Raw genomic sequence first — 139,644 nt, 5'->3', positions numbered from 1 at the left:
CATAATTTAATTTTAAGAATCTTTGCAAACCATTATATATTTTAAAACTAATATATGACTCAAATAATTATTATATGCTATTTATATTTATAATTTATTAAATTATATTTAATTTTTTAAAAATGTAATTGTCATTTTTTTAACTATTAAGAGACAATATAATATAATTTCAATATGCAATTTTTTTTGTCTTTGACCTCTAATCATTTGTGGCTTTATCTTAATATTCAAACTTATAATTAATTAATTAATTTTATATATATTTTCATTGAAACGTGCAGGATTTTGAATAGAAAATGTCTCCCTACAAGGTTAAAATTGTCTGATCGTTTTTATTAGACCAAATGACCGTTCCCCACCCAAAGTATTCTCTTATCTCAATTCTCTATCGTTAACTTTGAAAATCTTATTTATCTATTCATAGACAGTTAAAATTAATGGAATTCTAATCTCTTAAAATTTTATCTTTTGCCCCTCCTTCCCCTCCAAACCCAAAAAACTAACCATTTCCCTATAGACCAAGTTTTAAAAAATGAAAATTTTCCCCTAAGGGTTTAGTTTCGAACTTCGACACCATTGCCAACTACCTCTCCCTCCGATGATTTTTGTCCTCTCAGTTGGAAGCTCAATTGGTATTGAATGAAGTTGGGGAGATAAAGAGCTTCATTGAAAATACGAAGTTCTTTGCCTTTTTAGACGAAGAAGAAGATCTCATCTTCGTTTTTTTAGACAAAATCTTCGTCGGTCAACATTCCAAAGGAGGAGAGAGAGACTGTCGAAGTATGGTGATGCGTTGGAGAATCTTTGTCTTGGTGATAGCGTCAGATTTGATGTCGGGGACTGAAAACTAAATCTTAGGGGGAAAATGTTATTTTTAAAACTTGATCTAGAGGGTAAACTTTTAGTTTTTAGGGTCTGCAGAAGGGAGGGAATGAGAGTAAATTTTAATTTATTTTTAATATTATAAATAAAATAATGATTTTACTCTTAAAACTAACAAATTTAACCTTTAATAAATAGGTGTTTGAGATTTTTATAGTTAAAAATTAAAAACTTGAGAAAGGATGATACTTTGGGTTGGAATAAGTCCTTTGGCCATTTTTTTTTAATTATTCTTAGCGGTGATTGGATTAATGTAATCTACAGTGAAGATACTAGATTAATTAAGACAAGTAATTTTAATTTTAATTGCCATTCTTTTCTAATTAATATTAATAATTTATTATTAACTTAATGAGATCGATAGTGCCAGTTAAATCAATTAAACTATAAATTAGTTAAATAATTGATTTAACCATTGACCCACGTTGAAAAAACATTGATTTACAATAACAAGTTATCGTGCATGTGAAGCTTCTTTCTAATTAAAAATAATTTTGTCAAATCAACCATGAGCTCCCATTTTTTGGTGAAGAATTAACAAATTAATTAAGCTCACCCCACCAACTAATCTTAATTATTTCTTAATAAAATCTCCCATTGAGAGTCAAAGATATAATCTATTACACGTGCCATAGTTAGCAGGCTTAATTATAATTATATGAATTGTAAACTTAAATCTATATATATATAGATTGGAATTACTACTTACACACTTCACTATTGACCAGCTCCTTTAAAAAAAATGACTTGGTAATGCCAGAGAATTTATTCCTCCATCAACCATGCCTATGTGCAAAAATGTCCACAACAAAATAATAATAATAATAAGGCCTAATGACTATTTCCCACCCAAGGTTTGATGCAAACCTAACTTCTTATTTATTAATTATCGAAAATTTAAATACACACAAATCTGTTAAATTTTACTGTTATTGTGGCATTCTCCCTCCCTCTCGGATTCTCTCTCAGTGACGGTCCATTTCCAACCATAATTGGTCGTCCTTTTTCCTCATCAGCCAATGCACAAATCTCAGTCTCTTCATCGTGTACAAAGAGATTTAAATCTTGGTCTTTTTTTGCACTAGCTGGTGAGGAGAGAGGATGGCCAATTATGGTAAAAAATGGATTGTCGTTGAGAGAGAAATCGGGAGGGAGGGAGAACGCCACCATTGTCATCGTTTTCGATTGTCAACAACTACTTCAAAAACCCTATGGGGGAAATGTAAGTTTTTCAAACTTTGGTTGAGGGGACTTTGTTAGTTTTTAAACTTCAGGGTGAAAATGTGATAAACTTTTAGTTTTTAAAATATTTTTATTAAATAATAATTCTACTCCTGACAGTAACAGTAAAATATTTTTAACCACCACATTGTCGTATGTTCAGCTCTCTCTGAGTGAAGAAATATTTCAAGCTTTTGTGATCAATGTATACATTCGTCTTTATCCCATACAAATAATGACACCAAATCTTAAAAGCAAATACCACTGCAACCAACTCTAAATCATGAGTCGGATACCTATTCTCACAATCCTTCATCTAGCAAGAGGCATATCCAATTACCTTGCCCTACTTGGGAGATAGAGGAGGACATGAGGCGGAGATTTCCTCAATTATTTGAGTAATTTTCATGGCTGAAATTTTTTTTAAGGGGGGAGAAATGTAATACTCTTAAATCAATAAAAAAGGTAATTTGGTCATTTTGTTATCATTTAATGTTGCATGTATCGCCCAATTATTTTATTGGTATTAATTGTGTATATGTGCCTGTATACATAAATTGAATACACTGAGGGAGAACTTGGAAGAGCATTTCGTGGCTATATTTTTATAAATATAAATATATGATATGTATATATATGATATATATATATATATATATATATATATATATATATATATACACACACACACACACATATATGAATTAAATATTTGAATAAATATATATGTATATATATGCCTTTTGTTTAAAAAGGCACACAGTTATGGGAACCATTCATTTCAAAACTTAAACAAATATACCACAACAGTAATCTACTTTCCCAAAATATCCCTCTTAAAATGACCCATACAAAGATTCTCTCTTTTTTTCTCTTCTTTCTCAGCTTTCAAGTGAGGAAGAAATCTTTACAACATGAAAAAAATAAATTATTAATGGAAAAAGACACGTGATTGAAAAATAAAACCCGTGAGAAAACCATTATAAAAGATTTAACTTGGACACAAAGGAGGGAAAGATGGAAATTGCTAAATTTATTAAGAGAATTAACATCTGCTGCAAAAACTTCATAACAAAATCATCCACATTCAGGTTAGTCTTGACTTAAGCTCGTATGTTATGTGTATTTTTTATAAACAATTGAAAATGAAATAAGTATGATAGATTCATGTTCATAACTTCAAGTAAAATTTAATTTTATTGTGATTTCATGTTGTTAGATTGTTTAAAGCTATTATTTCATGTTGTTTCTATTGTTTAAAGTTGTTATAATATTGTTTAATGTTATAGTGATGGTTATACCAAAATACCAAATGCAGGCCAGAAAAAATTCTAGGGCGTTAGTGTTAATGCCAACCCCCCGGACCCCAATGAATTTATTTATTTATTTTTGTTTTCTTCTATTACACTCAATTCATTTATTTTTTATGCTTGTTTATTCCAATTTGGTGCTCGTATGTGTATTGTTTTCTTTGTCTTGACTGAGAGTTATATAAAAAATTACAAAATTGCCACTGTCATTTTCTTCTGTTTTTTATTGCCTTGCCTTGATCAATTTTTGTATATCACTTGATGATATGATAGTTTAATGTGTTGTAAATACATATGTATGAAGCTTGGTTGCATTGATATTGCATTTGGGGCTTAATTTGAAAAAATTGTAAAGTAGTGTAATTTAGAGTTTTTATATTTTTTACATTTATTTTTAGTCAGGATGAGAACTACATTTAAGATTCTCTATGGAGATCAATGGGTTGAAGGTGATGATAATGTGGCAAAACTTTCACATGAAAGGTAAGAAGGCGCAAACAAGAGCATGAGGAATATATTCTCCTCTGGTTGTCAGTGAATTATTAAAGTAAATGCACTATTCATGTCAGTGAATTATTCATATATATTTATTATAATATTCCATATTGATGCATTCCTTATTCATATATATTCATTGTACTTGCTGAAAACATGACAGTGCATTATTTCATCTTGAAGCACTTGAGATTTTTAAAAAAATTATTCATAACAAAAGAAATTTTTAAAAAGTGTTGGCGTTGAGACGCCAACCCTTTTCATGCAGGAGGGTTAGCGTTATGCCTACCCTTTTTTATGTAGAAGGAATGGTGTTGATGCCAATCCTTCGACACCAACCCTTCGAAGCCAATCCTTTTAAAAACCTTGCTTTTTTTTTTCCAATAACTTTTTTTTTCAGTAACAACTAGTAACTTTTTTTTTTAGTTAAACGCTAACCCTTTATTTTTTCCAGTTAAACCCTACCGAATGATCTTCTTTGATCATCCTAGTAGTTAGGGTCTAATATAAAGTATGAAGTGGGTGCGATCGAGTTTTGGTGGGTTACCCTTTTTGTTTTATATCTTTACTTCGAAGAATTCTTAATCTGAAATCCGTTTCACTTTTCATTTTTTTTCCTTCTCTCTTTTGTTTTTGAAGTACTGGCTCCATTCTAGAGCACTTATTCTATTTTTCATAGTACAGTGCTAAAGTTACAGAGAAAAAGAGAGAGGATTTCTCTGCATGGGTCCTCATTTGAAAGCTAAGGAAAAATAGAGAAAAAGTTGCAGAGAGAAAAACTTATAGAGAAAAAGAGAGAATCTCTGCATGGGTCATTTCAAGAGGGATATTTTGGGAAAGTAGATTATTATTGTAGTATATTTGTTTAAGTTTTGAAATAAGTGACTTATATATATACACAGATTAAAATAAGAGTAAAAATTTTAATTTTCCTTTATAATTTGTAAGCCTTGCATGGGTGTGTGTGTGTGTGTGTGTGTGTGTGTGTGTGTGTATCATGAAGAAATAGAATACTATATTGATGATGATGATTGGCTATGGAAAGTTTTGATGAGTGTGAGTATGAGAAAGGGTGAGCATGGATCTCTGATGAATAATCGGAGATGTTCAAAATTCCAAAAATATTATTTTAGACACCAGAGATCAATTGGTATACGCATGGCAACAGACACTAGTCACACTTACACGAAAACTGTGCGATGGTGCTGTGGCTGGATCACCGTCCGACACGGTTGGAAATCTGGGTCTGAAAGAACGTGTACATCTGATGTTTCCATGGGCGTTGCTGTGCTTACACATTCACCAGAAGTGACGGACTACTCAGTCGAGTAAGGCGCACAACAGACGTGCAGCACGCACACCAGTCGTACAATGTGCACGTTGTCCATGCGGTGAACACCTGGTTGAAGCGAAGTTGTTGTCGTCTTCCTTTCCAGGAAGACAATTTCCGTCACCCTGTCTGAAAGAACGCAGAATATATCAAGAAAAGAAGAAAGAATTAAGCATGTGTATAATTGATTTTGGTAGATAGGATACTGTGCATGCATCCACACTTACTACAATGCAATTGCACCATTTAATTAAATCACAGAGAAAGGATTATTTGGCTTTCCAAGTGAATAAAATGAGTTTTGTGTGATGAAGAGTAACTATATGCACAAATTGATTTATTGTCTGGATTAATAATTTTGTGCATTGTCTTTCCAAATTAATATATAAATAAATATCTATGTACATATATATAATTGCATAGAATAATGTGATCATATTAAAAAAATAAATAGTATGACTCGTAATTAGAGATCAGTGGATGAGATGTCCTGGTCTTGTGAATATTCGAACCGATTGATGAGACATCTCGGTTTCAATTAATGAGAAATTACAATTAACTAGATACGTGATAATAATGCAAGCAATATCTGAGATGTATGTTTGAAATTGAGGAATATGAGATAAGAGGTATCTGAGATGGATGCTCTCCAATACGATGGCATAAGAGGCACTTGTGACATGCATCCAGTCGGGTGCGTCAGTGATGCGTGTGACGGTGAGACTCCGTCAAGGATATCCATAAGGAATATCAAGTTTATTCTAAAGGCCTACTAAATTTTACAGCTCATATATTTATTTTGGGGTGTTGTAGGTAAGAAAAACAATGAGACAGGTGGGGAGGCAAGCAAATCAACATGTTGAAATGCGCTTTTGGCTACAATTATTTTTATTTTGTTTATTATTATAATAATTTACTTTATGAAATTTATGTATTCCAAAATTATCAGTTTATTTATAATTACTAAATTTTTTTTAAGAGATTTGGAGACACTCTTTGATTTTCAATAAATATTTTGTAATAGTTTTTTATACGTATCAAATTATATTTTATGGTTATTATATCATTTCTTTGTTTAAAAAAAAAAAAGGTAATTACTACTAAGGGTTTGTTCCCTACGAGAAGTGTTAGAAAACAGAAAAGCAAAACAAACCAAACTTGACCCAACCTGGCCAGGACAAAACAACGACTAACACAGACTAACTATACAAGAGAAGCGCAGGCCAAATTGCCAAATGAAAGAACAAAATAAAAACAACAAACTTGAACAGCCAAGAAGAAAGCGAAGCCTAGGCAAAGCGGAAGCCAGAAACCCCCAAGCAAGCGGGGAGCAAAGGCAATAAAAAAGAACTCAAGCCTGAAAACAAAAACAAGACATAGCACCGGACCAGGAGAAGAAGAGCAAAATGCACCAGGAAAGCGTTGCAGCAAGCTGGAGAACATGGGCATAAAGCAAATTCTGGAGCATAAAGCATAAAGGTAATTTTTCGGGGAAGAAACTTTCATGTGCTTCATTTTTACTCAAAAAACACTTGTTCAAAAGCAATTCCACTTCCGCACATAGTAAAAGAACTAGTTCAAATGAGAAACATATATTTTCCGGTCAAGCAGGAGGGTAGCATCGAATTTTACTTTACCAAATGCAAAATCAGATGAAAAACCCTTCCCGAATAATTACTTCAGACAAGATGAATCAATTATTAAACTAAGCAAATGGAGAAAAACGGTACAATGGGATTTCAGAAAAATTGAAATATCCAAACCAAAGCAAAAATTTTAGGAAAACAAAATGAGAGCAAAAGTTAACAGAAATGAAGGCAATTCAGAAACTTTGGCTGCAACATAGATTAAGCAAATCGATTGAAAACTTGAAGCATTTGGGTTTTTCTTCCATTAACATAATATAGTAGAAAAGTTTCACCATCACCTCTCTCTCTTCCTTAGCAATGTATATGCAGAAAGGTGTAACTTCTAATTTACATGAAGAGAACTAAATCCCATAGCACACCATTTGATCTATAAAATTTGCAGTAACATTAGCAACCATATAGCTGTCATCAAAATCATCAAGAAAATAAATACAAAGGCAAGACACAAGCTCACAAAGACCACCCCATTCATCATATATAAGCCTAGATTTCGTAGAATCCTCACTAAACAATGCCACAAGAGCTAGAGGAATTATTAATGCCTAATCAGAATGAGAACTTTCTAGCCATAATTATGTAAAACATTTGATAACCCAGCATCCATCTGGTGCATAGTCAAGATGTCAAACTCAAACTTCAAGGCTCAAACAAGAGCAGTGCACACAACTTTTGTACACAACCTTATGCACAAACAATGACGTGTCATTATGTGATTGAATAGTTAAAAATTAAAGATAAAACAATATTCAATTATATAATAACATATTATTATTTGTATACAAAATTGTGTATATAGTTTTTATTGCTCAAACAAAGAAAGAACGAAACAAAGATGATATAGTAGATGTCATTAATATCATAAAACAAACTAAGTATGTAAAAGAACAAAAAATATATATATAGTAGATGAAGGGAAGATATCATACACCTGAGAAAATAACCGAGAAAGATGAGTGCAAGTTGTTGAACCCTATGATGAGTGCAACAAAGAACACTAAAAGAAGTTTAAAAAGGAAAATTTTGGATAAATATAAATTAATGGTTGACTTGTGAGTTTAATTTAGGAATGAAAAGATACCCTATAAATAATGACAATTATTACTTCCAATAAGGGTAAGTCGCTTTTAATATAAATATCATAAGAAAAATACCATTAAATATTAAAAATGTTGCAACACATTATTAATTTTTTGACTTCTCATAATTTTTAATGATTTTTAATTAAATACCACTAAATATTCTTTTTGTTATTGTGGTTCTCCATTAAGACTTTGAGCATGACTTCCAGATTATTCCCACACTCCCTCTGAAACTTGGAGCACCATTATTCAAACTTTAGGAGCTCGCTTTTCTTGATCAACCTATAGTGAGGCCAACAAAAGTTGTGGCTACTTTTATGCATGCTCCTTTTGACTCCCCTCCATGGTAGCAAGTTAAGCCTGTAGAGCAGTAACTTTATGTAATATCCCTCTCCAAGAATGTACACTCTAGAGATAAATGTTACTGCATTCCCTTGTCCATTAATGCAAGAATAGTCAATTTAATTGAAAAAACACTCATTCAAGAACAAAATTACTAGAATACCCTTCATATATATCATCAACGCTAAAATACCCCTATAATCCAAAACCATAAATAGTATACAAAAATCCAAATCCAAACATAAAATAGACATCACCATCTCAAAACAAAAACTAAATTGTAAAAACATCATCATCAACCTGAGTTAAATTGCCATCACGTAGTTGTCAAATGATCGTTTACTTGTAAAATCATGTAGAAAGTGTCAGTAAGTAGAAACATCTATTCTATATCAATCAAATACATTACCTTTTTTTCAATTTTAATTTCAATTTTGCATTCTCAATTGGATACTTTATCGTTATCTATACCCCAAATGACATGAAATACAATACATGTAAAATTATTAATTATCAAAATATGTGGTGAAAACATTTTTTAAAATCATTTATCTCCTAAATTAGTTTGATGTCAATCCAACTAGTCTAAGGTAGGGGTTCGATACCTTAACCATGTGACTCAATCCCTCAAGCTATTTTAGTTCATGATATATATAAACTTGTCTTGATATATCCTAATCTCTATCCTAGCCTATCCTATGAATATTAACCGGCAAACTCTCTTATGACACCTCTTTGTGGATGCATAACTTATGTCATGGATGCTTTTTTATAATAACCTTCTTAAAAACATATCTAAAAAATCTAGCGAGAAAGTCACGTTTCTATAAGTGACTCAAAACTATTTATCTTAGTATTTTGTGTCTCACACATGAAATTTAAGGATATTTGGGTCATTTGATCTCTCTATGTCCCAACTTATCACAATATTTATAGAAAAACTCAAATCTATTTCTCAAATTGTTTTGACAAAAATCATAAATTAAAGATATGTTTTCAAATTCGTGCTCTCGAGATTTTCTTAATCTCATCTCAAGCTTTCTTTAGCCTTCACCAATCATGTATATGCATACTCATGATAATCATGCCCTATCACGTTTTCTCTCAATCATATCTCGGTACTTCAATGTACCTTTCACAACCCTAAATATCTCTCGAGATAGCTCTATGAACGATTTTTCATAAACCATGAACTGGCATTCATTTTAACTCTATGTAGATCTTGTATTACTCATGAATAAGTGTGAACTCTAACTTAGCATGAACGCTTATGACTTTCTTTTTCACAATCGGACATGCCCATTCATCATACACAATTGTTTGTTCTCCTAAAAAGACCATACTTCCGTTATCCATAAATGATTCATCTCTTTCATATTACGAATGGTTGTGTACCCTTTAGCATGGGTGTTCATCACTTCTTATGGAACGTGTTATGAACAACCACATGGATCCTACATACAACCATCTGCTAGCTATGATGTTTTTATCCTAATAAGTGAACAGACCTGCATATCCTACCCGCAGTCATTCACTTGAGTAATACCCTAATTTTTACATATATGCATGACCGATTCAAACTTTGGGATGACCATGCATCAGATTTAAAGTTGTAAATTCAAACTATTTTGGTCACGTTTTGTCAATCCTTTCAATACCATTACAAATATAAAGTACTTTTAACTTATGACACAATATTTTCATCACAACAAATAGGATCTAGTACTATCGAACAATCATTCAATGAATGTCTCAACAATACAATATTATTTCTAATTGCCTATTCTTACATCATTTTAAGGTTATACAACAATATTGCCAGTCTATAAATCACCACCTAATATGATACTACTCTACACAGTAACAATCATATTACGGTTTTCTCAACTATCAAAAAAATAACTCCACTTATAGTCATGATATTACAGAGAATCCATATATATACAAATCTATCTTCAATGTTAAACTAATATCACAATACATTTGTATGCTTTATATTCAATCAAATTACTAAAACTGAAAAATGAACATAAGATTACTCATAGCATGAAAGTAAAAAATCCTTTACTTACTTTCATCCAAGTCGATGATTTTTGTTGTTCATTCCCTTAACTCTCTTTAATTTCGAGATGTAAAGAAAATGTGAGTTTCAAAGTGGGATAAGCATTATAGGAAGGAAGATTAATATGTAGGATTTAGTCTCTTAAATAGAATTTTGAATTTGATAATCATTGGAACAAACATGCATCTTTGATGAACGGTCGTTCAACGTCTTAAATTATCTGAGGTGGCATGATATCCACATTGTCCATCTGGCACAATACGAAGGGGTGCATACCCATCATGCACAATTATTCAACAAGCTAAATTTCAAATTCTTTTAACACTTAGAAATTTCATCATTTATTAATATCAAATTTATCTCATAATAAAGTCAAAATGGCTAAAAATAACCTTGTTACTCACCTATGGGTGTTACACTTTAGCTTTATAGGTCAACTCTATGGAGCCCAACTTTTTCTGTACAACAAATGCCACATTTCCTCCTAGCATAGTGCTCCCTTGCTCTTCTTTTATAAGAACAAGATAGGTATCCTCATAAAGTATAGGATGCATATTTAGAAGTTGCAATTGCAAATAGTAGTTAGTCATGTTTAGTCAAAATAAAATAAATCAAGCAATATCAAGGATACGATGATATACATTAACACTATATTCAGCAAAGGCCTAAGACTTCATTAAAGAAAACCATAAAAAAGTTGTTTGAGTCACTTCTAAGTAGTCTCACCTATATTATCCATGAGATAGGGTTGTGATTAAACTTGACCCATAGTTCTTCATCACGAGCTCAAAAGAAACAGTGAAGAAGAACAAGAACAATTGACCTCTCCGAAAATTAAGTAACCTAGAATAAGTTATTTTTTGCTATCACATTAAGAAGATTATCACGACACAACATCCTTTTGCACACTCTTATAGGATGCCTATCTATACCCACCATGGCATTGACAAGACACTTTTCCCTGATTAGCTATTCTAGAGAACCCAGTATGATACTTATCTATAGAAATATCTTTATCTAAAGAGGAATCAAACTTTGAACTTCCTTTTTAGGCCATGGACAAATCAACATCATGCAACCTTAATTTCCTACCACTTATACAAATAAAACAACAAAGATTAACAAAAAGGCAAAGTGTTTTTGGAATCATCATTAGTAAACCAAAAGATCAAACGACAAAGATATCTTTTAGTTAGATAATTCACCACCTCATGATTCGCTATGGATAACTCTCTGCTTGATCATTAGAACTTGAAGATCATAAAAGACTCAAGAAGATTAGACCTAAAAACATTCAAGGTGTGAAGAAATCAAGAGTTAACCTCATTTATAGCTAAATTGAGATAGAATGAAAAGATCATCCAAGTCATCCCAGAGACATATGTCAACCATTTGTGAGGCAAATGAAATGTGTCCAATAAAAGTTTAGAGTCATGCAAAATGATTTAATCAATACATAAAGTGAAGTATGTGGAATTGCACCAATTGAAGCATCATTATCACAAGACATCCTCAAAGATTTTGAATCTCCATATGTCATCCAATCATATAAAAAATGAAGAGTTTTTGAAGTTTTGTTTACACTATAGAAACTGTGAGCAATTATTATATGGTATAACTTCTTTTGGACCAAATTCACATAACAACATTCGGGCAAGCAACTAGCTACAAGAACAACAACTGGCATCTCGTTATGTAGATAAATGTCCCTTATGCAAAGGAAGCAACCAATCAGTTTGCATTCCTTTCTTACCTTATGTTAATGTGTGAAAGTCATGACTTCCTCCCACATCCGGGCACAATTGTTATCCTATATCCATGTAATAGACTACGAAGACTTTTTTTAAAATTTAATTTTGATTAATAACTAATAAAGACTGCAAACCCTTCCTTTTCATTCTATTAATATAAAAGATCACTCAAATGAAAGGAGGATGAGGAAAAAGGATAAGTAAATAGTATGATCAGACACACTAGATCACATAACAATAAAACTATGCGTACATACTTTTAATACATAATTTAGTACACAGATGGTGTGTTATCAAATAATTAGATAATTTTGAATTAAAAATAAAGTAATACCCAATCACATTATAACACATTAGTTGTGTACTAAAAGTATGTTCATATAACATTACTCATCACATAAAATAAGCAAGGAGGCTTTTAAAAAATCTAACTATCCTCCATAGGTATTTTTCCAAAATGAAGTTCTTATTAGGACAATCTCCTTTGTAAACATTATTCATGGTCTACTAGAACACTTGCCTAGGGTTATCAATAACATAACCCATGATATAGACTCTAAAGTAGTTGGTCAAACCATGTTAAAACTTCTTAGTGTCCACTCCACACTCACTTTCAATTGTTTTTATTATACTATTATATTATAATTCTAATCGTCATCACGGTAACATATCTTATGCAAGACTCAGAATTATGTATATTGATTAGTAACAAAAAATTCTATCAATATCAAATAATATTGCTCTTTCAATACATTAAATTGGTTTATGTTATCAAGTTTGAAAAATAACGATACTCTCTATAAAAATTATTTTGATAATTAGTAGTCCAATCAAAGTAAATTTCTAGTTGTACCACTAAAAGGCCAAATGAATATTTCCCACCCAAGGTTTGATGAAACATCATATTTCGACCAAGTTAAAAAAAAAAAGGGTTTTCTCACACATCTATTTTAGTGGAAAATTACACCAATTGGTGTGATTTTAGATAAAATCACATCAAACTGATGCAATTCTAGATTAAGTTGCACTGATTTGATGTGATTTTGACTTGCAATTTTAGTCAAGAATTGCACCTATTAATGTGATTTTTAACTTTGTCAACAATAGATGTTGCCCATGTTAGTTAATTTTTAAATTTATTTGGGGTAAAATTAAAATGAGAAAGAAAAAGAAAAATAAAGCGATAGAGTTAAAGTGTGATTTGCTCATTTTATTAGAAGTGTAAGTAACATTAACTTTATCGATAATATTTAGACAACATAAAATACATGTATTATTAAAATTAAAGGCCGTGGCTTTTTCAAATTTGAAGAAAAAAAATTTATCGTTTCACCAAACCTTGAATGGAAAATAGTCGTTTGACCCAACTTAAATTATTGTTAATTGTTAGGCACTCAATTCGATCTACACTAGACTATGCAAACAACGTTGAGAAGCAAATGCAGACATTTTAAATTATATAACATAGTTTATTGAAGCTTCAACCACAAGATAATTATTTCATCAACGCAAAGAAAAGCCACGCACGTCTATTTCTAATCCGGTCTTCCACAGAGACGTGGGTAGAAAATGTCCTGCATTTTAGAACTACAATTTGTAAGGCAGCTTTTCTATTTTTCAATGTCAATAACGGTAATGAGTAACCATTACCTCAACATAAATTATAACCCTCCATTTTCTGAAAAAAAATTTAAAAAAAATTTTGAGTTCCTCGTATGAGTCAGGAAGAACATGGGTATATTATTATTTTTACTAGGAAATTCAAGATCGATTACAAGCATTTATAAATTATTCCGGAGAAAAAACAAAAAAAATAAACGCAGGAACATGAAATCAAAGATCAGCCATTTGAGGCAGAACTCTTATAGAGCTTGATGATAATCAGTAATTAAACATAAGCATGTGGCGCTAGCCGCGGGGAAACCATAGCCGTAAGAGGCACAGCTTTTTGCAGTGTGAGGCCAAAAATTTCTTCCATGTCTAACTCTTTAACTCCCTCTGGTAATTTCCAGTCAAACGCATGAATCAGACTTCCCAAAACATACTCAACTTGAACCATTCCCATTCTCACTCCGGCACAAATTCTTCTTCCTGCTCCAAATGGGATCAATTCGAAGTCGTTTCCTCTTGGATCAATCTTCTTGTTCTTCTCTGTCAAAAACCGCTCTGGAGTAAACTCTAATGGGTTCTCCCACACGTCGGGGTCGCGGCCGATGGCATAAATGTTAATCTGGAGCCGAGTGTTTTTGGGGATGAAGTAACCGTTTACAACGCAATCTTCGGATGCGAGCCGAGGGAGGTTGAGCGGGGTTGATGGGTGTTTTCTCAATGTCTCTTTGCATATGGCCTGTAGGTAGGGGAGTTTTGGGATGTCTGATTCTTCAAGTCTTCGGCCTCTTCCGATTACTTGATCCATCTCCTCCTGTGCCTTCTTGAAAATTGTTGGCTTTTTCAACAACTCCGTCAGTGCCCATTCAATTATGCTCGATGATGTATCCGTGCCGGCCACAAATAAGTTCTACAATAAGTTATAAACCATTAATGTCAGTTAAGTCAAAACTGAAACTGAAATCAATAAAATTCAAAGAGAAGTTATTTGTGAAGAGACGTACCAGGAGGAGTCCTTTGATGTTTTCGGTGCTTAGTCTCTCGCCGTCTGGCTTGTCTCGGTAAGTTAAAATAACGTCAAGCAAATCAGGGTGTTCTTTACGCTCATGACTGGTGGCAATATGTTCGTCAATCATCTTCGTTACCATTGCATCGATCTGTTTGTGCAATTCCTTCATTTTCTTTTCAGTTCCTCTGTCCAAGAAACCTAAGGCCGGGATAATGTCCTTAACCAATAAAACCGCTGCGTATTTCATCATCTCCACCACCAGAACCTTAAACTCATTCGATTCCGAGCTGTTTGATGCAAAAACCCGACGGCTGAGCACCACCTGGCCGATCACATTCGCCGTGAGATAAGATAACATTGTCGGCATCAACACCGGCTCGCCTTTCCCGCTAGCCTCCAGCATATCCTGAAGCATCAGGCCGACCTCAGCGACACGAATATGAGCCCAATTTTCGATAGCCTTACTTCCAAACATATGAGTGTTACACACTTTCCGCAACAATGTCCACCTTGGTCCATATTCAGCATTAACCATGTCTTGCCCATCATAGGCCAAATGGTGGACGCCTGCATCGATCGGACGGCTGGAGAAATTCAGATCGTGGGTTTTGAGGAAGGCTTTGGCGGCTTCCGGAGTCGATGCCACGACCATGTCTTGGCTTCCGAATTTCAGATACATGATTGGCCCGTACTTTTTGGCCATTTTGGCAAAGCTGACATGCGGCATGCTGCCTATGAGGGGCAGGGCGCCGACGATGGGGAACCCCCGTGGCCCTGGAGGGAGCGGCGGCCTTGATTTCCTGAAGAGAGAACGGACGACATAGCGTGTTATGATGAAGAGAAGAACAGCCACAAGGCCCTCTTTGAGGAAAGAACTGTCTTGGAATACGGCGGATAGTGCCATTTCTGCTCTAACAAATGGCTTATGCTGGGTTGAGTTGGCTAAAAATATGCAGATGGAGGCAATATATAAAAGCTTTGAAAGGTTGAATATGGAAGAAGGTGATGAATGGAATGCAAGTATTTCAATTCACACCAAACCAAAGAACGTCGTGGGTCAATGGGATTAGCCAGCACACAATAATTTATTCAACGCTGATGTTATCATCTGCGATATTTTCTAATAATTATAAGGTTGAATTAAATAATACAGCGAGGATGGCATGGCGCCTCAGTTCAACATTGAATTAACCGAATTACAAGATATTCATTATGACTTGTTTATAAGAAGTCCATCATTTAACGCTACCATAAAAAAAAATAAATGGCAAACCAATTGTATTACAAGAGAAAGAATCAGCTTTCACAAGTAAATAAAATAATCCGCAAAGTAAACGGTGGCGGGGGCCGTGGCGGAGGGGTTAATACGATAGCTGTTACTTATAATTTAAAATAATATTAGATTTGAACCAAACTAAATTCGAATAAGATGAAGCTTGTTTTTTCAATGGGCTCGGCTCGTTTTTGACTTAGACTCATTGAGTATGGAGAAATACTAGTTTATATTCAGTTCGCTTAATGATTTAAAAATTCATGATCGGTTTATACCTAATTGGGTTCGCATAGACGGGTCAAACTTGTCTCGGGTTTGCATAAGATGTTTAGCTTAACTCCCCTAAACAACGTTCTTCCTTTTTTTTTTTTGTAATTATGCAAGCTATACTTAGCTTACGAGCCGAGTATGCACGATCTCTGTTCATGTTTGAGTTTGGATTTATTTTTCCTACTACTTCCCAACTCATATTCAGGTTCATTTTCATTTACCTCTTGTTTCTATTCAGGTTTATTCAAATTCGAATAAACTTACTTCGGTCCAACCCTAATCTAAAATTTCATTTAGATTGGTTTTGGAATTGATTTTTGGTTTATTTGAGAGGCAATTGAAATTTAAGTATTGAGGGTTCTTGAGGTTTGTTTATTTGAGGGTGTAATTGAAATTATTTAAAGCATTAGAGTCAACATGTGAGGGATGACATGGGCAGCTGGGCAGTCCTTGTTGCAATTTTTGATCAAGCAAACGTACATAATTCTTATCTGTTCGTTACCTACTACAGCCTAAAGTTAATGAAAACTATTGGTCTCTGTTACCATTAAGCCCATATAAGAATCAGTCAAGCCTTCAATCGAAGACCTTTTCAAAGAATAAGCAGACATCTTCAACACGCAATGAAGGGTTGTTTCCACAGACTCCATTTATTCAATTCGCTTATGCAATTTGTTCTACAGCCTCCCCAGTCTCTCTACCAACTTCAAATCTGACCATTACATTACGGATGGCTGCATTATTGATTAGGTGGTCAAACTGAAGCTTATGTAACCTATGTACCAGCCATGGCCATCACATCAAATCAATTCTTGGTTCACACAGTTGAAACTCTCATTAATTAATCAGATAAGTTGAGATGTTGGGAGGAAAAGGAAGTCAAATGTGTCTAAATCACATAATTTGGTGGGTGACAATAATTTTTATATTTTTCATTGTTTAGGGCAGGAGGTAGGTATATTGATTAAAATAATCATTTATTTTACCCTTTCTATATATATATAGATGCCTCCCTTGCTTTCATTAACGAGAAGATGTTCCCATCCCATATGAATCTTACAATATCTTTGAACATTTCAAAACACTGCAGATTAATTTTATAAAAAGTTTACCTCATTTAATATGCCAGCCATTGACCTACCAACTACAATAAATATATATATATATATAGGCATAAATATCTAGACATATTTAATTTGGGTATTAAGAAGAACTTATAACAATATCTGGTTATATCTTAAGGGTGAAATATAAGATTTAGATCTGACATAAAAAAATATAAATTTTTAATGTAAGTTTTATAACATAGACGTTTAATATAAAGTTTATATGGTTTTAAGTTTTTTAATTTTAATTATTAATTTTTGAGATATAATTTTTTTAAGAGTGATATCAGCCCCACTACTCACTGGGTTGATAAAAAGAGATCGTCCAATAAAATTTGACAAAACATGTCAATATGCATTATTGTTGATGAATGATAACGATCAGGGTTATAAATGGGAAAAAATTAAAAATTGATAACTAGCTCATAAATTATGGTATTTTATATTATATAGTCTGACTACGGGGGATGGTGAAACTGTGGGTTCGCTGTTGAATTTTCCCGCTTTCATGTAAGCTTATTTTTTATCATGCTTACGTCAAGGCGTTTCCTTTTTTCTTGCCCGCTTTACTTGACAATCAAGAATCTTGAGCGCTGTGTCATTGCGGGTAGGCTTTGATTTTTCGTATTTAATTTTTGGGAAGAAGGACAATTTTCCACCCGTGTTTGTGTTAAAATTTAAACTCATATACGATAGATAAAATATTTAAATATTTATCTATAAGTAAATTTTTAGTTAAAAATAATGATAAAATCATTATTTTATTTATAAATCCTAAAACCTAAAATTTTTTATTATTTCTCTTTTAATTTAAAAAACTCATATTTATTCCTATGATTAAACTTCAAAAAATTCATTCTCTCCCTTTTCAGGTTTCATCTCCGATAGCTTAGGAAACCGATCGACGATCAAGAAGAAGCAAAGTTTTTCTCTAACAAAGGACAATCCTTTGTCATCTAGATCGGGAAGAGTTGACGAAGGATGATTTATCGTCACTTTTGGATGATGCGACGAAAGACGATGAAGTGTCATCCTTCGTCGAGTCTTCCAAAAGATAAAGTGTCATCCTTCGTCTAGTTTTCTAAACGATGAAACGTCGTCCTTCATCATCATGTCTAGATGACTATCCTTCATCATCTTTCATAGATAGATCTAAAAGATCTATGAAAAACGTCGACTATCGATCGAAATGATAGTGGTATGAGAAAAAAACAAACTTTAGAAGTAAAATCTGAACTTTTTAAACTTTAAATATGGGTTGAAGTGTTTTTTTTTTAAACTTGAAGGGTGAAAATGATATAAATTTTAAAGTTTTAGGCTTTATAGATAAAATAATAATTTTACTCCTATTTCTAATTGAAAATTTGGATGGTAATTAGTTTATAGGTAGATATTTGAATTTTTTATTTGTTATTGATATTCTCCATATTAGACTAAAATTTGGGTGAGAAATTGTTCTTTTCCCTTAATTTTTTAAAGTCCAATTCCTATTTTTAATTATTATTTTTAGGCTCTTTTCTGCGCATAAAGTCAAAGATAGTTTAGGTCTAACGTTCCAGAATTGTACATTTTCTTTCTTTCTTTTTTTTTTTTTTTTTTTTTAAATCAAAGTAACTTTAAAACTTCATTCAATTTCCAGTAAATTAGGAGTACAAATGAGTATTGATTTGTTTCAAGCTTATTGAATTGGTATAATTTTAGATCTGAGTTTGAACTCAATACAGAATTGGTTCACTCAGAATCAAACTAAAAAAATTTTATTTTAACCTCTAGATTAAAAAAATTTATATTTAAAATCTTATAACTCACATATTTATCTTACTTTTCTCGACTTTCGATCAGATATGATTTACTTGGAAAAGTTATCTTGCCAAAGAAAGTCTATATACTTAGATGACGTTGAAAATATTCATAAATAAATAATAGAAAAAATATGAAGATTAATGAAATACTAGATAAATTTTATAATAAAATTAAGTTCTAAAAACTTATTCCCATCCAAAGTATAGTAAAGTATAAATTATATATCTTTAACTTTAAAAAACTTAAATATCAACCTATGAAATAATTTCTGTTAAAAATTTTAGTTAGGATTAAAGATAAAACCGTTATTTAACAAAAAAAAATTTAAAAACTAAACTTTTATCAAAATTTCCCTCTTTAATTTGAAAATCTCACAATTTCTCTCTCAAAATTTCCTTTTAAAGTTTGAAAAGTGATAATTTCTTTTCTAGGGTTTTTTCCTTTTTTCTTCGAAAATGATTAGTCTTCTTTGACCATCAGTCATCCTCTCTCCCGTTTTATGTCTCTCTCCTAACCTCTCTCCCTCTACTCTCCAACCACCAATCGATAAAAATCGTTTAAAAATTTAAACATTTCTGTTTGAAAATTTAGACGAAAGTCGTTTAAACACATCATTGTCCAAACGAAGAGATCTTCGTCTGGACAACGATTCATCCAAAAGAAAATCGTTTGAATTTTCAGATAATTTCTTTCAATTTGTGGTCGGAGAGGAGAGGGAGAGAGGCCAAGAAAGAGGACAATCGACGACCAGAGATAGTGGGTTATCACTAGTGCAAAGAGGAAAAAACCTTAAAAGAAATTGTTATTTTGTAAACTTTGGACAGAGATAAATTACTTGTTTTTAAATCTTAGAGAGAAAAATGTGATAAAATTTTAATTTTTTAATTTTTTTAATAAATAATGATTTTATTCTTAATTTTAACTGAAATTTTTAATAAAAATTACTTTATAAATAAATATTTGAGTTTTTAAAAATTTGAAGTACGAGGCTTTGGGTTTTCATTGTACCTTGGGCGGGACTAAGTCTTTTGCCTACAATTAACACTAAAATAATGATTATTAATAGAAATTACCTGCATCACCAGGGGAGCTTCGGATATTTATAAGACAATTTTGATGGGTGCATGACGTAGAGCTGAATTCTATAATTGCTACAGAACTTATCTGTGCAAAAGTTATTCCCAAAAAGAATTGTTTCTATGAATTTTCTGACTCTAGTGCCAGGCATTGCGGAGACTTTTACCTGCAGACTTATATTCTGCAGTTGTCTGGCAGAAACTTCCTGCTACTGTGTCATCTTTAGCTCCTTCTTCCCTGCATATATATATTTTGGGTGTGCGGCTTCACCTATAGTGAGCTGAAGCAGAAGGAACTGCTGTATGAACATCTAAGGCTAATGCTTCATGTTGGTTTCAAACAATTACCTCATGATTTTTAAAACAGATACTAGACATACGAAGACGAATCGTCTTTGCTCGTCGAAAAGACATTGTTTTCATTTGGTGATGAAGACAAGAAGAAGGCATTGAAAATGGGTACAAAAGGGAGGGAGAGAGACGTCGACCCATCAAAAAAATGAGAAAAAAAAAGAAAAAAACTCTACAAAGACATTGTTTTCATTTGGTGATGAAGACAAGAAGAAGACATTGAAAATGGGTACAAAAGGGGAGGGAGAGAGACGCCGACCCATCAAAAAAATGAGAAAAAAAAGAAAAAAACTCTACAAAAACATTGTTTTCATTTGGTGATGAAGACAAGAAGAAACATTGAAAATGGGTATAAAAGGGGAGGGAGAGAGACGTCGACCCATCAAAAAAATGTGAAAAAAAAAAACTTTAGAGGGAAAATGTAATATTTTAAAACTTATTCATGAAAAAAATTATTTGTTTTTTAAACTTAGGGAAATAAAGGTTAATGTTTTATTATTTTTAATATATTATTAGTTAAATTTATTATTTTACCTTTAAACTTAATAAATTCAATTTATTTTAGTTGTTTACAAATGAATGTTTAAATTTTTAATAATTAAAAGTATCAACTTGAGTATATAATAAACTTTGGGCGGGTCGCGTTAATAATATGCTATTAATATTTACATGATAGGTATGATTAATTATAAAATGATTATAACAAAAGCCTCATCTGATTAAGTTTTCTTTTCCAAGGCACAAAAAACATCTCAAAATTGTTGATTTGCTTGGTCTGGTTTGTTTCACCACGAAGGGGCAGTTTGGTTTGGGTAGAGTTTCTCATGTCAAAAACAAAAAAAATTGGCAACCATCCATCCAACCTTTTTCGTATTCAAATTGGACTGTACAATAGTATAGTTCTTCATAAGACTAGATTTGACCCAAGTTTATTCTAGCTTGATCGAATGAGTTTGATATGAGCTAGGCTCAGGCAAACTTAAACTCAAGTTCAAGTCTGACAGTTCAATATTTTTAAACTCAAGTTTTAAAAATGTTTTATTTGTAAAATTTCCAAATCTAAAAAGTTTGATACGAATTGATCAAAACAATATTGTTTTGACTAATAATATCAAAATAATATCATTTTAATATCGAACCGAACTGAAAACTCAATTCAAACATGACTCATCTCAAACAAACCGAGTTCAAATACCTTTAAAACAAACTTGACGAGTTTAAGCTTGACTTCACTAAAGTCAAACCGAGCTTGACTTAACTAAAGTCAAACCAAGCTTAAACTTGACTCGATTAGAATCCAATCTTACCTCTCCATCTCTCTAGAGAAAAATTAATGGAGGACAACACTTGAGCAATATCTTTTATTTGCTCATAAGGGACGATCTAGACTTGGGACACAGCTGAGTAAGGTTAAAATTCTGAAAATTTTCTGGGGCCACTTGCCTTTATCAATAATGGAGGCCTGTTTCTGGTCGAATTTAGTTGTCTTCTGGAGAACTAGTAGACAGTGGAGAAAGCATCCCTCTGCTCGAAGCTTGTCTTCAAAACCACCAGAATTCTGAATAGCTATATACCTAATTTTCAAGTCTTTGGATAAGATAACGAAAATATTTTAATTTGGCCAAATCACTATGTCCCACCCAAGGTTTGGTGCAAACCCCTTTCCCACCCTCTAACTATCAAAAATCCAAATATTCCCTTACCTCTTAAATTTCACTATTATTATCAAAGATAAAATTATAATTTAACAAAATTTTTTAAAAAAATTTATCACATTTTCACCTCTAAGTTTCAAAACTAACAAATTTCCCGAAACTAAAGTTTGAAAAACTTATATTTTTTCCATAGTTTTTTATAACATGTTGTCGACAACCAGAGACGTTCTCTCTCCCTTTCAACTTTTCTCTCAATTTTGCTCTATTTCTGATCGTCACCTACCCAAGAAGTCAATCGATAAAGAACATTCTTCTTCTCCAAATAAAGAAGCGATTTATCTTTGTCGACCAATTTTATCAATCAATGATGGTTGAAAATAGAACATGACTGAGAGATAAACTCAGAGAGGAGGGGGGGGGGGGGGGGGGGGGGGGGGGGGGGGGGGAGGAGAGAAAATGCTATTATCGCTATCTCCTACCACCAATAATGGTAATTAGAAAACCCTTAAAGAAAAATATTGATTTTTTAAATTTTGAGTTAAAAAAAAATTATTCGATTCTTAAATTTTAGGGAGGGAGAAAGAGTAATAAATTTTTAGTTTTTTTAATATTTTAATAAATGATAATTTTATCTTTAACAGTAATAATATTTAAATTTTCAATAGTTAACTGATAAAAAATTAAATTTGCTCTAAACCTTGGGTGGAAAATAGTCATTCAGCCTTTTAATTTTAAATAAAAGAAAGGGAAAAATGATTAATTGAATCTTTAGAGCAAATGCTAAAGATTAACTCATTCCATCATTATGATTATGAATAACTAGCTATTATTGTATTATTAAACAACTTTACTGTACTGCTGTTAATAAAATTTATGTTAGTAACTACAAATATATCATATTTAAATCATAGAATTAAAATACAAACATATTAAAAAATTCAAAAAAAAACTATACCAGCTTCAGGATTAAAAGTAAGAAAACCTTTAATATGACGGGGTAAAAGCTAACAAAGAAAATTTCGAAAAAACTAAAGTTGAAAGTCAATTACATATAACATAGAATTTTCTAAAAATAGAATCGCCTCCTCACACAAAAATTTAGACATGGTCTATTTTCCAAGATACAACAAGCAGATACAGCAATGGAGACATTATTCTTCTATTATGATGAATTAAATCAAACCTGAATTCCAACAACAGAAAAAAAAAAAAAAAAAACCCTAAAAAATAGTTAAGGACTTAACAAAATCACTCTAACGGGGACAAGACATCAACTTTCACCATTATTCTTAACTTTTCAACTTTCAACTTCTTAACCTTTTTAATTCTATTTCATTCAATTTTTTCTAACAATTAGTAAAGTGAGCTTACTAATGAAGAATTGTATAATTGTGTGCATTCCATTAATCAATAATAGTAAAAATATATACAATCCAATAAGAAATCCTAATCCTACAAAAAAAGGAATGGATGGATTACATCCTAATAAGAATTAAATCTTCCCTAGGAATACATATAATAGATTAAGTCCTAATATAAAATATAAATATTATTAAAAGAGAAAATTTAACATTGCCCTGCAGTTGCAGCGTGATTCACAAAGCTACAATTGAAGACATAATGAATGGAAACGCTTGCACGGTAGGCATTTAGTGAAAATGTCTACAAGCTGAGAGACCATAGAAACATAGTGAAAACGAGGAGCCCATCGGCCAACCAACTTATGAGTGAAGTGTATATCAACATTGATGTGCTAAGTGCGAACATAGAAGACAAGATTTGCACCCATGTGAGGGACAGACTAATTGTCACAAAGTAGTAGCAAAGAAGAATGCAAGGGAAGGTCGAGCTCACGTAGAAGATAATAAAACTACTAAACATCAGCAACAAAATGAACAAGGGCACAATACTCAAACTCTATACTAGACTAGGACAAAACAATTTGCTTCTTAGAAATTTAAGAAACAAGGTTGACAGTCTAAGGTTTAAGGTTACAGTGAACACCACTTGACTCTTTTAAAATCTAGTTTCTAACATGGAGAGTGTTAAAATCAAATTTTTGAACTTCACAGACGAAAGACAATCAACTAGAGCAGTAAATGCATAACTTTTCCTACAATCTTACAGGGAGATTAATAAAAAAACATCAAAAATAAACAAGTTGACTTTTAACTTGTGATTAATCTAGCTGAGGTAACTCGAAATTCAACTTTCAAATTTCACAAACAAAATAACCAAAAGGACTTTTCCTGCATACATATAACACCCAATAATACTTAAAGAAACCATTATGATAAATGACCGTCGACTTGAAAGCCTAACTTTTACAAAATTGTACAAACACATCATTTAAACTACTGGATGTTCCCTCACATATAAGGTTGAATAATAGACTTAACACAGATTCAAATTCACATAAAAATAAGTATGAATCCAGACACAAGCAAACACTTTCTGGTAAGTTTCACTACTAGAATGGTAGTATTCACTTGCAAGACCTTTCAGTCAATTAAAAAATGCTCCCTCAAATATATGATATCATCAACGAACGAAATTGCCAACTAGATTCAAGCGTGAATCCTCACACGAGCCTTTCTGTTAAGTTTGCCAACTAGATAGTGATTCAAGTGGAAGAAGTCAATCTCACTCTTACACAACGCACCATTCATATCTAAAGTTAAAGCTAAGACAAAAGGAGTCTATAACATTTGAGGGGGGAACAACAAGCAAAAAAGAACTTCAATCTAACTATGATGAGGTCACATTTCAAAATACTAATTTCAACAAGCCACTGCCTTATTTGAAACTATTACCAAACTTAGTAATCATCAACAATGCCAATGCTCTAGTCAATACCATACATCATGTCATCAATGACATTTCTTAACAATGCTTCTCCACGAGAATAATATAGTGGCTTCCACAACCAATCTCAACTGATAACTGACAAATTCTTGTCCTAAATATTATTAGTTGCCAATCACCATAATCATGTATTGTTAATTACCAGCAACCACTTTATTATAAAGTTTCTGCTATTATTAAAAGTTAAAACAGGGAAAAGAATTATGTAAAAGATGAAACCCAATATTTATGCTAAAACAAAAGGGTCTAAGATCTTAAATCTTAAGAACAAAGGCACCAAGGGCAAAGTCAAGCCTACTCATCCATGCACAGGAAAAATTTTGGCAGAAATAGATCACAAAGCAGACTCTCCATAACCCCATAAAACATCACACTTAAGTAATATCACTGCATCGTAGCACCCAGAAAGGAGAAACCACCAAAACCATAACCACAAGAAATCTTCAACTTTGGGTATTCATTAACCAAGATAAAAACCTAATAAATTTCAATTTTGTGACCCATCTAGACATTAAAATCAAGGCAATTCTATTGTTTTTTATTTTTGGAAACCGGAGACTTTGTTTGTATAGGTTGGACGGGGTAAACCCAAGACATAATGACCGGACCCATAACCATTGTATCAGATAAATCAATGTTCTAAGTGTGACAGAGACTCTAACCCAAACCTTCTTTGCTCCAATAGTTTTGCTATCCCCTGGGTTCTTGAGGTAACTCTATTGTTCTCAACAATAATTCCTAAAAAAGAAATTCCTCCAATCCAAGCGTCAAACCTTCAAAAACCAAAATTTCCAGACAAAAACCTAACATCCCATAGCAAATAACCCACAAATTAAAAAAAAAAAAACGCACACACACACACACACACAAGTTCATATTCACAAAATCTAACCATATAGTTAATCATATAATCATCTATAGTTCTCATACAATAATATCCATAAATGTATTGAGGCTCATGACCTAATTTAAGAAAAAGTAAAGAAAAAAACCAATCCCCGTCACTTATCTTTGGTAGAAACTCCGTACTTCTCCTGCATCTTAGCAATCTCGTCCTCCTTCTTCTTCTGATCGAACTTCTTGCTCATCTTAGCCTGTTGATAATACAGAACAATCAAGTACCTGTTGGCGACGTTGAAGCCTGACAAGTGGTCGACGGCGGTTTTGGCGTCATAGATGTCTTCATAGACGACGAAGGCGGTGCCACGTGTGTCCTTGTTCGTGCCGATACGTATCTGGCGTATGGCGCCATATTTGCCGAAGATATCGTACATCTCTTCGGAGGAGATGTTAAAGGGGAGGTTCCGAACGTAGAGAACGCGATTCACTTCCGGTGGGAGACGTGTGTTGCCCTTGCGCAGACTGATTGTCGTCATTCTTTGCTTCCTCTGAAGATCTGGGGTTTGAGTTTCGAGAATTTGATTTGACTTTCAATTGAATTAAAATGAAAAACGGGGCGAATTTAGAAGAGACGATGGCAAACAGAGGCGGTTCTTAAAATGAAGTTCACCTATAGAAAAAGGCCAAACGACTATTTCCCACCCAAGGTTTGACGTTTTCTCAAATACCCACCCGTTAACTATGAAAACACCAAAAGCCCACCCATCAGTGGTTAACTTTGACAGTTTCCGTCAGAAAAAAGGGTAATATGGTAAATCTGGCTCTCCATTTTAAAATCAATATAAGCGTTTTTAAAAAAAAAAATTCCTGCAACATTTAATGCTGCACGGGACGCGTGCACACGCAACGCACGGATAGCTGACGCGTGGCGTTGTCATCTGAAAAGCAGAACGATTTTTCGACGATTTTTGGCGATTCAGGGTTTGCAAATCTTTGGTGGTTGACGTGGCAGTACGAAAAGAAGACACCTGGCGAAAAAGCAAATAATCGGGCGCACAAAATTTGAATCAGCCGCCGAATACTGTGCGCTCGAAGGACGTGCCGCAGTCTGTATTAAATGCAGAATGATTATATTGAAATCAACGGTGGCAATTTTTGGGGCACAAATCGACGACTAGGGATTAGTCTAGGGAAAGTGAGCGAATGAACATGCGACACGTGAGGGGTCTTTGTGTCATTTCACACCAATTTGAAAAATGATTTTTCTCTTTCACCAACGAACGAGCGACACTTGTCCAACCGACGTCAGATTTCAAATTTGAACAAAACCTTTGGCCTTCATTCTTTCGTTCAACATTCCATTCGCGTTAAGTCTTTCGTTTACCTTGTTTCATTGTGCTCCAGTGTGATCAACGGTGAACCTTTAACGGCGACGACAAAGACGACCACGACAAGACATCGTTCGACGTTACCAAGGGTGGACGAAGTAGTTTAGTACCAAAGAAGACGAGAAAGTACAACCTGTTTGCTGTTTTCGGCTACTGTGATCACCAACAGTTCCGACGACAAGTGTAGTGGCTTTTCGTGGTGAGTTAAACTGCAACGACGACGAAGTCTGCTCCAACTGAGGCCTTCAGAAAATATTTCCTGCCGTCCAGGTTTATTCTTTCGGATACCTTGTTTATCCTTGTTGTCGAGTACTGTAATAGTCTGTGTAATGTTAGGGTTAGCCTTATATGTATATTTTGGGTACTATTATAGTCTGTGTTATATTAGGGTTAGCATTATATGTATATTTTAGGGCAAGGCAAAAAAAAAAATTAACGTGGGGGTTTTGCATGTCCACTGTTGACGTAAGTTTCTGTGTATGACTTCTATTTTCGTGAGTTTTCAGTTCTATGTGAGTATTAGGAAGTTGAAGTTTGAAACAGGTTTTGGTTTTTCAGGGTATTGGGGTGCTGTAATGGTCTTTGTAATGTTAGGGTTATGCATTATACGTATATTTGAGTGGAAAAAAAAATTAACGTAGGGGTTTTGCATGTGTACTGTTAACATATTATTTAGGGTTGGGTTATATTTTGGTGAGCATTCAGTTATGTGTATGAGTATTAACTGCTTTTGTTGGGCTTGTGTATGAGCACTTTCGGTGGCGTTGAGTTCTGTGTATGGGTTATATGTTCAGTTTCTGTGTGTGAGTTAGGGGATGATCAGTTTCTATGAGGGAGTTAGGGCATGATCAGTTTCTGTTTTAAGTATTATGTATCAGTTTCTGTTTCATAATGATTAAACAATAAGGTAGGATACTTTCTGTCAAGTGCACACCCATTTGTATGCTGTTTTGAGTGATTCTGCATGAGTGATAGTCTTCTGTTTCTTTGCATACATGCTGATCAACAACAATGTTGCATACTGCCTTGTTTCTGTGCATGAGGAGTGTTGTTGTTGTGTCATTGGGTAAGTTGCATCATTGTTACATACGCTGGGAAACCCGAGAGTGCAGTGCTACTGGCGCGAAAGAGAAGGTTGCAAAAAACCTTAATTCTCTCTGGTCTAACAAGGCTGTGTAACAGTGTTGCAAGTTGCAACAATGATTAAACAATAAGGTAGGATACTTTCTGTCAAGTGCACACCCATTTGCATGCTGTTTTGAGTGATTCTGCATGAGTCATAGTCTTCTGTTTCTTTGCATACATGCTGATCAACAACAATGTTGCATACTGCCTTGTTTCTGTGCATGAGGAGTGTTGTTGTTGTGTCATTGGGTAAGTTGCATCATTGTTACATACGCTGGGAAACCCGAGAGTGCAGTGCTACTGGCGCGAAAGAGAAGGTTGCAAAAAACCTTAATTCTCTCTGGTCTAACAAGGCTGTGTAACAGTGTTGCAAGTTGCAACAATGATTAAACAATAAGGTAGGATACTTTCTGTCAAGTGCACACCCATTTGCATGCTGTTTTGAGTGATTCTGCATGAGTCATAGTCTTCTGTTTCTTTGCATACATGCTGATCAACAACAATGTTGCATACTGCCTTGTTTCTGTGCATGAGGAGTGTTGTTGTTGTGTCATTGGGTAAGTTGCATCATTGTTACATACGCTGGGATACTGTGTTTTTCTGTGCCTTCGGTCTCAAATTAATTGTTATTCTTTTAACTAATTCTGTGTTTTGTTAGGATGAGTTCTACAAAGTTGTTCACTATTAAATTTGAAGCTTGTGGCATACCATCTGAAATAAGAAATATTGATCCAGAAGAGTATAGCTTAATTGTGTTCATCAAGGATGTTAAGCAATGTATTGCAAATGAAAATGAGGAGGTGCAACTTTATCCAGATGAGCAGATAAAAGTTGAAGCAAGATCAGCTAATGGAGAGGGTAATTACATCATTGCCAGTGATGAGGACATGATGTTTGTCTTTGAAGAGTATAGAAAAGTAGGTCAGCAAATTATTCAGATGTATGTTGAATTTATTCCAGTACAGAGCAGATCTCCTCGGCCTCTACTACCTTCACACAGTCAACCCAACACCGAACCAACAGAACGTAACTCACCCAACACCCAACCAACAGAGCCTAACTCACCCAACACCCAACCAATAGAAAGTTCTGATGAGGGAGAAGAATTTACCCAGCATGATGATGACTTTCATTGGAGTGATGCATCACATGAAGATGAGACTATTAGTCATGCCGAAGTTGAAATCAGGTCTGAATCTGTTGAGGAGATGATGAGACACGAGGACTTAATTATAAATCTGACAATAGTGATGGGGAAAGTGATGAGGGAGAAGATGATGGTGCTACCAGATTAGCTAGACATATGAAGGGAAAGGCTTTTAAGAAAGGTGCAGATGGGAAGATTTATTTTGAGGTTGGACATGTTTTTGACAGTGTTGAACATTTCAGGGGTGTGCTGAAAGATTACACGGTTGATCGTGGGTTTGCTACAAAAAAGATATACAATGAGAAGAGAAGAATAAAGGTTGTGTGTAGATCAGAAGGCTGCCCATTCCATCTCTATGCAGCTCTGATGGTAGATGGTCAATCCTACCAAATACGTCAGTACGAGCATATGCACACATGCCTCAGGGTTAATGATAACCCAGCTGCGAGTGCATCATGGGTAGCTGAGAAATTTGGCAGGTTTATAAGGTCACAAGAAGGCAGTAGCATTAAGCCTCTAGCTTCTCAGTTGGAGCAGGAGCATTTTTTAAAGATAAATCATAGAAAATTGTATAGGCTAAGAAAATTGCCACTGGTTTGACAGCAAAGGAGCATGCAGAGTCGTATAACTGGCTGTTTAAATATTGTCATATTGTGTTGATGACCAATGCAGGATCAAAAGCTGCCCTAAAGGTAATTAGGGATGAAATTCCCTCGACACCGCGTTTTCATCGCTTTTTTCTAAGTTTTGCTGCACAGAAGAAAGGCTTTTTAGAGGGTTGTCGTCGTTTTATAGGGGTTGATGGATGCCATCTGAAGGGGCATTTTGGGGGAGTCCTGCTGTCTGCTGTAGCGATTGATGCGAACAGTGGGATATTCCCATTGGCAATCTGTGTTTGTGAAGTAGAAAACAATGATAGTTGGGGTTACTTTCTGGGGATGTTGAAAGAATTCATGGGTGATGTCTTGCCTATCACTTTCATGAGTGATAGGCAAAAGGGAATAATACATGCCTTGCAAACTCAGTGGCCTAATGCAAAGAGTAGATTTTGTGCAAGACATGTATATGCGAATTTCAGGAAAACTTTCCCTGGGGTACATCTTCGAAATCTGTTTTGGGCTATTTCTAGAGCATCAAATAAAGTGGATTTTCATGAGGCATTAAATAAAATGAAGGCAGTGGATGAAACTGCTTACAAGTGGGTAATTGACAATGAGCCAGATCAATGGTCTAGATTTGGCTTTGACACTGAAGCCAAATCTGACCATATCACAAATAATATGTCTGAAACATTTAATAGTTGGCTTGGAGAAGGTCGGGAGCTGCCTATTCTCAGTTTGTTGGAGTTGTATCGAAGAAGAATAATGAAGAGACTTTATAGTAGGCTGAAGGCAGGGACTGAATGGGTCACTCCATTGCCCCCACTTGTTAAAAAATTGAACAAAAGTATTGAGACAGCTCGAAATGTCTCTATTTCATATGCTGGACTGCAAGAGTTCGAGTTGATTGATATGAATGGTATTCCAAGCAGAACATACACCTTGAATTTGGACAAAAGAATCTGTGATTGTGGGATGTGGCAGCTGTCTGGGATTCCCTGCCAACATGCAATCTGCTCAATATTGCACATGAACTTCCCTACCATTGATAAGTTTGTAGATGACAGGTTGCAAATTTCAGCATATATGAGAACATATGCTGAAATTATTCATCCTATTCCAGACAAGAGAACCTGGCCAGAGGAATGTGAAGATAAGCTGCAGCCACCTGTTAGGCATGGCAAAGCTGGCAGGCCCAGAAAGGCTAGGAGGAAAGACCCCACTGAAGAGAGAAAGAGAAAACCTGTGTCTACACTTAGGTGTAGTCACTGCCATGAATTGGGGCACAACAAAAGGTCCTGCCAATACAATCCAAACAATGCAGGAAGACCCAAAAAAAAGGTATTGCTTCTGTTTATATGTTAGCATTCTGTTTGCTACTGTTTTTTCTGTTTTATTAAACCTACTCATTTTTTTTCCCCTTATATCAGAGAAGAACAATCCCAACCATGGAAAGCCAGTCAGCTAAAAGTCAGTTTGGTTCATCTTCTTCCTCACAGCATCCAGAGTCACAGATACAATGAAACTGGGGATTTCCCTTATGTAAATTTTTTGGATAATTGCTCAATTGCTCAGTTATAAATTTTTTGGATAATTTTTTGGTTCATCTTCTTCCTCACAGCATGTAAATTTTTTCTATAGCTCAGTGAAATGTTCTCTGCATGTAAATTCTTTGGATAGCTCAGTGAAATGTTCACTGTAAGTATTCTGTGTTAATTTATAAATTAGTGCATATGAGGAGTATTCTGTGTGTGTGTTGACAGTGTTGAGAGTGTTAATTTATGAATTAGTGCTTATGAGGAGTGTTCTGTGTGTTGACAGTGTTGATATGAGGAGTGTGTTTACAGTGTTGATATGAGGAGTGTGTTGACAGTGTTGATATGAGGAGTATTCTGAGTTGACAGTGTTGATTTATGAATCAAAATGGTCTGTTATTGCATGCATTCCAGTACACAGCTATTTGCATTTCCAGGTTTCCAAGCAGGCCAGTATTAAGCAATGTATTACACAACTCTTTGAAGTATATTTATGAATCAAAATGGTTTGCATTTTCAGGTTTCCAAGCAGGCCAGTATTAAGCAATGTATTACACAACTCTTTGCATTTCATCACTTTCATAATCAAAGGCAGTTCCAACCGAAAATCTGTAATTCAAACTGAAATGATGCATTGTTTTCAGGCCATGGAAGTTGCTGGTTAAATTATGGAATATGAAAAATTGGTTAATTAATTGAGAGGGCATTTTGGTCTTTTTATTTAAGGGTTTTTAGGTCATTTTAGTGAAAAGGGTAATTACGTCATTTGGCATGCAGGACATTTTTGTCATTTCAATTGAAAAGGGTAAAACAGTCATTTACCCTTTTTTCTGACGGAAACTGTCAAAGTTAACCACTGATGGGTGGGCTTTTGGTGTTTTCATAGTTAACGGGTGGGTATTTGAGAAAACGTCAAACCTTGGGTGGGAAATAGTCGTTTGGCCATAGAAAAATGATAATCTTATGATGCCCCATGTTGTTTGGGAATTATCAATGATGCCCTTAAGATCTTGATTATTTTGACTGGACCTTGTCTTCTCGATTAGGGGCATCAATTGGGCCGGGCCCTGGGAAAAAGCCTGGCACAGAAGGGCCCGACCCAGCCAGTGAGGCTGTCTGGGTCAAGCCATGAGTTGACCTGTTACTGTTGACGATTTACAAAAATTAACGAGCCGACTCTATTACTGTAAGGCCTAGCCCAACTCTGTGTATATATGATACGGTCGTGAGCCTCATACTTTCATCGGACTGGATCGGCTCATAAGGCCTACTATTATGTAAGCCATAGGCCCAATGGGTCGGGTTGACGCCGCGCTGTTCCACTATCACTTCTATCTCGAATAGATTAAAATTAAAAATGTATACAAATTTTTGAAAAAAAATATTGATTACATGCTTTAAGAATTATTATATGTATACACTTTTGAATGATCATATCATAACATATAATTCATTTATCCAATTATATATTAAAAAATATATATGCATGATTCATAATATATCATCTATTTATTCAATTATGTATTAAAAAATATATACACATGACAATTCTCTAATCAAATACCTCACTATCATAAACTAAATCTAATAAAGTTTGAATAAATAAATGAATAGTACTATATACACAAATAATGTGCATAAATTTATTCGCAAACAATTACATATCATCATGTGATTGTGTTTTATTTTATTTCTAATTTAAAATTATTAAATCACCTGAATTCATGTAATTGTTTGTATACATTATTTGTATACATGGTAAATAAATCTTCTCCAAATACATTTATAGAATGGAGAAGATAATTCAAATAAACCACTACTATTTTTATCAAAATAACTATCAGTGTCCAACAAACGATTTGAATTAAAAAGATATTATATATACTCACTTTGAATACATAAATAGATACACAATTATATATGTTATCACGTGATTACGTGATTTTGAGTTAAGGATAGATTATTACCGAATTACATAATAACATACATAAGTATGTATTAATTGGTACACTTAAAATAAAATGTCGTTTGCGACATTAGATTTAACTAGCAAAAGCCCTAATACAGGGTATTAGCATTAGGAGAAGGATAAAACATTGTTACACCAATCCTTTCCACAACAGAAAACAAGTAGAAGGATGAGTCAGTGCACCTAATTTTTCATAACAATTTAACAAAATATATTCTTATTTTTAGATCCCACCACCAATTTCCAACCAAATTCCTTTCACTAAGTAGAGATGTGTTTATGATAATCCAGTTTGTTCTTCACTAATGAACAATATGTCCAAGTTTTCAATCTAAATCAATAAAGACACAAAGGTTTTAATTTCACCATTCTTCTCACTTGGTCCCATTCTTTCTACACAACAGGCCACCATGGATAGCAAGAAAGAGGTACGCTCAAACATTTCCAGAATATATGGCAAATGTTAATGCTATTGTCATCATCTCATTTAATTCGTCAAAATTTGTCTGATTTTATATAGAACATGCTAATGTCTTATATGAAAGATGAAATTATTGATGGCGAAGGAAGTTTTGAGCTAGTCTAGATTGAAATGCATTGATCAAGGGGCTATTAGCTCATACAAGATCAGTGTGTTGGTGGCATTCTTTCCACAACCAAACAAAAACTTCATTTTTTAATCTAGCAAAATTTTCACATCTGCAGAAAACTGGATGGGGGACTATTCCCCAATTTGGTGGGTGGGATTACAAACAAACTGATTATTCCATGGTCTTTCAAAGGGCTCGAGCTAATCGGAAACAGCAAAAGGCTGATGTCAGAAGCAGTTTCGGAAATGAGGAGGAGATCATTGCAACTCATCAACAAGAATCACCTGCAATTGTATGTACTCTACTGCCAACAATATGTATTTCTTCTAGAGTCAAATATCACACTTTCTACCACCAGTCATAATGAAAGCTAATATCTTTATATCACGTCTGATATTTTTTTCCTAATATGTTTGTACATAATCTGTGATTGGTATTTACATAGCATTGCATGCATTGATTTGTGATATCGTGGATGTGGTACTGCCATGATAATATAAGCTTCATCTAGAACATATAGAACAAGAAAGAAAAAAAAGACAAATTATAGGAAGTCTGGTTCATTTAGTAGAGTCTGCAATAGGAAAAAGTAAGTGTAAATAATGTTCATATTCACCTATCTAATCCTTCGGAATTTATTGCCTTGCAGACAAAAAAGAAGTTCTTGACTTACATCAATTGCTGCATTAGACATTGATTCCTCAAACATCCAAGCAATTCTCAAATTCCAGACATAATTATGCTATTAGAGAAAATTGTGTCTTAATATCTTGTAAGTTTACAGATGAGATGCATACAATGCAGACCTGGGCAAATGCTTCTGTTACATTTGTGTACTGTATTTATACATTCTACTACTAATTAATTTTATGACTTTGTTATACATCTATTCTTTTATGTTGGAGAAACAAAAGCAACTAAAAGCAAATTTTAATTTAGAACAACATGGTTTTTATTCACAACATACTAGAATGCGCGTGTATGTATTCGACAAATTAGATGCACAATGTACCTTATTCTTCAAACAGGTCACGCAAGCTGTCAAGTTATTTGTCATTGTGCACAAACTTAGTACAAACTTGGAGATTGGTTATAATTAACCTTCTAATATAGTTACATAAAAGATATTATACAATTACCCACAATTTAAGATGCAGATGTAGAACGCTTTACTGGAGCTCGGAGGGAAGATAAGTACTGAGCATCTGCTTTGTCAATTCCATCATAAAGATAACTGAACGGTGGCAGTTCTATGTACTTTCCACTTCCAGGAGCAACCTTCAATTCATCATTTTCCCAAACAATTCTTCCTCTAGAGATGGTCACTTCCACTTTTCCCTGAGAAACCATAGCATAAATCTTAATAAGTTTTCTTTTGATTCATAAAACATTCTCAGTGCTCTACATTAAGCTTCTAATTGACTTTTGTAATATCCCCCAACCACCTTCAGCAGACGAGCTTCAAGAATTATAATAATCACATATTTAAGTGAGGTTCAGATTTGTCCCTTACCCAACTCTTTTTACTAGATCTGAAAGTGCATCCCCTTGACTTTCAAAAAAGTTAGGGGAATCACTATGGCTAGTCCTAAGTATGGCTTTGAAACCCAGACTGGCCTCAGGACCCGGTGGCTTGTCCCATACAACTACAGTTGTAAAAGTGTTTAAGCCATTGTACCGCTTTGAACAGGGATTGAACCAGTCTAGTCCTAAGCATGATGGAACGCTTAAACGATTTAAACTTCCTTTCCAACTTAGTATCGAACGGGTGAAGATCATGTGTATGTGATTGAAAAGGATTATGATTTAAAAAGAATATGAATGAAAATGAAGAATGTATTGAACCGGTCTAGTCGTAACATGATAAAGTGGGATTGAATATGATTGAAGACAGAATTAATGTATATGTGTTGAATTATCGTATCATTGAATATGTCTGAATTAAGTTTAAACTTTAATAACAGTCAGTGAGCTTACCTTTCCTCTCCTGCCCTCGTAGACATTTGTATCTAATCTAGAGTGATGGGAACTTGCAGTAATTTCAAAACTGGAATTTGGGTTGAGAATGATTATATCTGCATCAGATCCAACAAGAATTGCTCCTTTTCTGGGATATATATTGAAGATCTTAGCACTGCAAATTTTCAAAATTCAATCAACACAAGAATTATTTGTAAAACAAACCAATGATTTCTTTGTAAACACAAGAATTATCTGTAAAATAAACCAATGATTTCTTTGTAACCCAAAAGTTCATTGATAAATTGACACAAGGTAGAAACATATTGTAAAGAATCATAGTGTAAGCATACCATTCAGTGCTGGTTATGCGAACATAATCAGTCATGGAAATTTTGCCTGCTTCCTGCAAGTGTAAATTGGAATGAAGGATCAATCATATTCTCTCATTCTAATCTAACTTTTAAAATTAGATAAAAAAGCTAGGAACTGGAGAGGCTTACCACCATTGTATCCCAAACCACATGCATTCTCTCTTCAATGCCTGCATTTGGTGTTGGTCAAGGAGAGAAAAATTCAGAAGTCAGATGGTTACAAAAGAGCCCACATAATAACAAAGCGAATGTGTGGTATCATAAATATAAGGGACCATTAATTTATTACCATTGACACCATTTGGTATTTTTCGGAAATCATCAATCCCATAAGCTTTTTGTGTAGAATTAAAAGCACAATGATCAGTCCCTACAAGCTGCAAATTATAGAAAATAGAAGCAAATTTCAAGTGCTCTGTGAAACAAATATATCAGGGAACCTGAGTTAGGTTATCAAAAGATCAAGTTTCTGAATGAAAACTCATACATTCCCCCACAAACTCATAGTAATTTGCCTAAGTTTTACAGATTACTCTGTGGAGTCAACTGTTAAAAATTAATAGTGTCATGGAAAATGCAGAAAACTAACTAATTCCTACTGCTATCTTTTCCAAACTTGGATTTTAACAGAACCAAAACGCTAGAGATCATATGAATATAAGAGTCTCACTTATGCGTTTGAAACGTTCATGTAAAGATAGATAAGAGAGACACCTGCAGAACTCCAGTTGCAAGGGCAGCTTGTAGAGCTTTATCGTGTCCTGATGCTCTGATAGGCGGACTCATGACATACCTGAAATATGGAAAATATCAATACTTCAAAAGAATATATATATTAATATATATATATATATATATATATATAAAAATATATGTATGTGTATGTGTGTGTGTGTATATATATATATATAAAGAGAGGGAGAGAGAGAGATAAAATATGGGGTGTTAAAAGGAAGAGCATTCTTGCTTTGCTGCAGTTACGAAGTCCGAGGCCCAAAGCCCAGAATCATCAAGAGCTAATGCAGAAACTATAGGCTCTCCAATAACCCTCTGACCTGCAATTTTCAAAATAAAGAGTGTTATCATTCCTGCTAATAGTACAAGCATCAACAATAGAACATAAATCAAGAGAGGATAGGAACTTTTTAAAACATGATTACATATATAAATATATTGTAATAGAGTTGAGAAAGGAAGACTTAAAAAGGAAATAGACCAGTCCTCGCAAGATACCACTGGAGTTCTACAATCAGGATACTATCAAGACTAGATACCCCCAAAAGACAAAAATTTGTGGTAACTTGAGGATGAACTGAGCAATTCAAGTTGTGAATATTAAAGGAAGATTAAATCAAGCTTACAAAAATGCTAGGTTATGCATTAAAACCAACATTTGTGAATTAGTAAACTTAATATATTGAAGAGTTTCGAACCTGATTTTCGAGCTTTAGCAATTTCTTCCATTGCATCAATGCTCATCACATGAACAACATAAAGAGGTGTACCAACAAACTTTGCCAAACGAATTGCACGAGAAGTTGCCTCTCCTTCCAGCTGCATGGACATTAAACCAGAAGCTCAATTATATATGCAAACTGATGATGCACAAAGACATTATTACACAACATAAAAATTTCAAATTAGAAAATATAACAGAACATCTCAACAAAAGCAATCATCAATAATTCTTCATAGTAACATGATATAATTTGCTTAAATGAGCATATATTAGTAATCATCAAAAATTGCAAAGGGTAACTACGGCTGATTACTGAGAATAAAATAGCATGAATGAACAATATCAGCAAACAATATGAGTTCACAAAATTCAAAAACATAATCTAAAAATTACCACTGCAGGCCTCGAAAGAGCATGCCCCTCAGGACCGGTAATACCAAGTTCAATCATTCTCTTCTGTCCTTCAAATACTGCATCTCCGTTTTCTGCATGGACCATAGCCAAGGCACCAAGAGATTTGCACCTCTTAAGTCCTTCTAACAGAAGATCATCATTGATCATAAGAGCCCCCTTGTATGCCATGAAGAACTTGAAAGAGTTGATACCTACAAGTTGCATGTTTAAATTACTATATACTTGGAAACCAATATATACGAGAATAAACTGATCAGTGCAGCTCTTTGATTCCAATCAAATGAACAGTGACTAATAAATCCACATTATATAACATAGAAATTAAAACCACAAACCTTTCTCCTTGACCATAACTTCCATTTCCTCAGAAACAACTTCATTCCATTTTGTGATTGCCATATGGAAACCATAATCCATGCAGGAATTCTTAGCTTTTTTCTCATAGGATTCAAAACCAGCAGTTAAACTCCCATCGACAGGTATAACAAAATCAATGTGCATAGTTGTTCCACCAGCTAATGCTGCTGCCTGACCACTGAAGAAGTCGTCAATGGTCTCAGTACCCATAAACTCAAAAGAAAAGTGTGTGTGGGGATCTATTCCTCCTGTAAAATTTCCAGGTAAAGCATGTGAAGTGGTAAGCAAAGATTGGCTCTTTGTAATGACTTAGGCAACAACGATCATGCAGGCAAAGTACTGAACTAAGATACCTTGAGTTGAAATTTGCATCACAATACAACAAGCTAGTATTATACATAAAAATTTGTGTATATAGAGAGGAAGAAATATGCAGACTTCTAGAGTTCTGATTCTAAGCATATGAATTATGATTAAACAAGGAAAAGATCAACACAATCAGCCCCAACCCCTAAAAACAGTTCACGTTCGTAGAAACAAACAATCACTTGCCTGGATCTTCTTAGGATATGACTCAGAGAACATTCAAAACTATGAACCTAATTTGGCCAGATGAGATATACTAGAGAAGGATTACTCTGATCCACACATTTCGATTGCAAAAAAAAAACAGACCCAGAAGAGATACATAAATATAATGCAAAATTATCAATTTATCATCTCAAAGCTTTATAGCATACTTCCTTCTTCGACTTTCATGGTCAAACAATGAAAACACCAAATTTACCTATCAATAACCAAAGTATAAGACTTAACCTGGCATAACATATTTTCCAGTAGCATCCAGCACAGTTACATCATCACCAACCTGTCAACGTCAACTAAAATATTCAGCTGTCATAATATCATAACTCCTAAAATGAAATAAGAGAACACAAAATCATATGTATGCGAGCTATTATATAATAGAAAACTACCTTGATGTTAGAGTGAACAGCAACAATGATCCCATCCTCCACATAAACATCAGCAATCTCCTGATGGTGAGCATTCACAACTGTTCCTCCTTTGATCAATATCTTTGATGATGATGATTTGATTCCACAGGTGGGCTCGCCAAGTACAGTTCCACCATCACAAAACTGTAAATATCAATAAATAAACCAAAGCAACATTTGTGGTACCTATTTGGCTCTATTTATTTGTATTTGTATTTGTGTTTCATTTTCCTTCATTATTTCACAGTAACCAATAGAAAAATACATATTTCAAAAAAAATCCTCAAAAATTTCCCGATAAGATAAAAAGTAACCCAGAAACACAGAAAGTTTCTTTATTCCATCTACAAATGTTTTTTCTACTGATTTGGTATTAGCTAGAAACTTCTTCTTTTCTTGTTAATTTATAGAATTACAGTTAAATCAATCATAAAGTTGACAAAATCCAGTACTGTGAATTTTCCTAAAATTCATTTATTAGCAAATGAAAGTTTCTCTTGCATATGTTGCTACGCTTCTTCACTGTACGAATGTTTCAAAATTATAAATTAACCAAATAAATATCCAACAGAATTGAAATATTAAGAGAGGTGTGACAGTGAATTAATACCAGATTGTCTGACTCGGATTGTGAAGGAAAAGTGAGGAGAAGAAGGAGTGAAGCGAGAGCGATAAGCTGAGAGGACATTGATGCTGATGAGGTTTACTGTGTCAACTCGCTCTCAATCTGCTAGATAGCATCTATACTGGCTGTCCACCGGATTTATGAGCGGGGTTTTTTGTCATACATTTGAAAATCCATTTAAGGCTTACATCCGGAATCTCCATTAAGATCGCCGTTTGGCAATCACCCATTGGTTGAACTTCCTTGCCCATATCTTCACGATGGAAAACCTTGAAAATTATTAAAAAAACAAAAATGGGTGGATCCCAGGGTGCTTAAAAGTCCATATTAAAAACATAGGTAATCTGTCAGTATGTCTGCCCATTCCCTTTCATCTTTGTGTGTCACTGTTACTTGATGTTGCAGATAAATTAGTGATTGATAAATCAAATATGAAAAAAAAAGAAAAGGGGAGAAGGATGAGTGCCCATTCCGAATAATAAAGAAAGTTCTTTAATCCATATCATAAAATTATTTAGAACCGTTGTCAGCCATGTCTGTTCATTGTAAAAGCATTCCCTCCTATGTAAAGCCGTTTCCTATCTCATTGTTTCACTCTCAGATACAAACAAGAAGTCATTTTTACAGGTGGGTTTGGAAGGGTTTCCCCACATTTCCCTGCTGGACTTCTTAAGAGGCAGTAGTGAACAGAGACGACACCTTGGCCACACAATTTGCGAAATGTAGACGCATCAGTAGCAGCCATGGCTAAGTTGTTCTCATAGGAGACCTCTCTCGCTCTCTCTTATGTTTCTTTTTCTTATCTGATGTGATGATGGTATTTGATACTTTTGAAATAAGTGAAAATGATGGAGATCCTTCTGCATAATTCAGGGTGAAGCCCATTCGAAATATGGGCAGAGGGCGCTTCTTCTGACAGTCCAATTACCACACCCGAGAAAGGAACTGCCGTGTCTTGGTCCAGGTTTTCTGATCATTCGCCCACTTGTTTTAACTCCGCAAAAGCAGTACATGCAGTGATCTTTGTTGGGAACAGCTTGTACAGGATGGAACTGGACGAAGGGCAAGGAATTATGGTGCTTTGTCCTGTAGGGTTGCTGGGTGGAGCTAGATTGGCGATCCAGAAATGGCTGCACTGTTAATGGATGATCTACTGACTGCCAAACCAGCGAGTTTGTTATGGTAAACCTAAATCCACGATGCATGAGATGGGCAAGCAGACAGGCAGCGTTCTTAGCATCATCTAACCCACAGTGAGCACGGCCTTCCCATACCAGGCCAGCTAGCTCAACGGCCTCTTCAAGGTTGCACTTTGCCCCAACAAATACCTCATGGAATGGAACCTTCAAGTTGATCGATCTGACAACAATCAAAACATAGATTAATCAGTCAGTATGTTAGTTGTGGACAAAAATCTGACGATATCTAAGAACCAGACTGTAATTTTCACTCTATAAAACAAATTAACTGTAATCAGCTAAGTTTTTATTATGTTTTCATCATAAACAGCATGAGGTTAGATAACGGAGAAATGTTGTTTTTATTACAAAAAATTGTGATAATCATGGATTCTTTTAACAGTAACAAACAATGAAGAGCCGTTGCATTGCTTGTCCTCGGTTCTTGTGACTTCAACAACCAAAATATTGGTACAAAATAGACATTCATTTTTTCAGAGAATTTTCAAGCATTTACCTGTTGAAGTATGGTGGTTTCCTGATCCTTCTAAATCGGCATTCAGATTCCAGCATTACCCGACAATCCCAGTTCGACCATGTTACAACAGCAAAGTTGGTTTGCTTGATCCCCTTCATCTTCAAGCCATTGATCATGAAGAAGTAATGCTTCGCTTAGAAGAACGGCTTTATCCACCTGAAGGCATAGATACAGATCTCTTATAAAGAAATCGTCATTGGCACAAGGTAGAACGCAAGATAACCTTTTAAATTTCCAAGGTGTAATTTTGGCCACACATGACTTGAACGACTACAGATTTATTAAAACAATAGATCAAAGTGACAACCGCGGAAAAAGATGAAAACCAGGCACTGAATCATCTTAACTTTTAGAATACATAATTGTAGCACATATTTTTAAAAGCGGAAATACAGAGCTTGCATGCTCCAACAAAAGGAAGGCACAGCAAACAGTAGGCATAGATTCGAGCAACCAACCATTTTATGTTATTCACATCTACATAAAAATTCTTTCTTTATTTATATCACCAAAATAATCACAAAGGATTAATCCTTTCAGAAAGATTAAAGAAAGCTGCAGCTTGCAGGAGCAAAGCTTCATGCTGGGCCTGCTTAATACCAGTAAGCTCCTTGCGGAAATCACTCAGGAGTTGATTGTATGTAGGCCGCACATATATTTGAAAATAATCTTCAAGTTGGCCAGTTGAACTGTTCACTATTACAGATGGGAACTTGGTAATCTCCTGTGGATGGGGATTCCTCTCTTTATCACAGGTTGCCTCAAAGTCTATGACAACGAAATACTTAAACAGAGGGATGATGCTTGGAAGGGCAGATACTGAAATCTATTTTTCGTAAGAAAATAACAGTAGCTATTCATGGGATGGAAATGGCCTTCAAGTGCATGAAGGTGATCCTGTTGTTCCTTATGCATGTCATGCTGAAAAGCTGACCAAGCATAATACTCTTGTAGGTTCACTGGTCCATAGTAACTACTGCCGGGGACTGGAAAAGGCAGACTGCTCCTGAAATGATGTCTTTTAAATAATTTTTATACTTTAATTTATGAAAATTTTAATTAAAAATAAGAAAAATTTATAGTAAAAATATAAATAAGGCGTCAATAATATATAATTGTATATTTATAATAAATTATAATTTTTAAAAATTTAAGAAATCCTAATAAAAATTTTAAGCCATTGAAAATCTTAGGATGAAAATTAAAAAAACGTTTGAAATGTTTTTGAAATTTTAAATTTTCAATATGTCCACTAATAGTTTATATAATAATCATATCGATAGATAAAAATTTAAATAAAATATAATTAAGAGTATAAATATTATGTTATAAATTATTGAGAGTATAATTATATTTTTAAAATATATGATGATAAATATGATAATTTTTTAGATAAGATAAAAAAATATTTATTTATTTCTATCATGTTTTTAAAATAATTTTTATATTCATGTAATATTGTTTATAATTATATTTAATTTAATATTTATTATAAAATTAAGATTAAATAATATAAATAATTTGTATTAGTAGAATTAATAATTAATTTGGACTGATAAATAAAAATTGCCTTTCGTTCTTAGAAGATGAAAATGTCATTTAAGTGGGTCGGTGAAGACAAATCAGCAACTCAAATGAATCTTCTATTAATGCAATTTTAGCCTCAAGAATACAAAATTAAAAATTAAAAGACCAGAAACTCCTCGACCGTCCGATCCATCCCCACCTCTATCAGTCAGTCAACCAATTGTCATCTCAACCACAAATTTTCAGTTTTATTTTATTAAATTAGACTGAAACGCATTGCTCATTTGGACACTCTCCAATCTAGTGTTGTTGGTAGGCTAGGTTGGGCGAGATGGGTCTAAGAGTCATAAAATAACAAACTTTTGGGTTGAATCGGCCCACAAAATTCATAAGGTTATGACCTGACCCAATATATATTAGGTCGTGCTTTAACCGAGCTGAGCCATGGATCCGTTTATTAATTTTAATAAAAATAAATTTTTATATTATAATTATTAATTATATAAACAGTACAAGTCAGTTTGGGGTTAGCCCACGAGCCTTGTATTTAAGCCCAAAGCCCCACCAAGAAGGTCCATGGGTCATATCCGACACATTACAGTATCGGATAGGTTTTATTATGTCAGACTTTTTCATTGGGCTTTATGTCATGCCTCGGCCCAACCCATTTGATTTCTTCAATCCAATGGCATTCTTTGCTCTAACCTCATATAGCCTCACTCTTCTTTGCCTCTCCAACCACTCATCGTCCATTGCCGAACCTCACAGCTCGATATCTCTCTGGTTTTTGAGATTGAATATCAGCCGCTGATTGTCTTTTTCAGTTTGATCATCCTCAACTCTAGGTGAACAATTTTTTTTCCATAAAAATACCATTTTGTTTTTTATATTTTACATATAATTTTATGAACTGTGATTAATCATGGCTGATTTTTTTCCCTAATATATTTTTGCATAATCTGTGATTGGTGTTTACATAGCTTCGCATGCATTGATTTGTGGTACCGTTGATGAGGTACTAGCTTGACAATATAGGCTTCTTCTCTAACAAATAGAACAAGAAAGAAAAAAAGACAAAATATAGGAAGTCTGGTTCATTTAGCACAGTATGCAAGAGGAAAAAGTAAGTTTTAAAAATTCTCATATTCTCCTGTCTAATCCTTTGGAATTTATTGCCTTGCGAACAAAAAAGTTGTTCTTGATTTTCATCAATTGCTGCATTAGACCTTGATTCATCAAACATCTCCAAGCAATTCTCAAATTCCAGACATAATTATGCTGTTAGAGAAAATTGTGTCTTAATATCCTGTAAGTTTATAGATGAGATTAGACATGTAAATTACGTCAGGTCAAATAGAGGACCGGCCTGAAAGGATTCAACTTAGATATTGTAGCAAGCCGAGTCCCGTTTATAGGCCTTCTGAGCTGAATTTTAAACTTCAATATTAGACCCTTTAATCGATCCAACCCAGTTTGGTACTGTTGAAAAATAAAAAATAAAATAAAATAAAAGCAAGGCTTCTATGCAGAAACCCCAGTTGCTTTTGCCACAAGTAGAAGCATTCAACAATTACTGGCCGTTGTTTTTTTTTATTTTTTCTATATAAATCAATCCAAATCTTCCTCATTTCTAATTTTATTTACAAATCTTTCAATTTCTTTACCTCAATTCTTTTATTATATTCTTAATCTTATTTTTTCTTATCAACTTTTTTTCGAAAATTATTTGAATTCGCAAATAATAATTATTTGTTTTTATAAATTCATTTTTATTTCAATTTTATCATTACAAAATATTACAAATAGATCAAACATCAAATGAATGTAGAAATTTGAACGTTGAGGACGAGTAAATAAATGGTATGATATTTATATATTTTATTTATGTTTGTAATTATATAGTATATAAATTAATTAATTTATATTATATTATAAATTTATAATATTTTTCTATCATATAATCATGGTATTCTTCTGCCACAAGTAAGAGATTATAAATAAAATATTCAGGGTACTATCTTTGATTTCAATAATTGAAAAATAATTTGTGTTTAAATTTTCTTAATTAAAATTTTTTAAAAATTTTGTTTAAATGAATTGGGCCGATTAAGACCCGGTCCAATCCGACCCTATATATATGGGGCCAGGCCTTGGGCCTTAACAATTACATAGATTGGCCTGACCCGAAAACCCATCACTATACCAGTCTAAGGCCCGACACGACCCATGGGCATGTGTAAATGAGATGCTTATAATGCAGACCTGGGCAAAAGCTTCTATTATACTTGTGTACTATATTTATACATTCTACTACTAATTAATTATAGGCCAAAGGATTATTTCCCACCAAAGTTTTGATGAAATGACAAATATATGTCCGTGGTAAATTAAAAACTCGAATACCTATCTAAGTTTTAGTTTGTTAAAACACACCCACAAATTTTCTATTTGACTTAAGAGATAAAATTATCATTTTACTAATAATATTAAAATAATTAAAATTATATTTTATTTTCTCCTATTAATTTGAAAAACTAACTATTTTTCTTATAATTAAGTTTTGAAAAATTCACTTTTTCTCTCTAAGATACTAAACTTGAAATTTAACCACTTCCACTGGCAAACGAAGGAGTCGTCCTCATCCAGACTGGATGACATAGGTCATCCAGATTTAGTTTGGGGCCTCCAGCCACCACCGATGGCCGGGGAAGAGGTGAAGGAAAAACCTATAGATTTGGAAGGGAAAAAGTCATTTTTCAAAGTTAAAGTCTAAGGGTGAAATATTAATTTTTAAAATCTGAGAGAGAAAATAAGATAAAATTATGTATTTTTTAATATTATTGTTAAATGACAATTTTACCTATATATTTAACGATAATTTTAACAAAAGTTTAGAAATAAATAGGTGTTTGAATTTTTCATCTATTGCGAATGTGTTTTTAAGATTGAGTTAAAACTTAGATGGCAAATAGTCTTTTGGCCTTAATTATATAACTTTGTTATACATCTATCCTTCCATGTTGGAGAAACAAAAGTAACTAAAAGCAAATTATAACTCACAACAACATGATTTCAATTCATAACCTACTAGAATGCTTGTATATGTATTTGACAAATTAGATGGACAATGTACCTTATACTTCAGTTATTCTTCAGCCAGGTCACACGAAGCTGTTAAGTTATTTGTCACTGTGCCCAAACTCACACAAACTTGGAGATTGGTTATAATTAACCTTCTAATATAGTTACACAAGATATTAGACAATTACCCACAATTTAAGATGCGGATGTAGAACGCTTTACTGGAGCTTGGAGGGAAGATAAGTACTGAGCATCTGCTTTGTCAATTCCATCATAAAGATAACTGAACGGCGGCAGTTCTATGTACTTTCCACTTCCGGAAGCAACCTTCAATTCATCATTTTCCCAAACAATTCTTCCTCTAGAGATGGTCACTTCTACTTTTCCCTGAGAAACCATAGCATAATCTTAATGAGTTTTCTTTTGATTCATAAAACATTCTCAATGCTCTATATTAAGCTTTTAATTGACTTCTGTAATATCCCCCAACCACCTTCAGCAGTTGAGCATCGAGAATTATAATCATTACATATTTTGAGTGAGGTTCAGGTTTGTCTCTTACCCAACTCTCTTTACTGGATCTGAAAGTGCATCCCTTGACTTTCAAAAGAGCTAGGGGTATCACTATGGCTAGTCCTAAGTATGGCTTTGAAACCCAGATCGGCCAGTTCTATCAGGACCCGGTGACTTGCCCAGTTCAACTACAGTCTTAAAAGCGTTTAAGCCATTATACTGCTTTGAACCAGGATTAAACCAGTCTAGTCCTAAGAATGATGGAACGCTTAAACAATTTAGACTTCCTTTCCAACTTTGCATTAAATGAGTGAAGATAATATTTATGTGACTGAAAAGGACTATGATTTAAAAGGAATAGGAATGAAAAGAAAGAACTTATTGAACCGGTCTAGTCTTAAAGCATGATAAAGTAGGATTGAATATGATTAAAAACAGAATTATTGAATATGTGTTAAATTATCATATGATTGAGTATATTTGAATTAAATTTATACTTGGATAACAGTTAGAGAGCTTACCTTTCCTCTCCTACCCTCATAGACATTTGTATCTAAATTAGAGTGATGGGAACTTGCAGTAATTTCAAAACTTGAATTTGGGTTGAGAATGATTATATCTGCATCAGATCCAACAAGAATTGCTCCTTTTCTGGGATATATATTGAAGATCTTAGCACTGCAAATTTTCAAAATTCAATCACCAACACAAGAATTATCTGTAAAATAAACCAATGATTTCTTTGTAATCCAAAAGTTCATTGATAAATTGACACAAGGTAGAAACATATTGTATAGAATCATAGTGTAAGCATACCATTCAGTGCTGGTTATGCGAACATAATCAGTCACGGAAATTTTGCCTGCTTCCTGCAAGTGTAAATTGGAATGAAGGATCAATTATATTCTCTCATCTAATCTAACTTTTAAAATTAGATAAAAAAGCTAGGAACTGGAGAGGCTTACCACCATTGTATCCCAAACCACATGCATTCTCTCTTCAATGCCTGCATTTGGTGTTGGTCAAGGAGAGAAAAATTCAAAAGTCAGATGGTTACAAAAGAGCCCACATAATAACAAAGCGAATGTGTGGTATCATAAATATAAGGGACCATTAATTTATTACCATTGACACCATTTGGTATTTTTCGGAAATCATCAACCCCATAAGCCTTTTGTGTAGAATTAAAAGCACAATGATCGGTCCCTACAAGCTGCAAATTATAGAAAATAGAAGCAAATTTCAAGTGCTCTGTGAAACAAATATATCAGGGAACATGAGTTAGGTTATCAAAAGATCAAGTTTCTGAATGAAAACTCATACATTCCCCCACAAACTCATAGTAATACCTAAGTTTTACAGATTACTCTGTGGAGTCAACTGTTAAAAATTAATAGTGTCATGGAAAATGCAGAAAACTAACTAATTCCTACTGCTATCGTTTCCAAACTTGGATTTTAACAGAACCAAAACGCTAGAGATCATATGAATATAAGAGTCTCACTTATGCGTTTGAAATGTTCATGTAAAGATAGATAAGAGAGACACCTGCAGAACTCCAGTTGCAAGGGCAGATTGTAGAGCTTTATCATGTCCTGATGCTCTGATAGGTGGACTCATGACATACCTGAAATATGGAAAGTCTTAATACTTCAAAAAAAAAAATATTAAATATTTTATATATATATATATATAAAGATAAAATATGGGGTATTAAAAGGAAGAGCAAAGGTTCTTGCTTTGCGGCAGTGTCGAAGTCTGGGGCCCAAAGCCAAGAATCATCAAGAGCTAATCCAGAAACTACAGGCTCTCCAATAACCCTCTGACCTGCAATTTTCAAAATAAGAGTGTTGTCATTCCTGCTAATAGTACAAGCATCACCAATAGAACATAAATCAAAAGAGGATAGGAAATTTTTAAAACATGATTACATCTATAAATATTGTAACAGAGTTGAGAAAGGAAGACTTAAAAGGAAATAGGCCAGTCCTCGCAAGATACCACTGAAGTTCTACAATCAGGATACCATCAAAACTAGATACCCTCCAAAGAAAAAATTTGTGATAACTTGAGGATGAACTGAGCAATTCAAGTTGTGAATAATAAAGGAAGATTAAGTCAAGCTTACAAAAATGCTAGATTATGCATTAAAACCAATCATTTGTGAATTAGTAAACTTAACATATTGAAGAGTTTCAAACCTGATTTTCGAGCTCTAGCAATTTCTTCCATTGCATCAATGCTCATCACATGAACAACATAAAGAGGTGTGTTTACAAACTTTGCCAAACGAATTGCACGAGAAGTTGCCTCTCCTTCCAGCTGCATGGACATTAAACCAGAAGCTCAATTATATATGGAAAGTGATGGATGCACCAAGACATTATTACACAACATAAAATTTTCAAATCAGTAAATATAATTTGCATGATATAATGACAGAGCATCTCAATAAAAGAAATCATAAATAATTCTTCATAGTAACATGATAGAATTTGCTTAAATGAGCATATATTAGTAATCATCAAAAACTGCAAAGGGTAACTACAGCTGATTACTGAGAATAAAATAGCATGAATGAACAATATCAGCAAACAATATGAGTTCACAAAATTCAAAAACGTATTCTAAAAATTACCACTGCAGGCCTTGAAAGAGCATGCCCCTCAGGACCAGTAATACCAAGTTCAATCATTCTCTTCTGTCCTTCAAATACTGCATCTCCATTTTCTGCATGGACCATAGCCAAAGCGCCAAGAGATTTGCACCTCTTAAGTCCTTCTAATAGAAGATCATCATTGATCATAAGAGAGCCCTTGTATGCCATGAAGAACTTGAAAGAGTTGATACCTACAAGTTGCATGTTTAAATTACAGTATACACGGAAACCAATATATACGAGAATAAACTGATCAGTGCTGCTCTTTGATTCAAATCAAATGAACAGTGGCTAATTAAATCCACATTATACAACATAGAAACTAAAACCACAAACCTTTCTCCTTGACCATAACTTCCATTTCCTCAGAAACAACTTCATTCCATTTTGTAATTGCCATATGGAAACCATAATCCATGCAGGAATTCTTAGCTTTTTTCTCATAGGATTCAAAACCAGCAGTTAAACTCCCATCGACAGGTATAACAAAATCAATGTGCATAGTTGTTCCACCAGCTAATGCTGCTGCCTGACCACTGAAGAAGTCGTCAATGGTCTCAGTACCCATAAACTCCATAGCAAGGTGTGTGTGAGGATCTATTCCTCCTGTCAATTTTCCAGGAAAGCATGTGAAGTGGTGAGCAAAGATTGGATCTTTGTAATGACTTAGGCACCAACAATTGTGTAGGCAAAGTACTTAACTAAGATACCTTGGGTTGAAATTTGCATCACAATACAGCAAGCTAGTATTATACATAAAAAATTGTGTATATAGAGGAAGAAATATGCAGATTTCTAGAGTTCTGCTTCTACGCATATGAATTATGATGAAACAAGGAAAAGATCAACATAATCAGCCCCAACATCTAAAAACAGTACACATTAGTAGAAATAAACAGTCACCTGCCTGGAATCTTCATAGGATATGACTGAGAAAACATTCAAAACTATGAACCTAATTTGGCCAGAAGAGATATACTAGAGAAGGATTACTCTGATTCACACATTTCGATTGCAAAAAAATAAGACCCAGAAGAAATACATATATGTATAATGCACAAGTATCAATTTATCATTTCAAAGCTTTTCAGCATACTTCTTCAACTTTCATGGTTGAACAATGAAAACACCAAATTTATCTATCGCTAACCAGAGTGTGAAACTTAACCTGGCATAACATATTTTCCAGTAGCATCCAGCACAGTTACATCATCACCAACCTGTCATCATCAACCAAATCATTCAGCTGTCATAACATCATAACTCCTAAAATGAACCAAGAGAACAACAAAATCATACGTATGCAGGATATTATATAATAGGAAACTACCCTGATGTTAGGGTGAACAGTAACAATGATCCCATCCTCCACATAAACATCAGCGATCTGCTGATAGTGAGCATTCACAACTGTTCCTCCTTTGATCAATATCTTTGATGATGATGATTTGATTCCACAGGTGGGCTCACCAGGTACAGTTCCACCATCACAAAACTGTAGACATAAATAAATAAACCAAAGCAACATTTGCGCTACCTATTTGGCTCCTTTCATTTGTATTTATATTTCCTTCATTATTTCTCAGTAACCAATTAAAAATATTTATTCCAAAAAAATTTCCTCAAAAATTTTCTATAAGAAAAAAAGTAACAGACAAAACACAGAAAATTTCTTCATTCCATCTACAAATCTTTTTTCTACTGATTTGGTATAGCTAGAAACTTTTTTTTTTCTTTTTAACTTATAGAATTGAAGTTAAATCATCCATTAAGTTGAATAAATCCAGTACTGTGAATTATCCTAAAATTCATTCATTAGCAATTGAGAGTTTCTCTGGTGTATTTTGCTACTCTTCGTCATTGTTCGAATGTTTGAAAATTATAAATTAAACAAATAAATATCCAACAGAATTGAAATGTGAAGAGAGGTGTGACAGTGAATTAATACCAGATTGTCTGACTCGGATTGCGAAGGAAAAGTGAAGAGAAGAAGGAGAGAAGCGAGAGCGATGAGCTGAGAGGACATGGCTGCTGATGGGGCTTGTTGAGTCAACTCGCTCTCAATCTACAAGATTGCATCTATACTGGCTCTCTATTGGATTTATGAGCGGGGTTTTTCTTCATACATTTGAGAATCCATTTAATGCTTATTCCCGGCAATCACCCATTGGTTGTAGCTTCCTTGCCCAAATCTTCACGACGGAAAACATTGAAAATTATAATAAAGACAAAAATAAGTGGATCCCACTGAGCTTAAAAGTCCTCATTATTACGTATGAGGGTGATCGAAATGGGTCGTATTCCCTTTTGACCTTTTTGTGTCACTGTTGCTTAACGTAGAAAAAAAAAATAGTGATTAATAAATCAAATATCGTTTGAAAAAAAAAAAGAAATACGATGACTGCTCATTCCCAATAACAAAGGAAGTTGTTTAATCTGTATCATAAAATTATTTAGAACACTTGTCAGCCATGTTTTTTTAATGGTAAAAGCATGATCTCCTATGTAAAGCCTTTTCCTATCTCAATGTTTCACTCTCAGATATAAACAAGAAGTCATTTTTACATGTGGGTTTGGAAGGGTTTCCCCACACTTCCCTGCTGGACTTCTTAAGAGGCAGTAGTGAACAGAGACGACACCTTGGCCACACAATTTGCTAAAAGAAGACGCATCAGTAGCAGCCATGGTTAAGAAGTTCTTACAGGAGACCTCTCTCTCTTACGTTTCTTTTTCTTTTAGATAATGGTATTTGATACTTCTGAAATAAGTAAAAATGACGGAGATCCTTCTGCATAATTCAGGGTGTAGCCCATTCGAAATAGGGCAGAGGGCGCCTCTGGTGGCAGTCCAATTACCACACCCGAAAAAGAAACTGCCCTGTTTTGGTCCAGGTTTTCTGATCATTTGCCTACTTGTTTTAACTCCACAAAAGCAGTACATACAGTGATCTTTGTTGGGAACAGCTTGTACAGGATGGAACTGGACAAAGGGCAGTGAATGATGGTGCTTTGTCCTGTAGGGTTGCTGGGTGGAGCTAGATTGGCGATCCAGAAATGGCTGCATTGTTAATGGATGCTCTACTGACTGCCAAACTAGTGAGTTTGTTATGGTAAACCTAAATCCACGATGCATGAGATGGGCAAGCAGACAGGCAGTGTTCTTAGCATCATCTAACCCACAGTGAGCACGGCCTTCCCATACCAAGCCAGCTAGCTCAACAGCCTCTTTAAGGTTGCACTTCACCCCACCAAAAACCTCATGGAATGGAACCTTCAAGTTGATCCATCTGACAACAATCAAAACATAGATTAATTAGTCAGTATGTCTGTTGTGGACAAAAATTTGATGATATCTAAGAACCAGACTGTAATTTTCACTCTATAAAACAAGTTTACTGTAACCAACGAAGTTTTTAATATGTTTTCATCATAAACAGCCTGAGGTTAGATACAGGAGAAAATTTTGTTTTTGTTAAAAAAAATTTGTGAGAAGCATGGATTCTTTTAACAGTAACACACAATGAAGCTCTGTTGCATTGCTTGTCCTCAGTTCTTGTTTCTTCAACAACAAAAAGATTGGTACAAAATAGACATTCAGTTTTAATATGCTAAAGATCAGTAATCCTTTTTAGAGGAGACATGCAAGCCGCTAGTGCTTTTACACGATGAGTTTGTCCAAAGACAATGCATGAATTGTCTTATAACCCAGAATGATAAAAAAACACACAAGGAAAGGATAGTGCCACTCCCTTTCATTTTTTCAGAGAATTTTCAAGCATTTACCTGTTGAAGTATGGTGGTTTCCGGATCCTTTTAAATCGGCATTCAGATTCCAGTATTACTCGACAATCCCAGTTCGACCATGTTACAACAGCAAAGTTGGTTTGCTTGATCCCCTTATCTTCAAGCCATTGATCATGAAGAAGTAATGCTTCACTTAGAAGAACACCTTTATCCACCTGAAGGCACAGATACAGATCTCGTATAAAGAATTCGTTATTGGCACAAGGTAGAACACAAAATAACATTTTAAATTTCCCAGGTATAATTTGGCCACACTTGATTTGAACGACAACAGATTTATTACAACCTTTAAAACAATAAATCAAAGTGACAACCAGGGAAACAGATGAAAACCAGGCACTGAATCATCTTAACTATCAGAATACATAATTGTAGCACATATTTTCTAAAGGAAGAGGAACACTTGCATGCTCCAACAACGGAATAAAACAGATGAAAAAGGAAGGCACAGCTAACAGTAGGCATAGATTAAAGCAATCAACCATTATATGTTATTCCCATCTACATAAAAATTCTTTTTCTATTTCATATCAGCAAAATAATCACAAAAAAAAAAAAATTCCTAGCAAGAAGATTAAGAAAAGCTGCAGGAGCAAAGCTTCATACCTGGGTCTGCTGAATACCAGTGAGCTCCTTGCAGAAATCACTCAGGTGTTGATTGTATGTAGGCCGCACATATATTTGAAAATAATCTTCAAGTTGACCAGTTGAACTATTCACTATTACAGATGGGAACTCAATAATCTCCTGTGGATGGGGATTCCTCTCTTTATCACATGTTGCCTCAAAATCTATGACAATGAAATATTGAAACTCTTGGAAGGGCACATACTGAAATTGATTGTTCATATGAAAATAACATGCGCTATTCACAGGATGGAAATGGCCTTCAAGTGCATGAAAGTGATTCTGTTGTGCCTTATGTATGTCATGCTGAAAAGCTAACCAAGCATAATACTCTTGTTGGTTCCCTGGTCTATAATAACTACCATTGGGGACTATGAAAGACATACTGCTGAATGAGCTGTCATGATGCATGAAACCACCTCCTGAATTGCTGTTTATTCCATCTTTAGGCTCTGACAACCCTTCCACATGATTCCCACTATATTGCAAGTTGTACGGATATACCTTATTTTGAAGGCATCTCACAGGTGCTCCACAGTACTTTTGCATTGTTTCTGCAATGAATGGTAAATGCAAGCAAATAAAACTTCAGAGACAAAGACAGGTAAGTAACACATTCTTCGAATTTCAAAATCAGGCTAGCTTCATTAACAAAATTAACTTTCAATAAGCAAACTCAGAGCACTTGCAAGTTCAACTGACCAATTGAAAACAAATACATTGCAGCTTATTTCTCATGAATACAGTTTGTAGTAAGCATTATTAAAGAATTTGAAAAACATCAAGACTGATACTGAATAATTTTAGTTCAAAAAAATTTACATGATTTCCTTTTTTTTCCCCTCATTAATGGTGTTTGATTGCATTTTGATTAATTGTATTATCTTCTCATGTTTTTGGTTTTATTGCATGCTTCTGTTAAACAATTCATTAGCATGTAAATTTTAGCTTTCTGTCATAGGCTTTGTATCAGGTATAATTATTATACTCTATCAGTGTTGTTTTTAAATATGGGCACAAAAGCCATCCAATGACTGCAACAATGAATCAGTATGGATAATTTGACCATTTTCAGTCACTCTTAGTTGCGAAGCCTAGTATTTGTTCTTTCATATATAAGAAAAAGCTAATTAACTTCTGAAGAATCACCACTATTCATGACTTCACTATGAATTTCAAAAATGATGGATGAAGTTCAACAACAAAAACCACAAGCTCACTTAATCATAGCTTATAACCTTTTTTCTAAATTTCTCTTATGATCTCATGAAGGGAGATATCAGAACAACATCAAAGTAAAGTCTTTAACCAAAAATATGTAAGAAAATGTCCACATCAAGTCAGTCATCGTATAGGTCATAGAACTTCTACAATGGTAGATGGATCTAATTATATAAGGGAATAACTAATCAAATACAAAACATGAACAGTTTCAGAAAGAGCTAGATATGCTCCAGGTACCAGCATGGCACAAAATCCAGCTTGGATAAACTTCTATCCTAGTGAGTCAGCATTCCTGCAATCACCTCTGTAAAAATATACTTTTCCTAGAGGCCACATTACTACCTTGGGAAACCTAAGACCTAATCACCTCTGCTTTTCTTATTCTTTTGAGGCAACCAATTGCAATGACATTATGTCACTGCTGCCAGTATGGAAAAAGAAGAATGGTTCAGCATATTAAAAATCTTACCAATAACCACATCATTCACCCAAAACTCATATTCTACATAAAGAATTTGCTACTCTGTGGAATTAAGTTGCAACATAAACTCCAAAAGGAGAATTTCATCTCTGAATCCCAAAGAAATCATTAGGAGTCAAAACTTTTTAATGTTGCAAGACATGAAACAATAAAAAACCTAAATGATAAAAATTAAGGAGACAAAAAATTCAAGCAGAACCAAACACAACCTCCTCCTTGGCCTCTTTTATATGGAAAACCTAATTGTAGCCAATTACAGTAAAAACATTGAAATCTTAAGGTAGAGGATTTACAGAAATATCACATAAAACTAACACAACCTCCCCATTCCTTCCCGTTTAATACCAAAAGCTAAAGGTAACCAATCATCTCATCTTCAATATATATAACTCTCTACTACTTAATAGCTAAAGCATTGTAACACTAATAACTGAAAATAAAAAAACATGAACCCACCCCAACAAATTTCCTAAACGTGCAAATTGGCTCCACAAAACACCACATTAAAAACACATAAATCGAACCCATTATAACCCATGTTTCCCATGACAATGAAAACGCAAGATAATCTGAAAAGAAGTAAATTTCAACATCTTTTCTCATCAAATTACCAATGCATGAAAAATACACCAAAGAGAGATAAAGCAATCAAGTTGAACGCCCACATATATAATCATACCTTGAAATTCAACTGCCATGATGATGAAGATATTGTATTTGCTGAGTGATCAGATCTCCCTCCAAATTCTTCCACCTGAATTAACCGCCAAATCCACAACGAAAACAAATCGAAACAGTGAGAAAAAGAAAGAGAAAGAGAAAAAATGGAGCAAAAGTAAAATTAAATACATGAAAAAGTGAAGAAATTGTTGGCTTGGAATTACATGACGATGGTAATGCAAATTAGGTGAAAGATTTGTCCTACATGTCTCAAAAACAAAACCGAAACCGAAATTCTGGAACCAAACACCTTGCAAGCCACCGGGAATTTGTCTCTTACTGTTGTGACACTTCTCCATACTACTCGCTCGTATACATTTATACATATACTCGCTGTGTTTTGTACTATTCATGAGCCCCCAACGCTCAGAGTCATATTGACATAATAAGTATGGAAACATAAATAATATATATAATTTTACGTTTAATTAATAACATATTATTATATAATTAAATAATATAAAATTAAATAAAATAATATTTAATCATATAATAATATATCATTAATTATGTATATAGTTTTTTGAATATTTATATATACAAATTATTTTATTATATTAATTAGGTATATTAATTATTTTAACCACTTCTTTTTTCCATTTATACAAATTTAGTCATTTTTTTTTTATTATATAAATATAACCACATTTTAGTTTAACTTTGTCTTTAAAAGAAAAAGAGTCACCTAGCAATGTGCTCTTACTCCAACAACTTTTTAACAAAAAAAAAAAACAAAATTGTTAAAATCTTGCGTTAAAGATAAAAATATTCAAGTAAGTTTAGATCTATACCTTTTTAATGTTATTTACACATTTTTAATGTTAGTTATTTTGTTAGCGCATGTTTGTATGATAATTCATAATTGTTTAATAAAAGATGTTGTTTCAAAGTTAAATTAGTTAAAGTACTGATTGAATAATCGGGAAAGTTTAGTAGATTAAGTAGAAAGGAAATGTTTTTGTGATATTTATATTATTTGAAGATGTAATTGTTATGTTTTGGGTTTTGGACTTGGTTGGATGGGTTGGCCGGTTGGCCATGGTCAACCTGTCAGCTAAGTTTGTATAAGTTTATTTTTAAATATTATTATATAAATATTTATTTGTAGTATACTATATTTTTTTACTCATGTTGTATTGTAGGTATTATTTTCATTTCGAAATGGTTAAAAGATGCATTTATAACTAAGTTTACAGGGCATTGAGTTACCAAAGATAATGGTATTATGAGATATGTTGGTAGGGACGAAAGAATGATAATAGTTGATACAAGAGCTAATTTTGAAGAATTGGTCAAAAATATGCTATCGTTTGAGAATCAATCAAAGGCAATCAAATGTTTGTATATATACGATCAATGATTTGGCAATGTTTGGAAACCCATATGAGCTTTAAGATGATGAAGATGTTGAATTTTTTATGATGACAGTTGGAAAAAAAGTATCGTCATGTCTTTATGTTATAGAGAGTCAAATAGAAGAAAACAACAATCTCGATGAAGAGCAAGCTAAGAAAAAACAATTGCAGGATGATCTGACATATTATCGGACATAAAGTGTCCTAAAGGATGAAGAACTAGGTAATCACATTAAAAGAATGAGGATATTAAGGAAGAATTTGATAGGTTTATAGATATTAATGAGATGTATGATATACTAGTCAAAGAGCCTAAGTTGGATGGAAGAGAAGACATTAAGAGAAGTCCAAGTAATTTTCATAATGTCAAGGGTGAGTAAAGCGCAGCACATCATAGATGGATTGATCATAGAGCATCTCTAGTAAATATAGATATCTCTAATTTATTTCAGTCGGTTTCGTCAATAGTTGTGGATGTTAAGAATGAGGTAATTGGTAATATTGAAAGATGATCCAATGTGAGGATCAAATTAATTAGGCATTATAATAGTAAAGAAAATTGTAAGATCTATTTGCAAGACTTGCTTTAGAACAAGGTTTTCAATACAAAATTGCTCGATCAACAACGATATAGTGGGAGATTAAATGTAGAAACAATCAGCATAGTAAATGGCAGACACGTGCAAGAAAGAAAGATGACACTCAATTGTGGCAATTAGATCATTTGGATGAAATACACATGTATCCTAGAAATCAAATATTGTTAATCATAGACAGATTGGTGTTTGGGCATTGGAGAGGATCCTTACATCAATGTTTGTAGTTAACCACATCTACCAACCAAAAGAAATCATTGTTGATATGATGGATTAAAACAAGATTGACATATCGTACACACTAGTGTGGTGTGCGAAGACATGAGCATGTATTAATAGGCTTACTAAAGGATCCTTTTATGCACTTACTGAAATATTGTCATAATTTAGTGTTACGCAACCTTGACACATGGGCTAAAGTATAGGTAATCGTACCCCTCAAATATGTCATTTATCTTATTATAAAAAAAGGTGATCACTTACACTTGGATCTCGTCTAAAAAAAGCTCTCGAACTTATAGACCAATGTGCACAACGATATAGAAACAGTCATCCAGTTATGATTCATGTACACACACCACAAAATATATAAATAATTATCGTTGTACTATGTTGAAAAGTAAAACATGTCACTTGAAAAATTTTTAAAGAGTGTTTAGTTGAAGGTAATATTTGATTACCTTATTAATCTATATACTGTTATCTTCATTATCCTATTTGATTTGTAAAGTAATAAAAAAATTTGGTAATTCATATTATAAAATTAAAAGTAATATAATTATCACATCTATCTTATGTATTAAAAGATTATCAGATTATATTAATTTTATTACAATTTTATTCTTACATATTAACATTTTAGGGCCAAAATACTTTCATTTTCAATTGTAATATAAAGAATATGTTTACAAAAAAAATTGTTGGCAACAAGATGACAACTTGAAAAATAGTTTAATTAATTAATTTCATAATTTGACAACATAAAATACAATATATATTATTAACATAAAAAAATATTTTAAAAATAAACAAAACATATGCATTAACATAACATATGTTAGTTTAACCAAACATAATACTGATAACATTTAAGTAAAATAATATCTCCATATTTTCTTATCATTATCAATCAAATATAATAATTATTTATATATATTAAGTTATCAGACATAGTAATAATTTATATCTAGTAATATTTTAAATAATTTATTTTTATGATAATATTTTATTTTTTATAATAAAAGATTACCTGTATCAAATGCACCTTCAAGGTAAAAGGTATAAAACAATACTCATATTTAAGGATGGATTCGAATCAAACTGAACTTAAGTTCAACTAGATTCGGTATTATAGTCGAGCCAGAATTAGTCAAATGATATTGTTTTGATGCGTATTGATCAACACAATATCATTTTAACTTATTCAAATCAAACTTTTTTAAGCTCACAAGCTTAGCAACTCGAACACCTTTAAACTCGAACTTGACACTACAAAACCAATTGGGCTTGAGCTTGCGTATTTTGAGCTCATTTCAAGTTTGATTAAGCAGGGTTGACAATCAAACTTAAACCACTATGACTCAAATCCATCCTTACTCCTAAAAGTTCTAATTTACATTTACATGTTTAGCCTTTAAGTGTGTGAATTTACTATAAAGTAACCAACCATTAAAATAAGTATCATGCGTTGATCAACACGAGTATTTCAAAGTAAAATGTATTTTTTCATCACAAAAATTCATTCTAGCGAAGATTTGGAATAAATTAAGTGGGTAGTAGGTGATTTTTGCTTCATTGTTATTATAATTATTCGTTAATAAGAAAGTATTTATATAACTCAGAGTCTACAATTGAACCTTCTTCAAATCTACATCCCTTTAATGAATTAAAATTTATTTAACACGATGTTCATCAAATAATAAGATAATATAAATAATAAAATTTTATGTATAATTTTATGTACAAATAATAATATATTATCATATGATTATGTATTGTTCTATATTTAATTTTCAATTATCCAATTATATGATGATATGCACAACATTATTCAATATTTTTACTATAACCTTTAAAATATAAGTTACAAAATATCCCATTTGACATCACCCAAATGACTTAAAAAAAGGGATCTTGTCTTCTTCGTCTCAGAAATTACAAAAAATGATTTTTTAAGCTAATTATATCAAATAAATAAAATCTTGATTTACAGACAATTTAAAAGCCTTATTTTGATGATGTTGGTCTTCAACTCAAACCTTTGGGACTATTTGGCAGTTTCATATTTAACTTATTAAGCTACTCGTCTGCGGACAATTCTCTTCTCCTCAGCCTTCTCTTTTTTCTCAACATTTATAACTTCTAATTTACGAAAACCATTCTCATGATCATCGCCGTCACGTTGGTAGACCACTTTTAAACATTCGATTTCTGAAAAAGAAGACGTATTTTGACTACAACTTGTTATATCCTTGATTGCTTCATCTCTCTTCTTGCCCCGAAACGGCCCAAACCCTGAATAATAGTAAAATTCGGTACATTTTGAGGCAGCGCCGACGGTATTGATTAGCCGAGGATGGCCCCAGCCGTCTGCTTTAGTCACAAATTTTGTCGCTGCTAATTCAGAGTTTTTGATGATTAAACCATTTTGTCTTGCTTCGTGCGAATGTTCAAGCTCATTGCTGCCGCCATTGGTTTGATCTCTTTTGTTATAGATTTCCACTTCTTCAATATTGATTATTGATTGATTGTTCTCGTTATCTTCTTCCTCGTCTGGCACAAACTTCTCTTGTGTCTCCATCAATGAAGTGGCACTGTGTATATACATTTTCACAATCGCAAAGATGATAATGGAAATTGTTTTACACAAAGATTTAAACCGATATAAAAAAGAAAAGAATTAAGAGTTTACCTCCCTTCAATATCATCGGTTTCATCGAAGAATATTTCAGAGTCTGAGACGGTATCTTCTTCATCTTCCGACTATGGAAAAGATATACAAACACAAAAATTATATCAGAAACGAAAAGCGACGAATATCGATCTAAAAGCCGAATTAATCATATGAAAATTAATATAAAAAAGAAAAAAGTGAATAAAAAAATTAGGGTTTTCGCACAAAACCCTAATATGGCTGACAGTGCTGCTTGAAAGCCGTTAGAAAGTAATGAAGGAAGAAATGTAGATTAATTAATGAAGAGAGAAATGGGGCTAACCAGGTCAGTGAGAGAGAAAGAAGATGTTTCGGAGATGACATCCCATGGCGACTGGTTGAGTTGGCAGACGCATGTCTGCAACATTTCTGGTGGCATTATTGAAGAAAGCTTAATGTTCTTCCGAATTCTCATTTTTCTTATTGAAAGATTATATTATGTAATGAAACTAGGTCATAATAAATATTTAAATTTATAATTTCTTAGAATTTAATGGAAAAAATATCTACACAGAGTGGTTAAATTAAATTAGGGGATTTAATTATTTTAATTATATTAATTGTGTATAAAATATTCTGGAAATGGCACACAGACAACTCAAACAAGACCTGTCAAAATTCCAAAAATAAAAGCTCTACGTGGCATTTTGATTTTAATTATATAATTTGATAATTATTTTTTATTTTTATTTATTACAAATGGAATCTATCTAGATAATTATGGAAATTGCAATGTGCTGTAAGAGTTGAGAAAAATTTCAAAATCTCTTACAACAAAAAATAAATTAGAGTATTAATAAAATTAACAAAATTTGTCAATAGAATTAGGGTTTGGACTTTGGAAGTTGCAAGGTTGGATCATATAACGGAATTTTCACACTCTCTCAGTTTTCTTCCCCAAATTTTGGTATGAAAAATATTGTTTTTTTCAATTAATAATAAATTTTACAATCTAGCAATATCAAAGAAGGATTTTTAGAGTGTGTAATTTGGAAGGAAATTTAAAGACAGCAAACGAGAATACCATTCTACCCCTAGTTTGAAAAAACTATCAATTTCACCCACTGTTTAAGAATAATATTATCCGTGCTTATAATATTTTATCTTTAGTTTAAAAGAAATTATCAATTTTACCCTTAGTTTAAGAATAATGTTATATGTTTGGGTTACAATAATGATATATCGCATTGAATATTATTTTATTTGTCGTTCTAAATTATTTAATTATATGGTGCAACATCATAATTTATTTCTACCCTTATTTTGAAAAAACCTATCAATTTTATCTATAGTTTGAGAATAATGTTATATATTCAAATAATAATAATGAAATATATTATGATGTGATTAAATATTATTTTTTGTTAGATTAAAAAACTTATTCTCACCTAAGGTTTAGTGCATCTCCAAACTTTCACCTGCTAGATTTTGAAAATTCAAATACTTACATGTCTATTAAATTTTATTGTTACTATTAGAGGTAAAAATATCATTTAGAGATTTTAATTAAAGAAAAAAATTTATCTCTTTTTTCTATCTTAATTTTCAAAACTAATAATTTTTTTCTACTTCAGTTGTAAAAAGTTAACTTTTTCTTAACTTTTTCCCTATAGGGTTTTCATAATTTAAGACTAACAATTACCCCCTCAAAGTTTAAAATATTGCACTTACACTCTAAAAAATTCATTCTCTCTTTCTGAAAATTGTTCTTTCTAGTGATTGACTCTAGCGCATCCTAAACCATCTTGTTGGCACCCATACATTGTCCTTGATGGTTTTTTGATGGGAAATAACCCAAAATCATCATGAATTTGAGTGAGCGTTTCTAGCTCTCTCTTTTGATTTGTCATTTTTTACGACCTTCTACTTGGTGGTTCACGACGTCGTGACCTTCTCAATCCTCTTTCATCATGATGTCGTCGACCAGTTGGTAAAAGGTCACTGGAAATGCCAAATTGAAAAAGAGAACCAAAAACACTCGCTCGAATTCCTAAAGATTTTGGGTTGTTTCACACTGGAAAATCACAAGGGATGATGCAGGGGTGCCAAAAAAATGGTTTAAGGTTGCCAGAGTCAATCATCAGAAGAGATAATGAATTTTTTGAGGTGTAAGTGCAGCATTTTGAAATTTGAAAGGGTGATTATTATCCCTAAAACGTGAAAATCTCATATGGTGGGACTGAAAAAGTAACTTTTTAAAATTAAACTAAGAGGAGATTATTAATTTTCAAAACTAAGTAAAAAATGAAGCAAATTTTTTTCTTTAAATAAAATCTCAAAATAACATTTTTACCCATAACAGTAACAGTAAAATTTAATGAATGATTGAAAATTTGAATTTACAAAATTTAGTATAGAAGAGTTTGAGGATGCATTAAACCTTGGGTGGAAATAAGTCTTTTGGCCTTTCCTTTATTTATTTATTTATTTAATTTTTTGAAATACCAAATTGATGTATGAATGACATCATTTCTATGTTTAACGGAAATAGGGTAATTTTGTCATTTCATTCACCTAAATAAAATAAAGGCCAAATGACATATTCCCACCCAAGGTTTATTGCAAACCCAAACTAACACTGACTAAGTATTGAAAATCCAACTCTCACACATGGGGTGTTAAAATTAATAGAAACAGTTAATTTTATGGATAAAATCATTATTTAACTAGTAATATATTAAAAATAATAAAATATTATCTATTTCCTTCATAAATTTAGAAAACTAATAATTTTTCTCTTAAAATTAAACTTTGAAAAATTACATTTTCCTTTGTTAGGTTTTACGTTTTCCAATAATTTTTCTCTAGCCTTCTCTCCTTCCAACGATTGTCCTACCCTTCTCTCCCTTTTATAGCAACTCTGTCTCTAATGAAGATAGAGTGTATTCGTCTTTTTGTCTTTAACGAAAATGTCACCAAAGGGACAAAAGGGTTTTTTTTTTTTTGTTGCAACTAATATCTTTTATCGAAGGATGACTAATTTTGCTATACAACAACAGATTTGCAAGAAATACAAGTTCTCTTAGTCTAATTGTAATAAAACTAATTGCAAGATGATACAAAATGGTTCTTTTTCTGGTTCTCTTGAAATACAACTTTACAAATCTTTAAGGCCTTATAAATCTTTAAGATTTCAAAGTTGCTTTTACTTACCTTTTTATAGTTGAGGTTTTTTTTGTTTTTTAGACTAGCAATCCACACTACTTAAGTACTTGGTACCAGAGTAGTGTCACTTCTCAAGTTTGCACTCATATCTTGAATTCCTCTTTCAATTCAAGTATATTTCTTTTCCTTCAAGAAAAAAACGAAGGAAAGAGGAAAAGGTGGTAAACCCACTTAGTAACGTAGAGAGTGGAAGAGAATGTAAGGATACATAACTCATGCAAATCCAGAGTGTTGTTCAATAGTACAGAGAGTCAAGTTTACTGGGGTATATTGGTGCACATGGAGTGAAATGTAACTTTTCCAAATTGTTGTCCTTTAGTGATATTATCCTCAAGGCAATCTTGTAATATGTCAAGAGTCATAGGGTCAATTACAATTAGTAAATTATGTCTGTATATAAACCAAAAAAATATCTGATTGGGTAACTTTCTCAAAGGCCAAAGGACTATTTCCCACCAACTTTTCGCCGAATCTCATAAATACACTAGCTGTATATTAAAAACTCAAACACTCATTCATTCCTAAACTTCTGTTAAAATTATCATTAAATATAAAGATAAAACTGTTATTTAACAATAATATTAAAAAATATATAATTTTATCTCATTCTCTCTTTATGTTTTGAAAATTAACATTTCACCACAGATCTTTATTTTGAAAAGTGACTTCCCCCCTTCAAATCCCTAGGTTTCTTTCTTCATCCCTCCGATCCCCAAACTTTATTAGATGACACTCATCATCTAAGGTGCATCGTTCAGATCTGAATGATCAAGTATCGTCCTATGAAAGACGACACTTATTGTCCTTCCCTAGACGATGAAGACAATGCCTTCGTCCACCATTCAACTTCGTCAAGAGAGAACTACCGTTTGGCAGAGAAAGCGGTCGGATTTCAAGTTTGATATTTTAGGAGAAAAAGTAAATTTTTCAAAACTTAATCTTAGAAAAATTGTTAGTTTTCTAAACTAAGAGGGAAAATGAGTTATAATTTTAATTATTTTAATATTACTAGTAAAAAAACGATTTTACCATTTAACTACATCAGAAAATTTTTGGATGTGTAGCGATAGGCTAAAACTTGGGTGGATATTTATGTTTTTCACTTGTCACGGTATATATATCCTTTCACCAAAACTTGGGTGGGCACTAGTCCTTTGGCCTTTCTCAAATCAATAAAATTTCACTCTCTTTTATCAAACGCTCTCATTTCTCTCTCTCCCTCTCTCCTTCGACTCATTGAAAACCCTATTCAATACACTTTACCTTTTCACAGCTTTCTCGTGGCTCCCTTGAATCTCCACATAAATTGTAAGACATAAAAATACAAATTTGAGATATAAAATAGAAAATTTGATTACTAGAAACTGATTAAATCAAGTTCCAATGTCAATTGAACCAGAAACTGCTCGGAGCAGACTGGGTAAGAGAAGTCACCACAAAAGCATTCTTTTGTTCCTCCTGCAATATCCTTCAACACAGTTTAACTTAAAAAGCAGAATTCAAAAGGGAAAATATTCAAACTCACCATGAAGATAGCACCACACCAAACAAAGAGTAATATTAGACTTCCCAAAAGATATCTCAAATTTTCTATCCCAACTTTCACATTAACTCCTTATTTACATATACACTTAAAATGAGAAATTTGAGATATCATCTGAGAAGTATAGTATCACCCTTAAAACAAGCTTTGCACAATCTTGAAACCTGCAGACGAATGAACATGATTTGGCAGTGAAGAAAGCCCCACAGGGGCGACCTGAGAACACATCAAACACCCCAGATGACACAAGCTAGAGAAGCGTCCCTGAGGCTGATCACATGTGTTCTCAGCTGGCCCCTGTAGGTCTTCTCCACCTGTAAACAAGCATGGTCTTGCGACTCAGGCTCTTCTACTTTGGCTCTGCAACTGCTCTATTCATGTACGATACTTTATAGGTATATATAGATAATATATCAGAATTAGAAATCAATTAGTTTAAGACTAAGTCGATTGTACTACACAAAAGGCCAGCTGGGCGTGGTACTCCAACAATGTAGTAAAGTTTGAATGATTGGTGTTAGTACAACTTTGTACTATGAACATGGCTCACACTTCCCGTTGTACTATTTTATTTTGTGTATAAATTAACTCGGTTGCCTTGTATGTCCTATTATTGCTACTCTTGCCTGACATGCATTATCATTCTTTTATATATATATATATATATATATATATATAATTGATATTATTTTATTTTTAATTTAAAATTATTTAATTATTTAATAATATATTATGTACTAAAATTATATAGGAGTAATTTTATTGATTACTGATTATATTTTTTAGTATGTCTTTAATTTTGATAATATTCTATTTTCAGAAGAGACATATTATCATAAATATAAATTGTCTAAAAAATTATTATTATGTATAAATTATTATTACATTAGATAAAAATAGATAAATATAAATAATTATTGTATTTAATTAGATATAATAAAATAATATTAAAATATTAATATTTTAAAAAAATATTTTTTATATTATTTATTATTTAATTAAATAAAATAAATATTAACTTTGTAATATTATAATAACTAAAAGAGAGGTAGTAATTAGATAAACAATGTTATATGTATTTATTTTTAGTATATAATTCGAATACACAGAGATATATTATTATATGATTGGATATTGATTTATCTTTAATTTAAAATTATTTAATTATACGATAATATATCATCGGTTTATATAAATTGTATATAAAAAATAAATACACACAATTATAATGTTTGTTTCTGGTTGAATTGAATTGAATTTTACACTGGAAAAAGGTCACGCAGTGCAAAATAGAAGATTATAAAAAGTGGATGAACGAAACAAAAAATGCTAAAAGAAATCTCATAATAATTTTTCCATGAATTTCTGATCGGAGCAGAGCAAAGCAAATGATGGCCATCTTTGGAATCCCGTTTGCCGCTCATAACCCTCTCTCATTACAGACTATGAAACAGCCTAAGTTATACTCCTTTTCAACAAGGAATTGTCAAACATTAGCTTCAACACTTGCTCAATTTGACACTTATTCAACAACACCCAAAACCCATTTACCCAATGCCAGGAATTCCACCAAGCATGCCTCTCTTGTTCAGAATGTAACCCTTATGCTTCAATCTTTGGACTTCACAAACCCTGATGCTTGTACTGAAATTTATGCTTTAATCTTTAAAAAATGCAAACAATTCAATAATCTGGAACTGGGTTCTCAACTTCATGCTCATTTGATTGTTTGTGGAGTTGAACTGTGTGCATTCCTGGGTAGTCAATTGCTGGAGTTATACTGTAAACTTGGTCGTGTAAATGATGCTCGCAAAGTTTTTGAAAAAATGCCTGAAAGAAATGTGTTTAGTTGGACTTCAATGATGGGAATGTATAATGTGCTGGGTTATTATGAAGAAATTGTAAATTTGTTTTATTTGATGACTAGTGAAGGAGTTAGACCTGATCACTTTGTTTTTCCGAAGGTTTTTAAGGCATGTTCGGAGTTGAAGGATTTTCGAGTAGGGAAGGATGTTTATGATTATATGATTAGTATTGAATTTGAAGGGAACGCTTGTGTTAAGAGATCTTTGCTTGACATGTTCATAAAATGTGGAAGAATGGAAATAGCAAGGGAGTTGTTTGAGGAAATTGAGTTTAAGGATGTTGTGATGTGGAACATGATGGTTTCGGGTTATGCATCAAGAGGAGATTTTGACAAGGCCTTAAAATGTGTCAAGGATATGAAGCTTGATGGTGTTTTTCCTGATCAAGTCACATGGAATTCAATTATCACAGGATATGCCCAAAATGGACGACTCAAGGAGGCTTCTAAGTGGTTTATTCAAATGAGTGATTTGAAAGACTTTAAACCAAATTTGGTGTCTTGGACTGCATTGATAGCTGGACATGAGCAGAATGGTTATTCATCTCAGGCTTTGCATTTTTTTAAGCAAATGCTGAATCAAGGAGTGAAACCGAACTCCAGAACCATAGCTAGTGTAATTTCAGCTTGTACCAACTTGTATTTGCTTCATCATGGCAAGGAGATCCATGGATACTGTATAAAGAAGGACAGGTTGCGGTCAGATTTAATGGTAGGTAACTCATTGGTTGACTTCTATGCTAAGTGCCAGTGTCTAGATGCTGCACGTTGGGAATTTGGCAAAATTGAACACAAAGATTTGGTATCTTGGAATACAATGCTAGCTGGTTGTGCACTTGAAGGTTTTTATGAGGAATCCATTGAACTTCTCAATGAGATGGAGATACAAGGTGTTGAACCGGACATTATCACATGGAATGGGCTGATTACAGGTTTTACCCAAAGTGGACAAGGGAAGATAGCTCTTGAGTTTTTCTATAGAATGAACCAAACAGATATTGAACCAAACACCACTTCTATATCTGGGGTTCTTGCTGCTTGTGCCCAAGTAAAGGATTTGAAGTTAGGAAAGGAGATTCATGGCTATGTTATAAGGCACCATATTCAACTATCAACAGGTGTAGGAAGTGCTCTTATTTCAATGTATGCAGCTTCTTGTTGTTTAAAGAGTTCCCTCTCTGTTTTTAATCAGCTCTCCACTAGAGACATTGTCATTTGGAATTCAATTCTCTCTGCCTTTGTGCAAAGTGGGCGAGTGATTGATTCTTTGAACTTACTTCAACATATGATACTCACTAACGTGAAACCTGATACTGTAACAATAGTCTCAGTCCTTCCAGCATGTGCAAAATTAGCTGCTCTGCGCCAGGGTAAAGAAATTCATCAGTTCATCATCAGGAATGGACTCAGTATTGGAATTTTTGTATGGAATGCTCTTATTGACATGTATGGACGATGTGGAGCAATCGAAAAGAGTCGAAAAGTTTTTGAGTTAATGCCCCGTAATGATCTAGTCTCGTGGAACATCATGATTTCGGTTTTTGGAATGCATGGTTTTGGGATGGATGCTGTAAACCTTTTTCGATGTTTGAGAGCAATTGGACTGAAGCCAAACCATGCGACATTTACAAATCTCTTATCTGCTTGTAGTCATTCAGGATTATTTGATGAAGGGTGGAAGTATTTTGAAATGATGAAAATAGAGTACAACATGGAACCAGCCATGGAGCAATATTGTTGTATGGTGGATCTAATGGCACGTGCTGGCCAGTTTGATGAAGCACTAGACTTCATAAAGAAGATGCCCTTTGAACCCAATTCAGCTGTTTGGGGATCTTTATTAGGTGGTTGTAGAATACATCGTAACCCAGACCTTGCTGAATATGCAGCAGGGCATCTTCTTGAACTTGAGCCTCAAGTTTCTGGGAATTACATACTGTTGGCAAACATTTACTCCACAGCAGGGCGATGGGAGGATGCAGCTAAAGTACGATGCTTAATGAAAGAAAGAGGAGTGACTAAATCTCCAGGTTGCAGCTGGATTGACGTGAAGGGCATAATTCATAGCTTCATTGTTGGTGATACTTCACACCCATTGATGGATGAAATATTGGACAAGTTAGAAAGCTTGTATTTTGAGATAAAGAAAATCGGATACGTCCCAGATACAAATTATGTGCTGCAGAATGTTGAAGAAGATAAAAAGGAGTTTAGCCTGTGTGGACATAGTGAAAAGTTGGCATTAGCATTTGGTTTGATAAGTACAGAGGGTGGAAGCCCTTTAAGAATAATCAAGAACTTGAGAATGTGTGGAGATTGCCACTCTGCAACTAAGTATATATCCAAGGTTGAAAAGAGAGAGATCATAATGAGGGACAATTACAGGTTTCATCACTTTGTTAATGGTGCATGCTCATGTGGAGATTACTGGTAAGTAGTGTAATTAGATTAGTTGTAATCAGAAAGGTACATTATTTATCTCTGAAATTTGATAGAATTGTAACATTGAACTATGTCTTGTAAATATCCAATCAAATGTTACATAAGATCTTATGTGAGAAGTTTATCTTGGTTGAGGGAACAGTCTAAATTAAATTAAATTAAAATTCATTATGCATTAATTAACTAAGGTAAATCAAAAATTTAAATTCAATTATTCAATTATCAAAATTAATAATTTAAATTTTATTAATTAATGAGGGTATTTTGGGTGTTACATTAGGAAAAGGTAAATCAATTATTTAAGTCCTAAACTAACTGAAGACATTAACAGAATTGGATGACAGGTGACTCTTTAAATTTAGTTGATGAGAATTGTTAATGCATCAAACCCTGGGTAGGAACAATTCCTTTGGCCTCTCCTTTTGAGTTTTGATGAGAAGACAACCTCCGGTCCCACGTGTAAACTTTTTACCAAAAGGCCAAAGACTTATTTCCACGCCAACTTTCACCTGTAAAAGTTTAAAAATTTATATTTTCACCCTTTTATTAAAATTTTTTATTAAAATTAAAGGTAGAAATATTATTTAACTAAAAATATTTAAAAAACTAAAATTTTATTATAATTTTATCCTTTAGTTTTAAAAACCAATAATTTTCCCTTACACCTAAATTTTGAAAAGTTATATATATTTTTTCTTTAGGATTTCAATCTTTTTCTGTTTCTTTAGCGATTGGAATCCAATCTAGAATCCACGACGCTCACTCTTCTTTCTCTATTGGCGTTATCTCTCAGTCCTTAGAGATGATGAATCGGAGAAAACAATAAAGAAGACAAAGAGTGTTCGACAAAAACAAATCAGTCCATGTTCTTTGTCGCATTGAATTGGCTCCATTGCATTCTTCGTCGCGTCAACAAAGGAAAATGATCTTCGTTGCATTCTGGAGATGTTGATCTTCAATCTGATAAACAGAAATTGTCTTTGTTTGGCCAAATTATCTTTGTCTTTTCGTTAAACAAAGATGATTCGTCTTCATCTTACAAAAATAACCAAAGATCGCCATGCTTTAGAGAGAGAAGAAGAGATTTGAAAAGGCCAACCAATGGGTGGAATGGAGATGATTGTCAGAGAAAGAAGGAAAACTCCTAAGAGAAAAATGATCACTTTTCAATCTTTGGGTAAGGGAAAATTATTAACTTTTTAATCTTTGGATGAGGAGAAATTATTAACTTTTTAAACTAAGTAGGAAAAATATGATAAAATTTTAGTTTTTTAAATATTTTTAATTAAATAATATTTAACCTTTAATTTTAACAAAAAATTTTAATAAAAGAATAAATATTTAAGTTTTTGAAATTACATAGATAAAAGTTGGGATATATGCCAAACCTGGGGTGGGAAAAAATCTTTTGGCCCTGAAAACACAGAACCACAAAAAAGTTGTGGCTCATTTTTAAAGAGCTTGCAAGCAGGACATCTTTGTCTTTTGCCATTGAATGAAAAGTGTCAATAGTCAATTAAGTGACGCTCCATGAATGTCTGCCCACAGACCGAGCAACTATTATTCTGTCAACTCTCTCACAAATGGAGTTTCTGCACCTTGTAATTTTCTTCATTGTTCTTTCCATAAAAAGGGTTGGCTGTGGCAATCAATTTAGCAGAGATGACTTCCCTCCTGACTTTGTCTTCGGCTCAGGTAGCTCAGCTTATCAGGTTAGTTTTTTTCTTTCTATTATGGTCTTTGTCATTGATTTTATAAACAGGAAGGAAATGAATTCTAACAAACTCTAAGCGATAAATTAATGCACACATGATTTTGTATTTCTGTAAAGATTGAAGGTGCAGCTGCTGCAGATGGAAGGACTCCAAGCATATGGGACACTTTTGCTCACTCTGGTCTGTTTCTTTTTTTTTTTTTTTTTAAATCTATATGTTTCTTATAATTTTTAAAACAAACAAATTATACAAACTTATTTATACTTAGTATCTGATTGATGATTTTGTTTTGAGAGAAAAAATAAACAAACAAGTTACCCAATCACAAATTGCACCTGAGTTTGTATAAATAAGTTTGTATACTTTGTTTGTAAGTATAGTTTTATTCTAATTTTTATGTTTTGAGACAGTCTTAGTTGATTAAAAGTCAAAATTACTCTTCAATCACTATCACAATTTCATAGTTTCGTGAATGAGGCCAATTTCGAATGCTCATGAAGTAGTTGTTGGATTGCTGAGTTTAATTTCAGGAACTTCGCATGGAGCTAATGGAGATGTTGCATGTGATCACTATCATAAATATAAGGTAAATTCTGGGTTCTTTAGCAATAACATAGCACATGATGTTGTGTGATCAAGCATAACCTATTTATGATGAGGTTCTTTCAGGAAGATGTCCAACTCATGGTAGACACTGGTTTAGAAGCCTACAGATTTTCCATTTCATGGTCGAGACTTATCCCAAGTAGGATTACTTAACTACAATTTAACTACCGAACAAGAAACTAGTAATTTGTGGTTCATTTTCTCAGTCTTGAAATGTTGTTGTTTATTTCAGATGGAAGAGGACCGGTTAATCCGAAGGGTTTACAGTATTACAACAATCTCATCAATGAATTAATCAGTCATGGTTATAATCAAAAGTCTTATTGCATAGGAACTTTATCAAAATTTTCTTCAAGCTATCGTTTTGGGATTAGCATTTTATCTATTCAAAGTATTTTCAACTATTAAGCAAATGTTGTGTTAATATATATCCATCTATCAATTAAGCAGGAATCCAGCCACATGTTACATTACATCATCATGATCTTCCACAGGTGCTTGAAGATGAGTATGGAGGATGGCTTAATCGAAAGATTGTGTATAAATTCCCTTTGGTCTTAAGTGGTTTCCTGTGATTGGTTTACACATACAGTGGGATAAATGTGACTAAATATGTGGATGCAGGAAAGACTTCACAGCTTATGCAGATGTATGCTTTAAAAGGTTTGGTGACAGGGTTTCATACTGGACAACTTTGAATGAGGCCAATGTGTTTGTACTGGGAGGCTATGACCTTGGATTTCTGCCGCCCCAACGTTGCTCTTTACCGTTTGGAATTAACTGTTCTAGAGGCAACTCATCATCTGAGCCATACATAGCAGCTCATCATATCTTGTTAGCACATGCATCAGCTGCAAGATTATACAAGAAAAAGTATAAGGTTTGTCAAAGCCTGTTGATTTGTAATGCTCCTTTCTGTTGATCATAAACTAAAATAAATCTTCTGCATTTCTATTGATTAGAGATTAAATTATACTATTAGGTTCTTACCTATTTGCTTAAACTTTCTGTTTAACAAGTAAAAAGAACCCACTTGAATAAACAGTTTGGGTGTTGATATTTCTTGTATTTCTATTTCTTGTTGTGTTTGATCCACAAGCTCTTTGATTTCTCATATACAACTCAATTAAATTGCGAATCAGTTAGCTAAAAAATACTAAAGAATAAGATCTTAAATCTCTTTCTAAGAAGCTCTTAAATTTGAAAATTTTATGTTGGAGCAAAGCAGAGGGTGGAATTGGCCCTTCACAAGATTCTAAATGGCCTTAATGTTCTAATGATAGAAAATTCATATTTTCGAGGTTGCTTTTGCTTGTCTTCCACTCCAAGATTTTTATCATTTTACGCTAGAGCCTTCTAATCTTAAATTTCGTTTTGGAATGTTGACTGATAGATATCATCCAGCCTTTCTTCATTAAACAATAAAACAGGTAGACTTTGGCTACTGAGATTTGTATTAAATTGTTGACAAGTCATGGAAAACTGTTGTGGGCAATGCAGGAAAAGCAACATGGATATATAGGACTCAATTTGTTTGCGTATTGGTTTGTTCCTTTTAGAAATACAACAGAAGATGCAATTGCCACTGAAAGAGCAAACGAGTTCTACCTTGGTTGGTGAGTGCAAATTCATGTATATCTCTTTCATATAACTTGTCTTGAGTACTTCATAACCCTATCATTCTTATCAGTTACAGTGTCTGTGTGATACTACCCATCAAATGAAAGTCGTCATGTGCTTTTATGATTTTTCTCTTGTTTTTCTTCCCCCTCTGAATTAGATGCACTTGCTGTTTGCAAGCTTCTTTTCTTTTTATTTCTCTCATTCTTTTTTCTAGGTTTGTGAATCCATTGGTATCTGGAGAATATCCTATCTCAATGAAGAAGAATGCTGGCTCGAGAATGCCAGACTTCACCAATCTGGAATCCATGCGGGTTAAGGGTTCATTTGACTTCCTTGGAGTCAACTATTACAACATAATGTATGTCAAGGACAATTCTGACAGTCTAAAGGACGAACATAGAGATGTTAATGCAGACATGGCAGTACAGCTGATACGTATGTTGTTTAACTTAATTAGATTAAATTTAATGAAGGCCAGGAATGGATGTTGAAAACTAAGCTTATTAGTGATTGGAATTACTTTGGCCTGCCTGAGCTCAATTACTGTTTCCTGGTCAATTCTATTCAATTGTAACTGAAAAACCTTCATCAGATTTTTGTCACATTGTTCTTGACAAATGTTTTCTACTGAATTGAACATACGCTTTCATTGATTGATTATTAATTTGTCAGTGTGCTCGACTGAATCGTTAAGTCAGTTGAGTTCAGTCATCATTGAATTTTAGACAGTTTGATTGTAGAACAGCTAACTGAACTTTTAATTTTGACAGCCATGCTTGATAACTCATCAACATTTGAGGTGAGAATTACAACATAATATATTTGTAGGGCTGTTACTAAGCAAGTTCATTCAATGTATTACTAATCAATTGTTTTATGCAGTTTCCTGTTGCACCTTGGGGTCTGCAAGGAGTGCTGGAGTATTTTAAGCAACTTTATGGCAACCCTCCTATTTACATCCATGAAAACGGTCTGTCTTTCTCTGCCTGGTTCTCCACAATTGCTCACATGCAAAAAACACATTCTTTCTCCATGAACTCTTATAGAGAAGGTCCTTTCACTTGCTAACAAGACATCAATGAAATTTTTTGGTTGTTTTTAATTTTTGTAGTTTCACTTGGGCTAGTTTAATGAGTGATAGATAATTGATTCGCAAGTATACTAAAAGGGGTTTTATCCCACAAAATATGAATATGAAAATGAGAAAACTGCAAGAAAAGTTTTGATGTAGAGCATGAAATAGAAAGAGCTAGGAAAGACAGAAAAGGGAAAGAACACAAGGATACAGAGAAGAATTAGGGTGAATCAAGAGAGTATAAAGAAAAGATAGGAAAAAAGAATAGAGATTGGGGGGGAAACAATAATTTATTTTTATTCATTAGCATATCAAGTTTCGCCTGTTGTTACCATAAAGTCAGTTGTTAAAGGCTTTGAAGACAAGATAAATATGGGATTTAGGAGGATCTTCTATGACAAGTAAAATAGATTATGCGGCTTATTGTACTAGTCACATAGAAAAGTATTACTTGTCTACTTGTCAAAGATGGATAATTTATTGTGTATTAACCAAAACTTTTAATTAATATGAAAAGGATTTTACATAAGGACTCAACTCCGGAAAAAAATTAGGTCTGACTTTTCTTTTTGTATTAAGATAATACAATGTTTTGCTTTGTTTTCAATCAAATTTTGTTTTGATTTGGAATATTAGGATGGCTTTTATTTCTTTACTTTAATAATTAGACTAGTTTAAGGTAATTTCAGATTGCAATTTTTTAAGTTTCATATATCTATATAATATAATTCTCATACTTCTATGATATATGTTTTATCATATTGTATCCTCTATGGTGCCAAAAGTAAGAATAAAATGCCTTACCAGGTCAGCGGATGCAACGCAATTCAACGTTAGAAGATTGGCCAAGGGTTAAGTCTTTGTCCGAATACATAGAAGGTTTGCTTCCCTCATTGAGGTGTGTGAATCTGCTTCTTCTTTCTTTAAATTTTATTAGGACTTTCACGACTTCTAATGCTATTCTCTTTTTGTTTTGGTTTCTTTTATTATTAATTTTTAAAGGAATGGATCAAATGTTAGAGGCTATTTCACTTGGTCCTTCCTAGATCTATTCGAGATGTTGGACGGCTACGAGTCAGGCTACGGGCTGTATTATGTAGATTTGGATGACCCAGATTTATCCAGATACCCCAAGCTCTCTGCTAAGTGGTACACTCAATTTCTGAAGGGCCAAAGAAACATTTCAGATAGGATTATTCAACTTGAGAAGAATTTATCAGCATTTGCTACTGCTCAAATCTTTCAGTAGATTCAACTTTATGCTGTAGGTAATGGCACAGTGATTTTATTAGCATTTAGACCTTCAAAATATGAAGGAGATATATTTTCTTAAGCCATAACTTTACAAAGTACAAATTACACAAGCTGCATATGGTTAATATTTATCATACAGATGAAGGTGTTTTGTGAGGACGATTAGTTTGCATAGATCTGGGATGTGCCATTTTAGCATGTGGTGGTGTCAATGCCATGTCTCTCGATGTTTGCAGTTGTTCTAAAGTAGCTAGAACCTTAACCATGTTAGGCCTGTTCTTCGGATCGTCATGTAAGCACTGCAAAGCAACTGCAGCAACAGCTTGGACAGCTTTCTTTGAGTACTGACCGCCCAACCTTGTGTCCATGATTCTAAGCACTCGTCGACTGTCTTTCAGGAATGGTCCTGCCCACTCCACAAGACTTTCTTCCACAACTCCAACTCTTTCGTCCTCCATTGCTCGCCTTCCTGATAGCAACTCTAACAAGACAACACCAAAGCTATACACATCACTCTTGGGATTCAAGTGACCTGTGGCTACATATTCAGGAGCAGCATAACCCCTTGTTCCAACAACTCTTGTTGAAACATGACTTTTGTCCCCTGTTGGACCATCCCTTGCTAAACCAAAGTCTGAAAGCTTTGCATTGAAGTCCTAAAATTTTAAAATAATTCAGCATTATCATATATTCAACATTAATTCATTAATGTTGCATCATAATATTATAAAGAATACCGAATCAAGTAGAATGTTGGAAGCCTTTAAATCTCGGTAGATGACACTGGAGTCTAAACCATGCAAAAATGACAATCCTCTTGCAACATCAATGGCAATTTTCATCCTTGTGGCCCAACCAATCGGTTCAACTCCTCCTGCATAATGACATGTCTAACTTGAAATTAATTTTATGACTTGATATAGATGATAGATTATGGCCTGAAAATATGTAAAGAAAATTAAGAAGAATTATCAGATGCAAACAAATATATGAAATAGATTAAAGCCATCATCATATTAGCTTGCTAGAAGTGCTTGAAGAAAATTCTTACTTTTCAATTATAATAATGTTTTTATCATAACAAATTTCAAATAAATAGATTGAAAAGGCCTTTAATGCAAAATATTACAATCCCAAGTTATTAAACTAATAATTAAATAATGGGTATCCATAAATTTAGATTACAAGGACTCCCCTTAAGGTTTACTTTACATTTATAGCCCTTCTAAAGTTTGAAATTACATATTGACCTTTTCTTTTTGTATAATCACTTTTCTCTAAAAATGTCTAAAGTTTAAGTCGACCACAAAAAAAGTCTGACTCATAGGGGTATGATTCATAATACAATTAGTCATATCAAAACCATGAATTATGCTAGCCATGTTGGAGGTTTTTGAGTAAAGCCTTTTGGTCAATCTAGCATGACTTGCAAAAAAATTAAAGATCAAAATATTATTGTAAAAAAATTACATAATACGACTGACCGACATGCAAAGCACATGGGCCATCTCGTTAAAAACCAATAGTCATAACTCCAAGACTTTGGTTTGTACCCTAAGCCTTGTCATTCTATAGGCTAACGTGACCGATGAGACCCATGCTTTGACAGACTTTGGCACGACCTGGTCAGTGGTTATGATAAGGTTATATTGGATTCGACCCAAAATGGCCCACTTTCAGACTCACCTCTCTTAAAAGATTGGAAAAGTCAAAATTAACCAAATCAAAAATCTTCCTGCTTCTAAACTCCTCAGAAGAAAAGAAAAAAAGATACCCATCAGAATTTGAGGAACGAAAAAGTAGTTGTAGTTGAGACAAATGAAATGAGAATTTCTTACTTCTAAATAAGTGGCTCTCCAAACTTCCTTTGGGCATATATTCATAAACCAGAAGTCTGTTTTCTGATTCTGCACAATACCCAATTAGTTTCACAAGATTGGGATGGTGAAGCTGACTCAAATAGTTTATTTCAGCCTGCCCAAATCAAGGAAAATGAATGAAAAACAAATGAATTAAGCTTATATATTAATAAATATTAATTGGATCCACATACCAGCCATTCCCTGTGACCTTGAAAACTTCCATCTTTGAGTCTCTTTATAGCCACCACAATTCCACTTCCTGGTTTTGCTGGAGACAAAGTGTTTTCATCAATCCATCCTTTGAACACACACCCAAATCCTCCTTCTCCAATAAGAAAATCCGATCGAAAGTTCTTCGTTGCATTCTTCAGATCACTGAAGCTGAACGACTTGATCTTCAAATCAGCAGTTGTTTCATCAACTTGCAATACTTTTCTCGAACATTCTGAAGGCTTCTGCTCACTTTCAGACTTTGTATTTCCTGTAAATAACACAACCCATAAACAAAATTCTGAAAGCAAATTAGAAGAAGCAGTTGAAATGAAGACTAACCTGCAGAACAATTAGTGGAAGTAGCATGAGTGCATTTGTTAGATTTTCTGCAACAATTCCCCATCAATAACGTGAAGTAGTAAGGCCTTTACATTTGGAACATTTATTAGATGGAATGGCGGTCAAGAAAGGGAAGCTTATCTTCAATGAAATTTAATTCAAACAAAAAATTTGACTCATTCATATTGTTGACTTCCTTGTATCTCGACAAAACACAGCCGTGTGGTCTTTTCCCATCATTTTCTATCAAAATTTCTTTTCAATTTTTTTTTTTAATAACCGAGACTCCCACAATATTTGCCCGATGGGTAAGGGTAAACCCAGGATACAGATAAAAGTAAATCTAAAATATAATAATCAAATTTATAATTATTATATTAGATAAATTAAAATAAATTTAAACTCAAATCTTTATCTTAAAAATTCTAATATTCGAGTTATAATAACCAAACTTATAATTATTATATCAAATAAATCAAGATTTTATAAATGTGACAAAAGTTTAAACTCAGACCTTTACTTGGGAGGTTATAAGGGTCTATCAGTTTTGTTAATCCTCAATTTGATTTTGATTTTTACAAAAGAAATTGTTTGACATGGTGCTATATTTATATTTGAATAAAATTATGTATACAAATAAATCATATAACTTATCTGTATAAATTTAAGTGATAACTTGTAATTGAATGATGCAATCACGTTTTTTTTTTGTTTCAACATCGTATAATCAAATACTAACATATTAGATTGTATGAATATCTTTGTATAATTAGTTATTATATACAAATTTTAAGGGTATTCATGTCATTTTACTGATATGATGTTTACAAGCCAACTAAATGATTAAATATTCATATAAAACAACTTCTAGTCAATGATATTACCAATTTTCAATTCAAAGGCTACCAAGTTGGTCATAAAGTTTCTTCTAAGGTTTATCTTCTTAATTTGTACACACATTTTTAACAATTTAAATGTGTGATCAGTTCCATTCAAGACTAGCACTCCTTGGTTGCATTTGCCATGACTTTTCCAAGTAGACTTTATCCTAAGGCGCCTAAATGATATTAACCAACATAGTTTTCAGTATTTTATAATGTATGATATGATATAGGTGAAAAACAATATATATTATAAAGTATAATAAATTAATACAACAAAATAAATATATCATATGATATGATACGTATTTTACAGTATAATATATATTATTGATACAGATTAATATATTTTTTAGAGAAAATGATGATATATTATGGATATTTAGGAGAAATTTTAAATTTTCAATGATGTTTTTTATATTTTTCAAAATGATGCGTATCAATTAAAATTTATTATTATTTATTAATCTATGTTTTAAAAATTGTACGGTACGATACGATACTTGATATATAATACAAAAAATTAAACTTTTAATATATGATATGATATACGATTCGACTATAATACTAACCAATACTTTTAAGATTATACAATATAGCCAAATAAACTTTGGTAGCATATTCTCATTTTCATTCATAATTTTAGTTAAAATTCACTTAAAAATCATGAATCAAGTAACAAATTCATCTTAATCCAAGTAAATAAGTATTGATTATGTTGTGTCATATATTTTTCAAGAATTGAGTCTTAAATTTGAATATTTCTTGGGGTAAACTTGATATGCTCCTAATATGAATAATTGCAATTTTAATCCTCCTTTTTCATTAATTCTTCATTATTATTGAGAGTTTGAGTTAGAGTGTAATACTAAGTATGGTTAAAATCTTAGTTAGGTGTAAGATAGGAGTAATTGTGGCCATTGTTTAAAAGGTAGGATTAACCACTTTTATCTCATTTTTTTCATCAATTCTAAATTTTTGTAGTGAATTTTAGTAATTAATAAATATGATATTTAACATTTTATTTACTTCATTCTCCATTTGTACAAAAGATTGATGTGATTTTGTGTTAGAATTTGTGTAAAACTAGAAGAAAACCATGGGTATGAGTAATTTGGGCAGAGTAGGCATGATTTGGGGAGTAGGCGCAATTATATTTAAAAGGGTAAAGGCCAAAGGACTTATTCACGCTCAAAGTATATTGTTTTCTCAATTTTTCTCTTGTTAATTTTGAAAATCTCATTTACCCATCCATAATTGATTAAGTCTGTTAGTTTTAAGGACAAAATTATTATTTTATATTTCATATTAAAAATAAACTTAAATTTCATTTTATTTTCCTCCATAAACTTTAAAAACTAATAATTTTCCCCCAACCCAAGTTTTCAAAAACAACATTTTCCCCTTAGGGTTTCCAAACTTTCAGATTCAATTTTTTTTTTACTACAAAGAGACTTTTCTGATAATCTCCAAATAAGGCCTCTTTCTCTCCAGTGTGTTCTCCTTCCAATGTAATGCGACGTCCTCTTCATCAAAGAACGAAAACGACTCATCTTCGTCTTCATAAAATATATCATGTCATTATTAAATCAAGTGTCGCTATATATTCATGTCTTATAACAAATGTTATAACCGATTTTGTTTTGTTCATTGCATAAATTTCCCTTTTGAAAATGTCTAAAATAGTATTTATGGTTGAGTACAACAAACAATAGATATCTACTGACGACAACACAATAAGCTACATTGGTGGGAAACAAAAAATATTGATAATAGAATGAGTCAACAAGAAATGACATATTAGTTTGAGGCTTTGAACTCCTGTTTGGAATAAATCTAAAGCGGAAGCATATCCACATTATAATAAATGCTAAAAACTTAATTAATGGATAATCGTATGAGATTCAAGATGGTCATGACATTCAATGTCTCATAACATTAGCTAGAAAAATAAAATAAGTGACACAATTTTATATGAAAGTCAATCATAAGAAAAGAGGGATAAAATTTAAGAAGAGAATTCCAAAGAACAACACACAAATAGCCCGTCCACTCTAGAGAAAAATGATCGCTATTGTTTGTTATTTCTAGTTAATGCAAAAATGGCATACTCACAGTGTGACCCAGAAGAAGGTGGTCATGAAGAGAAAATGTGTAATGTGCATAATGATATTGGTTTAGAAGATATTGAGGAAGTTCTTGATGTATAGTTGTTGGCAATCGCTAAGGAATGGGTTCGTAAATTGAAGGATAAAGTCCTAACTTGGGATGTTTTCGACCAGGGGAAATGGATGGATGATATTCCAGTAAAAGATCATGAGTTCAATGATGTAGTCCAAGTTGAAACAAGTCCACGCATAGCAAGTGTGGAATAAAATGGGAAAGCTGAGTCTAGTGGAAGGCTTGAAGCTCTAGTTTGTCATAGTACAACTCTAATAAAAGTGCATGTCACTATTCTTGACTCAATGCATTGACTTATGTCTTATCTGAATCTTTCTCATACAGGTATTGGTCATGGTTCTACATCAGGTGAAAGAGATTCTAAAGTACATAATATTTTTGAAGACAAGGATGTACTACAAGATTCATTTTGAAGACATGCCTTAGTAGAGAGTGGATTTCAATACAAGTACAACTACCATTACTTGTGTTTATCATTCCATTCTTTGAGATAAGATCACTTGAATAGTTGAACCAAACACTTTGATACCAACTTTCATGACCATATTTGATTTGTATGGCCTTAATGCACAAACAAAAAATCGTCAGTAAGTAAGCTTGCAAAAACCCAAGCACTCAAGAACACAAAGAACAAGGAGAACAAAGATTCAAAAAGAAAACTCTATGTTCTTACTCTTATTGCTAAGAATGAATTAGAATACAAGTAGTAGAGCTAGCCATTCATACAAGTCTACAAGTAGATTTGATAGTCCAAATCTATATACATTCATCTAGCTGGATGACTAAGATTATTGTTTGATAGAGTTTTAGGATTATTCTACTTTCCTATTTAGGTAGGATTAGTCTAGAGGTTTTTAAAAAGATTCTTTAACGTATTCTCTTATGCTTTTGTGCCCACCTCTGGATAAGTTTGGATCAAACCTTTCTCATCAAATAAAGCCTACAATAAGTTTATTTTAAAGTTTTAGGCCTGAAAAGGAAACAAATTCATCTTTTATATAGTTACTTTGTGCACTATCAATTGATAGAGGGAGAACTTAAGCAGTCTCCTGCCTACACCGAACCATAACTTATTATTCAATTCCTTTGTTTTCATCTCTTTTATAATAATATTATTACATAATTTAGCAAAGAATTGGATGGCCTATTGTCTAGGGACTTAACAAAAGATATGTTTGTGAATAAATTCAAGTCACTCTCAATTAAAACATTCCTTACTCTTATGGGTTGTTTGGTTTCTGTTAACAAAAAATATTTTGTTAATCTATTTTTTATTACTTATATTATCTTATTTGGTTTGTCAATAATAAAATATTACAATAATTTTATATTACCAATGGTGATACGACAGGTAATGTAAGTGGTAATCTGAATACTACTTTTACCTTAGGTAATAAAAGATTATCAAAATAATCTTGATTTTATTATAATTATATTCTCATTTATTAATTTTTTATGATAAAAATAACTTCATTTTCAATTAATATAATTAGTAATATAAAAAATATTTTAAAATAACTATACCCAAAGGTATTTAAGTAAAATAATTTACTAATATTTTTTTATTACTTCTAACCAAACACAATAATTATTTATACCTACTATTTTTATCAAATTTTATTAAACATAATAATCATTTATACTTAATAATTTTTTAAGTAATCCATTTTTAAAGTGATATTTTAATTTTAGTAATAAAATATTAATCAAACCAAACGTCCCTTATAGTATCAAAGACATCCAAAAGACAAATGTTGGTGACAATTGTTGTATGGTATGCACCCTTCAAAGTTCTCAAATCATGTATTACTCTAACCATTATATATACAGTATTATAAGAGAAAATAAAGTTCTTTAATACTAAACCATAATTATTAAAAAACACATTACATTATATTCAACCAGAAATGATATGAAAAAGACAATAAAAAAGTTCGTCTAATTTTGCCTGAACAAATGCTTCATCCAACAATATTTAAGAAAGTAGGCTGAATGGAGGTATGGTTATATTAGGGGATATTATTTAAATGCCTAAAATTAAGGGGTGTTAAGCGAAATTACCTAAAACTATAAAACTTAAGCAAAAATGCCCTTATTTTATGAATGACAAAACTGCCCCTATATATAAACCAAGAATTTTACATAATTCCCACGGCCTTTTTCCACTGGAATCACTGTTTAAATTCAAAGAAAACGAGTCTTCCATGGGCGTGGCAACTTTTTGTCTTTTTTGTCTACTTTTTGCGTTTTCCAACAACCAAAAATGGCAAAAACGGTTAGTACATTATCCCTAGTCTTGTTTGGATCAATTTATTGATAGGATTATTGAGATTTCAGGGATATTTTGTAGTTTGAAATTTTAGGGTTCCGATTTTGAACAATGCATAAAATGTTTTGATTCTTGGTTGTTTTGTTTGAATTTCTTGAGGGGTTTTGTGTTATAAGATATATAGATTTGATTTGTGTTGAAATTAGAGGCAAAAACGACAATTTTACAATCGAAAAATGCATTAGAATCACTGGCGTTGGTTTCGTGGGAACAATACATCCCACGAACCGAATGAATTCTCCTACGGGCATGAGAGATCGCTCGTGGGTTAGGGGGGAGTAGCTTTTTCAAAATATCAGGGATCTGGGGAAGAGGGGGTAGTCCACTGGGGGTCATATTGAAATTTTACATGAAACCGTGGGCTAATGCTTTGAAAACCGTGGGTTGGGGGGAAATTGACTTTTTTAAAAATGCACAGGCTCTAAGAGATTAGAAAATTGTTTAGGGGCAAAGGGAAAAATATTGGACCTGTTTACAATAGAAATTTTTTAAAGGGGTAAATTAATATTTTTCATATCTATGATTTTTCGACGTGTAGTTTTCGAATTTCATATCCATTTTTCTTGATTTAGGGTTTTTCGATATGTAGTTTTCGTATTTGAAGTTTAGTTTTTAGCTTTTGTGTCTTTTTAGGCACATTTTACGATATAATAACGAAATTTCTGATTGATATTTTGTTATTTTAGAATATATCGACTCATATTTTCAAATTTTCGAACGATTTTTTGATTATTATCATTCTTAAGTATTTCAACGTATAGAATTCAAATTTCAGTTTTATTTTTTTGAATTTCGTTATTTTAGGATATATCGATTTATACTTTCAGATTTTCGAATGATTATTCGATTATTAAAATTCTTAGGTATTTCAATATATAGAATTCGAATTTTAGTTCCGTTTTTTCAAATTTTGTCATTTTAGGATATATCGACTCGTATTTTCAGAATTTTTAACGATTTTTTGATTGTTCGCATTCTTCGGTATTTCAACGTATAGAATTCAAAATTCAGTTCTATTTTTTTTGAATTTCGTCATTTTAGGATATATCAACTTGTATTTTCATATTTTCGAACGATTTTTTGATTGTACACATTCAAAGGTATTTCAATATATAGAATTCGAATTTCAGTTTTGTTTTTTTGAATTTCATCATTTTAGGATATATCGACTCGTATTTTCAAATTTTTGAACAATTTTTTTATTGTATCCATTCAAGGTTATTTCAATATATAGAATTCGAATTTCAGTTTTGTTTTTTTGAATTTCGTCATTTTAGAATACATTGACCTGTATTTTTAGATTTCTGAACGATTTTTTTATTGTACACATTCTAGGGTATTTCAATGTATAGAATTCGAATTTCAGTTTCGTTTTTTCGAATTTCATTATTTTAGTATACATTGACTTGTATTTTTAGATTTCTAAATGAGTTTTTGATTGTACACATTCTAGGGTATTTCAATGTATAAAATTCAAATTTTCATTTCGTTTTTTCGAATTTCGTCATTTTATGATAGTTCGATTCATATTTCTAGATTTTTGAATGATTTTTTAACTATTCATATTCTAGGATATTTCAACGTATACAATTTGAATTTTAGTTATGTTTTTTTTAATTTCATTATTTTAGGATATTTCAACTCATATTTTTATATTTTTGAATGTTCATATTCTAGGGTATTTCAATGTATAAAAATCAAATTTCAGTTTCATTTTTTTGAATTTCGTCATTTTAGGATATATCGACTCATATTTTTATATTTTCGAACGATTTTTTTTATTATTCACATTATAAGGTATTTTAACGTATAGAAATCAAATTTCAGTTTTGTTTTTTAAATTTCATCATTTTAGGATAATTCTAGTTGTATTTTCAGATTTTTGAATGATTTTTTTATTATTCACATTTTAGGGTATTTCAACGTATAGAATTCGAATTTTAGTTTCGTTTTTCAGATTTTTGTCATTTCTAAGAAGTATCGGTCTGTATTTTTCAAACTTACTAATCATTTTTTGATTCAAAAATTCTAGGGTATTTAACGTGTAGATTTCAAATTTCATTTTTCTTTTGATTGTTCTTCCATTTTTTATCTTTCTATGTTTTTTTTATTTTTCATTTCCACATTTGTTTAGGGATCTGTTTTTTTATGAAATTCTAACTAATTTTCTAACATTTTACAAGATACTTCTCTTAAAAGGAAACGTGTAGAAGGCGAGCTATGAATCCTCGATGAGTCAGGACACTTTCGAGCAGAGGTATATATCGTGTACAACGGACTGCCATGTCCAAGATTAGGTTAACATTGACCCTAGATCAACTTCGACTGTTTGAAATGACATGTTTTGGGCATCTCCTCTGTCTACCCGATACCAAATTTTCCAGAGTGTTGGTGCATGCACGTCTCCTAAAATATCTGTCAAATATTTATAGTTGGTTGATCATCTGGATGAGTTTAATTCATATCCCTAAGATGTTGTCCTATAGTAGATGACGTAGAAGTCGATGTCATAGGCGAGTGACAGACTTTGCTCCAGATGGATGTCTGAAATACGTAAATATGACCTCTAAGATTTCTTTTTGCATTTCAGGTAAGTTTAAATTTATTGATTATATATATTAATAGATAAAAATACGACTTCATTTACTCTAATCATTAATGGTTATATTGCAGTATTGAATATATAAGACGTTGGACACCTTGTAGGATTGGATTGATATGACTGATACCCATACATCTCCACGGATGTTTAAGTGGCGTATATGGGACATTTCTACTTAGAGTCATATCGATACTATTTTCACTGATGATCAGGTATGTAATCATTAATCATTGAGTCAACTGATTCATTATATATTGCAATTATGTTTAGTTATATATCTTCATGAATAGGATAATATCACATTCTGGCTTCATCTGTGTCACCAATTGAGAAGGCTCTACCATGGTATACAAACATCTGTGAGTACACTGGTATGTCAGATACGCATTCCTCCTCATCGTCTCCGATGCCTCCTTCGACAGGAGATAGGGCTCTCCAGTCATGTCACCTTCAGATATACTTGTCGATACACCTAGGACACTTGAAGAGCCTACTCAGCCCCCTGTTATGAAGCAGCCTTCATGTCCCCCTGTAGTTCATTGGGCTTCTCCAGTCATGCCATTCTGATTTATTTCCAAGAGGATTGATAGGTTTCTCACATATTGCATAGTAAAACTCAGGGCGGAAGAATGGATGAACCCATGCATTAACATTTGTGAGCCTCATGTGTCTTGCAACAACAACGACATACTTGCATAGAATACATGAAAATTAAAACTTTGTACACGTACAAGACATTTCATTGAAGTCCACAATGCTCATGTATCCACCAAAACCAACAACTCTATATCGAATAAGTGTAATTGGCTGAACCTCCAAGCGTGTGGACTTTGATAGACTATAGTTGATCTTCCCCTCCGTCCAAGGGGTGACAAAGATAGGGTATTCATCTATAATTTGAAAAAATGTTAACAAAAAATATGTTAATAACAAACATAAAGGAAGCAATACATGCTCAAATACATAGTTATTAACAATTGGGTATGTACTTGCATGGTTTTTTCTCTAGTAAAATCATCGTTACAAGGTATCACGAATGAACTCGACGAGCATCGTGAGATGTAGACTTCGTGCATGTCTGCCAAGTGCGTTAAATGACTCCACAATATTAGTTGTCATGATGTTGTATCGATGCCTCGAAAAGTATGCTATGCTCCATCACTCAAATCCGACCTCACATAAATAAGCCTCAACTTGAGGGTTCATTGCATCAAAAGATCACATCATAGCCTCAAAAGCTACTTTTGTATATGATTTAGCGGTTTTTCAATATGCACCCTCAACCTGCAAGGTAATAAATAATATGAAAACTTTATGATCAAAATTTATAAAAATGTTAAACAAAACAAATATTTAATACATGTTTAAACATGTTACCTTTGAGTCTCGTTTGTACTTTACCCACATGTTATCCAAAAGGGGATGACAACAACATCCATGGTGGACATCTGAAAAGACTTCAACCATTGTAGAATATATAGTATGTTGTATTATATCAAAATACATCTATCTATTCTTAACATTTCATTTAAAATATTCTTACAATGTCTAATATTAAAATACCCTTTTTTTTTTTAAATTTTATTTAACCCCTCATAATTATATAACACTTCATTTAACACCCTTATATATTGTCTTGTATCAAAATATACCTATTTATTCTTAACTTGTTATTTAAATCCTTTATATATTGTGTAATATCAAAATGCCCTCATATTTTTTTAACATTACATTTAACCCCTACATTATTATCTAATATTCAAATACTCCTTTTACATGACATACAAACTAGATTTAACAAATAAAATTAAGTTGTGAGTTAAGATTCGTATAAATACCTTTTTTCATAAATTTATTTTTCGAATCGAATTCAAAAATACGAACTTCTTCCTTCCAAACGAATCTGTAGTAAAAATGAGAATGAGAATGAGTGTTTAAGTGATATGAAAAATGTATATAATAAGAGTGAGAGTGAGAGTGAGAGAGTTTATGTAAATGTGGTGAAAGGTGATTTTAGTATTTTTTTAAAAAAAATTAGAATATTTTTGTTAGGAATAGGAAAAGTGGGCATTTTTGCTTAAGAATAGGAAAAATTGGTATTTTTACTTAATCAAATGGTAAAATGGATATTTAATATAATTTCTCTTATATCAGACTAGATTCCACCAAGCGATCATAACACATATTAGCCAAATTTTGTATGATAGATATTAACTAAATCCTAGACAAGCCCTACCTTAACGCCCCTTTTCATAAGTACATTTTGGTTATGTTGGACAAAAAATGATATGAAAAAGCAAAAAAACAAAAACAAAAACAACAAATTAACCTAATAGTGTCTAAATAAAGAATTCATCTAAGAAAATTGATCAAATGGGGGTATCAATCATATTCAGCCAAATTCCACCAAATGGAAAGAACATATATTGGTCAAATCTGGCTTAAACCCCCATTTACCAGTTTCATATAATAGATATTAATTGAACTCAAATTGAATTCTATTGTAACACTCTTTTTAAGTTGTTTATGTGACTAATATCAAATCTAACTAACTTTTTCTCTTCCTTTTAAAATAGTTGTTAAACTCTAAAAGAAGTATTCCTTTTCTAGTTAAATTCATGAGTTTCAAGTAAAAAACGTAGGATTTCATCTAGGGTTTAACGACTATATTTCATATTTATTTCAATAAAGATTCAACCAACAACACAATATTCAAATAATGTATTAAATAGTACCCAAGAACTCTAGGTTTTGAATGGTTGATTCATAAAATTATGACTAAAAGAATGTTATGCACCTTAAAACAAAATAGTATGGATGGAAAGAAAAGTTAATTAAACTCGATTTTTCAATAAATTGTCCCCTCCAATTTATTGTTTAATGGTAAAGGAGAAGATAGAGCCTACTAAATACAAATTTAATTGAGGATGGAGAGACAAAAATGATTTGGTTGACCGACTTTTGAGAGAAGACATAGACACTACCGGCCAAATAGACTTTTGGTGGGAGAGGGATGGTGAATACAGTAACGTTTAAAGTCAAGTCTCATTTAGGTCAATTTTTAATTCTACAACGCAGAGAGTAAAATATGATGTGCAACACTTTTGAGTACTTACGTTCATATTTATATGTATTATCACGTGATTAAATATCATTTTATTATTAATTAAAATCATTCAATTATATGATAACAAATAAATATACATTCATTTATATACTCAAAATAAATATACATAATTTTATTGAAATACCAATTTCTCACTCTTTGTGAGCCATATTTCTCTTTATTCTCTATTTAAGCCAAACTCTAGCTGCAATTTCAGCAAAATTAGGGCAAAGCTCCTTCAACCCTAAGACCATATAAGATAGGCCATCAATGGCAGATAATCAGCTTGTTACTGGGTAAAACAAGTAGTGTTCCTCTCAACATCAAAATTCTTAACAAGATCATAAACATATCTATTCACCTTTAAACTACTCCTTCAAAATTTATTTGTCATCAACCCAACATTTTGATAAATGAACATACTTCTGATGGCAGTGTCTAACATTTTGTTTGTAATACAAAAAATATAAGTCCCTTTCTGAAATCGACAGAGTGCTGAAAAAGACAATTTCACCTTTCTCCTGACTCATCATCAAAATACCCAAAAACTGATTGAACTTTTACTACTGCGCCACCTTCAATGTACTCAAGACACTCGATTACAAACAGTTTGATACAGAGACCTTAGCTGTGTGTTCCATTTGTCTATGGCAGTATACTTCTTCATTCCCTTTGACCTGCAAGAGTATTGTATTGATTGCAGTTTAGCCACCGCCAAGTAGGACAGGATGAAATTCATGAAAGATAGAAAGGCTAACCTGTTGCCACGCTCTAAGAGCCGGTTCACTTGATCAATATGTCCATCAATACGATTATCCAAGATTAGTGAAACCAGCAATTGTTCAACATCTTTTTCTGGCACATTGAGCTCCTACATAACAACCATGTTGGTTAAGTTTATGAAATAGAAGAAACTGCTCCCTATAAATTTTGCAAGCAAGTTAAAAAATTCTCACAATATTATGTGAAACAGTTGAACAACGTTATGAAGAAATCTGGTATGAATGGAACAGTTTTTGAGAAGCCACTGGCTTTACCTTTGAGATGAAAGGGATTCGGATCCTTGTATAGGGCTTGATAAGCTTAAGCAGCACTTGAGTGCGGACATTCTTCAATAGATCTTCAATGTAATTACGGATAAAGGGATCATCCATTATTGTCCTTCTGTTACTCTGAAAATTCCCACTAGCAACTAAATTAGGAGATCAGAAATGAATTGGAAAAAAAAAAGAAAGAAAGAAGGTATATATTGTAAGCTGTAAAAACATTGAAATAAAACTAATGTACCTTAAGGATTTTCTCGAATTCTATTATCTCATTTCGTTGATATGCTGCTATCAAGTTTGTCATTGCTAGAATTTCAGGGTCATTTTTATATCTGAGAGTAGCAATCAGCTCATCAGAGAAAAGAAAAATATATGTTGGATTCAGTGAGTAGGGCAAAATAAGAGAACTTACGGCTTTGCCTCTTGTCCGTCGAATGGATTAACTTCAGATTCCATCAGCATATTTGCCAGAACCAGATATCTGTTAATGAACCCACAATTAAAATAAAAGCAAGTCAAAGGACAATACAGTTATACCTTAGTTACAATAAATACTACCACAAAAGAAAATATAAAATAAATAGTAGGTATATCAGGAAATAAAGATAACAGTTCTGGCATTACTCCTATGTCTACTGCCCAACATCAACTAAGATTTCTTACTTATTTTGAGAACTTTTTTCCGAAAAAGACAAGAAGAAAAGGTCACAATTTCTTACCTTATAGGAATCGATTAAATTTAGATGATACCCATGTGTTTGTAAAATTTTTTATCTATTTATGTGTCTGCCTTAAAAATTAAAATTTTTTAAATTGGCAGAGAACACTTCATAGATAATTAATGAATAACCCAAACTTTAAAATTAATAGTTGGGCCATTTGTCAAATTCTAAACTCATACAAAGAACAAACAACTTAAGCTCAATGTTATTAATTAATCAGAAATATTCAATTTTCTCACCTTATATACACCAATATCGATGTACCGAATGTCTACCGAATTTGCAATCCCATTATCAATCATTAAAGGAACTCAGTTCTAACTACTAGTTTTAAAATCAAAACCGCATGACAAGAGAGAGATGAAAGACAGTAACCCTGTTATCAACTACATTAAAAGAAATGAAGAGCAAGAGAAAGCATTTATACTTTAAACATTGTATACGCCTATGATTCCCAGCTTCATCGTAATTCTTGAAAGCTTCAAAGAAATCAGTGGCTGCGTCTGCCCACTGACGTTCAGCCATATGCATCTTCCCACCACATTCACGTATTATTCCCATGATTCTTGGATGGGGAATAGCTGATTTAATAGCAAGTGCCTTCTGGTACAATTGCTGCATTTAATCCATTCCATCAAAAACAGCTCTGTCCCGAATTAAAATTGAAAATGATAAACTAACATGATCTTAAAATAGTGATCAGAAAGAATCAGCTTCGACTTTACATAGATTTTGAGCCTTCAACTAAATCATTAGAAAGGAATTATGGCACTCATCATGTTTTTCAGCTCATGTCAAAACTATTCTTCCATCAGGCCTACACATAAAAGAGGATCTTAAGGAGTCTCACATCTGTTTCCAAGGTTAACTAAGGCCACAATATCTATTTGGTACTTCCACAAATTATATAACTTTCTGGTAGATTTCTCGACCATAATATAAAGGCCAATACATACTTGATCAATATTGTAGATCCTCCTTCAGTTGCTTTAATATTTCAGATGTGAAGCTCATTATTTTGTCAAAGCCACATGTAACATGGGTGTTCTTGATACCTAACATTGGTGTTAAGAGATATGCACATTGGAACTATGTAAATATACATTAAAGGAATGGCAATCTTGGATCATACTAAGTCTTAAAGAACATATAAGGTAGTAAAATGAGATACAACTTATGTAGGTGTATATCACCTGTAACATATTAAAAAGATTAGTTTAGGATTCTTGAGTTAATATTATCTATATATTTGACCTGGGAGATCCATATGTCATCTGGCATCCTAAAAAAAACTTAATTTCAAGTAATTTGTTATCCTTGCTTCAACATTTATGAATTCGTATTGGATCATCCTAAAGCAAAATGCAAGAGAGAGAGAGGGGGAGAAAAGGGAATGTTAACAAATTAATGTCTAATTTTCAGGCCTTTGTTATAACATAAGAACTAAATCCATTCCACAACGCATTTCAATCACTTTTAGCTATTTACTTAATTTTATTGAAACAAATAGGTAAATTATTGAAATGGAATTCAACAATCACAATCCTTTTATCAGGATTTAATCATAAAAATGATAAATTACAAGGTTACACCAATATAAAGTAAAAAATGCTAACATCAGAGAAGACTCTAAACCACATAATCAAGCGTTGCACAAGCCTTACCTTTAGCTTCTTGTTATTCTTAGTCTCAGTGTACATTTGAATCTCAATTGCATAGACCTCCAAAAGTTGACTTCCTTTCTTTTGGTCATCTGTCCCATCTTCTCTTTGACAAGATTTATGAAGTTCCTTCAAAATCTAGATGTATACACAATTGTTCTCATAACTAACATTCCAAATTACAAAGTGGAAATTCTTGCAGGTATTAAAGAAAGGGTACCTTGCTCATTCTCCCATATTCACCCATATCAAACCATATCTTGCAAAGCTTAAGATTTGTCTTGAACCAAAGTCTCTACAAAACAACAGAAAGTATATTACACATCAACAAAGGCACCGTTCTGATGCTAAAACAAATGGCAATATTTTTACCTCATTCTTTGCTTCTTCAAGGGCCTTCAGAGTGGTCTGATAAAATTCTTGCAGGAGACTAAAATTCTGACTAGCAGATCCAGAAACAAAATCCATTATATTGTTTATACATTTTTCACTGTAATTTCGTGTCACTGCTGATTTAATGTATGTAAGCATTTCCCTGTAAGCATCCATCATTTCTTTATACTTCCCTAATCGATAATAGAGCTTTACAGTTTGCTTCAGAGCTTTGAATCCCCTGGATATGGTAGAGAAGCATAAGTATTGAATCTTAGAAAGAGAGCTCAAAGCCCCAAGTCAAAGATTAAATTCTTTGGAAATAAATATTAATTAAATACTAAATTAAACAAAGAAAATAATACATACAACAAAATAACACCAACCCCATCCGTTTCCCATACAAAAATAATTTAATTGATGGACAAAATGTCAACACAAGAACAAATACGTAAAATAAACTAATGACATATATCCATTACTCTTGCAAGCACAAAAACACCCAACTTGTTGGTTTTTCTATGGCTAGGTGCCTCTGTTATTTTATTCATCAACACTGTAATATTAAGAAAACACTGCTGCTGCAAGTAAGAAACTCCTAACCTCACTCAGTAGTAAAAAGAAACTCACCATTCAGCCTTCTCAGGTTCCATGCCAACAACTTCAGCAAAACCAGCCAGTGCCTCTTCTGGATCCGTTTCAACCAGACCTTTATGGAAAAATAGGATAAAAAGATATTATATAATAGTGAAATATATAAGATAGAAAGCAGGGGAAAAAAAAGAAAGAAAGAAAGATAGCAAATAGGCAAAATTAAATGCCTTCACATTTGTCTGAAACCATGTGAGACAGACTTTTAAAAAGAAGCAATAGCTAATGATATGCTACTTAAGAACTAATTAAGAAGGAACTGACAAGACCATTGCTAAAGCATACAGTGTGTATGTGTGTATGAGAGAGAAAGCATCAAGGCCAAATTATTTTAAACGTTCAAGTTTGGATAAATATAAATATCATACATTTTGATTCACACTTACATTACAAAAAGAATTATCAGGTACTCCTTTAATAAGGCATTGTCAATCTATTAAAGAAAATACATTGTATTAAATACACCAGTGGACAGGATGTCCACAAAGAGACTGGAAAAATGAAATAAGGGATAAAAATAATATTGAGGACAGTAATAACACATGATATTTGAAATTTATAAAATGTAGTTCAATAACGTAATTATACGATCACCTAGATTGGTCTAGTGGAAGATTATACCTTGAAAATCAAAATGTAGAAGAATTTGAAAAACTACAATTTCATCACCAGAGGCATCTAGAATTAGAAGTGCAAAAGCCCAGGAAAAAGCTAAAAAAATGCAACATGAAGAAAGAATAAACAAAACAAAAGGTACGGAAAGTGAGTAAAATGAGTAATAAAGCCATAGTAAGGAGAGTCTAAAATATTATCACAGGTAAAAGTGTGGCATCATATGAAAAAATCTGAATAGAATTGTATTTCTCTCTTATTTACAATTATCTCAATGGTTCATAATTTATACATGTTCTAAATCCTAAATAAAGTAACAAAAATTGAAATAATTAATATACAATATTACAAAATAGGAAAACATATTTTTAGAATGTATTCTAACATAGGAAATCATATATTTGAAATATATTCAACCATATTCTAACATATTTAGAATATATGCTAACTAAAATAAATCATGTAGAGAAAAGGAAACAAAATAAGTGAGATCACACCAAATCTGAATGTGATCACAAAATCTTAGAATTAGTCCACACTCCCCTTCAAGTTGGGTTATAAATGTTTATTAAACCCAACTTGGAACTTAATTCTTCCAAGTTGATACGCGACAGTGGCTTCGTCATGATGTCAGCGATCTGATGGTGCATCAATATGTAGGACAAAGTGATCAAATTTGACTCAATCTTCTCCTTGATGAAATAACAGTCTATCTCAATATAATTGGTACAATCATGATGTACAGGATTCTTACCAATGTTTATTGCTACTTGGTTATCGCAAAGAATGCTCCTGAAGTTTCCACATGATAGTTTCAATTTTGAGAGTAACCGATTTAGCCACATAACCTCACAGATGCTTAAGGTCATAGCTGTAAATTCAGCTCCTGCACTACTCCTTGCTACTACCGATTGCTTCTTACTCCGCCAAGTCACTAAGTTCCCCCAAACATAGGAGCAGTATCCACTTGTTGACTTTCGATCAGTGGGAGATCTCACCCAATAAGCGTCAGTGTATATACTGATTTCTCTGCTCTATGATTTCTTAACCAAAAGTCCCTTTCTTGGTGTCATCTTAAGATATTTGAGTATGTGATACATTGCTTCAAGATGATCTTCTCTTGGATTATTCATAAATTGACTCACAACATTGACAAAGAAAACTATATCAGGTCGGGTGGGAGAAAGATAGATCAATTTTCCCATAAGTTGTTGATACCTTCCTTTATTAACTAGAGGACTATCTTCACTTGCTCCTAATTTCTTCATAGAGTCCATAGGTGTCTCAGCAGGTTTGCAACCAAGCATTCTTGTCTCCTTCAACAAGTCTAAAATATATTTATATTGAGAAACACAAATACCTTTTCTTGACCTAGCAACCTCCATTCCTAGAATTCCCAGGTCCTTTATCTCGAAGTCCGTAGCCAAAACTTCCTTCAATCTGATAATTTCTTCCTGATAGTCACCTGTCATAATAATGTCATCAACATACACAATCAGAATAGCTTTTTTACTTTCATTAGATTCTTTGAGAAACAAAGTATGATCTATCTAGCATTGAGTGTATCCGAACTCCTTCATGGCTTTAAAGAATCTGTCAAACCATGCTCTAGGAGGCTGTTTTAGTCCATAGAGTGACTTCTTAAGCTTACATACTTTTTTTGACCTTTCAAGTCCAGGGGGCATGTCCATGTAGACCTCTTCCTCAAGATCACCGTTGAGGAATGCATTCTTGACATCTAATTGGTACAAGAGCCAATCGAGATTACCAACCACAGAAAGAAGAGTTCTAATTGTGTTGAGCTTTGCAACAGTGGCAAAAGTCTTTTGATAATCAATCCCATAAGCGAACACCCTTTCAAAGAGCAATATGCCACCCAAGATCATCTGGTTATTCAACAATGATTTGGTCAGAAATAACATCATTGTTACCTGGTATTTCATGAGCCTCAGGGCTCAATTCTGAATCTTGAACTTGCAAAGGATGAGTACCTGTCTCTAACTCATCATAACAAGTTGGAGAATTCAAAGGAACAACACTCGATTTTAGTTTAATGTCAGATTTTATAGGTTGAATTACTTTATAATTTAGTGGGTTTGAAACTGGAGGGGCAATTTTTGGTGGAGCAACAGGAGGAGGAAAATAAGGTGTCAAAGGGATTGAGGAACTTGTGTAAAGATCAAATTCAAATGTGGTGAAGTCATTTTTATTCAAAATATGATATTTTTCAATTGACTCACTCTCCCCCTGAATATTAGATTTTGGGTAAAAAGGTTGATTTTCTATGAAAGAAACGTCCATTGAAACAAAGAATCAACGTTTCTTGGGCTGGTTTTCATTGAAATTTGTTACATTTCCTTGGGCTGCCATGGTTGAAGACTCACTTGTTTGCCCTCTAAGCATTAGCTTCCTCCTACTCTCTTCACGACGAACATCAGAAAATGCTTCTCGAAGTGATGGCAGAGGCTTTATCTCTAATATACGATTGCGAACTTCATTGAGGCTTGGATTTAACTCCATCAAAAACTTGAATATGCGTTTTTTCTCAATGACACTCTTCTACTTTAGGTCATCATTAGGACTTTCCCAGTCATAAACCTCGAACCAATCTAGTTGTTGCCATTGACAATAAAGCAAGTTGAAGTATTGGGTGACATTAAGGTCTCCTTGATGAAGATCATTAAGGTTGCTTTCTATCTCAAATAATTCCAACGTATTTTCTTTGTCAGTAAAAGTTTCCTTAGCTACATCCCAAATCTCTTTAGTTGTGCAGTAGAAGATAAAATTTTCGCCAATTACTACTGTCATGGAATTGATTAACCATGACATCACCATGTTGTTCTCGACATTCCAAGCTTTGAATTTGGGATCCTCCTTTAGCAATGCGACTATAACTCCAGTGATATATAGTTTTCTTTCCATTTACCTCGCACATACATCAAAACTGATTAAGACCACTAAACATAGTTTGGGCCCAAGAGATTGTGAACGGTGATGGGGGGAATAGAGACATCGAAACTACCCGAATTTGAGAGAGTGGTAGTTTTGGGAACAAAAGTGATATCAAAGGAAGAAGGTTAGGTGATGGTAGCCATAGGATCGATTTTTCAAAGATTTAGCTCTAATAGCAAGAAAAAATCTGAATAGAATTGTATTTCCCTCTTATTTACAATTATCTCAATGGTTTATAATTTATACATGTTCTAAATCCTAAATAAAGTAAAAAAAATCAAAATAATTAATATACAATATTACACAATGGGAAAACCTATATTTAGAATATATTTTAACATAAGAAATAATATATTTGAAATATATTCAAATATATTCTAACATATTTAGAATATATGCTAACCAAAATAAATCACCTAAAGAAATAGAAACAAAATAAGTGGGATCACACCAAATCTGAATGCGATCACAAAATTTTAGAATTATTCCACATCATACAAAACATAAGTACTCCAAAAATCCCATAACAATATCTAAACCCATTCGTGGATGAAAAGGTCTTTCAATTTTGGCTCTAAAACCATCATAATTTGCCTCAAGACAGAAAATGACTTCGGCAAACAATAAAGATACCACAGTGTATATAATTCAATACGGATAAAAGCATTAGTCTTGCCACATAGCTAAGTGAAACGGTAGGCTATTCAAGTATAAATAGAAGAATATATTTCACCAAAATTAAGACACATGGTAAGGCATGTACCCAAAATTTCCTTGCCCAGTTTTCAATTAAATTCCAAATTTTCCTACCAATGAATTTATGCATGATAAGCATAGAAATCCAGGAGTCATAGAAATGGTAATAATAGTGCATTTCATTAATATAACTAAGACATGGAATTCAAGACACAATAAAAAGGGCTTTCCTAAAATTGAAAATTTTTTCAAAATCACAAAGTAACATCATTCGCCCATACCTCCTTTTTTCTCCCTTCTGCATCAAAAATAAGATCTAAACCAGTGGCCCCTTCCTAGCCTATTTTAGCTTTTGCTGCTATTCTATTAACCACTCCTAGTTCATCATATTAATCATATCGTGTGAATACCACATAAATTCTGCAAGTTGCAAAATTTGTATAAACAAAGAATCTAATTGAAAATGGTCACAGTGATGCATTTAGTCACCATAAAACATGTAGTCCTACACAATTTCGAGGCCTTCCCTACAGTTACAAAGTCTTTCAAAATAAAAAAGTAACTTCATTGCCGCAAACCACTATTTCCCCCTTCAGAATCATTATCATGGTCTGAACCACCGACCCCTTCTTTCCTGTTTACACTTTTATTACTAAGCTATTAAAATATTGTCTACACACCTTGTTCACCATATCATCGTCCAGCCCAATAACTTCTACAATAGAAGTATTTAATCAAAGGAATAATCAATCACCATTACCCCACCATTCCAAATCCAACAAACAGTGGGGAGAAAAAATGCACAAAGCAAGCACACTACAGCAAAAGCATCCAATAACATTCCTCAAATCCTCCATTCATCTCTTATTGGACATAAATGGAACAAATATCAACACCCATCAATTAATTTCTGCAAAAAATTTTTGGAGAGGTCGAAAAGAATTACAGCATACCAGTCTGAAACAAAATTTTTGAAAAGATAAAATTTCTTTGCTTAAAGAGCAAGCGTTTTGCAACCTTCCAAACCCACAAAAAGGCACATTTCCATTATTAAACAAAAAGAAATTTCAACATTCACACATAAAACAATCAAATCAGAATATTATAATTTTACTTCAGTTACTTCTCAATCCTATTGAACAAAGACATCAAAAAGAACGCGATAAAGCTTAGCGATTCGTAGTTTCCCAAAATAAAATAGTAAATAGAAAAACCTTTAGAGTTATAATATTGATTCTCGATATCAACGTCCTGTTCCTCAGGCTCCTCATCTGAGTACTCAAACCCATAATCCTCCATATCCGCATCTGCATATTGAAATACGAAGAGTAAGCCACAATTAAAGTTGAACAGAAAATTGATGAAAAGAAGAAAAATTGAAAATTGAAAAGGGAAACACCTGAACCCATGACTGAGTTGGAAAGAAGGAATTAGAAGAGAAATTGCGATGACAAAATTAAATGTGATATCTGAGTCTGGTAATTGTCTATAATTCCTGTTAGGGCACTTCGATGGTCATATTTATAGGACCAAGTCTACGTGGCCCACGCAATCTTTAATAAACTAAAATTGTCGTCCTATATGTTTTAAAAGATAAATTTCAGACCCATCATCAACATTTGTTAGTGAATATTTTTAACCCCTTTTTTAAAGAGTAATATTATATACATAAATAACATGTATAATTTTACACATAACTAATAATATATTATATATTATTAAATAGTTTAAAATTAAAAATAAATCAATATTCTATCACATAGTGATATATTAATGGTTACACACAAAATTATGCACATATTTTTATTATTTTTTTAAATGATTGTTTTACAGTTTTATTAAAATTACTACTATCACTTAATATAAATATCAATTTATCAATAAATTCTTACCAGTGTAAAAATCTATCACTTATATTCGAAAAAAAATATTAAAACATTAATTAATTTTAAAATATTATATTTTGATCAATTAATTGAAGGTATAACTATCATTTTTTAAACTATTAAGAAACATATTAAAATTTTTAAAACACCCCAAAACTAAACTTCTTGAAAAAAATTTTTAACACCCTTAATATTTTTAAAAATTAATTTTTTTCCTAAAGTTTTGAAAAGAGAAAATAAAAAAATAAGGGAAAAAAATAAAATGAAAGAGACAGAAAACATAACAAAATAGAAAAATTTATATAAAACAATATTCATATCTTTTTATTTAACAGAATTCATTAATAAAAATAGATAATAAATAGAAATTTAATTTTTTAAAACTTAATAAAAAAAATGAGAATTTATCATTCGGTTATTTTATAATCACCTTCCACATATTTTGTATTTTTAAGTAGGCCCAAGAAGTAGTAATTGAGAGATTGGATGTAGGGTTGGATTCGAGCCGAGCCGAGCTCAGCTCGCAGCCAGCTTGGGCTCGGCTCGGTTTATTTATGGCCGACTCGAGTCGGCTCAAGTTTGGCTCGACTCGTTTACGGCTCGGTTCGACTAGTTTTTCATATCAAAACGACATCGTTTTGTATATATATATGGATCAAAAAGACGTCATTTTGTATAAAAAATTTTTAAAAAAAATCTATCGAGCCAACCCGAGCTAGCTCGAGCTCGATCGAGCCGAGCAGAGCCCGACTCGTTTCAGGCTCGAACCGAGCCGAGCCGAGCTCGAGCTTGAGCTAGCTTGGCTCGAGTCCAACCCTAATTGGATGTCTTGACCCAAGAAGTAGTAAATAAGATAGCAACCAAAAGAGTTTACTGACTAGGTAGGTCTACACTATTGAAGAGGTCTTAGAATTTAAATCCTAGAGAATAATCAACTTCCTTTGATAGTCAAAAGATTTTGAAAAGGGCAAAAGAATATTAATCGCCCAAGGTTTACTGAACTAACAAATTCTTACATTTTAAATTTCTAAAAACCAAATTCTCACCAAGCATCCATTTCCTTTAACGAATTTTGTTAAGTTAAAAAGATACGAGGAGTCGTTTGGTTTTAGTTAATACATGTTACCTTAATAATCTATCTTTTATTATTTATATTACTTTGTTTAGTTTATCAGTAATACAATATTATAATAATTTTTTATTACCAATAGTAATATGACAGATAATATATGTAATGATCTGATTACTATCTTCACTTTAGGTATTAAAATATTAACAAGTAATCTTAATTTTACTATAATTATATTCTTATTTATTAATTTTTTAGAATAAAAATAGCTTTATTATCAATTAATATAACAAATAATATAAAAAATATATTAGAATAATTATACACAAGGATATTTAAGAAAATTAATTTATTAGTATTATTTTATTATATTTAACTAATCACAATAATTATTTATACCTATTTATTTTTATCAAATTTTAAACGTACTAATCATTTATACCTAGTAACTTTTTAAATAATTTATCTTCAAAGTAATCTTTCAATTTTAGTAATAAAATATTATCTAAACCAAACGCTCTCTAAATGTCATTTTATATAGATTTTTCTCTTTTTCTTCATATTGTTTTTATTTTTCTTTTCTCCTTTATTTTTATATTTTTTTCTTTTTAAAAGTTTAGAGGAAAAACTGTAATTTAAAAAATATTATAGGTCTTAATGAAAATTTTACACCTCTAAGAAATGGATTAAAATACAACATTTTAAAGTTGATTAAAATTATAATATTTTTTAAGAGTTTAAGTCATAAGTTTTTAAACTGATAAAAATGTATTAGCAATTTGACATTTCTATTAAGTATTAATAGTAATTTTATAATTTCAATAAAAAAACAAAATAATTATTTCAAATACAACTTAACAAATTTACTAGTAAAAATGGATGATAAATAAAATTTTGATTTTTTAAAACTTGAGGAGTAAAATTGATTATTTCATCGAACACACAGGGTGGGAAATAAACATATGGCCTTTTGAAAATGAGCAACTTCTTGGAGAGGCTACACTTGATAGTCAATTAAAGAGTAAAAGCTCAAGTTCCATTTCATTGTTTATCTCTCAAAAATACTAATTATCTAATGTCTAGGAGTAGGAAAATAAAATATTGGAAATCTATATCAATGGAGAATTAAAAAGAATCTAGTGTATTATTAAGACATTCCTAAAGGATATGTTGATGAATTTAAAGCTCATGTTAATGAAGAATTTTGTTAAAGGCAATACGAGTTAAATGCTAGTGGATCAATGAGTTTGATTAGTAAGTAATAAAAAATTATGTAATTTTTTATTATCAATAAAGACGTGACAGACAACATAAGAGATAATCTTATTACTAATTTCACCTTATGTATTTAACGATTATTAAAGTAATCTTAATTTTTTTTTTTATAATTCTATCCTTATTTATTAATTTTTTAAGTAAAAAAATATATCATAGTATTCTTTTATTATATTCAATTAAATATAATAATTATTTATATCTATTAATTTTTATTAAATATAATAATAATAATTTATACTCAGTAATCTTTAAGATAATTTATCCTTTCATAATTTTTTATTTTTGGTAATAAATGATTATCAAACCAAACGCGGAAAAGGTTTGTCATATGGGTTTTTATTTAGGGGTTTGTGTGAATGTGATATCTAGAGAAGTTGTTAAGACGTTTAGCCAAGTAAGGGTAGTGAATTTAATTTTTCAAATATTATTTGGTTTCCCCGCAATTATTTCTATGTACAAGGATCAAATGTGATATAAGTTTTTTCTTTTTTTTTTATATGGATGTATCCATCACCCGATAGACCTTGACAAAATGATACAAACTAAAGACATGCAATCATATTCTTGCGTGATAGAAGATATATTGGAATGTCAAGAAGTCAAGAAGAAAGATATCAGTCTTTGTAATATCGGGAGCCACCTGATAAGTAATATGATAAACCAGAAAACGAAACCGCCCGAGGGCACAAAAGAATAACCTAAGCTCATCCAAGCTACAAGACGACTCATGATAGTCGACGCAGGGAAACACTATTCAAGAACGAAAACCAAACACAATCCCAACAAAGAGAATTGAAACCACTCTCTCTTGAGGGCCTCTCTAAAATCCTACAAAGATAAAATTAAAGAGTAGGCAACAAAACAAAAAAATATGTGCCTAAAATCCTAAACACCAGCTTTGCCAGGCAATCCCGAAAAAACCCCTACAGCCCAAATTCGGATAACAACAAAGCTCAGCCCAAACTCCTTGTAGTTGTCAATTATCAGTGTATATAAACACTTTACATGTATGATCACACTGTAATTTTCATATTGGAATACATGGCATTTACTCATGCCTGGACATACAATTTTTTTTTTTTCAAATTTTTCATAGAGATTCAGTGCACAAAATATTTTGATCACTCGTATCAAGTAGTGAGGATCCTAAGCTCTCACCCTGTTTAGTAAAAATGTGTATTATTCACGTTTAATCTACCTATTATACATTAAAAAGAATTTTTGAATCTAAAATGTATTAGACATGTATTTTACACTCTTCCCGTATTAAACATGAATTATTCGACTGTATTTTACGTATATCGTATTTTTGAATTTTTGACTAAACCTAGAGTATAAAATTGTCTCTTTCATTTTCAATTATTTACAGTATTGTCACAATCATGTATTTTACACTCTTTCCATATTAAACATGAATTATTCGGCCGTATTTTACGTATATCATATTTTTGAATTTTTGACTAAATTTAGAGTATAAAATTGTCTCTTTCATTTTCAATTATTTACAGTATTGTCACAATCATTTAAAAAAAAGAATAATATTATGCGTATCTATTTTGGGTACACAAATATGCACATATTTATACGTGTCATCACATGATTGAGTGTTTTTTATTTTTAATTCAAAATCATCTAATCACATAATAACACATATAAGTGTGTATATGTTTGTATACCCAAAGTAGGTACATATAGTTTTATTGTCTACAGAAACATTTAAACATCTAAACCATGTTCTTAATCCCTAATTTCCCATTCTCCCACCCATGTGCGAAAGTCCTGTAATTAATAATCAGGCTGATATGCCAACCTTGTTATGCATATACATACTGCACATAATTTCCCTTTGGCTTATATACAATTTTTGAAAAAAGGAGTTGGTATTGCCTCCTGTTATTTAATATTTATTTTGTTGATACCTTCCCTTCTTTCATTCTCAAGGCTCTATATGTGGAGAATTTCAGTTGTATCATAATGTTATCTTTTGGTATAACAGATAAGAGTCACCCCTAATTTTATAATGTGGTCATATTTATTTCTCAAAACTGACCAACTATTTTATGTCTTGTGAAAGTTGTGAACTTTTTATTAATTATTATTTTTTATTCTATTTCTAATATGAGAAAATATTTCTGATGTCAAATTAGATTTTGCTTAAGTATCTTCAATTAAATGTTTTTTTGGATGCACTAACAACTTATGCATAATTTTTTACTAATCACAATGTTATTCTTGGTTGTTTATGTGTTTAGGTAAGAGCATCTATCTGCATGTTTTGATGATAAACCTTTTAAAGTGCATAACACTGTGCTTTTTGGGCTATTTTATCTATTATATAAGCATGTTTGACATAAATTTGAAATTCGTTTATGTTAGTTTTGTATTGATTTTAATATTGTGGGCATGTATCTTGTGTTTGAATCTCAATAAAGTCTTTATTGAGAGTCTCGAGATAATAATTTGAATTTTGATTATATATTATGTTATATTAGATTTAATAGTTAATGAGATTCTTTACATTTAAATTGTTATAATGTTTTTCATTAGAAAATCCATAAAAAGTGCTAAAATTATTATTAATATTGTCGCATTTTAAAAACGTATTATTAACAATATGCCGTATTAAACTCATATATATATATTTCAGAATTTTTCCTTATACAAATTTTATGAGTGTTTTTTTATAAACATATTTTTTACTATTCATTGTATCATCCCATATAATTTCTGTATCGTTTTTTTTTTCATTCTCGTATTTACTAACGAGAGCTCTCACTAGACACGTCAATTGGGCCGGATTGAATGGAGACATGACACGAAGCACGAAAAAAAAGCACGACACGAGAAAGTCCAGCCCGACACTGTAGCGTGACGGGCTAGGCCCATGGGCCTACTGGGTCGGGCCTCGGGCTTTAATATTAAGCCCGTGGGCTGACCCGACCCGATACTGTTTAGATTTTTTTTTTTTAATTTTAGCTGGCAGAATTTCTGCCTTCTGCCTTGTGTTTCTACCTTTGCCTTGTGTTTCTGCCTTTGCCTTGTAGCAGAAGCCTTGGCCTTTATTTTTTTTTTTAAATTTTTTAATTAATTTATTTTTTTTATATAAACCTATTTAATTTTTATTCATTTTCACTTTCATTTACAAATCTCTAATCTCAATTATTTTATTATATTTTCAATCTCATTTTCTCTCATTAATTATCTTTCAGAAGATATCTAAAATCATAAATAATAATTCTTTGTGTTTATAATTTTATTTTTATTTTAATTTTATCATTACAAAAATTACAAATAGATCAAGTATCAAATGAATTCAATCCATTTGAATATTATTATAATATATATTTATTTATGTTTTATAATTTGAAAAATAATTTGTTTAAAAATTTTAAATAATTTTTAAAAAAATATTCAAAGTTCGGCCCGACCCATTTATATATGGGTCGGGCCTTGGGCCTTCATATATTAATGGGTCGGCCCGGCCTAAAAGCCCATCATTGTTTGGGCTTTAGGCCCGACCAGCTAGTCGGATGGGCCAAGCCTGAGCCAGCCCGGTCCGACCCATCGACACCTCTAGCTCTCACAATAAAACATATAAACGATCCTATAGAAAGAGAACCCCATACAAGTGCTATCTCACACATCACTAATGATGTTGGCAAGATTTCTTCTTCTATCACCAATTCTGGACAACACTCGATAGTGGTAGGCAATGGACAAAATATTCACATCGCAATGTTAGTAATTGTACTGTTCCTAAAGGAAAATTTCCTTTTACCGATATAATCAGTTCTAGTTGCAGCCACAATCAAGAAAAAAATGTTATATGTCAATGAATTAACTTTAGATTGCTTTTTTGAATTTAACAAAGATAATTTTTCAACTAAGGAATCATGCAATTCTTGTATCATGAATTAGAATAGGTGGTTTACACATATTTGTGAGATATCCACACCATGCTCTTTACTATGTAAGACAACAGATTGTGGATGAAGAAACATTAAATTGTAGACTTGGGCATCCGAATGTTGGTATTTTGCATTATCCCAAGAATAACAAGAAGATTTCTGTTAAAGGGTCATATAAGTATTTTTGTTATAGTTTTCGGATTACAAAAAAATGTTAAACTACCTTTTAAATATTTTATAAATAAGATATTTACGTTGGACCGGTTGTATCTTTCCAAGGATTCAAATATTATATTGTTTTTGTAAATAATTTTACGAAGTTTGCTTGAATTTATCTATTGAAAACGAGCTTGGATTTTTATGATATTTTTGTGAAGTTTGAAACTATGGTTAGAAAAAATTCAATCATAGCTTAAAAATCCTCCCAATTGACGATGGTGGTGAATATACTAGCCACACTTTTTGAGCCCTATTGGGTGTAGTTGCTATTCATTTTATTGCAAGAAGTAGTTCTCACCAAGGTCTCTAGTTTATATGATCTTGGGATACACCAAGCACAAGCAATAAGAACTCTTCTTCATGGGGAAGTAATAAAGACTCTTGTATTGCTTTTATCCCAAACATTGGAAATTTTAGTTCACGTTTCACTCCTTCATCCACCTTTGCATTAGGTTGTTTAACATCAATTGAGCCTTCTCAAGTTGCTACTAGAAGGTCCTTTAACACACCAACAGTGCAGCCTTTGTGAAGACAATCTGCCACACTTGGGTCTGCTCCTTTTACCTTGAACCAGTCTTTAAATCCATAAAACGAGGAGCTTTTCTCGACCCATGTTCCCAGAAACAATCACAATTCCAACTTACACCCAATATACAATCAAAATCCTGGTTTGTTGCCAAGCCAAGATCTGTCTCAAGCTCGTGCAAATGTGACACCCACGCCTTCTTCTACAACTTCCACAACAGGTACAACATCTTCCTTGATTAATTCTTCTCAAATCCCTTTGCCTACAAGTTCTATTGTGCCTTAACTTAATGATTCAACACCAATTGCCACATGAACCAATCACACGACAACTCATAATAAAGCCAACATTCACAAGCCAAGCTCAAGGTATGCCCTTGTTATCGTTCATGACATTCCTATCGTTCCTTCATCCATCTTTGTCGCTATTCGTCTTCCTAGGTAGTCAGTATACATGGAAGCTAGGTAGTCAGTATACATGGAAGCTAGGATATCTGCTTTATATCAAAACAACACATGATGACTTCTTCCTTGGTACTTTGTACATGCATGTTGTTGGTTTCCTTTGGGCCTTTAAAGCAAAGTTGGGATAACCGCAACTCATTTGGTTTTGAAAGGATTTCATAATAAAGGAATTAATTTCTTGGATGCATTTAGTCTAGTGGTTTAAGTTTTAACCAATGACCATTCACATTGTCTCTCTATTGCCACTATTCGTAATTGTCCTATTTTACAGTTCAACATCAACAATGCATTCTTTTTCGTTGGCATCTTAATCAACTAGTGTTTACGGAACAATCACTCAGCTTTGTAAGTTTTATTGAGCCCAAATCTGCTTGTTAGCTTCATCGAGCTATATATGGATTGAAACAAACACCTTAAACTTGGTTTGATCATTTCAGTGAGTTATTGGATTTGGGTTCATATTTAGTTCCAATGATTCTTCCTTATTCATTTATCAACGGTATTCAACGATTATAGACTCTTCTTTTATGTCAATGACATGCTCATAACAGGTAAGTCACATTTCTGTTTACAAAATTATCGGGCGAAAATTTTCCATGGAAATATACATTATTTTCTTAGCATTGAGGCCACTAGTCATCTTGTTTGGCCATCTGCTCTCTCAAAAACAATATGTTTTCAAGTAGGGTTAGATTCAAACTGAACTTGTTTGAGCTTTTGAACGAGCACAAGCTTGAGCCTAAAAGTTTAACATTTTTGAGTTTGAGCTCGAGCTCGAGCTTTAGATTATTTAACTTGTCAAACTTGCAAGCTAAAAATTTTAATACAAACAACGTCGTTTTGACCAATATGTATTAAAACGATGTCTTTTAATAACGAGTTAGTTAAAAATTCGATTCCAGTTCGGCTCTTTTGAAACAAGTTGAACTCGAGCTTATTTAAAGCAAGCTCAACGAGTCCAAAATCAATTCTATGCAAATCAAGTGGAACTCGAGCTCGGTTCGGCTTATATTCAACCCTATTTTTAGGTCCTTCGACGAGCTAATATGGCCAACTGTCAACCCAACTCTATGAAAGGATCTCAATGCCCTTTAATTAGCACTGATCCATGGCTGTTGTTGCTACTGAATCTACTTGGATTTTCTCACTTCTGAAAGATATGAAATATTCCAACACTTTTTTGTGATACCCTCTTTGCTCTTAACATAACTACCAACCAGTTTTCCATGGGAGGACAAAACATGTTGACGTTGACTATCACTTTGTAAGGGACAAGGTCACCCTGAAGTCACTTGTGACTCACTATGTCCCTAAAAATGAGCAGGCCGCCAACATCTTCACTAAACCACTTTCACAACCAATGTTTTTGTGTCTTCGTAGAAACTTGGTCGAATGTTGACCCAGACCAGTCAAACTAAAGATATGCATCCTTGCACAATAGAAGAGATACACGAATGTCAATAAGAAGTGAGGAAGATAACAATCTTCCTATATAAGGGGAGCCACCTGATTCTCCAACCAGAGAAATGAAACTGAAATCAGTCGGTTTTTTTTTTTTAACCAGACCGTTCATGTCACTTCCCATCTGCCATGCCATATTTAATTTCATATTTTCTAAACATTAGATTACTTCGTCAAGTAACTGATCTGAATGAATTCGAGAACCATGATTAATAAACCAATTAATTTAATGATAATTCAGCGTTTGGCCGAGTCTTGTGAAGTTTGAAGAAATGAAGTCTTTTGCCCCATTAGTGTTTGTTTGTAGATTATGTAAATAAGGTGGCAGAAGATAATTTGTTGGAGTGAGTCAGCACCCAATGGCTCAACAACAATAGAACTAGTTGTGGATTTCAAGTTCAACGGCGCTGAAATAGCCTTCTCTCTTATATCAACTTGGTAAAGAATCTTCTCCATGAATTTCAGAACCAACCCAGCTTCTTTCTCAACCAAATTCTAACCAAAAAATTTAAAAAGGTACTTAATTTTCAGTTCAGAGTTACAGATGAATCCACTTTTAAGCCGGGTGGTGAAGTTGCTTTGTTTCTTTTCATGGCCTCTTCTTTTGGAGGAAATAAACTCCTGGTAACGTTTTTTGTTTTGGCCATTTTCATTTCTTTATTTCCTTGTTCCAGGTGCTGTCCAATGTTTATAGGTTTTGATAAGACATACTCCTGCGCCTGGTAATTCTAGTTTCAATTAGATTGTTTGGTTCAACAAGATTAAGACAAAGATTTAAAAGAAAAAAAAAATACAGAGAAAATAGTAAGTCAAGAATATACCTTGAAAAGTTGGGATCCAAACTTATATTTTTTTATATATGAAATTTTTGTCATTGCCACTCAAACAACACCGTAGAGATTACATACATAAATTTAAGTATAATTGTTGATATGCCCTCTTATAGGGTTGGATTCAAGCTTATGTGAGCTCAAGTTTGTCTTGATTTACATGAAACTAAGCTCAAACTTCTTTAAATAAATTCGAGTTTAGTTCGTTTCAAAAGAATTGAACTTAATTTTGGTTCAAGCTTTTAATTATAGTGTTATTAAAACGATATTATTTTAATATATATTAGTTAAAATAACATCGTTTTATATCAAAAATTTTAGCTTACGAATTTAACTAGCTAAATAATCCAAAGCTCAAACTCAAGCTCAAGCTCAAACTCGAAGATATTGAACTTTCAGACTCAAGCTCGAGCTCGTTTGAGCTTAACTCGTTTTAGACTCGTTTGAATCGAACTTAAACTTGAACTTAAATTTGAATAAACTCGATTTGAATTTACTCCTACCCTTTCATGTAATTTTATTTTATTTATAATTTAACATCACCTATTTTCGCCGAGTTTATTCACTTAGTATAAGAGAATTTGTATATTCGAATATTGTATTAAAAGGTGTTTTTATTAAGAAACTTCTGTAAATAATGAATGTCAATTCTTATCTAGTCATGTAATATCTCTTTTGAGTTGATAAGAGCAAATAGAGACGAGAGTTAACAGACTGTACCTGATGTCGCCATTCACCTTGCGGGTCCTCCAGTCTTCCCACTCCATCATGCTACTCATGGCCGCTGTTTTCAGGTAAAAAGAAATTTTGATTTGTGGGCAAAATTTATTTTGTCCTTGTCTGGGTGTCGTAGTAGAGATGTTCCTCTGGAAAGCCAGTTGTCAAGTTAATCTTTTCTTCTTATCTGTCTTGTCTATCTTCATTATAGCATCTTCAATTCAATTCAAGTATATTCTCTTACCACCTTTGATAATTTCTTTCCCATTATTTCTACGTCTAATTAATCTTTGTGTCTATTAACAACACGTGATGTCCGTGGTTGAATTCGATTTTTAACTGTTACTTTTTATAATTTTATCGACGAATTCCTGGAAACTGTTTTTTTTTTTCATGTTATTTATAAAAGAAAAAATTTTCTCTGCTGGGTCTTTGATTATGGTGTTGTGATTTTTACGCTTGCTATTAACTTAAATTGAACGTTTTTAACTGCTTGAGAAGGGTGTGATTTTGGACTTTGACAGAAAACAGAAATTATTTCTCCAATACTTTTTTTTTTTTTGTAATAATATCTTTTTATAAGTTGGTTAGAATGGGAGAATTGGGTTCAAATTCGATCTGAATTCCAGTGGTTGAAACCATTGTTTTAAGGTCAATCTCTTCTTTAAATCTATTTGAAGCAACTTTATTGTTTTTTGTAAGTGGGTTTTATATATATATTTTTTAACTTTCTTTCTTTTGCTTTAATGATAGGAGATACTCAAAAAAAGAAATGAGCTTCAATTGAGTTTCATTTAATGAAGCAGTAGTTTTTAATTTGATTATTTAGATGTGAACATTCTTTTGAGATGCTTAGTTTTATTATCAGATCTCACAAACTTTTTATGTAGTTAATGATTGTTGGTCTTGTATTTGCAGTAATTTGCGTGTCGGAGTTTGTATAAATCCACCTGCGCAGCCTCTGGTTGAAGAAGTAAAGCAATAATGAGTCAGCCTAAAATTAAACGCCAGGTTGGTAAATATGAGGTGGGAAGAACAATTGGTGAGGGTACATTTGCAAAAGTAAAGTTTGCAAGGAATTCCAAGACTGGGGAACCTGTGGCTCTTAAGATTCTAGATAAAGAGAAAGTTCTCAAGCACAAGATGGCTGAACAGGTCTATCAATTACTCTCCGGATTATGTAGCTATTTCAACTATCATCATAGCAATTTATTTCATGTTTTGTTCACGTTAGTAATATGCTCTATGCATACTTTGGCAGATCAGGCGGGAGATTGCCACAATGAAGTTGATAAAGCATCCCAACGTTGTTCAATTATATGAGGTACCCACCCGTTGTTACATCGTGTTTGGTCTGGTTGTTGCTCTTTTTAGTTTATCTCATCCTGAGTAGAACTTATTGGGAATTCAGTTGAGTTATGAATTTCATCTAAGAAGAGTTTGGTTAATAATGTTGTTTATTTTCAGGTGATGGGAAGCAAGACAAAGATATATATTGTCTTGGAGTTTATTACTGGAGGAGAGCTGTTTGACAAGATTGTGAGTTGTTGAATTCTTGATGAATGATATTTATCTACTAGTTTTTTCACTGTCAATTTTTCAAACTAATTTTTCACATTACAGTATTACATATGCATGTTCCAGAGTGGAGTTTGTCCTTTAACTTATAGCTTTTATATATTTGTTAATTGCCATGTTATGTTGCTTATTCATTTTTGCAGATACAATTTACTGATATAAGGTTGCCTAATCTTTTTTCCCCCATTCATTTATTTTACACGGTATTATTAAATGATATCATGATTGGTTTGTGAAGGCAAATCATGGACGGATGAGAGAGGATGAGGCACGAAGATACTTCCAGCAGCTTGTTAATGCTGTTGATTATTGCCATAGCAGGGGTGTCTTCCACAGGGATCTTAAGGTAGTCCCCATAAAGACCAGTGTTTCTTGTTCTTCTTCATTTCCATTTTTCAGTGCATTTGTTATGCCCATTGGCTGAGGTTTCTCCATTTCATTCTATCTTTTATTGGTTTCTCTGCAGCCTGAAAACTTGCTGTTGGATGCTTACGGAAACCTTAAAGTTTCTGATTTTGGATTGAGTGCTTTGTCCAAACAAGTCAGGGTAATCATGATAAATGACTTCTGAAATTCAGACATCGTTAGCTTTTTCTTTTTCTTCTCTCTTTCTCTCCCCTTCTCTTTCTTTTTGAGTTGTCTCAACTTGATCCTTATTCTGGGCATGTTTCTATATAGTCTTTTTAATGAGAAATTTCTGCTTAAAAATATAGCTGTTATAAAGCTGAAGGGTAAATTGATCCAAGTAATTAAGCATGTATAGCATGTGAATTTAGCATTTTGAATTGTAGTGTTATATACAATAATATAACTAGGCATGAGATATTATTTGTAAATTTTAGATTTAAAAACCACAAAAAATATATAATGGGTAGTGGATATACCTGTCTTGTTATACATGGTCTATCCTAGCAAAGTATAAAATTTATAAAAAAGGTTTTATCATATGCATAACATTGCTTTGTCATTAAATAATTGTATGGCTCTTTAAAGAATTGGGGCTATATATATTTTACTCTCAAGGCTAATGCTGCAGGAGGATGGCCTCCTTCACACGACTTGTGGAACTCCAAACTATGTTGCTCCCGAGGTGTGGAATACCATTCTATGAAGCTAAATTTCTTTACCATGTGTTTAAAACCTCTGGTGCTATGACTTGTAATAAAATTACTGTTTTTTTAGGTTCTTAATGACAGAGGCTATGATGGGGCAACTGCAGACTTGTGGTCTTGTGGAGTGATACTCTTTGTACTAATTGCAGGGTACTTGCCTTTTGATGATTCTAATCTTATCAACCTATATAAAAAAGTGAGCAGTTCATAAATTCAATACAGCACTTCTCTAGTTTTTTTCAACTGTTTGGCATTCACTTACCTCCCCTATGTATAGATTTCTGCGGCTGAATTCACTTGCCCTCCCTGGCTTTCTTTCCCTGCCATGAAATTGATAACTTGTATCTTGGATCCCAACCCTATGACTGTAAGTAATTAATTCTTTATCGGCACGCCATTAGATTCTGGTTTCATGACTGATTTATACATTTCATTTATCTGGAGAATAGAGACAAAAGCAATTTCTTTATTCCATGTTACGACTGTGGTTCAATTTCTTGTTATCTTAGACACCTAAGTTCTATTTAAATAAATTCCAGTGAACATGAATGTTACATAAGCTTTGGATGGGCAAAACCCTTAAATCTTTGGACAGCCTTTTCCTGCACCAATGGGTTGTTATATTTAAGCATTTAAATTTTTGGGCATCATTGTATATGATGTTGCCAGCTTGAGAAACTTCGCCAAGCTTCTCTGTTATGAATTGTAAAATAACTTGCACTTCATATATTTTATGACAACTGATCTTAAACTGTGTTAAAAATATCAATTGCTTAGAAGTCTTGCAAATATTTCATCTAAAAAATAATAATTTGAAGCTATTTCCTAAAGAGATGACCAAAAAAAAAAAGTTAATGCATTTAATTCATATCTGATCCCCTTTTTTTTATTTTGAAGGTGTAGTATTGATGGCGATATACTCTGTGCCTTACTGTTTTCTCTTGTTCACTGTCTCAACTTTTTTTTATATTAATTTTCATCTATAATACGATATTTCATTTCTCTTTTTCGAGGAGGCAAAGATTTGGAGATGCAATCCAAATAATCCACATATATTTATTAACATTTACATTTCTATCTGCTTCATATTTCTGTTTCTTTTTCATCCCATCCTAATAAATATATAGTCTTAAGCATGGATTTGCTGTTTTACAGAGGTCAAGCAATATTGTGATTTTGATACCAAGGCACTATCCGAACTGATGCCAAGGTCAAAGCTTGCCTCTGATTCCACTTGCTTGACTTGATGCTTTGACCACATGTGATATCTTATACCATGCCACTATATCAGTCTGTTGACCTCAATAGTGTCCAAGAAAAATAACAAAATTACCCATTACTTGCTAGCATTTATCATTTTTGTTATGCTATCTATACAAAGTTGGCATCCCTAACATGTTAACACTGTAGTAATTATAGGAAAGTAACATCACTTATCACAGCATACAACCACTAAGGTAGCACTGTCACGTCAACAACCTTATTGGTTGAGATCCCAATTTGTAAGTTTAGCATTACTCTTACCCTTCTTCTCCTGTCTGTTCTCTAAAATAATTAGTGGCCTGTTTACTGTCTCCATTAGTCAGAATAGTTTGCATATGTGATTTGATTATTTTCTTGTGTAGCGCATAACTATTCCCGAAATTCTTGAAGATGAATGGTTTAAGAAAGACTATAAGGCCCCAGTTTTTGAGGAGAAGGAAGAAACAAACTTGGATGATGTAGAAGCTGTTTTTCAGGATTCAGAAGTAAGTTGGATTTGTTTTACCAAAATTATAGCTCAATTTACTGAAGAAAGCACATGTCTCAGGAGGTTGGCTTATTTTTACAGGAGCACCATGTGACAGAGAAGAAAGAAGAACAGCCTGCAGCCATGAATGCATTTGAGTTGATATCTTTATCAAAAGGGCTAAACCTTGAGAATTTGTTTGATGTAGAACAGGTATGAATGTTAAAGCCATTTATGGTAGACTTATAATGCATAATTGAATCATCATTATCATTAAATTTATTATTGTTATTTATTATAATTTTATTTGGATATAAGCAAGGTTAATTTAGCTGGTGTGTCAAAGATTAAATCTTATTGTTTGAGAGTATAGATATTTTGTTAGTTTGCGGTTATATATATATGTATTGATTGATTATCCTTTTCCCTCTATTGTCCTTTCGCTTCATGATGAAATGACTACTAATTTTATGGAGGGCTTACGTCAATTTACCAAATTTCAAGGAAAGTTACTGATGATTTTTGAAACTACTGGTGTTAGCCTTTTTTAAGCTAACTCTCGTCGGTTGTCAATATAATTTAAGGTATTTTATTTAGATAATGTTCTTTTCCACAATTGATTATTTTAACCCGGTTAAAGAGAGGTAACAGAGGCTTTGTTGAATTTATATGCATAAATTGTTACATTGGCATATTGCCTTATCAAATATACCATATAATCCTTTACAGAGCTTCTCTTATTTGATTTTGAATTTTTTTCTTAATTTTTTAATCAAGTTCCAATTATTGAATCTGGTGGTGTTTACCTGTGTTTAGCCAAGCTTCATGGGATGTGAATAACTTTAAACTTTTGGTAAAGATAGTGTCCTTTTCAGCCATTCATTATTTAAACCCAGTCAAGAATAGGTTTTGACTTATTGATTTTTGTGCATAGGTTGTGACAATGTCATATTTCCTTCACAGTTGTGCCAAATAATTGGTTTACAATGGCATAATTATGTTTTATATAACCACATAGTTTATGGAACTGCTATTTCATAGTTAGATTTTTTCAAATTAAGACTTAATCTTTGAGTCTTTGGCTGCAGGGATTTAAGAGAGAGACAAGGTTCACATCTAAATGTCCTGCTAACGAGATAATCGATAAACTAGAAACAGCAGCTAAGCCTCTTGGTTTTGATGTTCATAAGAAAAATTACAAGGTAAAAATTTCACATTACACAACTGGTGCTTAATAAATAAAGTTCTTAAGTAATTTTATGAAGCTTTACTGGTATAATGGTTTTTATTTTTAATAGATGAGGCTTGAAAACATGAAAGCTGGGAGAAAGGGAAACCTTAAAGTGGCCACTGAGGTAAATGACAACTGACCTATATATATTCCTGACAAGACTTCACAATTTATTATGTCCAGTTGTTTTACCGTATCTTATTATCAAACAGATATTTCAAGTAGCTCCTTCACTTCATATGGTTGAGGTACGAAAAACCAAGGGGGATACTTTGGAGTTTCATAAGGTATTTTTTTTTCCCCTATTTGTTGGTTCTATTGATTTTTCCCTTTTTCATGCTTTGTTAGCCTTGATATCCATGTTATTTTCAATCACAAGTACTTTTGATTGAGAGTGGTGTTAGCTGGTTACAATTAATTGGCCAAAATTGGATGATTTTGTCATAAACAAAGTAAATAGCTTCTGTAAATTTCAAAGTTTGGATTAAAACCATCGCAAATATAAGATACCAACAAATTGGCTCGAAGATCTTATGATTAAATCACTTCAATTTCAAGTTCCTTGATTCAATGGACAAACATTCCAATCTACAATGAATTGAAGTTTAAACCTTAAGAGGTTGAATAGGAGGCAGATTAAACTTATGTGTGGGGGGTGGTGCCACTGCCAGGTTCAAAATGCTGAAATGCACTGTGTTAGGAATCCCAACAATTATCCAATCCTCAATAATATCAACAAAGAAATCGACATAATAATGAAGAAAATAGTAGAAGCTTGTATTGATTATGGTTTTGTTTAGGATCGGCAGGTTTCTTATAATGTTGTCACTTGTAAACAAAAAAAAGATAACACAAAACACTCTTAGGTCTGACTTTCATGAGGAAGAAATCTCCCCCTAAAATTGTCTAGCATTCAAGAGGCTAGACACTCTCCTTCGATCAGTCAAAGCTGTCTTAGAAACGAAAACAATAATCTCTTCCTATCGTCTCCCATGTCTCCCTTTTTATCCTTTTTCTCTCCTTACCTATAGTCATGTGTCCTCCCTTAAATGGCCCTTCTTTTTCTTTGTGCTAGCTAATTGTGCCTCAATCCTTTTGCCTTCCCACAGTAACAGACTGTGGTCCTAACACCATCTATCCATTGAAATTCACCTTTCAAGGAGAAGGGGGGGGGGGGGGGGGGGGGGGGGGGGGGGGAGAGGGGATTGGTGTGGTGTGGTGTTTGGGGTGGCATGGTGTGGTGAATTGAATTTTTTTAAAAATCAAATACAAAAAGTTAACATAAAAAGTAAAAGACTTAAAATCTAAGTAATATATTTTAAGCATCTCATCATGTGTCTGCCACTTTTAATCCCTTGGCATTTGTATGCATGAAGTTCCCTTCTTTTTCCCTGTCCTCTTTGTAGGATAACATCACTTGCAATTGCCTAAATTTGCAACAATGGTTCAGCCTGTACTTTCCTTCACATCAAAAACATGGTCCCTTGTTCCATTTCTATTAAATTTTGGCGTTCGACAACCTTTGAAAATTGTTGTCCTTCTATGCACATGAAACCAACCTGTTGGAACTTACAGGCTCATTGTGCAAGTTGAGTGTATTTACTTTGATAGAGTTTGCTTCATTGGTACTTGAAGATGGTGGGAAAAAATTGATTGTGTTTGATTTGTGTTTGTAGGTTGGTAAATGTATAAGTTAGAGTGTTGTGTGTTCGGATTTAACTGGGTTGCAGCTTTTGGGCTATGGTGGTAATAGTTTGGGTTGGATTGGGTGAAAGTGTATGGGTTGGAATGGTAGTGAGTCGTTGGGCCTCAAAGGTGGGTTGGGGTAAAAAGTATTAGAAATAGTGAAACAGTTTGGGCTGGCTACATAGGTCGGGTTTGGATTGTTGGACTTAAATTCATACTGTTGGGTCTTGGGTTGAGTTGATTCTCTATTACCCAAATTTTTTCTTTGTTTTTTTGGGCCCTACCTATCGTTTCTTCAAAGTTTCTTGGTCCAAAAAGCCTCATCTCTGCCCGTATTTTCTCTCAGATTCCAATCGCAAAGGCTCCCATCAGTAACTTGTTGGAGACATCCCAGAGTGGTGCCGAAAGTCATTCGAACATACACCTATACTCAGCCACCATATCTAGTTGTTGAAGTGAACACAGTTTTTTGTGTGGTGATCCATCCTGAGAGCATCAAAATCACTCTAACAAGCCCCTCTTCAAATCATCCTAGATGTTGAATGAAATCTTTGTCTCCCTCCAATGTAATCAGCTCAAGGCCATGCCTTCCATACATACCACTACTGATGTTAGCTTGGCATCAGCAATGCGGCTTGCCATGAAATATCTCTGTCTGAAAATCCACCTTGAGGGATCTTCTCCAATGAACATCGGTAACTCCATCATTGGTAGGGTGTCTTGTCGACCATTTTGCTGGTTTTCACTTCTAGTCTCCTAGTAACTTCTCCAGTTGCAGTCTCTCCATAACTCATTTGTTCATTTTGTCTCATTGGTAAAGGTGGTGTCATTTCTCTCACTAGAGACAATTGTACCGACGATGGGGTTTGTTCATCCACACTTTTCCTCAATCACCATTAGGTAACTCTATTCATGATCCTTTTTGTCAACTCCATAAGACGATCTTTCACCATTTTCACACTACCCTCCACATTGTCCATTCTCGAGTTCATGTTTTCCAATTCCATGTGTAGTCCATCCAATCTCCTCTTCACAAATTCAAGATCCTTCTCTATCTCATCTACTCTTGCCTCCATTTTCGTCATGCACCGATACCAATTGTCACGTTTTGCCAATTTTTGTCCACACTTGAGGGTTGTTCTCAGCTCATAGCATACCTTCCAGTCCGTGGGCAGACTCCATTTTGCAGTGCCCCAACTCAAAAAATGTGCAAGGCAACAGCCCAGAATTTCCAGCTGAGTTCCTAGAGCAGCAAATTTTTATATAGAAGTTTCCATGGCTAAAGTTGCTTGTGGTATCTTGATTTTTTTCAATGGGTGTTGAAATGCATTGCTTTAGTTGCCTTTAATTGTATGTTTTCCATCGTTCACAATATTGATATATTTTGGATGGGTGTTAAAATGGTTATGCAGTTCTACAAAAACCTATCGACGAGCCTGGATGATGTGGTGTGGAAAACCGAGGAGGATATGCAAGAGATGCGCTGATGGGGCTTTAACATTGAAGTCTTTCTTTTGACGATGCTTAGCCAGTGAAATGTTCAAACGCCTCTATATCTTCATTCTTTTTGTTTTTTTTTTTTTCCCTTTTTTTTTTAAAGATTAAAGAAATATGGATTCACCAATTGTCTGCCTTGATATTGTTTGTGGAAATGGTGGGTGATTTCCATAGAGATGGATCTCAATCATGAGAAATTATTATCTTATCCACTTGTGTGTGTATTTGTGTGTATATATAGTTTATGTATATACTTTTCATATTTTGAATAATGTTATATGAATATATTTTTTAGTATATAATTGAGTATGTAGATAATGTGTCATCATAAGAACTTATGCTCTTGAGAGTTAATAAGGAGGAAGTATGGTGTCAATGTTGAGAATAGAAGGGGAAACATCGTCTCTTTCGGCAAGAACAAATGAAGGAGCACGGTGAAACTTTAGGAGAGGAAGAGATGTACAATAAAACCTGGGAGAGGAAGAGACGTACGACAATTGAAAGGGGAAACGTCGCTTTGGGAGTGCATCGATCGGTAGAGATATCACTAAAGATGAAGGTTGGGTTGATGGGAGAGAAATCCCTTCGGAAAATGTCAGAAGGCCAAGGAAATCAATGAGAATAGATGAAAGTTGGATTGAAGTTGAAGAGGGGTTTAATTGAAAATTTTTAGACGGTTGGGGGTCGGTTGGAATTAGGAAAAATATAAGATAGGAGGCAAAAATAAACATTTTAAAACTTTAGGATAATCTTAAAATATAAGTTTAAATAAAATTTTTAAATAACGATTTTAACTTTGATAATAACAGTGAAATATGATAGACAGATAAGTATTTAAATTTTCGATAGTTAGTAGATGAGAAGTTGAGTTTGCATCAAATCTTAGATGGAAAATAGTCATTTGGCCTATTTTGAATAATATTATGTGTACACATTTTGTAATACATAATTAAGTACATAGATAATGTGTTATTATATGAGTAAATGTTATTTTATCTTTAATTTTAAATCACTCAATCATATAATAACATTATATATGTATTTGATTGTGTATACATAATTTATTGTTATATTTGAGTATTATTATATGTATATACTTTCGGTACATAATTTGTGTACATAGATAATGTGTCATCATGTGATTGAGTGTTACTTTATCTTTAATTTAAAATTATCTAATTACATGATAACATATTATTTATATATTTAAATTATGTATAAAAAATATATATACACATAATTTTATTGGTTATATTTTTGTGTTTCTGATAGAATTTATGAAGATTAACCTGTTTCTTAGGTATAAATATATAAACGCGGAAAGACTTATTCTCATTTAAGGTATAGCGAAAATTTAAACTTATACTCTTCAACTTTAAAAAATCTGAACACCCACTTATTAATAAATTTTTATTAAAAATTTCAGTTAGATTAAGGGTAAAATTGTTATTTATTAAAAAAATTTTAAAAACTAAAGTTTTATTACATCTTTCTCTTCGAGTTTAAAAACTTACAATTTCCTCCAGCCCAAAGTTTAAAAAGTGACAAATACTCTCTTAGGATTTTTTCCGTTCTCTCTAGTGTCAATTCACTATCTCCGACCATCAGTCGTCCTCTCTCCAACCTTATCTCTTCATCTTTATCTTAGTCGAAGACGATTGAAAAAGAAAGGGAGAGAGACCGAGAGGGAGAGATAAGGGGGGAGGGAGAAGGGCTGACAGTTAGAGACAGTGAATCATCACCCGAGAGAAGAGAAACAAACCCTAGAGGGTATTTATCACTTTTCAAACTTCGGGTTGTAGAGAAATTGTAAAATTTTTAAACCTAAAAAAAAAATGTAATAAAACTTTAATTTTCTAAAATTTTTAGTAAATAATAATTTTACTCCTAATCTTAAATAAGATTTTTAACAAAAATTTGTTTATAATTAAACATTTGAATTTTTAAAAGTTGAAAGATAATCCTCCCTTCAACCTTATCTCTTCATCTTTATCTTAGTCAAAGACGATTGAAAAAGAAAATGAGAGAGACCGAGAGGGAGAGATAAAGGGGGAAGGAGAAGGGCTGACAGTCAGAGACAGTGAATCATCACTCGAGAGAAGAGAAACAAACCTTAAAGGGTATTTATCACTTTTCAAACTTTGGATTGCAGAGAAATTATAAAATTTTTAAACCTGAGAAAAAATGTGATAAAACTTTAATTTTTTAAAATTTTTAGTAAATAATGATTTTACTCCTAATCTTAAATAAAATTTTTAACAAAAATTTGTTTATAATTAAACATTTGAATTTTTAAAAGTTGAAAAATAAAAGTTAAGGATTTTCGTTATTCCTTAAATGGAATCACTCTCTAATTATTTATCATAAATTTAATTTTAACTATAAGATTGACTAATTGGTTTTAAATAATAAAATATATATTAATTTTAACCTTAATTATGTTTTAGAATAGCCAAAGGACTATTTTCCACCCTAGGTATGTTGCAATGTCAAGTGTCCTCCATTTATTTATGATAATACCAAATACTCATCCATCGACAGTTATGTTTAAGTATGTTCGAGACTAACTTGAGTTGAAATAAACTAAGAATTGTGAAATTAAAGTGGGAGATGAACGTGCATTGGATAAGGATATATGTGTATTGGATGTTACATCAATCAAGATGGATAAGTGTCATGTTAGAATAAATTTAAGTAATTAACAGTTGTGTGTGTGAGACACGTACCCGTTCATAATGTTACATACAAACAATTCAGATAAGAGATGTTAGTTATGTTTTAAGGATCTTAATAACTTATCCAAGCATGCATGTGTTTGAGAGAAGGTCTTAGTGTTTTCTCGAGGAGTAGTGCTAAGGACACTTTCCCTAACATGAGTAGCGTTGGACTCGAATTGAGCCCATTCGAGCTCAAGCTTGAGTTTGACTCGAATGAATCCGAAATGAGTTAGCCCTATACGAGCTAGGTCGAGGTGGAGCTACTCGCCAAATTTTTCAATTAAAAATTTTGATACAAAACAACATCGTTTTGACCAATATGTATTAAAACGATGTTGTTTTAATAACGAAAAATGAGTCAAATTGAGTTCGAACTCAAACTTGAGCTCAACTATATGTAAACTAAATCAAACTCGAGCTCGAATCTAACCCTAAATAAGAGTTCAGTTACTCTTTATCTTTCATAGGAAGGCAATTGTCCATTTTATACAAGCAAATTTTCAACTTTTTAAATCCAATACTTAATATTGTATCACCAAATTGCCACGACAAAATAAATAATTTTATATTTCATTGAATTTTAAAGTTCAACCACTATGAATATTAATTATAAAAATGATTATGTTGTTATTTATGGTAGCATAATATCATAGAAATATTATTAATTGTAATTTATACTCAAAAGATGAATCAAATTAGTTGATAAAAATAATGTTATAAAGGCAAAATGTAATACAATGTAAAATATTGGATAAAGAAAAACAAAAACAAATATTTGTTCATACAGGTGGCAAGAGCCGGTTCGATACGTGGGCTTAATGAACTGTTTTGAGATCAATCTGATATATTTGATATGATTTGATTCAATTCATTGTTTTCTTTATTTATTTGTATAAAAGTAGACAAATATTCTCTCATAGTATGCGAGTGAACAAGCGGATCCCAATTTTGGAATATTTATTATTTTAAGCACTTTTTTAATTGTTTATATATATATATATATAATCACCTTTTTATTTAATGTATATTTATAATCACATTTATATTTTACTGTCGATGGATGAGTATTTGGTATTATCATAAATAAAGAGGGACACTGACATTGTAGCATACCTTGGGTGAGAATAGTCGTCTGGCCTTTAGAATTTTATAAAATTTTCTTATGTTATCTGTATTTTAATTATTTATTTCCTTTTGTTTTGCATATAAATAAAAAATATATAAATATTATAAAATATATCAGATTAATATGATTTATAATAAAAATAATTTTAAAATTTTTAAAAGTTGTGTATTAATTTTTAAAATAATAATATGTTAATTATATTTTTTAAAAATATTTATAAAATACGATATAAAAATTAAATTTTTAATAGACAGCACGAGATATGGTTGAATTTACCTTATAAAAAATTATTATTATTCATTCAACGAACTCACCACAGCCCTTTTACTTTCTTTCGGTTCCCATGCTCAAAAAGTATAATGCAGCTAGCTACAAAAACTTGTTAATGAGCTTACATTATTTGCACGGCGGCAATGGAGATCCGCAAAGACAATCGTTCCCAATAAAAGCACTGGCCGGAAATTTATTTGCCGGAAGCTGACCACACAGATGATTATAACTTACGTTCAACTTTTCAAGCCCTGAAACACCTTCCGGCACCTTCCCGTATACCAAATTCCTCGATAAATCCAACGTCTTCAATGTCTTCACAATCCTCAAACTCTCCAAATCAAACTTTAACTTGTTCCCCGATGCCCAAAACCCCACCAGATAATCCGTCCGATTCAGCAACCCTACCGGACTGCCCACTATTTCGTTATCAGAGAGGTCAATGTAGTCGTAGAAGTAAGTTTCGGAGGGCTGAAACTCGCTCAAGTTCAGCTGAAGCCCACATTTTGCCAGCTTGAGTGAGTAGATAATAGGCGACGAAATGGCCCATTTGGGAATTTGTTTGAGGTGAAAGTTGTTATACGAGAGGTCGAGTGATTCAATTCCTTTAACATTCATAACTGGAAATGGGTCAGTGAGAGAATTGTATGAGAGGTCGAGATTGAAAATTTTTGTCAAGTTTGCGAAGCTATTTGCTATGGTTCCTGAAAATTTGTTCCTAGAAAGATCCAGGGTGTCCAGTGCCTGGAATTTTCCGAGAAAATCTGGGATTTTCCCGGAAAGTGCATTGTGGCCTAGCTCTAAATATTGAAGCTTTGGTGCAAGGGAAGCTATTGAAGAAGGAATTTGTCCTGATAACTTGTTAAAAGAAAGTCTTAGGATTCTAAGATTTGTCAAAGATGAAAAAATATTTGGTATTTGGCCAGTGAGTTGGTTATGGTCGAGACTCAGTAGAGTCAAGTTCTTCAACTTCCCAATATTGGCTGGAATCTTACCGGAGAGAATATTTTGACCCAGTTTCAGCTGAGTTAACTGAGTCAACGCGGCGATCGAACTCGGTATGATCCCGGTGAACTGATTGCCAGACAGACTCAGTGCTTGGAGCTGGGTCAAGTTGCCAATATTTGCAGGTATTTGACCCGAAAGTTTGTTGTTTTCAATATAGATGAACTTTAAATTGGGTAACCCGAATAGAAAACCCGGAAACTTACCCGAGAGATTTCTGAGGTTCTGGAGATAAATACCGTCTAGATATGTGAGCTTGGCCAGGCTGGATGAGATTGTACCCGTTAAGAAGGAGTCGGGTTTGTCGGGTTGGCCAACAAGAGAAATGCTTGTGACTCGGTTGTTGACCAAGCAATTTACACCCGCCCAAGTGCAACAATCGGTACCCGATTTCCATGTGGTGAGTAGACCCGATGGGTCTTGGGTTATACCCGATTTGAAAGCCAAAAGAGCGGCTTGATCATCCGCGTGACAGGCGGCTGAAGTGAGTTTGAAGAGAGAAAGGGAGAGAAAAAGGAAGAGAAAGAAGCCCATGTTGAGTTTGTGAGTGCTCAAATGGATTTGATTTAGAAGGGCTTTTATAGAATTCAATAGTTTGGAAATTGGATTGTGAGTCAAAGCCACTAACCCCTCAACTTTGACTCACATTGCATTCAATTCAACGAAGGATGCGCAGGGAGAAAACTGTCCAATTTGTTTAATTTTCAGTTTGGGAAATTTTATTTACTGACAAAAAGCCTAAATATTTAAAAGATAGCAAAAATAATAAATAATATATATTATTATATAATTAAATAATTTAAATTAAAGATAATCTATATATATATATAAAAAGAAGGCAGATACAGTTGGCCCCGGATGGCCGTGAAATACAAGTGGCAAAATAGAAATCTCTGGGCGGACCTCACCGCACTACGCACGACACGCTAGGCATCCAAAGACTGCATCTGGACAAGTTGCGAAGCACTCGAAAGCGGTGGCAGATGCATAGATAAAAGACAAGGTATAAGACTTTCATCCCTCAATTTTGACAAAATTTGCGGCCTAATCAATTAAAAAACAATAAAATTATATATATAATTTTTTTATATATAATTTTATATATAAATAACAATGTATTATTATATGAATAAATATTATTTTATTTTTAATTTTTAACTATTCAATCATATAATAATATGTTGTTATTTATGTATATAATACTATTCATTAAAAAATTATAATATAATCTCTTAAACGAGAATTGTTATATCTCAATTACATATAAGATTTTTTTTTTTATATAGATTACTTACATTTATGTTTATTAGGTTCTTTAAAATTATAAAATAAATATATAAAATAGATTACTTACATCTTTGTTTCGACAAAAACAGTAGAAAAACGGATGAGAGAGACCGGAAGGGAGAAAGAAGCCAAGAGAGATTGAAAGGGATAGATAAACAAGAAAAGAGAGAGAATAACAATAACTGAAGAAGTGATTGTCATTAAAGAGTTGTCATCGAAACTCTAGGGAAAAGATAGTGATTTTTCAAGCCTTGGGTAAAAGGGATAACAGAGGGGGTGGAAGAGAAATTATAAATTTTTAAATGTAGGAGCAAAATATAATTAAATTTTTAGTTTTTTAAAAATATTTTTATAAAACAATGATTTTATCTCTGACACTAACAATAAAAATTAACAGATAGATAAATATTTGAAATTTTCAAAATCCAAAAATAAAAACTTGAGAAAACACTTATGTTTATATGGAATAAGTCCTTTGGCTAATGTAGTATTATAATTTTTTTTTCTTTCTTTAAAATAATAATCTTTTTCATTTTTCACATAAATTTATTGTATTTAATATGTACTACCATCATACTATGTTAAAGACCTTTTTGTATACTCAATATTTAAACCATCAATTCTGGTTGTCCTGTTTTATCACAAACACTTCATATTATAAAAATTAATATGACAAGAAGAACTCCCAAACTAGAAAATAACCATCCCTTACCTAATTATTAATGTTGACCTTAACAAAGTACATGATTATACCACTTTAATTGACTTGCATCAAATGCTTTCCCCTAGACTAATTGGGAGGTTTTCTCAAATTCATCTTATCATATAACTTTTCACTAAGTATCTGATATCACGTAAATTCAATTCAAGGCTTCAAATAGATTTTACTACCAAGAAGCTTATTATAAATTTTATTACCTAACCTAGTGTCCTCTATCTCTCTTTGACCATCATATATTAGATACAGTCACATTGATTTGTTAATTTTGGGCATCTCCAAAATCTAAAAATAATGCTCTTATACAATGTATCTTGACTACATAACTAGATGACTCATATAGTAGTCACATGTTCTTTGAACTTTTCCAAAGATAATCTCTTCATTATAGGATCAACCACTATCTCTCCAAAAGAATATAGTTGACTATATTTTTTCCCTTCTCCACTATACCTTGAATATAGTGATAATTTATGTTAATGTGTTTACATTTGGAACTATTAACTCCACTTTTGACAAAAAAAAAAATGTTAATCTATTATCACAAAATACATTAATAGGCTTTCAAGGTTTCATAAGTGTAGTAAAAACTCAAACCCAAATTTTTTTCTTAAAAGTTTTAATATTTTACCAGTTTTGCTGACTCTTGAATACTCATTTTTATTTCTTACTTACCTAACAAACAGCTATTCCACCGAATAAAAATATATTACCACTTGTTGGCCTTCTGTCATCTATGTCACCTGTAATTACGATAGCCAACAAGTTCTAGATCATTAAAACCAAAACACAATCTCATGCCTTTGGTGCTTTAAGATATCTCATAATCATTTTCACAGCTTGCCAATAGGGTTTTCTAGGATTTGATTGACATTTACTAACTACTCTCATTGTATAACATATATCTGATAATGTACTGATCATTGAATACATGAAGCTACCAATTACTTGTGTGTAAAGAATCCACCGGGCACACCCCTATCCACAATTATTTTGTAAAGCAGACCTTTACCTCTAACCATTTTTTCATGTCTGGCTAACTTTCTGCGTTTGACATTTTCAAGATTTATCCCTTATGAACCAGTTCAATAATCTAAATGATCCAAACCGTTAAACTTCAGAGATTTGAAGATTTCAAGGGAAATACTGGACTTTTGCTTGATAATTATATGGGAAAAAAAGAGCCGATAACTGTTAACTCCGTTAAATGCATATGCGGAGAGAACAACTGATCCCAAATCATATGTGAAAGAGAACTTTGTTTTTCTCTGAGTTGAATACTTACAGACACAGCAGCATTAGCTCTAGCTCCAGCTCCCTCTGACAGTCTGCAAATAATCTGCAGATTTAGACTCCTGCTTCATTTTACCCTCGCTGAATATATCTCTATTCGTATAGTTCAAAAATACTTGGCTAGAACCCAGTAAGTAGTTACAGAATGTGAGACTTTCAACACAAAATAAAAGGTTCCACTAAAATAAAATTATGCCTGAATTCTGTAACCGCAATATGTTTTACACCTGAATTCTGTAGATGCAATATATTTTATGCCTGAACTCTGTCAAAGCAATGTGTTTTACTAATAACATTGCTCAAAAAATAACCTCAACATTTAGTTCAAAATTGAATAGCACTAGTTTGACCATGATCTCAGTGCTTTAAGGAACACTACCTGTCTTAGGAATTGCATGCTTGACCAAGAACACATAATCACGAACTCATTACCCATACTTTGGTTGAGTAACTCTAGTTTATTACCAATAATCATTGCAAGAGCATTTTCTATCTCTAAAATGGTGAAAACGGTTTGAGTCTCTCACAACAATCTCCTTTTGAAGAAGATCTGATGCTAACTTCATGAAGTTATGGCAGTCAACACAAATTCTGATATTCTTCATAATTTTTATTGCACTGCCTTCAGAGCGCATAGTTTCTTGATTCATTATGGCAAACACCAAAGCTAACTTCTCACTATGATGGTATAGTTGCTCTTCTTTGTGCTCCTCTTCTATGTCATGCAAGGTCAAGCTTGTCTCTGGAACGTAACCCATCTCCTTTAACTGCCCAATCAGTTCACTGAGCTTTGTACATATGGCATTTCTTTGCGGATGACGCTTGCCTCCAGAGGCAAATTCATGAACTTGATTCTCAATCTCAACCCAACTTAAACCAGGTTCCTTTCGCACTTTATACCCCTTCATTGTTTTCCTAATTAGCCCTGCTTTACTGAAACTGCCACTTGAGCAATATACATTTGACATTTGTACATAACCTAATGAGTCTCCAGGCTCTAACTCCTGCAGTTTAGCTGCTGCTAACTCAGCTAAATGTGTCACCCCATGCTTTCTACATGACCCCAGCAATGCACTCCAAACAACAGAATCAGGCTCCATAGGCATTTTATTTATAAGCTTCTCAGCCTCAAGAATTCGCCCAGCTCGCCCAAGAATATCAACCATGCAGGCATAATGATCTAGTTGAGGAGTGACACCATGTTTATCAGCCATGGAGTTAAAGACTTCATTTCCTTCTTCCACCAATCCAGTATGGCTGCAAGCTGTAAGTAAAGCAACAAAAGTTGCAGAATCTGGTTGGACATTCATTGTTGAAAAGAGTTGCAAGGCTTCTTTGGCTTTACCATGCAAGGCATAAGCCTTAAGCATAGAATTCCAAGAAACCAAATCCCTAAACTCCATTTCCTTGAATACTTGCTTGGATAAGACAATGGATCCACACCTTGCATAGGCATGGATTAAAGCATTTGCAAGGACAATATCTCCCTCAAACCCAGCCTTTACTACTTGCGAATGAACTGTCATCGCATGTCGATCTGTCAAAAGACCTGCACAAGCCTTTAGTACAATTGAGAAAGTAAGGCAGTCTGGAGTCAAGCCCTCTCGACACAACTGACAAAAGAGGAACAGAGCTTCTTCTGGTTCACTTTCCGCTACTGCTGTTATTATTCCCGTCCATGAAACAATATCCCAACTGCATCTCCTCTCCAAGAAAAGCCTGTAACATTCAGCAATATCTCCTCCAAGGCCTGAGTAAGCTTTCACCAGAGCTGTTGTTACTTCAATTTCTGAAATAATCCCAGTTTTGACACTCAAGCAGTGCAATTGAAAACAAAAATTTAGACCAAAGTAAACATCCATATCATAACATCCACACAAGGACGTCAAAACACTAAGAATTGTGGCACGATTAAATTCAATACCCTCATGCCGCATATTCACGAAAAGTTTGATAGCTTGCTCTCCAGAGTTACAGTAGTGAAACCCTGCAATCATCGAATTCCAAGAAACCACATTTCTAAACTCCATATTCTCGAACACCTTCCAAGCCTCCTCTACACTACCACCAAAACCACAATTCTTACTATACATATTTACAAGCGAATTGGCCACGAATTCATAAGCATCCAAACACATCTTCACCGCCAGCGCATGCACTTGCTTGCCACCCACGTAACCACATGAACTAAGCACGCTGGCGAACGCGAACTCATTTGGACGAAAATGTAATAACATCCCAGAAAACATTCTAAAAGACTTGGTATGATGCCCATGTTGGGCATAGCCAGAAATGAGGGCGGTCCAAGAAACAAGGTTCCGTTTAGGCATTTCATCGAAGAGCCGCTGCGCATAGTCTAAGTACCCAAATTTACAGTACATGTTGATTAAGTGATTGGTCACGAAGAGGTCAAATGGGTGTAACCCGTAATGGGAAACCATGTGTTGGTGTAAATGCAGGCCTTGTTGGAGGTTTCCATGGAGAGTACAGGCGTGGAAAAGAATGGCGTAAGTTTGCTGAGAGCGAAGCAACGGCGGCGCATTGTAGAAAAGTGAGAGAGCTTCCGTGAGTAGGCCGCGGTTGGAGCGCTGGCGAACCTGCTGGAGAATGTTGTTGGCTTCTGGGGTTGTTGTGGAGATTGGGAGGAAGTGGATTTGAGTGAAGTTCCTGATGGAGATGTAGCACGCCCTTGTGGTTTGGCGTGACATCAAGTAATGTTATATGAGTGCAATTGTTCAAGGAAATGCTGTAAAATGCATAGTTATTGTTTTGTTATAATTAAGTGTTATTTTATTTTATTTTTAATTATTTAATTATATAATAATATATTATTATTGGTATATAAATGGTCTATATCATTGTTTTTAACTTCTTTTTTAAAAAAAAAAGTTGTTTACCCTAAAGTTTGATTGAGTTGCTTGATTGTGTGTTTAGTCAACCGGTCAACAAAAAAGAGTCATTTAAAAAAAATTCTTTTTTTTTGACATAATGCTTGGTCAACTAACCGATAAAAAAAAATCTTTTAAAATTGAAAATTGTTTGATCTGGTGTTTGATCAGCCAATCAACCAAAAACATTTTTAAAAAATGAAAGTTGTTTGGCCAAGTGTTTTACTTAGTGTTTGGTCTAAGTGCTTAGCCAGCTAACCGAATACCTAACCAAACAATTTTTATTTTTAAAAAAAAGTAAAATATAAATGTGATTATAAATATACATTAAATAAAAAGGTGATTTTATATATATATATATATATATATATATAAACAATTAAAAAAGTGCTTAAAATAAAAAATATCCCAAAATTGGGATCCGCTTGTTCACTCACATACTATAAAAGGATATTTGTCTACTTTTATACAAATAAATAAAGATAACAATGGATTGAATCAAATCATATCAAATATATCGGATTGATCTCAAAACGGTTCATTAAGCCCACGTATTGAATCGGCTCTTGCCACCTGTACGAACAAATATTTGTTTTTGTTTTTCTTTATCCAATATTTTACATTGTATTACATTTTGCCTTTATAACATTATTTTTATCAACTAATTTGATTCATCTTTTGAGTATAAATTACAATTAATAATATTTCTATGATATTATGCTACCATAAATAACAACATAATCATTTTTATAATTAATATTCATAGTGGTTGAACTTTAAAATTCAATGAAATATAAAATTATTTATTTTGTCGTGGCAATTTGGTGATACAATATTAAGTATTGGATTTAAAAAGTTGAAAATTTGCTTGTATAAAGTGGACAATTGCCTTCCTATGAAAGATAAAGAGTAACTGAACTCATATTTAGGGTTAGATTCGAGCTCGAGTTTGACTTAGTTTACATATAGCTGAGCTCAAGTTCGAGTTCGAACTTAATTTGACTCGTTTTTCGTTATTAAAACAACATCGTTTTAATACATATTGGTCAAAACGACGTTGTTTTGTATCAAAATTTTTAATTGAAAAATTTGGCGAGTAGCTCCACCTCGACCCAGCTCGTATAGGGCTAACTCATTTCGGATTCATTCGAGCCAAGCTCAAGCTTGAGCTCGAATGGGCTTGATTCGAGTTCAACGCTACTCATGTTAGGGAGAGTGTCCTTAGCACTACTCCTCGAGAAAACACTAAGACCTTCTCTCAAGCACATGCATGCTTGGATAGTTATTAAGATCCTTAAAACATAACTAACATCTCTTATTTGAACTGTTTGTATGTAACATTATGAATGAGTATGTGTCTCATACGCACAACTGTTAATTACTTAAATTTATTCTAACATGACACTTATCCATCTTGATTGATGTAACATCCAATGCACATATATCCTTATCCAGTGCACGTTCATCTCCCACTTTAATTTCACAATTTTTAGTTTATTTCAATCTCGAACATACTTAAACATAACAATACATGAAAATAACTATTTTGCCTTTGAAACATATCTACGGGTGTTACACAAAATTTTTAGCAACCTTGCATAGGTTGTTTGTACATTTTTGTTGTACTTCATTCTGTATATGTGTATATAACTTCTTATTCATTTCCTGTATTCATAAGATGTAATTTATTAATTAATGAGGAATATTATATATACTCATTTTAAATACATAATTATACACATGCTTATATGCGACATCACATAATTGAGTGTTACTTTATTTTTAATTCAAAATCATTCAATCATGTATTGATATATATAATATAAATACATTTGTATATCTAACAAAATTAACAAATTAAAATACTTGAATTACCATTTGACATACATAATATGAAATTCATTCCGAAATATCATTAAAGAATAATTTACTTTTAAAGTAACATTACACAACATTAATGTTCATAAAATAAATGAAGAAACATACAATGCATTGTCACTATGAAATTTCAGTTTTGCATTGTCCTTAACCACTAAGATGATGATCCACTACCACTATGCGATGAGGTTTGCCCATTCCGTCTACCATATACACGTGAAGACAATGTGTTAAATTATAGGGATTGGACTCAATAATTAAGTCTAGTATTTTCAAGTTGATGATATCGACTATAATAATATTCTTAAAGTTTCTCTCCTTTGTAAAAGTCATTTGTTCTTGGTCAGTAGGAGTAGGGGGTAATGCCTCTGCGCCTGTAAGAGTTAGGGTGTCAAGCTGGGACATTGAGATCCCACAAAACACATGTCAGATCAGATATCCCATAAGTACATGTGTGGGATACAGGGATCCAATAGTATACATGTGGGACTTAGATATCCTTCGAATACATGTGTGAGACACAAAGTTCTCAAGATAAAAAGATTTTGAGTCATCTGTAAAAACTTGATTTTCTCACCAAATTTTCTAAATATGTTTTCTAAAGGGTTGTTGGGAGGGGAAATCCATGACATAGGTTACACACTCACAAAAAAATGTTATACGTATAGAGAGGACGTGTCATTCACCGTATGCACCAATAAAGAGGTGCATACCCATAAAAAAATGTTATAAGAGAATTGTCGATTGAAATTCGTAGTAGAACAAGTTCATACATACTATAAATTACAATAGCCTAAATAATTGAATCACATGATCAAAGTGTTGAATCTATGTCCCAACCTAGTCCAATTGGCATAGAGTTGATTTTCAAGAAGATATTTTATTGAAAAATGCTTTCACCACATATTTGATTAATGATTTTTACATTTATCGCATCCTATGTCATCCAAGTTAGGGTTTAGTGATAAACTTTAGATAATAAGAGAAAATCATATTAAGAATATGAGAATAAGATTGAAGAAAGGGGAAATAGATCAATTGATTATAGGATAAATGCTCCAACTTGCCGAGTGTTTATTACTTACCCTTTTTTGTTTGATTTTACATGTAAGAGATGATTTGGCGGCCACATGGTGGCAAATCAGCTCATATGATAGCATGAAGGGACCTTTGTTGATATTTATGTTTTTCAATTTATTATATCTCAACTCTTGTATGGATGTCTTGGATCACTTATGTTAGTGATCTAGATTGTATTTACTCTCATTATTTATGGTTTTGATTTTATGACATTATAAGTATTTCCTCATAAATTTTATGTATGAAGGGCAGTGTCATCAATTTAAGATTGTTTGATTATGTTGAGTTTTCTTTATCTTGCATTAATGGACATCTAAAAGCAACATTTTTCTTTGGAAGGTAGAACTTATAGAAATAGGAGTTACAGTTTGGCATCAATACCCTCAGAATAGTTAAATCATGATGATGAGATCATTGTATATCAACTGATTATATAAACTCTATGTTCACATAAGGTAGTTGTTTTAGAAACGTCCATAACTTTTATATTACTCGATTAAGAGTGCATGTAATATGATGAGATTTATCATGGTATTAAACGATCTTATCGAAAGGTGATGACAAATATCACATTTCAAAATTGTTCGTAGATAGCTTGATACAACACATCGTATACATAGTAGACGTGTCCACCAAATTTACCCATCAAGAGGATTTCAGTTACTTTGTACAATAAATAATAATATTAATATCACTTAAGCCCTAACTATATAAGTAAATTCCATTTTTACCCTAACTATTTTATAGTTTTTTTCTTCCTTTCTCATTCTCAGATCTTAGCTTAAAAAAAAGAAAAGAATCACCCTAACACTACTCAGGTATATCAACTTCCATTTATCTTTCTAATTGTGTTTTATATTATTCATTGTCATTTTTTTTTTTCAGTTTTTTAATTTTGTTTCTATAGGTAGTCAAGAATTTCAAAATGCCTGGAATGGTTTACAGAACTGCCATATCCTCATTGGCAAACATCCCACATGCTAATTGTTGATGGAACGGAAGATGTTCACGTTGGCCTTTGTTGTGATATTGCCTATGGAGCATTTTCTCACACATTAAGCTGTCACCAGGGTGAGCTCCTGATTTTGTGAAATGACTCCATTCATCATGCCATTTTTAACAATTGTCGCCAAGGTTTTTGTCACAGGGATCGTTGTTTTCTTTCACTGATAATGCCACTGAAAATGTTTTTTTCCTTTAATTTTGGTATGGAAAGTTTTATTTTTTATTTTTTTTTATTTTTTTTTACAGGTGCTTGTTGAAAGTTCAGAATGTTGGAACAATTGCTAAGTTTTCCTAGAGATCTCATCTATTAAAGGAGACTTTGGGCCTTCATTAGTAAGACTGCTGCACTGAGGGAAAAACCTTTATAACAAATTAGTCAAAAGGATTTAATACTACCTTGACAATGAAGAAATATATAGAAATGCATTCTGGTTTATATCCTATTGGGATGTGAAATTCTAAGAGCAAGAGCCAAGAATCTAAGCCTAATATATTGTCATAATGTACAGCATATAGCCTTGATACATTGTTATTACAGCACAATTACATTATAAGACACCTTACAATATAAACACATTAAAATTTTTAAGAGATAACATTATAATTGTAAAATACATGCCCAGTCACAAAAATGGTTAAGTCTCGACTGCCCCCCATAGATCTAATCACATGAGCCAACTTTTTTGTATTACTTATTTGACTTTGATCTAAATATGCTTTCCTTATAGTATTTGAGTTCCATGATGCTTTCTCTAATATCATCCAAAGCTCTATGTCTATTCTCTTTTGATGGAGCTTTCTTGCTTTCTGTACAAAACATGAGCATTCGATCATATGCATATGAACTGCTATGCTAAAAAATTAAAGCATTTAAGTATCTCAATGTGTTGTATCACAGAATAAGCAAAAATGCATAAACTAATAAGAAATCCAACAACAGATTTGATACTGCTCACTACTGTGAAGGTGTTTCCATGATTTCTGATTACATGGGTTTCTGTACAAGTATCTAATCTTTTAAGGGCTTGACATTTATTTTCATTCATTCTTCTGTTGCACTAGCTCCTTTTTCCCTCTATACATGACTACACTAAGTTTACTTCAATTGAGAGAAGAAATCAAATTCTCCTGAGCTCAAGCTACCCTTGAAAATGAGTATATCGTCTTTGTTATGTAATTAGCTAGACCAAGGAAAAATTCCAGTCATCGGAGTAATAACACATGCACCAGGAAATAGTAGGGGATATAAAGTTTAGGCAAATGGATACATAGCACCAACGACTTCATAAATTTTTCATGATTAACAGAAAACAATAACTACTACAAACACAGTTTAGCCCTCAAAAACACAAAACCCCTTTTTGGATTACACAAAATAATTATTAAGTCAATTAAACAAAAATTAAATCTCCACACTTTCCAATTCTCTCAATTCTATTCAAATGAATCGAATGCTCATGCAAAATATCCTATGAAATAAAGAATCCTCAACTTATAAGATTACACAGTGTGTTCTCCTTTGACAGGTTAATCTGCTTCTTTTTCCTTAATCATTCTCTTCAACAGGCACTCAAAATTCCAAAAAATAAGACTATAGGTAGAGAAGTTATCTAGACTTCCATTCTGATCAAATGGAAAATCATTGAGATAGGATTTTGCATTTTATTGTTTGAGATAAGTTTATTGTCTCTAATTAGGTATCTTTGAGTTGGTATAAATCAAATGTCTCTACTATTAGTTAAACAATCTTAACTTATTGCTTATAATTTGTTGAAATTATTGAGTGAGTTTGGATTGTTAATCGAGTGGGGTTAATTTCCAACACAACCATAGTGACTTTAAAACTGGTGTAGCTATTTTAACATCTATATAATGATTAAACTCCACAACCAGGCAATGCAGGGCTACCTAAGCACAGGAATATTGACTGAGAATATAAAAAGGTAAAAGAAACAACAATTTTTTATTCATCATACTTAACAAAATCACAGAATTTCAGAATTAGCATGCTATTTTAAGACAATTACCTTTAGGATACCAGCGAATACATAGAGCTTTCACACTACTAACATCAACGAGTACATGAGAAAAGAGACTAGCCAAATCAGGCATGTATTTCTGCAAAGCTAAAGCTGGTTAAGAGGATAAACAATGCACCTCAAATGATGGAAATTTATGGAGACATAAAACTACCAAGAATTTATCAACAAGGAGTAGTGATCCAGTAGTAGCTAATCTGTTGAAACCATCTACACCGAATGTTCAAAAATTGCTAACCTATGCAACCATATAGTTAACACAAGAAGAGATATGGTTTTTTGCCGTGGGAAGCGGTCAAAGATTTGGGCAACCAAAAGTTTAACCAACTTCTGCAGCCAAATGTTGTGCTGTTTTCCAACAATAGGTTCACAATAGTTTAGATCAGGAACCAGTGATCATTTCTACAGAGGCACTATAACAAAGGTGGTTCAATAGAGGCCTATCAATTTTTAAAAAATAATTATCTGATCTTTTATAAAAGAAAAAATGAATATAAGTTAATGGAGAAATGAATTACCCAAACCCACTCGTCGACAATTCTTTAAAAATTAAAAACGAGATTTAGGAGCTTTGTTGCATTACCTTTAAAAATTGAAAGTCCACATAAACTGAATTCCCTGCTAGAAGAGGTGTGTATGTTCCAACATTTCTCTTAACAAATTCTATTACCTGCAGCATTGAAGCTTGCAACAAATGCATCTTAAATTAAAAAACAAGAAATGAAGAATCAACAAGGACATCTAATTGAAATAGCATAAATGCCTCAATGAATGTAGAAATACAACTCATAATATTCCACCGCTAATGCCTCTCACATTCCATCTATTAAACTTCTTGATGAAACATCAGTAAAAATTTTCAGCCTTAACAGCCCCTTTTTTACCGTAATTGAGATCTGATTTCAAATTATTATACTCTCATACTCCTCTAAGATTTTTAATATTCTTATAACCCCTTTTTAGCTAAAGGCTGCAAGGATAAATTCATCCTCTCTAAATGATTCTCAAATTGTCTCCAAAACTCCCCGAAAGAAACATCTTATAAACAACAAAATTTCAGGACAAAAAAATTTCAAATGACATGTTTTTTCCATTTTAAGTGTCCTTTTGATGTTAAGGTATGACCAAAACAAAGGTTTTAACAAGTTTCACACAATTTCTAAAATCTTATAAATGACAAGGTTTGTAATTGTGAAACTATGCCTTATGGCGTAGCACTAGATAGTGTTATCACACACCTGCTTTTCAGCTTCTCTTTCACTCAGCGTGCTTAGGAGCACTTTTTTTGTCAACCCTGCAGTAATTTAGAAGTGCTTGAGATACTCTCTTACATGAGATGCTACTTTATGCAGACATATATAGACAGGATAAAATATCTAGTAAAACCATTTGTGTCAAGTTGCTTACCACTAGCTTCATGCTGATTCTGACACCACTCCCCCATGCTGTCTAAACACTCTTTACTTTGATGGATAACCAAATCAGGACCCTAAAATAATAGAGTAACAATACAAGTTAAGAATATCAAATGAATTTATGCTTGTTATTCAAATATAGTCCACAGGTGCATTTCTGTGCAACTAAAATAGCACAAAAAAGAAATTTTGCTATCTGTTCTATCCAAACTATGGGACAAGAAACTAATTTTTTCATTATGATATGCATGTTGCACATGAAATCATATATGACATTGAAGTGAAAATTGTGAACAACTGGTTCATAAATTCTGTAGCAAAATCAATTGTCCAAATTAAACTCATTCACAAGTTCAATAAGAGGACGGACCAAGAAGCATCTCTAAATTCAGAAAGTCTCATTCATAAAATCAGAAATAATTCAGAAGAATATGCCATATGTGTACTTATCTCTTAAGTGTGTGAGAAAG

The 139,644-nt window shown here is 32.7% G+C and overlaps 17 protein-coding genes across 31 annotated transcripts in view; 5 read left to right on the top strand and 12 right to left on the bottom strand.

The window, feature by feature from the left end:
- Positions 1 to 13,837: 13,837 nt before the first annotated feature.
- LOC123201698 (flavonoid 3',5'-hydroxylase 1-like) lies at positions 13,838 to 15,700 on the bottom strand. Its single transcript, XM_044617273.1, has 2 exons — positions 14,734 to 15,700; positions 13,838 to 14,639 (listed from the first exon to the last, which is right to left on the bottom strand). The coding sequence occupies exons 1-2, from the start codon at positions 15,640 to 15,642 to the stop codon at positions 14,010 to 14,012; spliced, it is 1,539 nt and encodes a 512-aa protein (XP_044473208.1). The 5' UTR covers positions 15,643 to 15,700; the 3' UTR covers positions 13,838 to 14,009.
- A 10,314-nt stretch (positions 15,701 to 26,014) lies between these two features.
- Positions 26,015 to 26,643, bottom strand: LOC123199478 (splicing factor 3B subunit 6-like protein). The gene has a single exon (XM_044614505.1). It carries the CDS (start codon positions 26,511 to 26,513, stop codon positions 26,139 to 26,141), a length of 375 nt encoding a protein of 124 aa, XP_044470440.1. The 5' UTR covers positions 26,514 to 26,643; the 3' UTR covers positions 26,015 to 26,138.
- A 3,150-nt stretch (positions 26,644 to 29,793) lies between these two features.
- LOC123208560 lies at positions 29,794 to 31,018 on the top strand. Its single transcript, XM_044626095.1, has 3 exons — positions 29,794 to 30,136; positions 30,310 to 30,839; positions 30,938 to 31,018. Exons 1-3 carry the CDS (start codon positions 29,794 to 29,796, stop codon positions 31,016 to 31,018), a joined length of 954 nt encoding a protein of 317 aa, XP_044482030.1.
- Positions 31,019 to 31,153: 135 nt separating this feature from the next.
- LOC123199468 lies at positions 31,154 to 32,032 on the top strand. The gene is made up of 2 exons (XM_044614493.1): positions 31,154 to 31,577; positions 31,667 to 32,032. The coding sequence occupies exons 1-2, from the start codon at positions 31,212 to 31,214 to the stop codon at positions 31,757 to 31,759; spliced, it is 459 nt and encodes a 152-aa protein (XP_044470428.1). The 5' UTR covers positions 31,154 to 31,211; the 3' UTR covers positions 31,760 to 32,032.
- Positions 32,033 to 35,258: 3,226 nt separating this feature from the next.
- LOC123209383 (dihydropyrimidinase-like) lies at positions 35,259 to 40,726 on the bottom strand. Its single transcript, XM_044627411.1, has 13 exons — positions 40,502 to 40,726; positions 39,871 to 40,035; positions 39,710 to 39,761; positions 38,872 to 39,141; positions 38,516 to 38,727; positions 38,097 to 38,217; positions 37,631 to 37,718; positions 37,378 to 37,456; positions 36,953 to 37,040; positions 36,793 to 36,833; positions 36,643 to 36,695; positions 36,308 to 36,464; positions 35,259 to 35,668 (listed from the first exon to the last, which is right to left on the bottom strand). The coding sequence occupies exons 1-13, from the start codon at positions 40,577 to 40,579 to the stop codon at positions 35,477 to 35,479; spliced, it is 1,596 nt and encodes a 531-aa protein (XP_044483346.1). The 5' UTR covers positions 40,580 to 40,726; the 3' UTR covers positions 35,259 to 35,476.
- A 146-nt stretch (positions 40,727 to 40,872) lies between these two features.
- On the bottom strand, positions 40,873 to 44,512 carry LOC123208559 (ERI1 exoribonuclease 2-like). Its single transcript, XM_044626094.1, is given in 5 exon segments — positions 40,873 to 41,875; positions 42,212 to 42,327; positions 42,329 to 42,393; positions 42,821 to 43,058; positions 44,465 to 44,512. Coding segments are annotated over 5 exon segments (957 nt in total). The 3' UTR covers positions 40,873 to 41,385.
- Positions 44,513 to 46,811: 2,299 nt separating this feature from the next.
- On the bottom strand, positions 46,812 to 52,214 carry LOC123209384 (dihydropyrimidinase-like). Its single transcript, XM_044627413.1, has 13 exons — positions 51,961 to 52,214; positions 51,343 to 51,507; positions 51,181 to 51,232; positions 50,349 to 50,618; positions 49,992 to 50,203; positions 49,555 to 49,675; positions 49,093 to 49,180; positions 48,902 to 48,980; positions 48,479 to 48,566; positions 48,319 to 48,359; positions 48,170 to 48,222; positions 47,875 to 48,031; positions 46,812 to 47,227 (listed from the first exon to the last, which is right to left on the bottom strand). The coding sequence occupies exons 1-13, from the start codon at positions 52,036 to 52,038 to the stop codon at positions 47,036 to 47,038; spliced, it is 1,596 nt and encodes a 531-aa protein (XP_044483348.1). The 5' UTR covers positions 52,039 to 52,214; the 3' UTR covers positions 46,812 to 47,035.
- Positions 52,215 to 52,427: 213 nt separating this feature from the next.
- LOC123209385 (ERI1 exoribonuclease 2-like) lies at positions 52,428 to 57,187 on the bottom strand. Of its 7 annotated transcripts, none has more exons than XM_044627419.1 (6): positions 57,032 to 57,183; positions 56,827 to 56,901; positions 54,805 to 54,999; positions 54,422 to 54,606; positions 53,795 to 53,970; positions 52,428 to 53,298 (listed from the first exon to the last, which is right to left on the bottom strand). In XM_044627419.1, the coding sequence occupies exons 2-6, from the start codon at positions 56,843 to 56,845 to the stop codon at positions 52,731 to 52,733; spliced, it is 1,143 nt and encodes a 380-aa protein (XP_044483354.1). In that variant the 5' UTR covers positions 56,846 to 56,901; positions 57,032 to 57,183; the 3' UTR covers positions 52,428 to 52,730. The 7 variants fall into 7 exon arrangements, with proteins under 7 accessions (XP_044483354.1, XP_044483355.1, XP_044483353.1 ...); XM_044627420.1 differs by having other exon boundaries at positions 54,829 to 54,999; XM_044627418.1 differs by having other exon boundaries at positions 54,422 to 54,996; positions 57,073 to 57,187.
- A 3,763-nt stretch (positions 57,188 to 60,950) lies between these two features.
- LOC123196444 lies at positions 60,951 to 62,135 on the bottom strand. Its single transcript, XM_044610486.1, has 3 exons — positions 62,034 to 62,135; positions 61,730 to 61,800; positions 60,951 to 61,631 (listed from the first exon to the last, which is right to left on the bottom strand). The coding sequence occupies exons 1-3, from the start codon at positions 62,127 to 62,129 to the stop codon at positions 61,112 to 61,114; spliced, it is 687 nt and encodes a 228-aa protein (XP_044466421.1). The 5' UTR covers positions 62,130 to 62,135; the 3' UTR covers positions 60,951 to 61,111.
- A 5,645-nt stretch (positions 62,136 to 67,780) lies between these two features.
- On the top strand, positions 67,781 to 70,883 carry LOC123204485 (putative pentatricopeptide repeat-containing protein At3g23330). Its single transcript, XM_044621161.1, has one exon. It carries the CDS (start codon positions 67,847 to 67,849, stop codon positions 70,754 to 70,756), a length of 2,910 nt encoding a protein of 969 aa, XP_044477096.1. The 5' UTR covers positions 67,781 to 67,846; the 3' UTR covers positions 70,757 to 70,883.
- Positions 70,884 to 72,258: 1,375 nt separating this feature from the next.
- On the top strand, positions 72,259 to 77,211 carry LOC123208436 (beta-glucosidase 11-like). Of its 2 annotated transcripts, XM_044625963.1 has the most exons (14): positions 72,259 to 72,476; positions 72,596 to 72,659; positions 73,010 to 73,065; positions 73,149 to 73,224; positions 73,318 to 73,389; positions 73,536 to 73,623; positions 73,710 to 73,965; positions 74,586 to 74,701; positions 74,923 to 75,143; positions 75,479 to 75,507; positions 75,591 to 75,678; positions 76,591 to 76,681; positions 76,786 to 77,051; positions 77,177 to 77,211. In XM_044625963.1, the coding sequence occupies exons 1-13, from the start codon at positions 72,348 to 72,350 to the stop codon at positions 77,030 to 77,032; spliced, it is 1,533 nt and encodes a 510-aa protein (XP_044481898.1). In that variant the 5' UTR covers positions 72,259 to 72,347; the 3' UTR covers positions 77,033 to 77,051; positions 77,177 to 77,211. The 2 variants fall into 2 exon arrangements, with proteins under 2 accessions (XP_044481898.1, XP_044481897.1); XM_044625962.1 differs by having other exon boundaries at positions 72,260 to 72,476; positions 76,786 to 77,196.
- LOC123208437 (probable serine/threonine-protein kinase PBL2) lies at positions 77,047 to 79,607 on the bottom strand. The gene is made up of 5 exons (XM_044625965.1): positions 79,452 to 79,607; positions 79,091 to 79,380; positions 78,876 to 79,011; positions 77,775 to 77,911; positions 77,047 to 77,693 (listed from the first exon to the last, which is right to left on the bottom strand). Exons 1-5 carry the CDS (start codon positions 79,513 to 79,515, stop codon positions 77,169 to 77,171), a joined length of 1,152 nt encoding a protein of 383 aa, XP_044481900.1. The 5' UTR covers positions 79,516 to 79,607; the 3' UTR covers positions 77,047 to 77,168.
- An 11,272-nt stretch (positions 79,608 to 90,879) lies between these two features.
- On the bottom strand, positions 90,880 to 100,802 carry LOC123209319 (COP9 signalosome complex subunit 2). Its single transcript, XM_044627299.1, has 12 exons — positions 100,662 to 100,802; positions 100,477 to 100,569; positions 94,982 to 95,060; positions 94,352 to 94,592; positions 94,200 to 94,274; positions 93,983 to 94,117; positions 92,746 to 92,933; positions 92,009 to 92,077; positions 91,838 to 91,928; positions 91,588 to 91,722; positions 91,309 to 91,421; positions 90,880 to 91,227 (listed from the first exon to the last, which is right to left on the bottom strand). The coding sequence occupies exons 1-12, from the start codon at positions 100,669 to 100,671 to the stop codon at positions 91,137 to 91,139; spliced, it is 1,320 nt and encodes a 439-aa protein (XP_044483234.1). The 5' UTR covers positions 100,672 to 100,802; the 3' UTR covers positions 90,880 to 91,136.
- Positions 100,803 to 111,932: 11,130 nt separating this feature from the next.
- Positions 111,933 to 120,750, top strand: LOC123208757 (CBL-interacting serine/threonine-protein kinase 3-like). 6 transcript variants are annotated; one of them, XR_006500800.1, is made up of 17 exons: positions 111,934 to 112,271; positions 112,539 to 112,775; positions 112,882 to 112,944; positions 113,088 to 113,159; positions 113,437 to 113,544; positions 113,665 to 113,745; positions 114,235 to 114,288; positions 114,381 to 114,506; positions 114,588 to 114,677; positions 115,936 to 116,058; positions 116,142 to 116,252; positions 117,128 to 117,241; positions 117,338 to 117,394; positions 117,483 to 117,557; positions 119,303 to 119,666; positions 119,777 to 120,250; positions 120,369 to 120,750. XR_006500800.1 is itself a non-coding variant. In XM_044626271.1 (15 exons), exons 2-15 carry the CDS (start codon positions 112,605 to 112,607, stop codon positions 120,441 to 120,443), a joined length of 1,320 nt encoding a protein of 439 aa, XP_044482206.1. In that variant the 5' UTR covers positions 111,945 to 112,271; positions 112,539 to 112,604; the 3' UTR covers positions 120,444 to 120,750. The 6 variants fall into 6 exon arrangements, 1 of the variants encoding a protein (XP_044482206.1); XR_006500801.1 differs by having other exon boundaries at positions 111,933 to 112,317; positions 119,303 to 120,250; XR_006500799.1 differs by having other exon boundaries at positions 119,303 to 120,250.
- A 3,809-nt stretch (positions 120,751 to 124,559) lies between these two features.
- LOC123197364 (LRR receptor-like serine/threonine-protein kinase GSO1) lies at positions 124,560 to 126,129 on the bottom strand. Its single transcript, XM_044611629.1, has one exon. The coding sequence runs from the start codon at positions 126,103 to 126,105 to the stop codon at positions 124,693 to 124,695; it is 1,413 nt and encodes a 470-aa protein (XP_044467564.1). The 5' UTR covers positions 126,106 to 126,129; the 3' UTR covers positions 124,560 to 124,692.
- Positions 126,130 to 129,043: 2,914 nt separating this feature from the next.
- LOC123197350 (pentatricopeptide repeat-containing protein At1g71420) lies at positions 129,044 to 131,594 on the bottom strand. 2 transcript variants are annotated; one of them, XM_044611616.1, is made up of 2 exons: positions 130,794 to 131,594; positions 129,044 to 130,658 (listed from the first exon to the last, which is right to left on the bottom strand). In XM_044611616.1, the coding sequence occupies exons 1-2, from the start codon at positions 131,575 to 131,577 to the stop codon at positions 129,331 to 129,333; spliced, it is 2,112 nt and encodes a 703-aa protein (XP_044467551.1). In that variant the 5' UTR covers positions 131,578 to 131,594; the 3' UTR covers positions 129,044 to 129,330. The 2 variants fall into 2 exon arrangements, with proteins under 2 accessions (XP_044467551.1, XP_044467542.1); XM_044611607.1 differs by having other exon boundaries at positions 129,044 to 131,594.
- Positions 131,595 to 136,176: 4,582 nt separating this feature from the next.
- Positions 136,177 to 139,644, bottom strand: part of LOC123209780 (oligoribonuclease-like) — a 7,597-nt gene continuing 4,129 nt past the window's right edge. The window contains exons 4-8 of one of the 2 annotated variants that reach the window (XM_044627919.1): positions 139,167 to 139,248; positions 138,998 to 139,053; positions 138,343 to 138,429; positions 137,748 to 137,838; positions 136,177 to 136,527 (exon numbers count right to left, since the gene is read on the bottom strand). In XM_044627919.1, coding sequence (XP_044483854.1) covers positions 136,409 to 136,527; positions 137,748 to 137,838; positions 138,343 to 138,429; positions 138,998 to 139,053; positions 139,167 to 139,248 — 435 coding nt within the window. In that variant the 3' untranslated portion in view covers positions 136,177 to 136,408. The remainder of the gene's footprint in view (positions 136,528 to 137,747; positions 137,839 to 138,342; positions 138,430 to 138,997; positions 139,054 to 139,166; positions 139,249 to 139,644) is intronic. The other variant, XM_044627918.1, reaches the window with a different exon arrangement.

This window comes from Mangifera indica, chromosome 2 (genome assembly GCF_011075055.1).
Source record: "Mangifera indica cultivar Alphonso chromosome 2, CATAS_Mindica_2.1, whole genome shotgun sequence".
Taxonomy (NCBI): domain Eukaryota; kingdom Viridiplantae; phylum Streptophyta; class Magnoliopsida; order Sapindales; family Anacardiaceae; genus Mangifera; species Mangifera indica.
The sequence above is the reverse complement of the archived record's forward strand: the minus strand, read 5'-3'. Positions and strand labels throughout refer to the sequence as shown.

Coding starts and splice junctions, on each gene's coding strand:
- LOC123197350 (XM_044611607.1), bottom strand. CDS start 131,577: ATGTCACGCCAAACCACAAGGGCGTGCTACATCTCCATCAGGAACTTC.
- LOC123204485 (XM_044621161.1), top strand. CDS start 67,847: ATGATGGCCATCTTTGGAATCCCGTTTGCCGCTCATAACCCTCTCTCA.
- LOC123196444 (XM_044610486.1), bottom strand. CDS start 62,129: ATGCCACCAGAAATGTTGCAGACATGCGTCTGCCAACTCAACCAGTCG. Junction 61,801..62,033: donor CTTTCTCTCTCACTGACCTG/GTTAGCCCCATT, acceptor TCTTTTCCATAG/TCGGAAGATGAAGAAGATAC. Junction 61,632..61,729: donor ACCGATGATATTGAAGGGAG/GTAAACTCTTAA, acceptor GTATATACACAG/TGCCACTTCATTGATGGAGA.
- LOC123197364 (XM_044611629.1), bottom strand. CDS start 126,105: ATGGGCTTCTTTCTCTTCCTTTTTCTCTCCCTTTCTCTCTTCAAACTC.
- LOC123209385 (XM_044627414.1), bottom strand. Junction 53,971..54,421: donor CTGGTATTCAGCAGACCCAG/GTATGAAGCTTT, acceptor CTGTGCCTTCAG/GTGGATAAAGGTGTTCTTCT. Junction 53,299..53,794: donor AAACCACCATACTTCAACAG/GTAAATGCTTGA, acceptor GATTGTTGTCAG/ATGGATCAACTTGAAGGTTC.
- LOC123209319 (XM_044627299.1), bottom strand. Junction 94,593..94,981: donor GAACCTGAGAAGGCTGAATG/GTGAGTTTCTTT, acceptor TACCATATCCAG/GGGATTCAAAGCTCTGAAGC. Junction 94,275..94,351: donor TTGAAGAAGCAAAGAATGAG/GTAAAAATATTG, acceptor GTTGTTTTGTAG/AGACTTTGGTTCAAGACAAA.
- LOC123201698 (XM_044617273.1), bottom strand. CDS start 15,642: ATGGCACTATCCGCCGTATTCCAAGACAGTTCTTTCCTCAAAGAGGGC. Junction 14,640..14,733: donor ACATCAAAGGACTCCTCCTG/GTACGTCTCTTC, acceptor AACTTATTGTAG/AACTTATTTGTGGCCGGCAC.
- LOC123208436 (XM_044625963.1), top strand. CDS start 72,348: ATGGAGTTTCTGCACCTTGTAATTTTCTTCATTGTTCTTTCCATAAAA. Junction 72,660..73,009: donor GGACACTTTTGCTCACTCTG/GTCTGTTTCTTT, acceptor GTTTAATTTCAG/GAACTTCGCATGGAGCTAAT. Junction 75,679..76,590: donor TATTTACATCCATGAAAACG/GTCTGTCTTTCT, acceptor ATGCCTTACCAG/GTCAGCGGATGCAACGCAAT.
- LOC123209383 (XM_044627411.1), bottom strand. CDS start 40,579: ATGTCCTCTCAGCTTATCGCTCTCGCTTCACTCCTTCTTCTCCTCACT. Junction 37,457..37,630: donor GACTTCGTAACTGCAGCAAA/GCAAGAATGCTC, acceptor TCCATATTTCAG/GTATGTCATGAGTCCGCCTA. Junction 36,465..36,642: donor CGCATAACCAGCACTGAATG/GTATGCTTACAC, acceptor GAAAATTTGCAG/TGCTAAGATCTTCAATATAT.
- LOC123209384 (XM_044627413.1), bottom strand. CDS start 52,038: ATGTCCTCTCAGCTCATCGCTCTCGCTTCTCTCCTTCTTCTCTTCACT. Junction 49,676..49,991: donor CTCTTTCAAGGCCTGCAGTG/GTAATTTTTAGA, acceptor ATGTCCATGCAG/CTGGAAGGAGAGGCAACTTC. Junction 49,181..49,554: donor TGCTAGAGCTCGAAAATCAG/GTTTGAAACTCT, acceptor TGAAAATTGCAG/GTCAGAGGGTTATTGGAGAG.
- LOC123199478 (XM_044614505.1), bottom strand. CDS start 26,513: ATGACGACAATCAGTCTGCGCAAGGGCAACACACGTCTCCCACCGGAA.
- LOC123208437 (XM_044625965.1), bottom strand. CDS start 79,515: ATGGGGAATTGTTGCAGAAAATCTAACAAATGCACTCATGCTACTTCC. Junction 79,012..79,090: donor AAGGTCACAGGGAATGGCTG/GTATGTGGATCC, acceptor TGATTTGGGCAG/GCTGAAATAAACTATTTGAG. Junction 77,912..78,875: donor GGAGAGCCACTTATTTAGAA/GTAAGAAATTCT, acceptor GTCATTATGCAG/GAGGAGTTGAACCGATTGGT.
- LOC123199468 (XM_044614493.1), top strand. CDS start 31,212: ATGTGGCAGCTGTCTGGGATTCCCTGCCAACATGCAATCTGCTCAATA. Junction 31,578..31,666: donor CAGGAAGACCCAAAAAAAAG/GTATTGCTTCTG, acceptor CCCTTATATCAG/AGAAGAACAATCCCAACCAT.
- LOC123208757 (XM_044626271.1), top strand. CDS start 112,605: ATGAGTCAGCCTAAAATTAAACGCCAGGTTGGTAAATATGAGGTGGGA. Junction 113,160..113,436: donor GAGAGCTGTTTGACAAGATT/GTGAGTTGTTGA, acceptor TGGTTTGTGAAG/GCAAATCATGGACGGATGAG. Junction 116,059..116,141: donor CTGTTTTTCAGGATTCAGAA/GTAAGTTGGATT, acceptor TTATTTTTACAG/GAGCACCATGTGACAGAGAA.
- LOC123208560 (XM_044626095.1), top strand. CDS start 29,794: ATGAAGGGAAAGGCTTTTAAGAAAGGTGCAGATGGGAAGATTTATTTT. Junction 30,137..30,309: donor GTTTATAAGGTCACAAGAAG/GCAGTAGCATTA, acceptor TGACCAATGCAG/GATCAAAAGCTGCCCTAAAG. Junction 30,840..30,937: donor ATGAAACTGCTTACAAGTGG/GTAATTGACAAT, acceptor AACATTTAATAG/TTGGCTTGGAGAAGGTCGGG.